Source organism: Crinia signifera, chromosome 1, assembly GCF_055691185.1.
Source record: "Crinia signifera chromosome 1, ASM5569118v1, whole genome shotgun sequence".
Lineage (NCBI taxonomy): Eukaryota > Metazoa > Chordata > Amphibia > Anura > Myobatrachidae > Crinia > Crinia signifera.
Window position 1 is genome coordinate 445,717,499 of NC_139217.1, and position 144,179 is coordinate 445,861,677.

Sequence of the window (144,179 nt, forward strand, 5' to 3'; positions counted from 1 at the left end):
TGAGAAATGGGATAGTAGTTTGAGAGAGAGCTTGGATCAGAATTCAGTTTTTTTCAGAATCGGAGTAATAACTGCATGTTTGAACAATGAAGGAAAGACACCAGTAGAGAAAGAGAGGTTACAGATTTTAATTAAGATTGGGATGAGCACAGGAGACAGAGATTTACTAATTTGCGAGGGTATAGGGTCAAGAGGAAAGGTAGTAGAGTGGGAGGAAGAGAAAAGTGCAGATACTTTATCTTCATTCGTTGGATCAAATGAAGTAAATGCGTCAGAGGGCTCAGGTATGGAATTGAGCAGATCACCAACTGAGTTGGAGCATACCAATTCATCTCTGATCTTGTCAATCTTATCCCTGAAGTAGGAAGCAAGATTTTGTGCATGGATAGTGGTTGCTGGCTTGGGTGAGGGAGGATTGAGAAGGGATTTAAATGTATTGAAAAGACGTTTTAGGTTAGAAGCTTGAGCAGAAATGAGAGTTTGGAAATATGTTTGTTTGGCAGTTTCCAGGGCATAGGACTGGTAGATAGTGTTATATGTAAAGAAATCCATTGGACTGAGATTTACACCATTTACGCTCAGCTTTGCGCGAGATATTTTGTAGGTTAATTTAGAGTGCCACGGTTGGCGTCAAGGCCTACGTGGAGTGTGGTGGGTAACTGGAGCCGCTTCATTCTGGGCTGTTTTGAGAGTTAGGTTTGAGGGCGCAAAGCAGGAAAATCTTCCAGAAATCGTGTTGGCTGCCCAGGTGGGCGATAGATAGCTGCAACACGCAGCGAAAAAAGGAGTGTAAGTTCTGATTGGATGTACATCAAATGATGTGAATGTGAGTGATGAAACCTGTGGTATAACTGTGTATGTGAAGGATTGGGATAGTAATATTCCAACCCCACCTCCTCTGCTGTCACCAGGCCTGGGGGTGTGTGAAGTGGAGAGCACCGTGTGACAGGGCTGCAGGGGAGGCTGTGTATGATTGTGAGAGCCATGTTTCTGTTATAGCAAGCAGGTTGAAGTTGTTTGAAATGAAAAGGTCTTGGATGGATGCCAACAGAGCGTGCATTCCATAACGCACATTTTAGTGATTTGGGGGATGAAGGGAGGCATTTGATGTTTATGAGGTTAGCTGGATTACTATGTTCCTGAGAGTTAGGTGCCTGCGAGCAGTGGTGTAGCTAGGAGCCACGGTGCCCGGAGCAAGGGCATGTTTCTCGCCCCCCCGCCCCGATTTCTAGTAGACGTGTCTCTTGCACGGCAAAAAGGGTGCGTGGTCTAACATTATACCACACTGCCCATTGCACATTTTAGAGAATTTTGTAATACCCATTATACACATAAAGCCACATTCCATAATGCCAATTACACACAAGGCCACCCTTGATGCATACTATATAACACACTGTACCACACCATAATGACCATCACATGCTATATAACACACCGTAATGCCCATTACATACTATATAACACACCGTAATGTCCATTACACATCTGACACATAAGTGCCACTTACCTACATGTTCATTGCAAGTAACTTCATGCTCGATGCCAGGGGCTTCATGCTCGATGCCAAGGGGTTTCATGCTCGTTGCCAAGGGGGACTGAAGTTTGCTCGTTGCCAAAGGGGACTAATATTGCTCATTGTTACAGGCACTGTACACACAGAGAGATAAAGAGAGATTAGGGGCTGAGAGATGGAGGGGAGTGAGTGATACCCCTTTCACACCGGCCTAAATTCCCGGGTTGAGTCCGGGAACAACCTGGTACTAGCGCCGGTGTGAATGGTTCCCGGGACACATTACCGGGGTAATTTGCCGGCAATCCAACCCTGTTAGGTAGCAGGGTTGTTCCCGGGTTCAACCCGGGGACCTGGCTGGTGTGAAAGGGTTAGGGTATACTTACCTTGTTTTCTGGTCCTCTGTGTCCTGTCCGGCCAGGAATTCACACTGGTGGTGGGCGCAAATGATGGAACAGGCGGTGGATGATGATGATGCAGCCCTCCGGCACAGCGAGGGCGCCAGAGAGCTGCGTCATCTTCATCTGCCGCCTGTCCCGTCATTTACGCCGCCACCTGTGTGGATCCCGGCCTGCACAGAGGACCGGCAACCGGGGTGAGTATTCTCACCACCCACTGCCCACCTCCGCCGCCATCTCGCCGACTGCCTGACGCCATCCCGCCTCCTTTCCACATCAGAAAATGCAGGGACAATTCTGGTGTGAATGGGTCCCAACCCGGGAATGTCCCTGCTTGTCCTGGGAATGTAATTCCCGGGTTGGTCCCTGCATTTCTGGTGTGAAAGGGGTATGAGAGGTTTGAGAGAAAGGGGGTAAGAATAAAAAGAGAGGAGAGAGAAAAGAGAAGAAGAGAGGGGGAGAAAGGAGTGAGGGGTGAGGAGAGAAATTGAGGAGAGAGTAGGGGGGAGAAAGGTGTAGAGAGGATGGGCAGGGGTTTGAAATGGATGTGAAAGCATGACAGGCATCACTGACAGGAGGGAAAGGGAAAGAGGAAGGAAGGGGGGGAGAGGAAGAAGAGAGAAGAGGGAGGGAGTGAGAGGAAGGGAGCAAGGGGTTAAATACCTTTGTGGCAGACTGACAGGCAGATCTCTCCTGCACATGGGGGGGGGGGGAGTACAGCGCCGGGTCTCTTGAAGAGAAGCCTCCGTAAAGTGTCAGTGCTTGTTCTCTAAACACACAGCACGAGGTCTCCTGCAATAGATTAGTCGCGCTGGGGCTGGTCACTAGAATGTGACGTCAAGCCCCAGCTACTGTCTGCCGGCAGGCTTTCTCTCTTTCTGACAGTTACAGAATACAGATGCTCTGTACTACTGTCACTGACTCGGCTGCCTGTGCAGGCTGGAGCAGAGAGAGGCAACATAATAGCAATAGCAGCCGGAGAGCCTGCCTCCGGCAGCCGGCTTGCACAGAATAAGCTCCCTGCGTCCCCATGACACCGGCTCCCCTACGCTACCCGCTGCCCTCACTTGCTGCTGCCGGCTCCCTGAGCTACCCGATCGGAACCGAGAGTTCCGATCGCGGTAGTCACTAGTCATCCCAGTGCAGGACCTTTCGCCAGCCCTAGGCAGGCATGGATGCCTATGCCTAGGGCCGGCTCTAGTCGGAGTGTCACTGTCAGCCCGCCGCCCGGCCCTCCCGCCCGTGACGCTTGGCGGCAGGGACCGGGCAGGCAGGGCAGGAGCCGGGCAGCCGCGGGCGCTGCGCACACTGCCCGGCGTGGCACTTGTAGTGCAGGCAGCATTTGCGGAGGGGGGGCGGGCCGGCGGCGCCATTCAGCCAATCGCCGCCCGGAGCATGAGCTCCGGTGGCTCCGCCCTCCCTACGCCTCTGCCTGCGAGTGATGCAAGAAGCTGGGACCTGGATTAAGTGAAATGTCACCAGCTAATAGAAGCAGTAGAGAGAGATAGGTGTAGCTGCAGGTGGGTTGTGAATGTTGTTTATGGCGACAGTTTGTGGATGTTGTTGTCAATGTAGAGAGATATGTAAAAATCTCATGAGTGTTAATAAGAGAGCCATGGATAATGGAGGCAGAAATGTGTATAGAGGGCTGAGTTTCAGGAGAGAGAGAGAGAGAGAGAGAGAGAGAGAGAGAGAGAGAGAGAGAGAGAGAGAGAGAGAGAGAGAGGAGACTGATTTTGAGAGAAAACCATGGAGAGCAATGCAGAGCAATAGTTTGTAGTACATGGTGTATTTAAACAGAGTAATATTGCTTTCACATTGCAGAAACGGGTATTGACCCTGTATTCTTAAATGGGACTTTAAAACGGGTCTGAACCTTAAGACCTTTCACATTGCAGGTGAAAACCGTTTTAAAAAGCATTTAATACCATTCACACATTCAACCTGTTTAACCCCCAAGGGACACGTTTCAAGCCATAGAAATAGAGCCATTCACGCTGCCTAAAAAACGGCTTTGAAACGTGTAGGACTCTGCTTTTTAAACGTGTTGAAATACCAGTTAACTTTAACCGGTAAATCAACTCTGGCACTTTCACATTGCAGCCTTAAACGTTTTAAAATGGAAAAAAAATGGCAATATACCGTTTTAAAAGTGCAGTGTGAAAGGGATATTATATAGGCAGAGAGTTATATTAGACTTGCAATAGTTAATACCATCTTACTGGTGCTGCCCAGATAGTCATTTCTAAACCCTACATATATGTGAGTGCATGCTGACTAGCACAGCTGACCATAGATTGAATACAGAACATATATGTGAGTGCACGCTGACTAGCACAGTTTACTATAGATTGAATACAGTACATATATGTGAGTGCACGCTGACTAGCACAGCTTACTATAGATTGAATACAGTACATATATGTGAGTGCATGCTGACTAGCACAGCTGACCATAGATTGAATACAGAACATATATGTGAGTGCACGCTGACTAGCACAGCTTACTATAGATTGAATACAGTACATATATGTGAGTGCACGCTGACTAGCACAGCTTACTATAGATTGAATACAGTACATATATGTGAGTGCACGCTGACTAGCACAGCTGACCATAGATTGCATACAGTACATATATGTGAGTGCACGCTGACTAGCACAGCTGACTATAGATTGAATACAGTACATATATGTGAGTGCACTCTGACTAGCACAGCTGACCATAGATTGCATACAGTACATATATGTGAGTGCACGCTGACTAGCACAGCTGACTATAGATTGCATACAGTACATATATGTGAGTGCACGCTGACTAGCACAGCTGACCATAGATTGCATACAATGCTACATATATGTGAGTGCACGCTGACTAGCACAGCTGACCATAGATTGCATACAATGCTACATATATGTAAATGCACACTGACTAGCACAGCTGACCATAGATTGCATACAGTACATATATGTGAGTGCACGCTGACTAGCACAGCTGACCATAGATTGCATACAATGCTACATATATGTGAGTGCACGCTGACTAGCACAGCTGACCATAGATTGCATACAGTACATATATGTGAGTGCACGCTGACTAGCACAGCTGACTATAGATTGCATACAGTACATATATGTGAGTGCACGCTGACTAGCACAGCTGACCATAGATTGCATACAGTACATATATGTGAGTGCACGCTGACTAGCACAGCTGACTATAGATTGCATACAGTACATATATGTGAGTGCACGCTGACTAGCACAGCTGACCATAGATTGCATACAATGCTACATATATGTGAGTGCACGCTGACTAGCACAGCTGACCGTAGATTGCATACAGTACATATATGTGAGTGCACGCTGACTAGCACAGCTGACCATAGATTGCATACAATGCTACATATATGTGAGTGCACGCTGACTAGCACAGCTGACCATAGATTGCATACAGTACATATATGTGAGTGCACGCTGACTAGCACAGCTGACCATAGATTGCATACAGTACATATATGTGAGTGCACGCTGACTAGCACAGCTGACTATAGATTGCATACAGTACATATATGTGAGTGCACGCTGACTAGCACAGCTGACCGTAGATTGCATACAGTACATATATGTGAGTGCACGCTGACTAGCACAGCTGACCGTAGATTGCATACAGTACATATATGTGAGTGCACGCTGACTAGCACAGCTGACCGTAGATTGCATACAGTACATATATGTGAGTGCACTCTGACTAGCACAGCTGACCGTAGATTGCATACAGTACATATATGTGAGTGCACGCTGACTAGCACAGCTGACTATAGATTGCATACAGTACATATATGTGAGTGCACGCTGACTAGCACAGTTGACCATAGATTGCATACAGTACATATATGTGAGTGCACGCTGACTAGCACAGCTGACTATAGATTGAATACAGTACATATATGTGAGTGCACGCTGACTAGCACAGCTGACCATAGATTGCATACAGTACATATATGTGAGTGCACGCTGACTAGCACAGCTGACCATAGATTGCATACAATGCTACATATATGTGAGTGCACGCTGACTAGCACAGTTGACCAAAGATTGCATACAGTACATATATGTGCTCTCCCCCCCCCCTTTTTCTCCCCTTATTTACTATGTATATTGACTTGATACTATTGAATTAGGCTGTTTACAGTCGCTGTGGATTGAAAAGTTATTTGACTCTAAACTGCAACCGTGATCTAAGATATAACTCTATGACTAACAGGTAGTATCTTTTATCTACCACCCATCAACTCACCTCTCAACAGTGATATTATAACATGACCTCGAGTCTCACTGTATTTCAGAGATACTCCCAGGACCGGGATCACTATGCTCAGAAGCATGGTCAGGCGCGGTGAGATGGGCGTTTTGACTAAATCCACTTTCTTAAGATGACCAGGGTGATGAGATGAGGTACCGGTATATGTAACATCTAAAGACCGTTATGCAGTGTATTGACGAAATAACCACATGCGATTGTTTCATTTGTATATTTTTATTCTTTATTTGTATTTTATATATTCATATGGAATAAAAAAAAAAAGGATTACCAACTGACTGCTGCTACTCACTGCATACTGGACTTTCTATTGCTTTTTGCTTGTTACACCAGTGATAAGGTATCAAATTCGATTGCACAGGAATTTTCTTGGCTGAAAAATCAGCTTTTTATATTATTTGTTGTTTAATTGCTTTGCACATTTTCTATTATTTGTTGTATGCTTAATTTATCTATTTTTTATTAGTTAGAATTAAAAATATATATTTTTTCAATTGTGCATCTCATTTACTTAGTGAACAAACAGTGACCCCTACTGGTGTCAAAGAAAATCATTAAGAATATATGAGAGGATCCACAGATTATAGCGCAGTATTTTTTCTTTTTGGTTTTTCGAGATTGCAGCAGGGACTGGAGATTCCGTCTGCGGTACCTCCTGATACATTCCAGTGTTACTTACTTTCTGCGGCTAACCCCCCAAAATGGGTCCTTTCAGGGATTTATTTGCAAATATTGAATGATAAATAGACCCTTAAGTCCCCCACTAGTGCCTTATCCTAACCATCCCTGCCCTGGCCACACACTAGCACAGCCCGCCTACTCATCGATCAGCATGCTGGCTGGCTGTATTCCAGCGTTGGCATCCTTTTCGAGGTTCCCAGGCTGTTCTTCTGACGGCAGTTGGGATGGCCGCATCCTCCAGTATTTATCCTGCATGCAAGAAACAATAAATGTAATTTTAATGTACATTCACCTTATGTAATCACCCCAGGCAGCGAGAGATGCCGGAGCCGAAACGCCGCCCACAGAGTCTAATTGGCCACAAGCAGTTTCCTAGACTACACCAGAGCTTGCTTTCCAAGCTCTCTTCCTCACAGACCAAAGAGCCGAATGACTACTTCCGGCCGCGTCACTTCCGCCCCCAGACCCGCAGCTGGTGCAGGCACGGCCCAGCATGTCACGCTACCTCCTACTCACTCACCCCTATTTAAGGTAAGCACTTTAATTTCACCCATCCACTTTTTTGAATACACTCTTTATAAGACCTACGCGTGCCAGTCTCCTTCCTCTTCCGTCAGCACATCCTCATTGGGCACATGAAAAAGAAGACTTAAGGCCCCCATACACTATGCGATTTTGGGACGATTTCATCCAATTTCGGCACTTTGTGCCGATAATCGGGTGATATCGGCCCAAAATCGTAGGTGTGTGATATCTGATCCGATCCGATGCGCGGTCCCGTGCGCATCGGACCGGATCAGGGAGGTCGGACGGCCTGTACATACGATCACGTCCGACCTCCCTGTATGCATATGCCTGCCACCTGACAGGCATATGCATACAGACACCGGGGGAGCAGTGGGGCGGGCAGCGGGTCCCTGAGTGCCGGCGAGTGCTGCTGACTGACCTGGCCGGGCAGTGTACTTACACATAGCAGCAGCGGGGACGGGCAGCGCAGTGGCGGCTATTATATTTTTAAAATACTTGTCAAATGACCGGCCGCTCTCTGATTGGCTGAGAGCTCTCCGGCCAATCAGAGAGCGGCCGGTCATTTGACAAGTATTTTAAAAATCTAATAGCCGCCACTGCGCTGCCCGTCCCCGCTGCTGCTATGTGTAAGTACACTGCCCGGCCAGGTCAGCAGCGCTCACCGCACCCGCCGCCCTCCCCCACCATCGCCGCTGCCCGCCCCCACTACTGCCGCTGCCCGCCCCCACTACTCCTCACCGCCCTGCAGCTCCCCGATTTATCCCATGTAAAAAATGGCACATCAGGTGCCAAATTGTATGTGAGCCTCCCGGGGAGCTGCCGGGCGGCTCGCAGGTAAATTGGGTCCGACTTGTCCCTAGGACAAGTCGGCCTAATGTATGGGGGCCTTTAGAAACATAGACAGAGTGCAATCTCACTCTCTGGGTGGCCCTGGAATAGCAGCAGCTCTCTGCCATTCCAGGGCCACCCAGAGAGTGAGACTGCACTCTGTCTATGTTTCTAAGGGGAAGATTTATTAAGCTTGGAGAAGAGATAAACTGGAGATAAAGTGGAGAAAAGGTAAAAGGAGATAAAGCACCAGCCAATCAGCTCCAAACTGTCTTTTTCAAACACAGCTGATTGGCTGTGCTTTATCTCCTTTTGTGGCAGATGTATTAAGCTTTAACAAGAGATAAACGAAAGGGTGATAAGGAGAGATAAACGTCCAGCCAATCACCTGCTAACTGCCATGTTACAGGCTGTGTTTGAAAAAAGTCAGTAAGGAGCTGATTGGCTGGACGTTTATCTCTCTGTATCACCCTTGCATTTATCTCATGTTAAGGCTTAATACATCTGTCCCAATACCTTTTCTCCATTTTATCTCCAGTTTATCTCTTCTCCAAGCTTAATAAATTTTTCATGTGCCCAACGAGGATGTGCTGGCGGAAGAGGGGACAAGCCTAGAGGCCGCAACACCAGAAATCGAAGATAAGTATCCTCCATCTCCCTATACCTAACTGATGCAGCGCCAACACTAGTACGAAAAAACTTTTTTTGTCAAACATTACTTGCATGACTGCATGATGCCAACTATGATATTTGGTGGTGGAGGGATAATTCAGATCGCATCGCTAGGACGCGTGCACGGGCCGAAGCAAATGTGCCAAACCCCGCCTAGCGAATGGATAGCCCGCGCCGCCCACTCGCACGCCAAATTCGGCCGCTCGGCATGCGAACAAATGTTTTATTTGACCATCCATTCGCATGCCTGTGGGAACCTCCCCCATCATACATATGAGTGAAGAAAAGCAGGGATATGGGTGGGCAGCTGACATCCAGTTAAGTCAGCTGTCCGCCCACCGCACGCACATCATGTCCATATGCACGCCCTGCGTTTTATGGGGGCATATGATAATGACCCTGATCAGGCCGCAACTACCCTCTCCACCCCCTGCTCGGAAGGCCAGGAGCGAGCAATTGGTGAACGGACTTCTCACGCGCCCTGCGTACAGACAGGTACGCTGCCCGAATTCTCGTCTGAGCGAAGCAATCAGAATAAGGGCCAATGAATGGCACTGTTTTCCAGGGTGTGAGCTTGGCTCTTTATCTCCAGTGAAGGGGAATCCTAGGGCCCCATTTATCAAGTAATATTTGCGGCTAAATCCCCGAAAACACCCACAAATATTAAGTATCTCCTGAATGTATTAAAGGGGACCGCATCAGGAATCTTCGATCCCTGCTGCGATCCGCCTGCAGCGCCGCCAGCCACATCCCCCAAAGCTTTCTATGGGGGATGCGAAGCTGCCCAATGTATCAACATCAGGCAGCCCGGCTTCGCACCCTTGGGCTATCGTCATTCTGAGATGGCGATAGCCCATTGTAACCTATGGGTTACACACCGCACTGCCTGGGCCGGCGGGGGTCAGCACATAATCGCACATGCGCAGACCCCCCCGGCTTCTAGGACAGCGCTTCGCAAAGGACGTGCTCCATTCAGAGCCCTGTCCCTGCACTGTCAGGGATAATACATCCCGACGAAGTGATGGCATTTTACAATGCGATCCTGGGCGGTAATAATTTCTGCCCAGATCGTATTGTAAATGCGATCAATGATAAATGGGCCCCATAATGCTTCAGCACAGAGCCCTGATCTTACCCTCATCAAGAACCTTTGAAATTAACTGGAACAGAGATTGCCAGCCAGGCCTTCTCATCCAACATCAGTGCCTGACCCCATAAATGGTACATATTCATTCATGCTGAGGACTTGAGTGGGAAGGGAACTGATTTATCTAGTTATTGAATGGGAACAATGATGAATTACATTTTCAGGCTAATTTATTTAGCAGCTATCTGTCAGACCTCAGATAGATGTTGCGGGGAGTGACGCTGGCAGCAGATCAGCAGAATTCCCCGCAGCAACTATCTGAGGCCGGACTTCCTGCGCTGCTTATCAGTGTGGTCACATAACACAGATCACAGGTAGGCGACCAGCGACAACTCATATAGATGTAGCTTATCTAGACTTTAGTAAAGCTTTTGACACTGTCCCACATCGCAGACTGTTAAATAAACTTGAAAGCTTGGGATTGGATTCTAAGATAGTTGAATGGATAAGAGTGTGTTTGCAGGACAGAAAACAGAGAGTTGTAGTAAACGGAGTACAGTCAAAGGAGGGAAAGGTTACAAGTGGAGTACCCCAGGGATCTGTACTTGGACCGGTGCTTTTTAATATCTTTATTGGTGATATTGCAAATGGAATTGAGGGTAAAATGTGCCTTTTTGCAGATGACACAAAGGTATGCAACAGGGTAGACACACCAGGAGGGGTAAAACAAATGATTGAGGATCTAGGCAGATTAGAGAAATGGTCAAGAGAATGGCAACTACAGTTTAATGCCAAAAAATGCAAAATCATGCACTTGGGTCTCAGAAATCCAAAGACTCAATATAGTATAAATGGCACTATAATGGAAACTACTGAGGAAGAGAGGGATCTAGGTGTCACTATTTCAGGGGACTTAAAAGCAGGTAGGCAATGTAACAAAGCAATGAAGAAGGCAAGTCAGATGCTTGGTTGCATAGGGAGAGGTATAAGCAGTAGAAAGAAAGAAGTAATAATGCCACTGTATAGGTCATTGGTACGACCTCACCTAGAGTATTGTGTTCAGTTCTGGAGGCCATATCTCCAGAAGGATATAAATACATTAGAGACTGTACAAAGAAGAGCAACTAAAATGGTGCATGGCCTACATCACAAAACGTACCAGGAAAGACTAAAAGACCTTAATATGTATACTTTAGAGAAGGGAAAGGGGGGACATGATAGAAACTTTCAAATATATCAAGGGCTTTAACAAGGTACAGGTGGGAGACATTCTTCACAGGAAGAGGAGCAACAGAACACGAGGACATGCACTGAAACTAGAGGGAGGAAGATTCAGGGGAAATGCGAGGAAGAATTTTTTCACAGAAAGAGTAGTAAAGTGGAATAGCCTCCCAACAGAGGTGGTAGACGCAAATACAGTAGTACAATTTAAACATGCTTGGGATAAGCATATTGATATTCTTACAAAAAAAATAAGGATCAAATATGGTTTGAGGTAACATGTTTAAAAAAAGGGGCAGACTAGATGGGCCAAGTGGTTCTTATCTGCCATCAAATTCTATGTTTCTATATACTGTATGCGTCATCCTGTTGTCTGCTGGTGCATAACCCTGTATATACTGTATGTCTGCCAGGCTAGGAGGCATGGCCGCCGTGAAGGGGGTGCTGAGGAAACACCTGTCCCGGGCACCACCACTTTGACAGAGAGGGTAGGAAGGGCTGCTCATTCCGCTGTCCCTTCATTGACATTGGGAGCAGGGCCAGCCCGACCATTACACCGGGTACGCAGCCGCTTAATCTTACAAGGAGCAAGGATCCGGCGGTATTCAGCTGTCAGTAACCCGGCTGGGCAGGCCCAGAAGCAGGAACAGTGGCATCATGGGGAGGCCCTGTCTATATGTTCAGTCCCGGGCCCCACAATTTGTAGTGGCAACCCTGCTAGGGGGTAGTGTGTGTATATAGGGCCTTATTCTAGTTCACTCTTTCTGACAAATTCCTTCTTAGATGGACAAAACCATGTGCACTGCAGGTGGGGCAGATGTAAAATGTGCAGAGAGAATTAGATTTGGGTGAGTCATTTTTTTTCTGTGCAGGGTAAATACTGACTGCTTTATTTTTACACTGCAATATAGATCTCACTTTGAAGTAAAACCCCACCCAAATCTAATTCTCTCTGCACAAGTTACATCTGCCCCCCTGCAGTGCACATGGTTCTGTCCATCTAAGAAGGATTTTGTCAGAAAGAGTGAACTAGAATAAGGCCCATAGTCTGCCAGGTCAGGGGGTAGTGTTTTTAATACAGACACTTCCCCCTAACCTGACAGTGTGTGTTTTTGTATATATGTGGATATTTTCTTTTTACATTTTGTGCTTGATTTAATTATTTTCTTTTACTGTCTTGCAGCCTCAGGATTGGAACCTCCGCTCAATTTTCATGGCTCTCTGCCTTAGCTCCTCTACCCATTTCTTATTATTACTCAGGCTTTGTGATGTCTAACAAACGTCTGACCAGTGAAATTTGGTTCCACTTTGAAAAACTAGAGGGGAATAAAGCAGAATGCAGGTACTGCCAAAATACACTTGCTTCATCATCAGGATCCACGGGGAACTTGAAAAGGCCACTCTCAAAGAAAGATGTAACGGTTTCCATCGGAGTCGCTTGTTTCATTCTCCTTCAACCTCTAGCGATCGGAGCATTGATGACCCTGCACAAAACCAATCTACATCCACTGTGTCAATGCCGCTTCCACTTCCAGGTCCTTCTTTAAGTACCAGCAGACAACTATAGGAATGCTCAGACTCTTCGCCTTCATCCTCTATGACAGTGTTTTTCAACCACTGTGCCGTGGCACACTAGTGTGCCTTGAGCTATTCTCAAGTGTGCCCCCAGATCTAGAGATGCCCAAACCAGTTTACAGCCACCACTGGTCTCTTCTTTTCATTTAAAGGGCCAATGTATTTTATTTGTGTTACATGTGGGGACCAGTGTGATTGTTTTTTATATGGGGGCCAATAGGTTTGTTTTTTTCCTGTGGGGGCCAATGTGTTTTGTCCTGTGGGGATCTCATGGTGTGCCTTGTCAATTTTAAAATCTTATTTAGTGTGCCGCAAGGTAAAAGGTTGAAAATCACTGCTCTATGATAACAAGTACACCTCAATCATTCCATTCAATCCAGCCATCTTGGTCTCAGTCATCCATGAGTAGGTTTGTTGATGGAATCCATCCCTTCCAGTGTCCAGAAAAAGATTACTTGATGTTCAACTGGACAAAATGATTTGCAAACAATATCATCCTTTCTCACTTGTTGAGGACAAAGAGTTTAACACATTAATTTTGTAAACTCTAATACAGTTTACTAAACCAATAAAAACAATATCTATGAGTTTATTGCCATGTCTCCATAACGAGAAAAAATTAAAACTACCCTGGTAGATGCTCCAGCTATTTCTCTCACATGCGACGGATGGACAAATATTAACAATGTGAGTTTTTATGCTCTTACAGCTCAGTACATTGATGCGTCCACTTGTCTACATCAGGGCCGGGTTAAGGTCTGTGGGGGCCCTGGACAAAAAAGGTCTGCTGAGCCAACCCCCAGACAGAGGCATCATTCTCCCTCAAACCCCTCCCCCCCCCCCAGACAAATTCATCATCCTCTCCCCCCCCCCCCCTTCCCAGACGGAGGGATCATCACCCTCTCCCCCCCTGGCCGGACCGGAGGCATCCTCCTCGGCAGCGCGGATATCTGGGCAGTGGGGACCGTGTAACGCTGGCGGGCAGGGTGTCCATGCGGCAGATGGGAAGTCAGCAGCTGGGTCCCTGCGGTGGATGGGAACTAGTAGCTCTACTAGTTAGTTCCCATCTGCCGCATGGACCCTGCCGCTGCCAGATGTGGGGGCCCGGGGCAACCGCCCCTGTTGCCCCGTGGCTAATCCGTCACTGGTCTACATTCATGCTCAGAGTTTCCCGAGCAACATACGGGTCAGAATATTTGTTTTTGGATTCAGAATGTCCTCGAAAATTTTTCCATTGAGCATAAAATTTGTGCAGTGGTAACGGATAATGCTGCTAATATTAAAGCAGCGATCTCAGATCTAGGTCTTAGAGACTTGGGTTGTTTTGCACATACTTTAAACTTAATTGTCAAGGAAGCTATCTTGGGATCCATAAATGAACAAGTCGATAAGGCTAAAATATTGTCTAATATTTTAAGCAGAGTAGCTCAGCCATGGCGAAACTAAGTGATATGTAAGCATCACTTAAAAAGGACCATTTTAAGCTGAAACAGACGTCCCTACTCAATGGAACTCAACCTTTGAAATATTGAATAGATTGGTAAAAAATAACGAGCCAGTTATTTCAACAATAGTGTTATTGGAATCTAAAGAACAAAAAACAAAGACCGTGAATGGTATGAATCATGCGGTACAAATTTTAGCTGTGTTCAGTGATGTCACAACATAGCTATCATCTGAACGTCATGTCTCGTTATCAAAGACAGCAGTTTTGTCAAGAATAATGGCGAGAAGTGTAAAAAAATATCTAGAAGATAAACCGGATGTTCCGAAAAGTATTGCCTAATTAGGAAAGGCATTGTTAGGTGGTTTGGCAAAGCGTTTTGGTAATTAGGAATCAAATGAGCTTGTTTTACAATCAATTATTTTGGACCCTCGACTTAAGTCTCAAGGATTCGGCGACCAATCAAAGAGTCAGTCAACCTGTAGAGCGCTTGTTAGTAAAGTAAAAATCGCAGCCCTTTTCTAATTTGGATGAATTTGGTGCTACATTAATCACATTACAAGCAAAAAATGATCCCACTGCCCAAGCCACTGTGGAAGTCGACAAATATCTAAATGAGCCATATTTTTCCCATACAAGTGATCCGTTAGTCTAGTCGGATATAGACAATTTACATATCCCATGTGTATTCAATTTTTTAAAAAATGCTCTGCATACTGGCCACGGATAAAAGTAGTTGACTTACATCAGATAAAAGTAGTAAGATACAGTACTTTTCATAAACAATAATTCACATTTTTATTTATGTCCTCTTTTTATAAGGGAATAAGGAATAAGGGAAACACTTAACTGCCTCTTTTTATTATATAAATTCCCCCGGGCAATTATTATCTTTATTTATTATCTTTATTTATTTTTCATATTCGTTTTTTTTTTTTGCTGTCATTCCACAATTTTAAGGTTTGTAATTAAGTTTGAGTTCAAAATAGAAATTCCCATGCTCAGGAAAGTGACACATTGTTCTTTGCTAAATTTGAAAAGCTGAATATTTCGTTCTATGTATATATGTATGTTTTTATTGGGTACTTGTTTCCTATCTGGGCGCCCGTCGTGGTGATCGCGGGTACATTTATGTCTGGCCGCGACGCGACCGACACGATGCCCCCGATTTCCCATTGAAACCCATGTTAAACATGGAAATCGCGTCGGTCGCGTCGCGGCCAGCCATAAATGTACCCGCGATGCCCACGACGCGATGCACCCGATTTCCCATAGGAATCAATGTTAAATGGCCCGACCGACGCGATTTTACTGTTAAATGCCTCAATGGACCCGATGTGGCCATAGGAATCAATGTTAAATGGGCTACAGAGCCCAAATAGGCACTATTAACCCTTAAATGTCCCCCCAAATTTTTAACGCCACCCCACGATCCACGCCAACCCGAAGCGTGGCGAGCGCAGCGAGCCCGCGAGGGGCGGCGGTACGCGTCCTCCGACCTTTTCATGCCCTACTATCCACTAGGGCGTGGAGTGAGAATAGAATAGTGTGGCGAGCGCAGCGAGCCACCGAGCCCGAAGCGTGGCGAGCGCAGCGAGCCCCGCGAGGGGACGCGGATACCTTCACAGGTAAACGCGTCCCTTCGCGGGCTTCCCAGGTGTCCGCGTCGCCATGGACACCTGGGAAGCCCGCGAGGGGACGCGTATAACTGTGAAGGTATCCGCGTCCCCTCGCGGGGCTCGCTGCGCTCGCCACGCTTCGGGCTCGGTGGCTCGCTGCGCTCGCCACACTATTCTATTCTCACTCCACGCCCTAGTGGATAGTAGGGCATGAAAAGGTCGGAGGACGCGTACCGCCGCCCCTCGCGGGCTCGCTGCGCTCGCCACGCTTCGGGTTCACGTTGATGGCGGGGTGGCGTCAACTACTTTTGGGGGGACATTTTTATGTTCAGGGGTGTTTTTGCCCCATTTCCCATTGTTCCCTATGATAATTTGGGGAAATTGATCCAATTAACATTGTTTCCTATGGTAAATCGCGGTCATCGCGGGTAAATTGAGGCATTTAACATTGTTCTCTATGGGAAAATCGCGGGCATCGCGTCTGGCACATCGCACCCGATTTTTTATCGGCTGCGATGGCCCCGATTTTACCCCCGATGCCCGCGATTAAAATCGTGGGCGCCCAGATAGGAAACAAGTACCTTTTATTGATACTCTTGAACATTGTAAGCTGTATATTAAAAATTGAATAAAATATATTGATTAAAAAAAGAATAATTAACATTTACTATAAATTAAAGAAATGAGCATGCAATTGGGTCCAGAATAATTGATTGTATAATGTTATGGTTGTTGGTTCTCAAGTTCTACACTATTAGTAATAGTTACATAGGGGGTTATTTTGGTTCACTCTTTCTGACAGAATCCTTCTTAGTTGGACAAAACCATGTGCACTGCAGGTGGGGCAGATGTAACTTGTGCAGAGATAATTAGATTTAGGTGGGGTTTTACTTCAAAGTGAGATCTTTATTTGAGTGTAAAAATAATGCAGCCAGTATTTACCCTGCACAGAAACAAAATAACTCACATTTTACATCTGCCCCTCTACAGTGCACATGGTTTTGTCCACCTAAGAAGGAACTTGTCAGAGTGAACTAGAATAAGGCCCATAGTTACATAGTAGATAAGGCTGAATGAAGACTTGTGTCCATCGAGTTCAACCTAGGTTTTAATAGCTTATCCCTTGTTATATAGTATATTCTGATATTTTTAAAGACAGATTATGATTGTTATTTGTATCCTTAGATGTTTTTAACCAATAAATGTTTGTCCAACCTTAATTTAAATGTATTTATAGTGTCTGCCAACACCACTTCTCCAGGAAGAAAGTTCCAAAGTTTAACTGCTCTGACTGTAAAGAAATTTTTCCTTCTAAGGCAGGCATGTCCAAACTATGGCCCTCCAGCTGTTGAGAAACTACACGTCCCAGCATGCCTTGCCATAGTTTTAGCATTCCTTAATAGCAAAACTGTGGCAAGACATAATGGGAGTTGTAGTTTCAGAACAGCTGGAGGGCCATAGTTTGGACATGCATGTTCTAAGGGAACGAAATCTTCTTTTGTCTAATCTAAACTCGTGCCCGCGTGTCCTAGATTCTTTTCTTGCAGTAAAAATGGTGCTTGACAGTTCCTTATATTGGCCCTTGATATATTTGTACATGTTAAGCATGTCCCCCTTAAACGTCTCTTCTCTAGTGTAAATAGTCCTAATTTGCTCAACCTGTCCTCTTACCTTAAATTCTCCATTCCCCTAATTAGCTTTGTTGCTCTTCTTTGGGTTTTTTTCTATTTCTATGATGTCCTTTTTATAGTGTGGGGCCCAGAATTGTAATCCATATTCAAGGTGAGGTCTAACCAATGCTTTGTACAGTGGCATAATTACTTTTGGGTCCCTAGTTTCCATGCCCCGTTTAATACATGCTAGAATTCTGTTGGTCTTTTTGTTGCTGTGTGACATTGAGCACTACACCCCAGTTTGTTATCTATTTGGACTCCTAGATCCTTTACAAGTACTGAATTTCCCAATGCCTCCCCGCTTAGATTATAACTAGCACATTGGTTATGTCTCCCAAGGTGCATCACTTTGCATTTATCCACATTGAACCTCATCTCCCACTTTTTTGCCCACTCATCTAGATTGTTAAGATCATTTTGAAGCGTGGAGACATCCTCGGTTGATTTAATAACTGTGCAGTTCAGAACTTGAGAACCAACAACAATAACATTAACAGTCTACTCTATTACATTACCTCGTTTAAACAAAACTTACAATACAATTCGTTTTCTTACCTACAGTTGGTGGCTCAATTCACTTTGTTCTTTAATAAATAATACCTTAGTTATTACTATGTACACACAATAAAAACAAAGGGTATTTAAATTAATACAATGTGTCTTCATTTATTATACTGAATGATGTATTTTTTTTTTTTTTTATTGTATACCATAACTTTTAGTTTGTTTAATTTCACTTTTCTGAAATTTTTGGGGGCATAACTTCGCAGTGAGAGGACATGGCCTTCAAATCTCATCACTCGGGCGAGGCTAGGGCTCGTTTTGCCGCTGCTGCCCCCCCCCACGCTGAGGGACACCGCTGGCCCAGGGCGGGCTGCTGGAACGTCCCCAAAAACTGAGACGTTCTTGCAGTAAACAGGACAGTTGGGAAGTATTCAGAGCCACTCACGGAAAAGAGCAGAGTTGCCCATCTCTTGTCCAGAGAATAATGACTTATTGCTGTGGAAATGATCTCAGTGTGCCCTACATGTAACAATGCAGTGTATGTGTATGGTTGTGTCTAGAATCCAGACACACTAGATCCACTTCTGTTTTGTGACCAGGATCTGACGTCAAGTGAGGAAGTTGTTATTTGCAGAGCAGCAGCGGCGTTACGGTCCTCCAAGCAGCAGGTGGCGCTGTTACCCTCCGCTCTACCCTTTGCATCTCCTGCAATTGTTGGACTACAGTAGGTCCGGGCCTCCGATGCTGTAGATGGCGCTGTCCTCGCAGTTCGCTTGTTGTGGTCTTGGCAGGGGCGGAGCGGGCATAGTGATCGGGCCCGGGGGGCTGCTCGTATACCGAGCTCCACGACCGGACCGCTTTTATAACGCTATGTCTGACGGCTTTGATCGCGCCCCGGGGGCAGGTAGAAGCAGAGGACGCGGCGCGCTGAGTCTGGGGCCAGGGAGAGGCCGCGGCCGGGGAGCGGAGACCTCTGACAACGGGAAAGTAGTCGGCTTCAGGGGCCAGAACCACGTAGAGGAGTCGGGGAAGCCCACATCACAGAGGGCGGGAGGACTCCAGCAGCAGGAACCACTCCGTCCGCCGCTTACCAGCCCGCCCCGGGGTCCCGAAATCACCGCAGGTACCCGGGGGCGGGAAATGGATCTTCTACACAGTCACTGCACCAAATGTCACTGCATCTGCTTACACCCCACCCCCCGTGCTATCTCACTTACCCTGTCACTGCCTGCCCGCTAACTGCACCATGTACCTCTGCCAGTGCCCGCTCGCTGCACCCCTTGCCTCTGCATCTACTCCTTACTGCACCACGTACCCATGTCACTGCATTCCCCAGTGCCCTCTTACCTCTGCCTCTCTACTAAACCATGTACCCCTGTCACTGCACCCCCCCAGTGCCCTCTCACTGCCCCCCCCCCTTACCTCTGCATCTCCTCTTCACTGAACCATGTACCCCTGTCACTGCACCCCCAGTGCTCTCACTGCCCCCCCTTACCTCTGCATCTCCTCTTCACTGAACCATGTACCCCTGTCACTGCACCCCCCAGTGCCCTCTCACTGACCCCCCCCCCCCCCCCCCCTTACCTCTGCATCTACTCTTCACTGAACCATGTTCCTCTGTCACTGCATCACCCCAGGGGCCGCTAACTGCACCCCTTACCTCTGCATCTCCTCTTCATTGGACCATGTACCCATGTCACTGCACCCCCAGTGCCCTATTACATCTGCCTCTCCACTAAACCATGTACCCCTGTCACTGCACCCCCCCCCAGTGACCTCTCACTGCCCCCCCTTACCTCTGCATCTTCACTGAACCATGTACCCCTGTCACTGCACCCCTTACCTCTGCATCTCCTCTTCATTGCACCATGTACCCATGTGACTACACCCCCCAGTGCCCTGTCACTGCACTCCTTACCTCTGCATTTCCTCTTTACTGCACCATGTACCCATGTCACTGCACCCCTTACTTTTGCATCTCCTCTTAAATGCACCATGTACCCATGTCACTACACCCCCCCCCCCCCAGTGCCCGCTCTCTGCACACACGCTTACCTAACACTGAGTCCCATACCCCCTCCACTTCTTATCTCATAGTGTCTGCACCCCATAAACCAGCTTCCTAGTGTCGGCACACTGCACCCCATACTCCTGCTTCTCTCCCATTGTCTGCACTACATACCCCTGCCACTGCATCCCCCAGTATCTGCTCACTGCACACTCCCATGCACTCTTTCCCAGCACTGCGCCCACTTGCCCTGTCACTGCATTCCCCCACAGACACACACTTCCCCCAACACTGCACACCATACCCCTGCTTTCTTCCCAGTGTCAGCACACGGCACCCCATACTCCTGCCATATGCCTGTTGCTGCAGTGCCTGCCCACTTTATGCACCCTACTGTTTTCACTGCATCCTACGTGCTCGTTCCCTGGACCCCATGCTACTGCATCACTCCTAGTGCCCGCTTACTGCACCACATACACCTGGTGCTGCATCCTACACCAGTACTAACTCATGGCACACAATAACTGTCACTGCCCCTCCACCACCCCAAGTTAGCTCACTACATCATATACTCCTGTCACTATATCCACCACCTCAGTGCTATCTTACTGCACCCCATACTCCTCCAATCAGTGCTGCACTCCTGCTTCTGCATACCCCTTCAGTGTCCGCACATTGCATCAGATGCCACTGCAGCCCCCTAGCTCCCACTCAGTGCACCCTACATCATTCACGGCATGCCTCCTGCGGTGAATTAACTTGACCGATCTCCGTCTCATTCCTTTTGTTTGACAATCCCCCCCAACATTATAGCCATTGTCACTGCCTGTGTATTGTATCCCATTACTACTGCTGTCAGCCAATGTACTTGTATTGCGGAGCCCATCACTGTAATTCAGTATCACTACTACAGCTAAACTGTATCTCTCCTGTATTACTTCTCCCATTCTTATTGGTCATACGCCTATGGTGGCATCCAATACTGCATTCCTTCTCCTCATATTCAGTTACCTAGTACCAATGACCCCATCGCTTCATCCTGAACCTATAAGCTCCTTCTCGTTTTCCTGATATAACTGATTAGTACAAACTTCGCTGTTCAGTATTACTGTCAGTAGCATTAGTTTGTTCTCTGGTGTACAATGGTTGTAAGGGTGAAAGTATCCTAAGTCAGGGGTTCCCAAACTCAAACCACAGGACCGCACACAGTTCTTATTTTCCAGGTCACCCGGCAGGTGCAATCATTACTCATTGACACATATTAAAATATCCACAGGTGGAGCAAATTATTTCACTTGAGATTTTGTGAGGAGACCTGGAAAACATGCGCTGCGTGGGGTCCTGATGACCGAGTTTGAGAATCTGTGTCTTTAATGATAATTTATTCTAAATCTGATAGAGATAACCAGGAAGTGAGAACAGTGTCCTAGGTGGTTACTGGCATCCATGGCTGCATGTGCTCTCCCCAGCTGATGAATAACTGGAAGCAGCTATGCGTGTCACTTGGTTAATGTGGTGACTCAAATGAAGAGTTCTTGATTTTTACATTCATAACTGAGCACCATAATAAGCGTGACTGTGATACAGTTGCCATCAGCCAAGTTGCTGATAAATGTTTATAAACCGTATACATTATAACAGTTGTGTGCTTGTATCCATCCATCCACACGGACATACATAGAAGGGTATGCCCAGGAAATAATGTGGAAGATGTATTAAGCCTTAACAAGAGCTAAATGCAAGGGTGATAAGGAGAGATAAATGTCCAGCCAATCAGCTCCTTACTGATTTTTTTCAAACACATCCTGCAACATGGCAGTTAGCAGGTGATTGGCTGGACGCTTATCTCTCTTTTTCACCCTTGCATTTATCTCTTGTTAAGGCTTAGTACATCTGCCCCATTGTCTTATAGAGGGTACACACGGTGAGATATACACAATTTTTTTATTCGATTTTGCTTATAGAAGTAACATCGAATGGTTTCTCTACATTCGATGCAGATTCGGTCCCAATGCGCGCTCCCGTGTAGTGTAAATCGAACAGAAAAATAGTCTTGGCCGGTAAGACTATATAGTACAGATCTGTACTATATAGCCAAATCAAATGCATTTTGCACCATGTATGTACCCACTATTAGTCTCCAGCTTGGCACATCCCAATCGTGGGCAAATAGTGTGATTATTAGGAGTAGTGCGATCCCAATATACATACACTATTATAGGTACATAAGGTGAGCAGACTAAAAGTGGTTAAGGGATTGTGGAAGCAGTGTAAATGCTTAGCCATGCTGGAATAAGAAATCTAGGGCTCAGACTGTTGGGTCATTGAAGCTGCAGCTTCTTCAGCAAAGAACCCTACAGACATAGTAACAAAGACCAAATGATCTGCCAGACGGTAGGGGAATAGCAGTGATTGGTTCTGGGTCCGATGTTGTGCTTTCAGCCAGATGGTGTTAGCTGGGGTAGGATTAAAGTCCCATACACACTATCCGATGCTGGCAGCCGCAATCAAGTGTACGCACTGAACAAAATCGGTAAAGGACACCTAGAGGCGTCACTGGGACCCGCTGAACATGAAGGGCGTTAGCTATATAGCCAAAATGACCTTTGCGTTCAGCAGACCCGAGGGATCATTAACGATGCTGAGTGTACACACGAGAGGATATAGTCCAAGATATCGCTCAGAAAACCCTTTCTGAGCGATATTTTCGACTATATCCTCTATTGTGTATGGGGCTTAAGTACAGTCCTGTATACAATGCACACATTTATTTTGAATAAGATCATTTATTAATTACATTTGAAATTCTGTACATGTTTTATGGGCTCTACACGCGTGCCAATATTAAGGCATTTTGCCCCTACACCAGTGTGTGTGTAGCGGCTATAGCGACAGCAGTGCGCATCCCCGTGCATCACTGTCGCTGGCTGAGATTGATGGTCAGAGTCCATCAATCTCGCTGGTCTCCAGCACACAGTGTTGACCGCTCACACTATGTGTGCGCTGAGTGACAGTGGAGCAGCACTGCCCAACCTAGTATAGCTAGGAAGCCCTACCTACACACGTCGCTATGTGTGTAGGGCCCATTAGGTTGGGAAACCGGGTTCCCTTTTCCCATTCTCAAGCTCCGTATCCGTTCATATTTAGCAATGGCAAGAGACATTTATATGTCATGTTACCACTGTTGGGATGTCATTATTCTGTTTCCAATCTATGGCAAATCCATTGTTAATCTGTGGACACCCGGTATGATTTGTACTTGAATTGAATTTACTGTAGAAATAGACTGTGCAGTACAGTCTATTTCTACCATCTCTGAACAATGACCATGTTGCTCAATCTGTATGGCTTTGATGCGCGCTCCAGCAAAGTACAAACAGTATGTGCAGGCAGTACTTTTTGTACTAGATCGCATCTAGTTCATATTGCACGCTGTTTTATCGTATCGCATCTGAGACCATTTTTACACCAGCCCTGCAAGCCAGAGTTTTTGCACAGGAGCATGCAAAGTCTGGGTCTGCTGGTGGTGTAAAAGGTCTGAGATTTCAACTCTGCAATTGCTCAGGGTTGAACATGTGTTCAACCTGGATCGCTATGCAGTGTAAATGGGTAACCCGGGACCATTCACTACAATGGAAAAGCCAGTGCTGGGACATGCTGTCAGGCCCCACCTCAGGGGACGTTGCCCACCCCGGCCGGGTTGGGATGCTGGTGTAAAAGGGGTCACCAAGCCGGGTCAGGCTTGGAGCCGAGTCTAAAATCAGGGGTGCGACCCGGCTTGCTGGTGTAACCGTGGTATTAGTATATGTGCAGAAAACCAACCTGCCGAGTAACAGGCATTCTTCTATTACTTTGGAGATCTCTGTTGTTGCATCCAGTGCATGGCCTGAGGTATTGTTGTTCTTCAGTTATGAAGTATCCGGGAGATCCCTCCCAGCTGACAACAGGGTGCGGGTGCTAAGCCTGCATTATGTGCAGTCCGGGTTTCTCCTGTGTTACTTGGCAGTCTCTCTGTAACACTTACTAGATAGAGGTGTTTTATCCAAGTCCTCCTACAGCTACCAGCCAGTGGTCACGTAGGATTCTGGGAAGGGAACACTATATACATAGAACAGTGCACAGCTATTAGATTTCATTTTGTCCCATGGGTACAGACTCAATATTTTTCCAAAAAACTAAACTAGATACACACTATAAGATTATCTTCTAATCTGGCTGGTTGGAACAAAAATCTGGTAATGCCTGGGAACAAATTACAATCAACTATTTGCTCCCAAAAATTGGAAATGGACAACAAAATTTCTTACGATCCCTACCCAGCTTGTATGGACAGCGATGATGGGGAAAATCACTGGGCTGAAAATCACTTAGTGCATACACACTGAGCTATTTGTGCCTATTTAAACAATTTATTTTTATTCCCATGGGTGGATGACTTTCTATAGCAGGACGCTATGGAAAGCCGTCCACCCCATCGCTCATTTGCTGGTAATACCAGCAGATGAGCAGCGGTTGGTGATGCAGGAGCGGCCATCATCACTCGCAGCTTCTCCGTACACACTGGGCGGCTTTTGAGCTGAAAGCAGCTCAAACGACAAAACTGAGCTCAATCGCCCGGTGTGTACGGGCCTTTATACTGTATATCCAGTTGAAGTACTTTTCATAAAGTCTGCTGTGTCCGACAGTTGTGACTTTCTCCTTCTTATCTAACCTGTCTATTAGTAGCCATGATATGAAGGAAAATGTTGGTCGGGCCTAAAATAGGTTTTATGCCAGCTGGGAGTGGTCTGGCAATCTGGAAAATATGTCCTGTGCGTGGCCAGGATTTCGGCTCTTACAGCCTGTCATATGTTAGGGCAGCGGTATGCAACCTGATACACTTCAGATGCCACATCAGTGGCGTGCTAAGCTCTATAAGGCTGGTGCATTATCCTTCATTTCAGCAATAAGTGACGATGGGGCAGATGTATTAAGCCTTAACAAGAGATCAATTCAAGTGTGATAAGGAGAGATAACCGTCCAGCCAATCAGCTCCTTACTGACTTTTTTTCAAACACAGCCTGTAACATGGCAGTTAGCAGGTGATTGGCTGGACGTTTATCTCACTTGCATTTATCTCTTGTTAAGGCTTCATACATCTGCCCCAATGCATTTAATGAGAGATACTGATTTGTTATACATCGCTAGATAAGTTATAAGGGACCCACACATGGGTAGATGCTTCAGAAAGATCGCTCAACATACAGCAATCTGTCAGGTACTGGTGAGAACACTGGCCCTAACACCGGCAATTCTAGATTTACCCAGCATGCTGGATATTAATTGCCGGCGATAGCGACGCGTTGGGCAGTGCATTGCTATGGCCCCTACACATGGAGCAATGTGGAGGCATATTCTAAGTGATCTAGTCAGATCGCTTAAAAAATGCCCTCCAATCGTGCCGTGTGTAGGCCCCGTTAATGAGGCAGGAAGGTGCAAAGGCTTGGAGGGCGGAATGCAGCCTATTGCACATTACTGTGTTGGCGCCTTGCTGTGTTCTCAGTAAATCTATTATCGCTATTCGCTCCTCATAACCCTTGCTGTCATTTCACTGTTCACTAGAGTCTGTCTTGTATGTAACAATGGTTTCCATGACTGCTCCCTTTGCTGTAATGCCATTGCTTTGCTGGTTGTCTACTGTTCCCACTAAAACTCTTGCAGTAATTGTGTTGAGTATTATTATTATTATAATTTTATTTATAAGGCGCCACAAGTGTTTCGCAGCGCCGTACAATGTAACAGTACAGGGAGACAAAACAGCATTGAATAAATAACAAAAATAGAGTACAGGTAAAGAGCGCCACAGTTCAATACACATTACAGCTTAAATACTAGTAGTGAGGACTAGATCAATGTACTACTAGAGGCTTGTGGCCAATGATGGAGATGAGTATGCGGACAAAGATGGTCACTGAGTGTTTGAGTATAGGAGAGCTGTGAGTGACATGTGAAGAGAAGAGGGCTTTGACAACAGGAGGGAAGAGGGCCCTGCTCTGAGGAGCTTACAATCTAGTAGGAAGGAGTATCTAATTGTGTTCATTTGTTTTCTCCATAGTTCAACAGATAAGCCAGAAAAAGGCTCAGTTATCTGCCCAAACCATTTCCATGGCAGTGTCCAAGGGCCAGCACCTGGAGTCCGGGGCCGTCATCTCCAACCTGTCTGTGAATGCAGCAGAGTTCTACCCATCTGGGTACTCTGTAGACTGCAATGTAAGTATCACAATCGGTGCTCTTCCCGGTGTTGTCAGTTGTGTAATATCAGCAGGTGACTTCTGTACAGGTTTCACATCTCATTCTGCTTCAAGTGTGTAAACTAGGAGTGGTTTTATCAGGACATATACTCCAATGAGGCGATCAACATGGAGCTATTATTATCATTATTATTATCATTATTATAATAAAAAAAATCTTTAGCAGCGTGTCCCTCAGCACCCAGGTGCTGACACTCTAGCTCCCCAGCTAGCCGTCATGGCTACTGCACACCGCCATGGGTGAACCTAAAAGAGTTGAGCATGGAACACAGGCCGCTGGATAGGCCTGCTGAATTTCGGAGAGTCTTGTGGTTGGGGAGCTGGGATTCTAATGCTGAGCCCAGGCTAGGAGGATGGCTGATGCAGAGAGTAATAGTTAAATTACAGAGCGTAGCCTGTAGTGCGTATTTGCGATCACCGATTGCATCATTCACTCGCACAGTGCCAAAATGTCATCCTCACTTTCAGGCGAATCACCTGTGTTATGGTTTCTTCTCTGGTGACTCTGTAGAAATGGCTTCTGGGATGATCAGTCTGTGCAGTGTAGTTCTAGTGAAAGTTGGACCATTCACACCAAAGAGAATTAAAGTAGTGAAACACTTATGTGAACACATTTCAGAAGATAAACTTTTTATTTATTCATTAACTGTTTCGGTACTTGTTTCCTAGCACGGCGCCCACAATTTTGATCATACTGCATCTTATACGTGGAGTTGATTTTAGATTTTTATTGCGAGCCCGAAGCGTGGCGAGCGGACACGGATTACTTAACATGTATTCCGCGTACCCTCGCCACGCTTCGGGCTTGTCAAACTATCTAAAATCAACTCCATGCCGACGTGGATAGTGGGGGTATGAAAAGGTCGGAGGACGCGTACCACCTCCCCTCGCGGGATCGCAACGCTTCGGGTTGGCATTGATAGTGGGGGGTCGCGTTGACAATGGGGGTGCATTTAACATAGTAATCACCCATCAGGGTGCCTGTACAAGAACTTGTTAATTTCAAGGGAATATCGCATTGCACGCCACTAAGTACGGCATGCGATGGGCGCCGTGCTAGGATAAAAGTACTACGGTTTCTTCTATGTATACAACAAACTGGGTATTTACAGACAAAATGTTTGGCGGGGCCTGCATAGAAGTCAGTCTCGTGTAAAGGCATTTACAAAGGTTTCAGTCCAGTTCATCTCATCTCTCTGCTCATTCTCACAATTATACACTAAGGGCAAACTAAGCTATCTGCTTATTCATAATTACAAATCAAAGTACATCAGTACAAATTCCGAGAATTCAACAAAAGAGAAGACCGCCCCATTCATTATTGCTTCATTAGGTAAAACTATTTGCGATTTGGTTATTTCCATCTTTAAGCTCATTACATATTCAGCGGTTTCTCCATAGTGCTAAGTTTTAGCCGTTCCCAACCTTAAAGATTCTCTCAAAACATGAGGATATGTATCAGACACCTGCATGTTTAATTAATAATAACAATTCCATAGTTTCTCCATAACAAAGATAACAAGCTGACCGTCTTCTCCAACCAATTAAAGTGTCTAACATTCCAGTTATGTTATGAACTGTTACACAGAAAACCTCTGTACTCCTTTTCCCAGTTGTAATCTTAGATCATCATTATGGTCACTGGCAAGACCATGTGAGTTATCGGAATTCAGGGGCATGAAATTTGGTGTTTGATCGATGGGACATTCAATTTCTGAACTTGTGCGGACGTTCGACATTCCTTAATCTACAGAGTCATGTGTACCTGAAATAGCTCATGGAAGGCATTACCACCCACTGTGGACATCGCAGTGGCCGACCAAGGGTGCCTAATGACTGTGAACAGCTACCTCTGGTAACAGACGAGCGACACTAGCTCAAATCACATCCACTTTCAATGCAAGAGGTACCAGGCACATATACAGCAGTTTAGAGCAGTATTCTTAGCTTCCATGGGATATGGGAGCAGAAGACCCACTAGTGCTACAGTTAAAACTACAACACCAGATACCGATCCTCCCCTGGGCTCATGAGGACTGGCAATGTGTGCTGTGTTCCTATTAATCGATATTCCAGTTTTCGGGCTGATGGTAGGATTCAGGTTTGGCACAAACCCTGTACTGCGGTGAACCTCAGTTGTCAGCAAGGTGGTGGTGGTTTCATAATGGTTGTGTTCACTTGGCATGGATTTGTTCTGCTGGTCCACCTGAACATGCCATTGACCAGCGACTGCTACATTGCAGCACTTGACCATTTGCAGTGTTTTGTGGATTTCATATACCCCCCCACAGTGAAGGAATTTTCCAGCAGGATAATGTGATCGGCACCAAGTAGTCCAGAATTGGTTCAAGTAGCATTCTGGGTAGTTCTGACGAATGGTGCGGACACCACATTCTCTCACCATGAACCCACTCAAGCATTTATGGCACATGGAGGCGTGGTCCATTCGCTCTGAAGATCCTGCACCTACATGTCCTGGCAGCTTGGGCCAACATCTCTTCAGAGGTGTTACGTCCGCTTGTGGAAGCTGTGCCATGTCGATTGCTGTGCTTCGCCAGGCTAGAGAGGGTCACTTGTTTAATTTTATGACCATATTATAATTTTATACATTTTCTAAAACTATATTTTGACGTCACATAGATGCCCCTCTATTGCATCTTAATCATATGTAGCATCCGTTTCTGCATTGGCCATTGGCGTTTATGTGCTCACTAGGCAGCTAATGTACGCTGCCTAACGAGCCAACCTGAATTAGTCCCAGTGTTCCTTTTGCTGGGCTGTGCTCAGCTACCGCTTATTATGGTGGCTGAGCACCTCCTTTGGAGTCCTTGGTTACTGAACTTTGTGCTGACAGAAGCTGGGCATATAGGTTTGTGCAGGCATCTACCTTAATGTCACGATGGGTGGGTAGAACGGGTTAATAAACCTTTCTTTTGGCTCGGCTCCATTCACCACTTGCATATTCTGCGGTGTAACAAACATAGTCCGGTTCACATGACCAACTGTGCTCACGGCATTCTCAGATGTTTGTTTCGTCTGTTGACTTTCTTAGACTTTTATTTAATGGTAGATTTCTTAAAGGCTTTAAGCAAACGCAGAGACACAATCCGGTTGGTTGCAATGTGCACCTCCGCTACTTGTCTTGTCTGAGAAGCTTTAGCAAATGTACCCTGTTGAGTGCTAACCCCCCTCCCCCAATAACTGACTTCATTGGCCTGTAGGCTGCACAGAACATTTATCTTCTAGTTATTAGATATAAGAATACAGGCATTAAAGGTGAGCATTGTCCTGCTTATGGATAACTCTGTAGGAGTAGTCACTTTCAGGAATACCCTTTTTTATGACAACACTTTGAGTCGATTTCCCATCTGCTGGGTAGGTCTATTCAGAATACACTAAGTTCCTAGGGTAGAAAAGGCTGTTTCATCTTGAAATGTGGGGAAGTTCTCGGTTCTTCAGGCAGCATTAGTAATACAGGTCGGTTCTCCTTTTATCCTTGTATTCCAAAAAAGTAAATATTCAGAAAACCGTGATTTTTGAGAATATTTTGTTGTTTTTTTGTGTTGTGTGTTTTTTTTTTTTGGGGGGGGGGGGGGGGTGTTTCTTCCTTTCCCGACCCTTTTTCTTCATACTTACCTCATCCCCCGAATGTCCATGGCGGCCTTCAGGATCCTATTCAGCGGCATCTCCAGTCCCAGGGTCACCGACACACCGCACAATGCACCCCTGAGACCGGAGATGCCGCTGAACAGGATCCTGAAGGCCGATGAAGAGGATCCTGAAGGCCACCGCAGGACCATCGAGGAACCACCAGGGGACCAGGTGTGTGTGGCAAAAATATTTCAAAATCCAGAAAAATCCCTTATACAAAATTCTCGTGGTCCTGGGATACTGAACCTGTACGCGAAAACGGGCGTTCACTGCGAGAGGGTTCCACCAGTGACATAGGTGTTCAGGTTGAGTAAGCAGGCTATACTAGCTGAGTGCTGTGTGTGATAGTCACCACAGTATTCGCATGGCTCATAGAGAGCCCAGATCTCTGCAAGGAACAACATAGGCACGGTTCTATTCTTCTATAAACCTATATGCACAGTTCTGGATGCCCCCCACCATTCTGATTGGCCTAGGGGCCAGTCAGTCAAGGAAAAGGTAATCTATCACATAGATTATTACGATCGATGACTGGTTACAGTAACGCCATCGATGGCGACTGCACCGATGGCCATCCTTACAGTAAGCTAATGATATGTGGCTGTAGCGTAGTAAGCACAGGAAACACACCGGCTTCTGCTACATCCTCTAAATGCAGAAATAAGTAATCGGTCCATTATGTTATATAATGTACAGTATGGAACGCCCGACCATCTGCCAGTTCCATCCTCTAACCATAAGAACTCAGTGAGATCTAGAACCACAAGGTTTTGCCTCAAGTTTGTGTTTAGGAAATAGTAACACCAATAATCATTGATTATGTTCTGCTTTGCTTAGTCTGACCATATGAGATTGGTAACCTGTAGTAAATTGTCCTAGAACTATGTGGAAGAAAACGGGGGCTATCCGGCTGGCCCTGATCTGACAATGGCAGAGTACATCCAGGATCTACTAAACCATTTAACCGAGCAGCCTGGGAGCTTCGAGGCTGAAATCTACCAGTTTACAGATGTACTAAGCAACTGGGTCACCACCGAAGAGTCCTTACAGGAAGTGGTGGAGCTGATCTATCAGCAGGTAACTAACGCGTTTCGTTGTGTGACTCTAACTATTCAGTAGTGTGTTTAATTTACATTCCTATGAAGTGCGAAAAGTCTGGGGTACATTTATTAAATGTCAATAGTGTGGGTGTGGGGGGGGGGATCAGCTCACACAACGTGCCCCTGTCTATATTGGTGCTGTTTTCTAAAAGATAGCATGCTGATACGCAGGGCAATGTATGATCAGACGCCTGCAGCTATTCATTTAGACAGCTGCAGGGGTTGTTGCCCTATGTCCACAGCAGGAACAGAGTGGGTACCACCACCAGGCTGGGCATGCACACTTTAGCCAGCCTGAGAGGCTGAAACAGTGGGCGGTATTAAATGGCCTCGGTGAGGGGGGTTTGTACAGCGAGGATGGCTTTTTTTTTTTTTTTTTTTTTAGCGAGGAGGAGCCGTTCGCCTTATTCAACGTTCCAGGGAAATCCTCACTGTCGAGGACGGCGAGGTTTCCCCAGAACAGGGAGGTTTGCCGCTGCATATAGTGGTGATCCTCACTGTTTTGACTGCTGCACTCGCCGTTTCCACCTCTCCCCCTGGAGCAGGTGAGGTGGAAATGGTGAGTGAGGGGGGAGCGGAGAATACTGATGGCGGGCTAATAGCACTGCTCACCGTCAGCCCCCCATCATTGAATATAGTCCAATGAGCTGATGCACTGTCTGCCCAGTCAGGGATTGGCTGATGGGTGTTTCCACTCCCCCGCACCAGAAGGAAAGATGGTAATGAGGCAAAGCAGGAAGTGTACCCAATGGTACTTGTTGGCATTTAATAAAAAAAATCTCAGCCTGCATTTAATTGATGTTTTTGTGATTTGTTTGTTTTTTTTGGGTTTCATGTGTATGTGGTTTTTGTGGGTTGTTTTATTTTTTTTTTATTTTTTTTGTTATTTCGTGGAAGCAGTCATAAAGATGGTTGAAAATAAATAAACTGTACTATTTTTAGACTGATTCCAACTTTATTACTTTTAGTAACTACCATGCCATCAAAATGATGGAACAACGTTACAGTAATGTCCGTGCCAGTGGCTGCACAGGGCAACAATTGAATTTCTCCTTAGGGTGCCATCTAGTGGTCACGGATATGCCAAACACTTGCATCCCCCCCCCCTTTGCAGACACATCTGTACTTGAACTGTGTGGAGCTTGTATGTTCTCACTGGTTTTTTTTTCTTTACATTTGTTTCATACTTTTGCTGTAGATACTGTATGTATATAGATTTTATAGTTCCCTGGAATTACAGTTGGTTGTATTGCAGTTACACCGTACATTGTATTATACTGTGACATCTGCACCTTAATACTTCATAGATATCATTCTCCAGTTAAATATTAGAATTCCAATTGCTTTCTTAGACTTTTGTATATATGACTTCTAACACTGTTTATTTTGAAGTCGACTTCAGTACCGAATTTCTCCTACACGGGGGCACGTCTGTGCAATCACCTGTCCATTAACCTTCAGATAAACCCACAGAACTGGAACTTCAGACAGTTGCTGCTAAAGAGGTAACCTCAACATTAGGCTTAGTCAATGGGAGTTCAGGGTTTGGCTACAAACAGTGTTAATGTTACTGCCTCACAGCACTGAGGTCATGGGTTTGATTCCCAGCATGGCCCTAACTGTGTGGAGTTTGCATATTCTCCTTGTGCTTTCGTGTGTTTACAGGTACTCCGGATTCCTCCCATAATCCAAAAATATACTCGCAGGCTAATTGGCTCCCAAAAAAATTGACCCTAGAATGAAAGTGCGTGTGTGAACAGATAGAGCCAGGCTCATCGGTGCACAAGCGATAATTTTTGGCGGCCAGCGCACAAGTACACGTGAGCATCTCACACGCTTGCGCGTCCATTGCCGAGAATGGGGTGCGCAAGCATCTCACGCGTGCCACAAACGCTGGCGGGCCCGGTTAGATTAGCCTGGCTCCATCTGTACATGTGGCAGGGAATAAAAATTGTAAGCTCCACTGGGACAGGGACTGATGCGAGTGTTCAAATATTCTCTGTACAGCACTGCGGAATATGAGTGCGCTATATAAATAACTGGTAAATAAATAATAATCTAGATATGTAACCATAGTAACCGCAGGGAGATACTGTGAACGTCCAGTTATCTTGGCAGATAATGGGAATCTGTGGTAGCAACATCATGGTGACACACGTGAGCACAAGACAGATTAGGGATGCTTGTGTTCTCAAACACAATATATGCTAATATATAAATATTGTAACCTGATAGTCATTTGCATCCCACGGGGATTCGAGGCGGGAAAACGCGCTGATTGGTGATTGGTTTAGAGATGTGACCTAGGGGTATTTAAACCCTTACTTACCCACAGGCAGGTTGGCCCTGAAGAAGCTACACTGCGAAGCGCGTGCCGGCTAGCGGTGCGCAGGCAGTTGTGTGTAAATTGCATTTTGATTTATGTATTACAGTGTGTTGCCTTGTAAGCCCTTGTAAGGGCTACAACTCACACCTGTGCTGTAGTGAGATACACCCCACCTTGGGAGTTCTCACTCTCTCTGACCCCTCTCCACTTGAGAGCCAATAGTGCTGACTGTGTTTCCCCTGGTCTATGGACAGGGACACAGTTCACCTCTCAAGCTTTACCCATAGCTAACTTACCCTCCCCGTATATCTAGGGGTTCTCTGGGGTTGAGGTCTCTCTGTCATTGTCACAGATGTGACACCCCATTTGAGACTCCAGGGTAAGAGGTGTTTGGTACCAGTGCCAGGTGACCTATACAGCACTTGGGTCCTACGAGGCACGAGAGTGAGTTATTAGTGGTGACGTTGTCTCCCCCTGTCTATAGGGGTACATCCCACCTCAGAACCCTCACTCGCCTCTGCCACAGGCGACAATATCAGGCACCCTGGGGAAGAGTTCTCTGCTATTCAGGACAGACAGGACACCTCACAAGTGCACCAGTTAGTTAATGCTCAGCTGCCAGATCAGACCCCAAGCAGACCAAATAGACTAGAAGATGACGTACAGCTCGTTTACAGCTGATCTCCCAAATGGGAGGGGGAAGGCGGCTAATTTCCCAAGCTGCTGCCTAATTAATAGGGTAGATAGTCCTGTATATAATATATATATATATATATATATATATATATATATATATATATATATATATATATATATATATATATATATATACATGCGTGCGCGATCCAAGGTGTCTGGCACAGCCTCCTACGTGGAATACTGCATGGGTGCCTGCATATGGAAGTAGGTAGACTCGGATAGAGGATGCGGCACACCATTCACGTACAAAACGATTCTTTAATGCAACGTTTCAATGCCTAATAAGGCATTTTCATCAGGCTTAAGCCTTATATATGTATATATATATATATATATATATATAATGGATCTGCACATAATAGTACAAGTTGGTGAAGTGAAAGGAGTAAAAAAATATATATTTCTTAAAATAAAAATATGAAAATTAGCACATGCATATGTATTTACCCCCTTTGCTATGAAGCCCCTCAAAACTTCTGGTGCAACCAATTACCTTCAGAAGTCGTGTAATTAGTGAAAGGAAGTCCACCTGTGTGCAATCTGGGATTCACGGCTGTCGATCCCCGCTGACAGCCGTGATCCTGGCCCGTTTGCGGTCAGATCGACCGCATAACGACAGACGGGATTCAATGTCCCGCCTGCCGATGGGCGCAAAGGGGGCGTGGCTGCGAAAACGGGCGTAAATTGTCGATCTGCGGCCAAGATTGCGACAATCCACGGCTGTCATCGGCAGAACGGGCCCGACAGCTTCTGAAGTCAGGCCCGTTCTGCCGTGATCCCGCATCAATGCTGTAGTTAAAGACGGCATTGAATAGGGAGCCGCCGCTATTTCCCACGTCTGAAATAGCGGCGGCACATTGCATACCCCCCTAATTGTCACATGATCTGTCCGTATAAACACACCTTTTCTGAAAGGCCCCAGGGGCTGCAACACCACGAAACAGGAGGCATCGCACCATGAAGACCAAGGAGCTCTCCAGATAAGTCGGGACAGCATTGATTGACAGCATGTATTGATTGTATTTACAGATAAATACTGTTTTTTATTGAAAAGCAAATTCATATATTGATAAAACACTACTTCAAATATATTAAAAGCAAATATGCTTTTAATATATTTTAACTAATGTGTTTTATCAGTATATGAAATTGCTATTTAATAAGCAGTAAGGAGCGCTCCTAGTTATTCTTTGTCGTGGAAGTCACTGGGATTTTGCACATCTGTGACCTACTTTATAGAAGGTATCACTGTAACGCACAGTTGCTTTAGATCAACTGATTTCTTTTATTAGTGTTCTTGAGACTGTTTTTCAAGCTGTCCATTACTCCTCCTCTGTCCCACCTCTTCTAATGGTAATCCCGTCTACAGGTGTCAGACAGAATTTGAGAAAAGAGATCAGGCAGCGAAAGGAGATGAAGCTACGCGGAAGCGCTTCCATGCCTTTGTACTGTTTTTGGGGGAACTTTATCTTAACCTGGAGGTAAGAACGGAAGATTTTTGCAGTAAACGCAATGGGGGAAATTTTTAATAGGATGAGAGATTCAGAAAGTGAGACATTTGGTAAGAAATCTCCAGGTTTTTAAATTTTAAAGTGGCAATCATCATTTACACTGCAAAACTAGTTTGATTTTGCAGTGTAAATGATTGCCACTTTAAAAAAATTATTCACCCATTGTCTTTATTTTTTTATGTCCTGGAAAACTGGGTTCCGCCTTGGTGAAAGAATGCCATTTTACAATGTGTTCATGGTGATACCTGTTGATCAGTAGGTAGGGTGACCAACTCATCCTTTTAATCCGGGACACATATTAATTACACAGGTTCTGTGGCAGTTTAAAACCAGGTGAAATGGAGTCGTGAGGTATGGCAGTTTAAAACCAGGTGAAAGCCAGCCACAGAACCTGTGTAATTGTGTCCCGGATTAAAGGGATGAGTTGGTCACCCTATCAGTAGGTAACAGTGATCCTCTGGCATCTGTTAGGCATGATGAGTAGCAATTACCTTCCCATTACTATTGACTCATTTATTATAGGTTATCATTGTAATGTCTGGGCTTGGTTGTGTAGCCAACAACCAATCGCTTCACCCCTTGTACTTTTTGAGTTTATACATGGCCCGTAGCAGGAGATCCAGTTAGACGAGGGCTCCTGTATGTATGCTTGCCCAAACTCCCATTGTAGCTATTAATGTGAGCTGTCCATGTGCATACCATAACAGTCTATGGGTAATGCGTATGCCCATGCGTACGCATTGTGGCAAAGCTGAACTATATCCGTGCATTAACATCTAGGGAATTGGGTCCTTGGTCTGGAAGTACCGGGAATTCTTTAAACAAGGAGTTTTGTTCTGTTCAATCTCTATAATAGCGTCATAGTTTGTGCTCGCATGAACTGTAAATCCCCATAACCAGTCACTATTGCAGTGGTTCCCAAACTGTGTGCCGTGGCACCCTGGGTGCCTTGGGGGACATGCAGGGATGCCCTGGGCTGGTGTTCCAGAACCAATTCAAGTTTTTTTTATTTCCATGATAATAGTCAAATTGTGGACAAACAGAAGTAAATAATGTCCATTACCATATAACTGATCCTAAGGATGAGATATAAACAATTTATTTAACTTAATATTTGTTTCTGACTTACTCAATAAGAAATCTTTAGCCTAGGGGTGCCGCAAAAAAAATTTGGGATGCTTCGGGGGGCCGTGATTCAAAAACTTTGGGAACCTCTGCACTATTGTATTCATGTCATAAACCAGTGATTGGGAACCTGATTCAATTCGGAGGCCGTACATTTATTTTAACCTCCAGTATAAATGTAATACATTTGGTCATTGAAAGATACTTACCTATAATAAGGTCTCAGCAGGACGTTTTTAGTGCTATGACAATCCAGCTCGAAGAGCTGAATGATACATGTGAGAGGTCGTTGGGCCAAATGCACTTGTTCACCATCACCGAGATATGTGCGGTTCTTATTTCTACAGATTAAAGGAGCAAAGGGCCAGGTGACCAGAGCCGTGATCCTCCAGAGCGGTCTGAAGGAGCTGCTGAATGCTCTCTTCTCCAATCCAGTGGACGATAACGTCATCTGTGCTGTGAAACTACTGAAGGTAATCTGGCAGATGGGACGGTCCCGACCAGTGTCTGCTGAGTGTGTTACTAGTACAGGACCGTGTGTAACCGTCCAACCTGATACAGACCATTGGCATTTATAATGCAGTCACTGTGCATGTGTGATTGGGTACTTCAGATAAAGTTCGAGGTTATGCCTTAGATTGTTACATACATTTCATTTAAAAGTACACCTGATTTATGCTGTAATTACAATGCTGCTGTACATGGGTATAATATCAACCACTGTTTAAATACTAAAGTTTAGCTTTTTCTTGTAAATCCCTTTCCTGTATTATATTAATTGCAGGGTCCAGATACACTCACATAGTAGGGGCCTCTGCTGTTAACCCTGATCACTGCTTTGACTGGGTCCTATGAAGCATTATTAGTGAAAGCAGGCGGCTGAATTAATGAGCACCCGAATTAAAAATGAATTGACGTACACTGCACAGCAGATGCAAATAATATTCACGTCTTACACTGTGTCCCCCATGCCTAATTGTAATGATAGATTTGCATGCTACTCTGTGCTTCGGTTATTGGTGCCAGTTGTCCGTTTTGGTTCCTATATCTTTTTTTTTTTTCCTGCTTGGGATGTTGCTTTCTGCTCTGGTGCTCTTAGCGCACTCTGGTCTGTATCCCAGTAATCAATTCCTCTCTTCCTGGGCAGTGGGTGCATGAGTGACAACCCCCCCCTCCCAATCCGTGCCCCTCCCCTTTGCTAGGAGGCTTAATAGGCCGCTGCTACGCAATAGTCCTAATTATTACAAAGAATAATAACCTATTAAGTAATAGAGGTGTACATTTTACTTAAACAAATTCTAGTCCATTAGCGGTAATAGAAGTAGATTTCCGTAACATTATTTTCAGTAAGAATTAAACTTACTCAAAATTATTGTATGCCATTATTGGTTTTAACTTACGCCTGTAACACCGAAAGAGTGTCTTAGTGTATAGTGAAGCTGTTAGACAAGTGCTGATTGTATAAACTCTTTCTTAGATATATGCCCGTACTCCGTGAATAGGGAAAAAATTATGAGTTAACCGAAGACGGAAAAAGGTAGTTACCGTAAAAGTTAGTTTTTCTTTTCACTAAAGATTAAGTTAGTCCTCATAGACTCGCCATAGGAATAGTGCGGGGAGAACAACTTGCAGTGAATGGGATGGATATGGGTGTAGAGGAGGTGTACGTTCGTTGTGTGTGGTAGATGAGAGCAAATCACATTGCGTTGTCTGTGTTGTCCCCTAGTTAACTGGATCGGTTCTCGAAGATGCCTGGAAAGAGAAAGGGAACTCCTACATGGAGGAAGTGATCCAGAGAATGAAGAATGTGGTTCTGGATGCAGACTGTAGCAGGTTGAAAATGGCAATTAGCCCATCACAGTTTGTATCAAATTTGAGTTATGGGACCCTAAGAAGCCCCCTTTTGGTGGGGAATGAGCTATTCCTTTCCTTACCCAATTCATACTTGGTGTGTTTGTCCATTTCAGAGATGTGAAACAGATGCTACTGAAGTTGGTAGAACTTCGGTCGAGTAACTGGGGCAGGGTCCAGTCAGCATCAACCTTCAGTGAAGCAACTCCTGAAAATGACCCGAATTACTTCATGGTAAGGTTATGCCTAGTAGTTCCTGCTACTTGCGGTCCTCTGTGACCTCTGGAAATGGAGTCAATGATTTAGGCCGGCCAGAGCGTTGCCATGCCGTGTTCTCTGTGGTATCAAGGTACATCTTCCTTCTCTGTGGGTGTCAGTGGCTGTAAAGGTGTGACATGGTGATGGGTCTTTCTGCCAGAGCCAATAGGCCATAGCCTTGTGGTAATGTAGGTAGGTTCAGGAGGAACTGGGTATTTGTATAGAAGTGGGTGTGGCCTGGAAAGAACACGTTGTCGCATGCAATGTATGGGCAAAAAGTGTTCTAAATCTATTTTGGGGCAGATGTCTTAATCCTTGAAGAGTAATATAGTGGAGAGCGATAAAGTGGCAGATGCATTACCCCAGTGAAGAGATAAAGTGGAGATAACATGGAAGGTGATAACACACCAGCCAATCAACTCTCAGCTGTTCTTTTTCAAACACAGTTGATTGGCTGGTGCGTTCTTCCACTTTCTCTTCACCATGCTTAATACATCTGCCCCATATTACCAACCAACTGCCCTTTTTCAAACCTAGCCTGTGACATGGCAGTTAGGAACGGATTGGCTGACACCTCACTCTTCAAGTGCATCTCCCCCTTTGAAAGGAGGGGCCTGTTTTATGCTCACATGATTACATTATCTATAAGGAATCTCGATGTAAGTCTTACCAGATTGTCTGACCACCTCTATTTTGGAAGGAAGTGGTTATGTTGCCCATAGCACCCAATCAGTTTTTAGGATGTAGTAGAGAAATGAGAGACTGAATCTGATTGGTCGCTTTGAGTCGTATGATCGAATGTAAAATCTGAAACCAATAACATATACTGCATGAAATTCATTTGTTTAAAAAATATGTCCTGGTTTTCTTTGTTTAGAATGAGCCCACATTTTACACATCAGAAGGTGTTCCCTTCACTGCAGCGGACCCAGGTAATACACCCCCTCCAGTTATCATGACAATTCCATCTTGCTGCTAATTCTGGGGTATGAATAAGCCGCTCATTGTTGCTCTGTCTTCAGATTATCAAGAAAAGTACCAGGAGATGCTGGATAGAGAAGACTTTTTCTGTGATGAAAACGGGACAGATTTGCCTGGTCCCGGAGAGCCGTATGTGCCATCTTTCTGTCTTCTTGCTTTTGTCTTTACGTTTATTTATTTATTTTTAGTTATTGTAGCATTTCAATATACATAATCCATGATCTGTGATTTACTGGATTTTAGTGAAAGTCAGGGTAGGGGTATACACTAGTACAGGTAGACCACTGATAATCTACCTCCCTCGGTTCCAGCACCGTGCCAAATTATTCAATTTTACGGATCATCGGTGGTACAAACCATGGCATCCTAATGGCCCCCCTCCCCCACAGCCTAGCTTTGCCCCACAAACTGACACCTGATGTGTCACGATTAGGAGAGGCGCCGGATAATTGATGGCGTACCTGCAATACTACTCGCTACAGACACCTTAACACAGGTTCCCAAACGCGGTCCTCAAGGCACCCCAACGGTCCAGGTTTTATGTATATCCATGGGTCAGCACAGATGGTTAAATCAGACTGACTGAGTTACTAAGTAAGTCACCTGTGGCCAAGCATGGATAAACATATTACCTGGACCGTTGGGGTGCCTTGAGGACTGCGTTTGGGAACCTCTGCCTTAACATACCTACATCTGCCATTATTATGTATACTTAACACACATTTTGCCTGGTTTGTACTTGTCCTTCCTCAATGTATTTTTGTCCGTTTTTGTCTATCCTGTGGCCTCACCCCCATATTACATCCATGGAACAAAAATGTAAATACACATGTCTATCCCCTACAAATGAGCACACATAACCCATGATGTATGTGCAGTATGCAAGTGTTCTGTATGTTACTACTGAAGGGATAATATCTGCCTGAAGTCACTCCCCATTCATCCGCAGAACAAATAACAATAAGTGCGTGTCCACAAAGAGTGGTGGCGACAGATTGGTCTCAACAATGTTCATACAGGTTTCACTTCCACCCATTTCTATTAATATTTCTCATGTATTATTTCCATACTTGATAAAAACCCAACAAAAATGACCGCTTCTGCAATGCACTTTCACTTTGAAAGTAAAACCAGTCACAGCTTACTTTGAGCTGTGACAGTTTTTAGCCCACAAACCCTCTACACCACCCCAGTCCCTTTTATTCTCCTACCTGCAATCTGTCTTCACATCTGTCCCTCTCTCCATATCCAACAAGTTTGGAACAGTATTTCACTTTCTGTTATAACTTACAGTACTTTAGCACATAAAGGAGTAATTTGGTCCATCGAGTGGCCTCTAGTGGTCACTGTCGGTACTTCACCGCCTATAGGTGAGAAGTTGGATAGATATATAATTTGTGACTAGGAATTGCATGCACTGGATAAGGTGAAGTCTGGGTCTTTATTTTATAGCAGATAATTAGCATAAGCAAGAACACACACTCACTCCGGTGCCTTCTGAAATAGGAGGTGCAGAGTAGGATGTAGACCACGGCCCTCGGGGGCTGAGTCAATTTTAAACTTTTTATTTAATGCACCTCCATGAAAAGATCTGTGATCCCCGAAACATCTGTTCACTCGGGGTGATGAAGAATGAGGCGGCACTCTCCAGACTGTAGTATAGGTCAAGTGTATTTAAATCTACAGTTTTCAATGATCCATATGGTCAGTCAACGTTTCAAGGCGTCATGCCTTTTCAGCAGGATGGTTGGATATGGTGTAGGATTTGCACTTTTACAAACTATCCACCCATCCTGCTGAAAAGGCATGACACCTTGAAACGTTGACTGACAATATGGATTATTGTACACTGTATATTTAAATACACTTGAGGGCTAATTTTCAGCAGGCTCCAGCAGGAACTGAGGCCCTTATTCTAGTTCACTCTTTCTGACAAAATCTTTCTTAGATGGACAAAACCATGTGCACTGCAGGTGAGGCAGGTGTTACTTGTGCAGAGAGAGTTAGATTTGGGTGGGGTTTTACTTCAAAGTGAGATCTATATTGCAGTGTTAAAATAAAGCAGTCAGTATTTACCCTGCACAGAAGCAAAATGACTCGCCCAAATCTAATTCTCTCTGCACATTTTAAATCTGCCCCCCTGCAGTGCACATGGTTTTGTCCATTGAAGAAAGATTTTGTCAGAGTGAACTAGAATAAGGGCCTCAGTTCCTGCTGGAGCCTGCTGAAAAATAGCCCTGCCTATACTACAGTCTGGAGAGTGCCGCCTCATTCTTCATCACCCCGAGTGGTTGCAGCATGTATCCAGTTGTGTATTACGTATAAGGAAGGCACCGTGGCAGCTGATGATTGTTAACCTGTAGTGTAAAATATGTTGGTAAATGGTTTATGTTGAACATGCTGTTGGCTGCCCATGCAGTAAGTAAATCTGCCCAGAAGATGGCAGCGCAGTCTACGCTTGGTTCCCATAATACTTTTCTTCTCTTCCACATTAGGTTCCTCGATGATTTAGACGATGACGCGATGGATCCAGAGATGGAAGAGGCCTACGAAAAATTCTGCTTGGAGTCGGAGCGCAAGAGGAAACAGTGAATACACCGGCGCAGTGAACCCATTGCGCGGCACGTCCAGTATTCTCAGCAAACAGGGCAGACGTATCATTCTTACACCAAATTTGTTAAGTTCAAGCTTATCGGAAAACTAGAAATTTATGCAATCTTTGTTTAACTGAATGCCAAAAAAGTGTACGCTGATACCCTGTAACTTAAGACGACAGTTTGTGTATATATTATAGTTTAATTTCTGTACAGTTTAAAAAGAACAGTGTTTTTGGCTGCAATAAAATGAAACAAATTCAAAAGTATATTGTCATAACTTTGATCAGATGGGATCTGGAGACACAATGGATGTGGCAGTTAACTGATCAAGCCCAGAAAATGTCGGACTCGTGAGGTTGGGTGGTTTAAAGCTGGTCGTAACGAGCCTGCACCCACTTGACCCATTTCCCTTTTGTCGGAAGTATTTTGGATATGTTTGTGTGTCCTTTTACAAGGAACCCTTCCATTGCACATATATACAGCTTATTTTACTTACAGGTAATCTGTTTGATCAGCATGTCTACCTGATCTTCTCACAAACAGACTGTCTGAAACTTTTATCAAGTTTGTACTGGAGGGGGGTGACTTTTAGAAGAGGCTTCTGTGTGTGATGCAGAGGATCTCCTAGTTGGTGGTAGCCTAATGGAATGGACTGTTTTCTGATGGTGCCCGGTGTATATTGATATGTATTATATAGCTTAAGTGATAAAGTGTTTAGATTCTGTGGTTTTAGGTTTTAAATGAATACCAATCTTGCCTCAAAAAAAAAAAAAAAAAAAAGTTTTGTGCAAATTGAAGGAAATGTTTAAAAAGTAAAAAAAAAAAAAATTAAATGTTTTTTTTTTTTTTTTTTATCTGTTAATGATGGACTGGAATGTTAGCGGACGGTGTATCGGATTCCTGTTATTTCTGAATGATGCTGTGACACGATTTGCTAGCTTTGTCTCCAGACTGATCCTGTCATTGATCTGGTTCTTACCATTGTTCTAGATTGTTTTAGCCATTGAGTATGATTGCCAGTGTGTTGTGTATCTCAGAATGTAATGTTATATGGACTGCGGGATTACGCAACCTGCGTGCCTCTTCCGCTGGTCTCTAGCATGCCCTGTTCTCTCTGGCTGGAAGGGGACACTGGGAGCCCTAGATTGCAAGCCTTTTGTTTTACTGTATGTTGTTGCTGCTGACAGAGGAATGGTGTCCTTGAATAACGAATTCCTCAGCCAGACTCCATGAACCCCCCCCCCCCACTTCCCCAGTGCACGTTCAATAGTCCTTATGTCATTCACCTCAGTTGTTCTCAACCTCCGTACTCAAGTATGCCTAAAGCCCCGTACACACACGCTGAGCGACCATATCCCAGTGCGTACAGGGCGATTGTCTATTGGACACTGACCAATATATTGCTCCATGTGTACAGAGTTTAACAGTGCATGTTTTCCATTTCTCCACAAGTGAAATAATTAGCTCCACCTGTAAATATTTTAAAATGTCAGTGAGTAATGAGTGCACCTGCCGGGTGACCTAGATAATGTGAACTGTGTGGGGTAATTGAGGACCGATGTTGAGAACCACTGTCTAGAATATTGAGTTCTATGTCTGTATTTCTTAAAGGCCCACCAATCTAAACCTGATTATCTTAGTTAAGTTCATTCTTTCATTTGCTTTTTGAAGCCGTGACCTTTCCAACATAGAATGGATATTTACTAAGCATCAGATTTTCCAAACCACCAACTTTTGGTGGTTTTGCCTGCGAGTTTTAAACCAACGATAAATGCAAAACCAATCTGGTTTTTCCTTTTTTAATATATTGGCGTTTCATATACCAAGGCGCAAAACCGCTGAAAGTCTGTCGTTTTTGATACCCTACTTAGTAAATATACCACACAAAATATATAAATGACTGCGATTGCTATGATAGCTGGCTTTTTTGAATTTTCTTTCAGATGATCACATTAAAATTCTCCCAAAGCCTGAAGTTGTATAATCTAATCCAGGGGTGGCCAAACCAGTCCTCCAGATCTACCAACGGTCCACACTTTCCAAATCCCCTAGCTGGTGCACAGCTGTAGTCATTACTAACTGTCACATTTTCAAACCTGCTGCATTCATTCCTACTATAGATCCACTGGATGCCTGAGACACATGACATGTTAGTAGATCTTGAGGACAGGTTTCAGCACCCCTGAGCTAGCCTGTCTAATTTACTGCCAATACCAGTGTTTGCTGTCTATTTCAAGAAATAGGACATTAATACCCACCTATGTAGATATTTGGGGCTTGCAGATGTTCCGATGAACTAGTTTAAAATAAGAGACGCATTCGTTTAGTTTGTGGATTAATTAATTGCAAATGTTGCTGAAATAATGCTGCCAGCTATTTTATAGACTCCACCAAACCAATTCCTTGATAGTGTAGCAAGCTACCAATGGACCTTCTTCAGAGGAGGTGCTGTTGTAGCCTAAATACTGCTTCTCTGTGATTGGTTCAGCTTTGTGTAGATAACCCTAGGAATTTATTTATAGATGTTCACAAATTTGGTCACGATCATTTTGATGCCACACGACTCTTGTCCTATCATATTATTGTCTGTGGCAGTGGTTCCCGGACTGTGTGTCGTGGCACCCTACACTGGCAAGGGTGTCTTGGATTGGTGGTCCAGGACCAATTCGAATTATTTATGCGGCTAATTCATAGATGGAGGCTGACAATCTTGGCTCTCACCACATAACTAAATGTTAGGATGACCTACAAACACAATATACCGTAGTTTAATATTTTTCTTTTGGCTTGGGTGCACCGTGATAAAAATTCTAATCTGTTTGGAATCCACTGGTCTATGAGGTTTAATAAATTTTTTAAATAGCCTGAGCAGAGAATATGCACATAAATAACCCATGTTTCCACATGTTTAAACTCCCATCAGGTCATGTTTTCTGGGTTTTCTTTAATCATTCTGTTCAAGCTACTTCACATGTCTCCACAGATAAAATCCAGAAAGCCTGACCTGTTAGGAGGGTACTTGGGGATTGGAGTTGAAAATATCTGGTTTACACTGCTTGAAGTCCTTTGTTATTGAAGCGGTTCCTGAACATACAGCTTATTAATTCACTTGTGACACCGCTACTGGGTAGTTCCTAATGAGCTGATTATTTTCCCACTTTAGGAACCCATTACACCTAAACACATACTGCTTTATATAATAGCAGTCGCATGTAGCAATGTGCACACCTTAACCCAAATTTTAGATATTTCACATTGTGTTTACATATGCAATGCATAGAAGTGCAAGCTATTGCTTTATGTTATCAGTCATTTTTGACTTTGTCCATTCGTGGAATTACACATTGGGAATCCGTTGTATCTTAAACCTCGTAAGTTATGTTCATCATTTTATTTTTTTATATATGTGATCTAAAACCACACTGTACACTATTTCATGGTGATTGTTTTTGGTACGCTCGCGGGATTTTTTGCATTAGTGGTTATATTGAGGAATGAAACCTTCATTCGGCATAGGGTTTCATTCCTAGCGCACTGTACACCACTCCATTATAAACAATTTAGACACTGAAGACTTGCTTCCTTGTACATACAACGTTCATCAAAATCAATAAAGTTTTAAATCATGGTTGAATCTTTTTTTTTTTTTTTTTTTTTAATGGTACGCCTTTCAGAAATGCAGGACTCTGTAATCTAGCGGAGAGATGCTCGTTCATAATTCCTTCTGTTTTCCTATTGGGCCCTTGGAGACTGGATGTCTGCTGTGTGTTTTATTTTAGCCACTTCCCATACTATCACCAGGGGGGGATCATGGTCCTGACCGCCTATACTGAATCCATCTGCACTGATAAGTCTGAGGTACAGCTGTTGCCATACTGCATTATGTATAAGCACTTAACATGTTTTGTACATTCATTGTTGTGAGAGTTATTTATCTTTTCTGTTCTACCTTGTATAAATACAGTAAATAAAAGATTTTACATTATGTATTCTGTCTGGAATGTTGTATTTAGTGGGTAGAGAGTATTTATATCCATCTAGGGCTTGTTTCGGAGTCAAATGCATCTGAAAATAGCCACAACTCCTGTCTCTGATCTGTTGCCGCATGAGTGCATACTTTTTCTTGTGTGAACAGAGGCCTGAATGCAATATGTGTTGGTTTGGCAGCTTGTTTTGTTGGCCTGTATGTGCAGTTCTGAGTCCTCTGCGTGGCTGAGACGCCTGTTTGTGGGGCTGTTGCTAATACCATTATTAATGATGGAAGCATCTGCGTCCATAGGGTATACTGGGAAGGTATAGAACAATGGGTTATAGAAGGGCTCCAGAGTAACTGGTGCACTAAAACTTCAATCCCCTGTGTGCTGGCTCCTCCCCTCTTTACCCCCTCCCACAGCCCAGTTTAGAAAACTGTGCTCAAAGGAGACCGACACAGACATACGTAGGGAACAGAAACTACAATAACAGAGCAACATGCACCTAGTCACTACAGTATAATAGGAAACCATGTGACTAAACAAGGAATCAAAACAATTCCAGATCAGAATAGTACAGTAAAACACACAGGACAGGTCTCAGAACAGAGGGGGGAGCCCAGTATACCCTATGGACTACTAGAAAAGGTTTTATCGGTAGGTAATTTTAAATCATATTTTCTCTAACATCCATAGGGTATACTGGGAAGGAATAGAACAATGGGGAAGTACGAAAGCTTTAAGAATGGGTGGAAAGTTGGTGAGACCCCTGTAAAAGCGAGGAACCACATTGAAGATACTCAGTAGCCAAGGTATCAAGGTTGTAGAATATCACGACCATGTTCAATCCAGACCATGTAGCAGCCCGACACAATTGTAAGGCTGTAAGCTGCCCAAGAGGAACCTACCGATCTAGTAGAATGAGCCGTGACCGAGGATGGAACAGGCAGAGCCGCCCAGGAGTAGGCTTGTTGGATTGTGAGCTTAATTCAACGTGCAATGGATATGATTGCATATGAAGAACACCCTTCAGAAATGTCTGTACAACCGTAAGAAGTGGCAATTGCTTTTGGAAGAAATCGGAACCTTTATCGATCCCAACCGAAGACCCAAGTCCACACGCTACGCGAGCCACCTATTCTATTCTCCCTCTATGGGGGTTGTGGACCCCCACAAGGGAAAATAGCGGGTGTCCGTCGGGCACCCGGCTGTCGGCATTTTGACAGTTGGGATCATGACTGTCGGGAACCCGTCCGGCACCCCCAAAAAATATACCATTTCCAAATCCTGTGATAATGTTTAGAGGTAACACCTTTCTTAGCATTTAACATTTTAGGTATCCCTGCCCTTTCTGGCTAAAATTTCCTTCTCAACCTCCACGCTGTTAAACGTAAGCGCTGTAAGTCTTGATAAACGGGCCTTGCTGCAGGAGGTCGGTTTGGAGTGGCAGAGGCCATGGGTCTTCTGTCAGTAGACTTAAAAGGTCTGCATAACACACCCTGCGTGGCCAATCCAGATTGATTAAAATCACTTAAATCTGCTCCCACTTTATTCTCTTCAGATTCTCTGGATCAATGGAATAGGAGGGAAAGCCACAGTGCTGTCAGTGCATACACCGATTACTGCTTGTGGATCCGTTATCCGTGAGCAATAAAGCGGAAGTTTTTTGTTGAGATGGGAGGCCATCAAATCTATAAGTGAGCAACCCCACCGAAGAATTATGTCAAGGAAGACGTGAGGATGTATAATCCATTCTCCCAGGTGTAGATCGTGTCTGCTACCCAATTGTCTACACCTGGGATGAAAATTGCTGCAATGGCCCTTGTGTGTCTTTCGGCCCAGAGAAGGCTTTTTGACACTTCCCATATGTCCACCCTGCTTTTTGTCCATTCTTGCCTGTTGACATACGCTACCTCCGTAGCGTTGTCCGACTGGACCTGAATAGTTAGATTTTTGAGCAGGACAGATGCTTGGAGCAGAGCATTGTAAATCGCCCTTAGCTCCAACATATTTATGGGAAGAGAGGTCTCCAGACTCAACCACATTCCCTGGAATTGTGTCCCATTGGTCACAGCTCCCCAGCATCTGAGTCTTAAATCCATTGTTAACAAAGCCCATGACTGAATCCCAAAGTAATGCCATCAGGTTTGGTAAATGAAGCCACCAAAGTAGCGAGAAGCAATAACCGAATGATCTTGTGCATATGGAGGTGTAGGCCCGATCATTTGCTTAACATGTCTAGTTGAAATGTTTGTGCGTGAAACCTGCCATATTAAATCACCTCGTACAACGCTACCATTTTCCCCAGAAGACGTATATAGGAGTGAATGGAGATCTTGGCTGGTCTTAAAACTGAGTGGACCATCGTTTGAATAGTCTTTGCCTTGTCTTCTGGAAGAGATACCTTCTGTGACACTTTATCCAGAAGCATGCTCAAAAACCGAAGTCTCTGAGGGTTCCAGATGGGACTTTTGTAAATTCAGTAACCAACCGTGTCAGGTCAGAAGGGAATGATGCTGTGCTCCAATTGTTTGCTTGACGGGACTTTTATCAGAAGGTCGTCCAAATATGGAACAACATTCACCCCCAGAATCCTCAGCTGGAACATCTTTTCCGCCATGACTTTCGTAAATACTCTTGGTGCCGTGGAAAGTTCAAAGGGCAGAACCTGAAATTGATATTGCTTGTCGAGAATCGTAAACCTCAGATAAGCTTGGTGAGGAGGCCATATAGGAATATGAAGGTATGCATCCCTGGGTACTTGTGTATATCACGGCACCCGGTTATGCTACTTTTTAAGCGTAGGCTAAGCTACGTTGTCAGCGTAGCACAACGGCTACCTAGCGTAGTCAGCATAACGCACCTGCCAACATCTGCCTAGCATATTCAGAATAGGGCCCCTGCCAGAATCTGAATCATTTTATTGCAAGGTGTACCAACACAAAAAGCATAATACACAAGAATTTGTTTCTGATAACTACCACATTACAAAACATGCAGTTCCTTACATCGGACACAATAACAGTACACAGCATACTTTACGTGACATAGGTAAGAGGGAATTATAGATACATGACTATATGATCGGGATGGGGTGGGAATTGATTAGCTTGCCTGGGGGAAAAAGCTGTTCCTGTGTCTAGTAGTCCTTGTAGGCCTTACGCTGTACTGTCTGCCAGACGGTAGCCTCCTGAACATGATATGCGCAGGGTGTGACTCACCCTGGCATGATAGATGTCCTCAACTGCAGGGAGGTTTATGATTTTCTTGGCTGTTTTCACGATGCACTATAGTCTGTGTCTGTTGTGAACGGAGGCCGAGCCGAACCATACAATGATTGAAGAACAGAGTACTCATTGGATGATCGCTGTGTAGAAGAGTAAGAGAATCTCCTGCGGCATTTTAAGCTTCCTTAATTTTCGGAGCGTCTGTTGGGCCTTGCCTGCTATGCTTTCTATATTGTGTCCCCATCTTAGATCCCTGGCAATCGTGGACCCCAAGAATCTGAAGGAGTCAGCCATAGTTACTATGCTGTCCTCAATAACTAGTGGTAGATGATAGTGTGGGTTCTTCCTGAAATCGACAATCATCTCAACCGTTTTTTTCTCGTTTATCAGAGATTGAATTTGCCACACCAGGAGGTCAGCCGTTCGACCTCCGCCCTGTAGGCAGACTCGTCTCCTTCTGAGATAAAACCTATCAGCGTGGTATCATCTGCGAATTTGAGGAGCTTCACAGATGTGTCTGCCGAGGTGTATGAAAATGAGGTTGCGGCTAATTAGCATAAGCCGCGACCTCATTTGCTTCGCCGCGCGAGAGTCCCTATTTCTTCAGGTCAGAAGTTGGGAGGTATGTGGTTGTACCAGTGATGTTATTGGCTGCCTGCCGGGCCTTGAAGCCCAGCATCACCAATGGCATCTTCAGCATGGAAAAGGGTTGGCGGTGTGCTGATTAACCTCCGGCGGCCACAAAGCGTCACCCTCAGCCGGTAGACGGACCATTAACCCTTGAGGAGGTTGGGCCGCCCCCCCCCCCCCCCCCCTTTACTCCCATAATGCAGGCAGAGATATGCCAGCCATGTCTGCCTGAAAATATTAAGGTAAAAATAAAACATTCTTGGAGAAGTGCTCTGGAGTACTCAGAGTATGCATCCTGCCCTGAGGCACATTTTTCTAAACTGGGCTATGGGAGGGGGCAGAGAGAGGAGGAGCCAGCTCACAGGGAATTGAAGTTTTAGTGCAGCGGTTACTCTGGACCCCTTCTATATCCCTGCGTTCGCCTGGGGATGCACAGTGGTTTTTCTGGGCGCACCCACCATTTTTGTGGTTATGCCCAGGAAACGCTGGGCGTCTCCATGCGACAGTACCCTGCCCGCTGCCGGGGTTTCCACAAGCGCATAATTGTGATCGGACCTGAATGATACGGTCTGAATTGGCCCCTTAGTATGTAAGAACATCTGTGAAACAGAAAGGGGTTATATAAAACGTGACTTTAAAAATTGCATTGCTTAAAACAGGCAGTAGGTGGCGTCATACACCAGCCCAGGGATATGCATGGTAGACTGACTTTATTTACAGACATAACAAAGAGGTTAAACATTCCCCTGCTGTGCTTATGAACACATATCCAGCAACATTGGGATACGGTCATTGGGTCACCACCAAGTAGGTTGAAACCACTAGGTCGACATGGTCATTAGGTCATTTTGAGTTGACATGTGCCGACAGGTGGTATTTGATGCCCTACCATCCACTAGGGCGTGGTGGGAGAATAAAATAGTGTGCCCGAAGCATGGCGAGCGTACGCGGTGCTAAGTTTTAGTGTTTATGTTGACTGTGTTAACTTTCGGGTGAAAAAAAAACATATTGACATTTTTACTGTAGACCTTATACATGTCAAACTAATGACCCTGTTGACCTTACCCATATCAACCTACTGACCCTGTCGATATGTCTCATATGTACAGCATGTCCTCTGCAAGCAGATGGAGATACAAATTATACAATTATCCATAGCATCTAGAGTAACAGCATACATAAGGTTTGTATTGAAAATGGCGCAGAAGCATCACTGGGTCTGGTGACATCTGCTGTGCACTCTATATCCTCCAGGCTGTGACCTCACAGGAAATCCAAATGACATCACTCTGGGGGCGTGATGCTGGACTGCTCCCTGAGACTAGTGCCTGTACTGTTGGCTCCTCCACAGTGACAAGAGCCAAATGCTGCTGGAGAATATTACCTGGCTCTTGACACTGTGGAAGAGCCGGCATTTGTGTATACCCCTCCTAGGTTGACAACCAGGACTGGCCTGGTATCCAGTTGACAGTCACTAGGTCAACCACTATTAGTCGACACATAGAATCGACATTGACACGGAGTTGACATGTGAAAAGGTCGACACGTGAAAAGGTTTTCATGTTTTTGGGGTTTTATTTAACCCGACTTGTTCTTATTTCATGATTCAAGTGGAAATAGTTGATTATATTAGTGTGCCAAGTACAGGGAGGCACCGTGCCCCAAGCATGATGAGGGGATTTGGTACACTTATAAGGTGTCCATGTTACCATATGTCGACATAAAAACCAGCGAGGGTTATTTATCTTCTAGGTAGGGATGGCCAGTGTCCATTGATGGTTCATAATTATCTCTGTTTTTCCCCCCAATGTAGAATACGTTGCCATCGATGGAGGAGACCCAAATGGCATAGCAGAACCAGAACCAGAGTTTTTTCCCCCTAGGTGCCGACACAAGCAGCATATCTTTGCACAACCGTGAAGCTCTGCCCCCAGTTTGGCCCACACGAGCCAGTTAGCCAAAGAAATAGGATAACCATCGTCTGCTTTCGCCATCGATGCTCTTATATTTAGACCGTATGCAGCCATCGATGATCATTCAGTCACGCTGGCGGCCATCGATGGCGAACACAACGATAACTATTTACTTCTAGGTTCGTAGAATCGATAGTGAGCTCCCGATGGCCATCACTCCGTGGGTGACAGGAGTCGGACTGTGTAGGCCGCTCATAGAAGAAGGTGTGGGCGGGGCTGGCAGCGCTTCCTAGCCTAGAGAGCGTGCGAATGGTCCCATGACAACCTCAAGCCTCATCCAATCAGAGGCTCGGACGGTTCACCCTACGTCCAGTCAGCGAGGTGTTGGGCCGACCGGGCTGTTTAAACGGCGGAAAGACTGCCGCAGCGTGTGTCTGCCAGTGCCGGGGTCCGGGATGATGTCCGCCTGCGTTCTGTTCCTGTATGCGGATGACTCGGTGCAAGCCCAGTACCGTGACGGGGGGAGGCTCTGTCTGTCTCCGTGCGGGGCGGAGTTCACTTATGAGCGTCCCCGGGCCGGCGGTCACCCGGTGCAGGGTCCGGAGAGGGGCCGCCACAGGACAGAGTTCGTGACCAGCAGCTGCCGGGTGAGCGCAGCCTCTGATTACAGACTGCCCCTTCCCAGTATATATGTAACCTGTCCCCCCTTCTCCCTATATATAGCCTGCCCCCCCCCTCTTTTCCCTAAATATAGCCTGGTGTCACCCCCCCCCCCCCCCCCTCTTCTCCCTAAATATAGCCTGGTGTCACCCCCCCTCCCTCTTCTCCCTAAATATAGCCTGGTGTCACCCCCCCCCCCCCCCTCTTCTCCCTAAATATAGCCTGGTGTCACCCCCCCCCCCCCCTCTTCTCCCTAAATATAGCCTGGTGTCACCCCACCCCCCCCTCTTCTCCCTATATATAGCCTGTCACCCCCCCCTCTTCTCCCTATATAGAGCCTGTCATCCCCGGCCCCCTCTTCTCCCTATATATAGCCTGTCGTCCCCCTCTCTTCTCCATACACATATATATATATATATATATATATATATATATATATATATATATATAGCCTCTCGCCCCCCCTCTATATAGCCTGTCGCCCCCCCCTCTTCCTTTATATAGCTTGTCTCTCCCCCCTTCTCCCTATATATAGCCTGTCGCCCCCCCCTCTTCTCCCTATATATAGCCTGTCGCCCCCCCCCTCTTCTCCCTATATATAGCCTGTCGCCCCCCCTCTTCTCCCTATATATAGCCTGTCGCCCCCCCTCTTCTCCCTATATATAGCCTGTCGCCCCCCCCTCTTCTCCCTATATATAGCCTTTTCGCCCCCCCCTCTTCTCCCTATATATAGCCTTTTCGCCCCCCCTCTTCTCCCTATATATAGCCTGTCGCCCCCCCTCTTCTCCCTATATATAGCCTGTCGCCCCCCCTCTTCTCCCTATATATATATATATATATATATATATATATATATATAGCCTGTCGCCCCCCCTCTTCTCCCTATATATAGCCTGTTGCCCCCCCCCCATTCTCCCTATATATAGCCTGTCGCCCCCCCCCCTTCTCCCTATATATAGCCTGCCGCCCCCCCCCCCTTCTCCCTATATATAGCCTGTCGCCGCCCCCCCCCCCTTCTCCCTATATATAGCCTGCCGCCCTCCCCCCCTTCTCCCTATATATAGCCTGCCCCCCCTCTTCTCCCTATATATAGCCTGTGCCCCCCCCCCCTCTTTTCCCTATATATAGTCTGTCTCTCTGTCACGGACACGTGTACAGCATTCACTACAGGGCCGAATTCGTCTTAATACAGAAATTATGCTGCATTATAACTAGGGAGGCCAATCCCGGGATCGGCGGGATCCCGGGATTTTGGCCTAAAATTGCCGGGATTTGAATCCCGGGATTGAAGCTTCCAATCCCGGGATTAGTAACCCCATTAGTTTTGGTTTAAAGCCGGGTAGCGCTGAGCACCAGAATATGGCTCAGACGCTGCCCGGCTGACTGTTTCTTACCCCCGGTGCTGCTGTCGGGAGTTGGGAGGGACTGAGTGCTGTGCTGACAAGCATGGCGGCACCCAGGCTGCGCAGCGTGAACCCTGACATCACGCTGCGCAGCCCGGCCGCTGCTCTGCCTGTCAGCACAGCACACTGTCCCGGACCCAAAGCCGGACAGACGCCCGATGTGCCAACCCCAGCCTTCCGCCCACCAGCCGGAGATAGCCGTCCTGCTGCTGCCCTGTCACCACAACCCCCGCCGCCGTAAGTGACAGTGCGGGGGGCAGCTTTAGGAGAAATTTATATTGTCATTTGGGGGAGGGGCCGTTTTATTTTTTTATTAGGGAGGCCAATCCCGGGAGTCCCGGGATTGAGCATTTTTCAATCCCGAATCCCGGGATTGAAAAAATGCCCCGGGATTGGCCTCCCTAATTATAACCAATGTTTTACTTTCTAATAATATTTTTTTTCAGGACCAGGTTCTTCAGGCTCTGAACTTCCGCAACACATTTGCCAGCCGTCCATTTCTTCCTTCGAGTCTCGTACCGTCAAAGAAAATAATGGTATGTAATTTTTTGACTAAAAGAAAGAAAAGAAGAAAGAAAAAAAAAACAGCAAACCAACAGAAATATCCTGTTTTGTAGTGTTACTGTACATGGGCATATTATGAATTAGAGTGTAGGTAGTTATGTCTTGTATGGGATTTCTTTAATTTGGGGAGCTTTTTTCCACATTAGTATATAGCTTGCAGCAGGGCCCTCCAACCTCTGGCTGTCTGTTTTTGCCCAGTTCTTTCAGTGTTGTCAACATTTGTAAAGCGCAATGGAATCTGCTTCTGCTGCGATGTATAAGAAAAGTAAGTAAACCCGGCCATAAAAGTAAATACATTTTATGGCCGGGTTCAGGCGGGAGCAGCCAGGAGCTGGGCGGGTGGCTGGGAGATGGACTGGGGGAGCTGTGCTGCTGCATGCGCGACCAGGGAACTAGAGTTGGGAGCTGAGATGGTCCGGGGAGCAATGCAGTGCTGCTGTTGGGCCTTCATCAGTGCTGCTGAAGATGCAGGCTGGCCATCAAGGACAGCCGGGCAGTGTCTGAGCGAGTGCTCAGACTGCCCGGTATTAAACTCAATCTAGTCCTGAAATCCTGGCCATCCTAATCATGATCAAAAGCAGAAATGGACTTGGCAGACAAGTCTGTTGTTGCTGAGATCTGCTAGATCGAAAATCCTTCCATGTTGCTCAAACCAGCATCCCCCACATGCCGTCCTCCCGCTACCATCCCTCCCTCCTAGCCGATGCTGGCAATTTGCCAGCTGCAGGCGGCTGTCGATATAGAATCGGTATCGACGCCCCCCCAGGTCAGCATGTGTGTACACCCCATAATACGTTGTTGACATTGCCATGCAAAAGTAATTTCCCCTTCAACACGGGTCCTTTTCTTGTGTGAAAAGGTCAAAGACCCGGGAATAAAGCGGTGTTGAAGATCTGGGAATGTCGACTTGCGTTGACCCTTTCCCATTAGAAAAGGAGTAGTGTTGAAAGGCAAATTTCCGGGTAGAAATGCCAGTTGGACTGCACCCGGCATTTAAATGCTGGGTAAAAGCTGGATTTTTTTTTCAGATTTATCAGTCTGAACATTATGTAAGGGGTAAATTTTACCGAAATGTAGTGATGTTGCCCATAGTAACAAATCAGAATCTGTCTATAATTTTTTTGGATTTTTTTTAGAATGCAATAGAGCAGGCATGTCCAAAACTACACATCCCAGCATGCTTTGCAATAGTTTGTAGAGAAAGGGACTAGGGGCGATGAAGAGGTGTCAACACATCCGAATAATATGTAAAAAAAGATAGTAATAATAGGTTAGGAACAACCTTAGGGATTTAGAGATGTATTGTCACAACAGTCGGGAGAGGGGTCCTCAAATTCATACCCATACTCACGCTCTAATATTGATAATAGTGCCCATAAAGGTTTCTTTAGTAACTCTTAGGGATTTCATCACAGGTGGATTTTCTGCATTGGATGCTTACCGTACTCACAAGTGAATGTTGCTAGTACAGGCGCATCAAGGTTTCTTTTTAAGAAGGGAACCCGGTCTCTTAAATGTAGTAGGTATCCATAGTTTCTCCATACATAATATGAGACAGAAATCCTCTTTCAGAAAATGTGTACAATTTTATTGACAAAAACAATGGCTGGGAAATACCAGATGGAAACCACACGGTACCTGGTGACTGGGGTATTGGCCTTATACCCCAATCATAACCGCATACAGGTGGTAAATTCCCTGGAGAAAAATACAGCAAGGCTCCTCTCCTGCCAACGCGTTTCGACAGGATAACCTGTCTTTTTCAAGGCTTGGAGAGGAGTCACATCAAGCCGAAATTTATACCCCAGCACATATTGGGACAACTCCGGAAGTAAGGGGAAACCCGGAAGTCAGGGAGCGTTATCTGAATAGTTCTTTCCCTGCTACCAAACCTCTATATAGCATGGTTAAAAAAAAAGGAATAATATGTCAGTTATCTTTTACTACTTCAACACCCCAAAAACCTTTAATTTGATTGGGGGAGCATTGGTGAACCTCTTTAAAATATAATGAAAACGGGTGATCCACATTCCCCTTTTTTATATTCCTTACATGTTCCGATCACCGGACCTTTAAGGTCCTGGTGGTCTTACCCACGTACAACTTATCACAAGTACACATAATGACATATATTGCAAATCTGGAATTACATGTCATAAAATGATTGAGTTTAAAAACCTGTCCATTTAAAACCAAGTCTACTGTCTTTTAATCCGTAGTGGAACAGGATTTACACATAGCGCAGTCTCCGCATCTATGGAAACCTCCTAAAGAATTTCCTTTTAAATCCTTGACATATTATTCCTTTTTTTCTCCTTCATACTTCATGGCAGCCATTACATTGGGTTCATCCCTCTCTCCTCTCCAATTAGACAGGTAGTTTTTCCCCTAGGATCCAGCCCCTTCCTCTATATAATCTGGCACCTCCCCATAGACCATAGTCTTTTTCCTGTCTCCTTCTGTCTGTGACAGGTAGTCAGTTAGAGTTGTCTTATTTATTTATTTTTTCCATTGTACCCGGTAGGCTGGTTATGCTATCGGAGACCTGGGCGGTGTAGGCTGGCGGTGCCTTAAGCCTAAAAATGTGTCCGTGGGCCGGTGGCAAGGACATCGTAAAAAAACCCACAGCGTCTCTCCCCGCCTGAATATAGGTAAGTATCACTTATCTGGAGGCTCCGGTGTGATCTCCGGTGTCCGGGAGCAGGCTCCGGCGTGCGGCTCGGAGTACGCTGGTCTCCCCGGCAAATACATTCAGGTGCCGTCAGGAGCGCGCGCGTCACTTCCGGCGGATGCACGCGGCGTGCGGGTCACGGCCGCGTGCGTTCCAGCAAGGCGGAAGTGCGCGCCAGCTGGCGCCGGCGGGAGGGGGACGCTGGCTGCTGAAGCAGCGGGGGTTTAAAACGCGCCTGGCCGGTGTTACAGGCGGAGGGCGATAAGGCTGCAGGAGTTTGTTTGGAATTATCTAACCGGAATTGTTGCCATGGAGGATGCCTCTCAGAAAGGGGTTACACCGCCGCCCAGGTAAGTCCTCTTTTAGAGGACACGCTGTTAGAAGTGCCTTTGTTAGTCAGATAGTTAGTATCTTTTTTCTTGTTTTATAGTGTGCCTTCAGTGCCCAGAAAGAAAGTGGCTAAAACTAAGAATACTAAAGTCTGTCCAGGATGTGATAGAACCTTTGTTGGAGAGACGGTGCTATGTTTAGAGTGTCTAACCAAAAAGGATGTTGGAATGAATATATCAGCTCAATTAGCTGAGATGAGGGACTGGATGAAGAAAAACTTTGTTTCCAAGGAGGAGTATGCAGGGAATAAGAGGTCCAGGTCCCAGACTAGCCTTGATAAGGATGACGGGGATGTGTCTGTGCATGATGATGTGGACAAGGATGAGTCTGGTGGCTCATCGGCTGAGTCAGGCGAAGTATTGGAGGACGAGCGTCTATTTAATGTGGAGTTGGTAGAGGCAGTGCTTAAAAATCTTTATAGGACACTTAACTATAAACAGCCTGCAAAATCTGAGTTTGACGCATTGTTTGAGGATCGTTCCAAAAAAGGGAGATCTTTTCCAGTTCATAAAGTTGTTAAGGATATCCTAGCTAAGGAGTGGCAAGGTGTCGACAAAAGAGTAGGGTCGACTAAAAGAATTCAGAAAATGTTTCCTATTGAGGATGAAGAATTCATTAAGTGGTGTAATATACCGAAAGTCGACGCAGCAGTGTCAGAAGTGACGACTCGTACTACCATTCCCCTGGAGGATGGGGCGTCACTGAAGGACGCAATGGATAAAAAAATGGAGAGTGCTCTAAAGAGATTGCATATCTCTACCTCAGTCTCACTAAAGTCAGGGGTGGCCATGGCCTCCCTTTCCCGGGCACTCAGGATTTGGTGTTCTGCATTACAGGAAGACATACAGGAAAAGGTTTCCCGTGATCAAATTTGCAAGAGTCTTACCCAGGTTCAGCTGGCGGTAGACTATATGTGTGAGGCCTCCCTAGATGGTCTTGACTTTGCAGCAAAATCCCTGACATCAGGGTTGGTGGCCCGTAGGGCCTTATGGCTTAAGTCATGGGCAGCAGATTCTCATTCGAAGAACAAGCTAGCGACATTGCCCTATGAGGGTGCTTTCCTTTTCGGCAGTCGTTTGGATCAGATGATTCAAAGAATGTCAGGTGGTAAATCAGTCAGATTGCCTCAGGACAGAAGAGGGAGGTTTGCCTCGTATTCTTCCAGACAAGCGTATAGACAGGCCAAGTCCTACAGGCCGGGCAGGTCGGTCCGGGACAGATACGCCCAGGGGACGTCCAGAGCCTTTTTTCGGCAATATGTCAAGAAAAGAGGTGAGAGTTCGGGAACCACACAGAAACAGTGACGGTGGTCCCATGGTGGAGCAGGCTCAGGTAGCAGGAAGGCTGTTGGGCTTCGCTCGCGTCTGGGAACAAACCATCCGGGACAGATGGGTTCTGGAGATAGTCAGGGTTGGCTATCGCCTGGAATTCATATCAAGGCCAAGAATGGCGAAATTTTGTGTTTCAGAGATCCCAGTTTCGAAGATAGAAAGGGAAGCTCTAAATTTAAGTTTAAAAGGACTCATCGCCTCAGGAGCAGTGGTGAGAGTCCCGGAGGAAGAGAAAGGAGCCGTTTTTTATTCTCGTCTCTTCATAGTCAGCAAGAGTTCTGGAGGTCACAGAACTATATTAGATTTAAGAAAATTAAACTTGCGCATAAAGAAAAGAAAGTTCCACATGGAGACTACAAAATCGATCCTGATGGGGTTAAAAAGAAACGATTTTATGGTCTCCATCGATCTAAAAGACGCCTACTTCCATATTCCCATTTCCCCAGAAGACAGAAAATATCTGAGATTCTGCATAGGTCACGATCATTTCCAGTTCACCTGTCTGCCCTTCGGCCTCACCTCATCACCAAGGGTCTTCACCAAAGTTCTAGTGGTGTTGATAGAAGAACTGAGGAAAAGGAAAGTCATGATATGGGCATATCTAGACGATCTGTTGATCGTGGCACCTTCAGAAGAGGAGGTGGTCACAGCAAGAGACTACACCATTCAGTTTCTTCAGGAACACGGGTGGCTGTTAAATTGGGAGAAGAGCTGTCTAAAGCCGACACAGAGTCTCCAGTTTCTAGGAGTGCTGGTGGATACCGTGAGGTTTCAAGTGTCCTTGTCCACGAAAAGATGCGAGAAAATCCAGCAGCTAATCTCAAAAGTCTACGAAGAGGATCGCGTACCGCTCAGGTCAGCAATGAGTCTTTTAGGGATGATGGCGTCCACGGTGGACATAATCCCATGGGCCAGATGGAGGATGAGGCCTCTTCAGTGGTCCCTTCTAGGTTACTCGGAAAGACTGGTGCCACTGGAAAGGAGGATAAAGATCTCAGAGGCAGTCAAAGAATCCTTAAGATGGTGGGAGGCCGATCAGCTACGACCAAGAAAGTCTTCATTGGCAAGTCCCCGTTACAAGGTGATCACCACAGACGCCAGCGCCATCGGTTGGGGGGCTCATGGTCTGGGCAAGACATGTCAAGGTCTGTGGTCCCGGCACGAATCAGGGTTCTCCTCCAATCACAGAGAACTAAGAGCCGTGTGGAAGGCAATAGAATTCTTCAGCGAAGATATCCGAGGGGCGCACCTGCGCATTTTTTCGGACAACGCCACTACCGTCTCCTATGTCAACAGACAAGGAGGTACACGGAGTCACGTGCTCTTAGAAGAGGTGCGAAACATCATGTGTTGGTCCGAGGAAAACCTGTTGTCCGTATCAGCGCTCCATGTTCTGGGGGAGGACAATCGGCTCGCAGATTATCTGAGCCGCACAAGCGTGGTTCCTGGCGAATGGGAGCTGAAGGATTCAGTATTTCAAGGAATAGTAGAGCAGTTCGGCCAACCGGAGGTGGACCTCATGGCTTCAGCAGTCAACAAGAAGTTGCCACAGTTCTACTCACGGTACCCGGCTTGGGGGTCGAGCGGAGTGGACGCCCTATCGCAGAGTTGGGAGTTTCACCTGGGGTATGTGTTCCCTCCAATTTCCCTCATTCACAGGACATTGTGGAAGGTCAGAACGGAGGGGGTCCAAGTCATAGCTATCCTACCCTACTGGCCCAGGAGGGCTTGGTTCCCCATGTTAGAGAGCATGGCAATTGCGGGTCCAGTGTTTCTTCCAGTGACTCAAGATCTGCTCAAGCAGGGCCCAGTCAATTGCCTAGAGCCTCACAAATTGAATTTAGCGGCCTGGAAATTGAAAGGCGGCAACTAAAAGATAAGAATTTATCCCCAGAAGTCATTGAAGTACTTCTCCAAGCGAGGAAGAAAGTATCGTCAGAGATCTATTACAGAATATGGCGGGTGTTCGCAAAATGGTCCAAGGGCAAGTTCACCTTTCCTAAAGCAAGCATTCCTCAAGTGTTACAGTTCCTTTGTGATGGGCTTAACAAAGGGCTGTCGGCTTCAACACTTAAGGTCCAGATTTCGGCACTGAGTGCGCTGCTAGACAGGAAACTGGCAGAGCATAGCTTAATTAAAAGATTTTGCCAGGCTCTCAAGAAGATCCGGCCTAGAGTTAGGTCAATAATCCCCCAGTGGGATCTTAATTTAGTTTTGAATGGACTAATGGAGGCTCCGTTTGAGCCATTGGACAGAGCAAACTTAAAGTTCCTAACATGGAAGATGTTATTTTTAGTTGCAATAACTTCAGCCAAAAGAGTAGGAGAGATTCATGCTCTGTGCATTAAAGAACAGTATTTGAAGATGTTCCCGGATCGGGTAGTGTTGAGGACTAGGCCGTCCTTTCTACCCAAGGTGGTTTCCTCATTTAATTTAAGTCAAGAAGTAGTTTTGCCTTGTTTTTTCCAGAATCCTCTGACGAAGAAAGAGGAAAAATTGCATACCTTAGATGTCTTGAGAGCTATCAAGATATATCTACACAGGACGTCGGGGTTCAGGAAGTCAGAAACCTTGTTCGTGATTCCCCAGGGGGCAAAGAAAGGATTGGCTCCGTCAAAACAGTCAATGTCAAGGTGGCTAAAGGAAGTAATTGCATTCACCTACAAGAAGGTGGGTCGTGAAGTTCCTGAGGGTATTAAGGCTCACTCGACAAGGGCAATGGCGGTTTCCTGGGCGAGAGAGGCCAAAGTTTCGGCTAAAGAAATTTGTCAAGCAGCCACCTGGTCTTCTTTGCATACCTTCTCTAAGCATTATGCATTGGATGTCGCGGGCTCAAGCTTTGGGAGTGAAGTTCTTAAGCAAGCCTTGGCTTGAGGTATAGTATAACCCACCCTACTGCTTTGGTACATCCCAATGTAATGGCTGCCATGAAGTATGAAGGAGAAAGCAAGGATTATACTCACGATAATACCTTTTCTTCGGAATACTTCATGGCAGCCCAAAAATTTGTTGGCCCTCCCTATTTGTGTTTTTCCCTAGGATCAGGACGGAGACAGTCAAAGACTATGGTCTATGGGGAGGTGCCAGATTATATAGAGGAAGGGGCTGGATCCTAGGGGAAAAACTACCTGTCTAATTGGAGAGGAGAGAGGGATGAACCCAATGTAATGGCTGCCATGAAGTATTCCGAAGAAAAGGTATTATCGTGAGTATAATCCTTGCTTTTTTAACCATGCTATATAGATTGAAAAAGACAGGTTATCCTGTCGAAACGCGTTGGCAGGAGAGGAGCCTTGCTGTATTTTTATCCTGGGAATTTACCACCTGTATGCGGTCATGATTGGGGTATAAGGCCAATACCCCAGTCACCAGGTACCGTGTTGTTTCCATCTGGTATTTCCCAGCTATTGTTTTTGTCAATAAAATTGTACACATTTTCTGAAAGAGGATTTCTCTGTCTCATATTTATGTATGGAGTAATCTATGGATACCTACTACATTTAAGAGACCGGGTTCCCTTCTTAAAAAGAAACCTTGATGCGCCTGTACTAGCAACATTCACTTGTGAGTACGGTACGCATCCAATGCAGAAAATCCACCTGTGGTGAAATCCCTTAGAGTTACTAAAGAAACCTTTATGGGCACTATTATCAATTTTAGAGCGTGAGTACGGGTATGAATTTGAGGACCCCTCTCCCGACTGTTGTGACAATACATCTCTAAATCCCTAAGGTTGGTCCTAACCTATTATTACTATCTTTTTTACATATTATTTGGATGTGTTGACACCTCTTCATCGCCCCTGGTCCCTTTCTCTACAAACTGTACCGACACGGGGTTGAGTGGTGATGACCCCTCCTTTTGGACCGGCAGAAGAAGAGTGACTGCGCCTTGGGACTGATAATTTCGTTTATTTTTGTAATGCTTTGCAATAGGTTCAGCATTCCGTAATTGCAAAACCGTGGCAAGGCATGAGGGGACTTGTAGTTTCACAGCTGGAGGGTCATAGCTTGGACATGCCTGCAATAGATAAATGATGGACATAATCTGATTGCTAGGGGCTACATCACCTCTCATCTTCCCATTTTGTGACTGCTCAGGATTGCTACAGCAGCATTGTTGTGCGGGAGGCAGATTCCGTGTCATGGACTAATGAAGGCAGGTGGATAAAACAAAATGAGATGTTCTGGTCACGTGGCTAAATACAGAAAAGGCTGCAGCAATGTCTTTATACACATTTCCCCCCTACACTGATCTTTATTGTATTCTCTTATTTTGCCATTTCCTTCAGAGTCTTATGACTGAGATCTCTGAGGTTACCTGGCCGAGGATGGAGGATGATATGAACTGTGTGACATGTCTGGAGGATGGTCGTGTGAAGGTTTCCTCCTTGGACGGGCATGCCCACTTATACATGACTTCTCTGCAGAAAGAATTCACGGTGGAGTTCTTATGCCAGCTCAGTTGTACGACCCCTGCACAAGACTTTGTGTCCCAAAGCAAAGATCTAGTGAACAGCAATCCCAAGGCAGCAGGAAATAAAATCCAGAGAGACATTGGCCAATCAAAATATTCTTCTTGCTTCTTCCACAAGGGCTCCCAGCTGTGCGTGACCAAACACGCCTTCCGGTATACTTGGTTGGTGCAGCAGTTTTCTGTATCCTGCTGCCCAGAGTCTCTTCAGTATCCCATGGAATTAGCTCTCCATTTCCACAGACAATCCATCCTCCAAAAGGCAGAAATCTGTGAGACTACAACAGTTCTGGATCTTTCGGAACAACTTGAAAAGGTTTCTTCTTTGCCAAGAGCTCTGCCTCTGAGCTGTCCGGCTACACATATGCACAGGTTGTTATTATTACATTTTATTTATAAAGTGCCACAAGTGGTACACAGCGCACATAATAGGGCAATACAGGGTACACAGAGCCAAACAGTAGTCCAAGAACAAAAACAGAGCACATGTAACAATTAGCAGAACAATTCTTGTTACACAATACAGCTGGGATGTAGAGAAGCAGAGGAGCAGTCTGCATGTTACCAGGGGCAGGTGTCAGTGGTAGAGATGAGCACAGGTAGCAGCAGCACAATGCTTAGTACACAATACAGCTGGGATGCAGGGAAGCAGAGGAGCTGTCTACATGTTACCAGGGGCAGGTGTCAGTGGTAGAGATTAGCACAGGTAACAGCAGCACAATGCTTAGTACACAATACAGCTGGGATGTAGTGAAGCAGAGGAGCAGTCTGCAGGTTACCAGGGGCAGGTGTCAGTGGTAGAGATGAGCACAGGTAACAGCAGCACAATGCTTAGTACACAATACAGCTGGGATGCAGGGAAGCAGAGGAGCTGTCTACATGTTACCAGGGGCAGGTGTCAGTGGTAGAGATTAGCACAGGTAACAGCAGCACAATGCTTAGTACACAATACAGCTGGGATGTAGTGAAGCAGAGGAGCAGTCTGCATGTTACCAGGGGCAGGTGTCAGTGGTAGAGATGAGCACAGGTAACAGCAGCACAAGTCTTAGTACACAATACAGCTGAGATGTAGGGAAGCAGAGGAGCAGTCTGCATGTTACCAGGAGCAGGTGTCAGTGGTAGAGATTAGCACAGGTAACAGCAGCACAATGCTTAGTACACAATACAGCTGGGATGTAGTGAAGCAGAGGAGCAGTCTGCATGTTACCAGGGGCAGGTGTCAGTGGTAGAGATGAGCACAGGTAACACCAGCACAATGCTTAGTACACAATACAGCTGGGATGTAGGGAAGCAGAGGAGCAGTCTGCATGTTACCAGGGGCAGGTGTCAGTGGTAGAGATGAGCACAGGTAACAGCAGCACAAGGCTTAGTACACAATACAGCTGAGATGTAGGGAAGCAGAGGAGCAGTCTGCATGTTACCAGGGGCAGGTGTCAGTGGTAGAGATGAGCACAGGTAACAGCAGCACAATGCTTAGTACACAATACAGCTGGGATGTTGGGAAGCAGAGGAGCAGTCTGCATGTTACCAGGGACTGGTGTCAGTGGTAGAGATGAGCACAGGTAACAGCAGCACAAGGCTTAGTACACAATACAGCTGGGATGTAGGGAGGCAGAGGAGCAGTCTGCATGTTACCAGGGGCAGGTGTCAGTGGTAGAGATGAGCACAGGTCACAGCAGCACAAGGCTTAGTACACAATACAGCTGGGATGTAGGGAAGCAGAGGAGCAGTCTGCATGTTACCAGGGGCAGGTGTCGGTGGTAGAGATGAGCACAGGTAACAGCAGCACAGTGCTTAGTACACAATACAGCTGGGATGTAGGGAAGCAGAGGTGCAGTCTGCATGTTACCTGGGACAGGTGTCGGTGGTAGAGATGAGCACAGGTAACAGCAGCACAATGCTTAGTACATAATACAGCTGGGATGTAGGGAAGCAGAGGAGCAGTCTGTATGTTACCAGGGGCAGGTGTCAGTGGTAGAGATGAGCACGGGTAACAGCAGCACAATGCTTAGTACACAATACAGCTGGGATGTAGTGAAGCAGAGGAGCAGTCTGCATGTTACCAGGGGCTTGTGGTAGAGATGAGCACAGGTAACAGCAGCACAATGCTTAGTACACAATACAGCTGGGATGTAGTGAAGCAGAGGAGCAGTCTGCATGTTACCAGAGGCAGGTGTCAGTGGTAGAGATGAGCACAGGTAACAGCAGCACAATGCTTAGTACACAATACAGCTGAGATGTAGGGAAGCAGAGGAGCCATCTGCATGCTACCAGGGACAGGTGTCAGCGGTAGAAATTAATGAACACAATTGAGAAGAGATGCGGGTATAGATGGTAGATGGGTAAGAGAGCGGTAATTGATGTGTGAGAGAAGAGAGCTGTGAGAACAGGAGGAAAGAGGGCCCTGCTCCAAGTAGCTTACAGTCTAGAAGAGATGGGGAGACAGGCAACATGAGATTCAGGCAAGGAGGCCTTAAGGGAAGAAGTGAGCATGACAGGGATGGCCAGGACATAAGGCAGTAGGTTGGGAGAGAGGCCTTGGTACTATGCTATGCGGGAGGGCACGCTTTGGATATGTGCATGGGATGCAGTGATCAGAGTAGAGGAGGCATTCATTGGCTGACTGGAGAGGGGGGTGGGAGTGTGTAGGGAAATGAGGTTGGTTATGTAAGGAGCAGTGAACTTCCAAAGGGTTAGATAAAAGATGTGGAGAAGTAATCAGTGTATAGGGGGCGCTGGATTCTTGTTGACCCAATGTGGTAGCTGTCCAATGGCTCATACAGATTTATGAGGAAGAAACAAAAAATGACAGCAATCAATAGGGGTCTGTGTATGGATAATAGACAGAAGGTTTGAGGGGCACAGTAGAAAAAGGCTCCCAAGGGGATATCGTACCCTCACTCACACGAAACAGTGCGTGTACATCCACATCAGGGTATCTTTAGGTTTTTCAGAAAGAACACCTCCGTGTGTGGAAATAGGTTTGAAACAGGTGCGTACCGTACTCAAATATGTACAGGTGATGGTACTCCTATCAAGGTATCTTTGGATCCCAGTTGGTTAATAGGATTTTCAATGATTACCTCCAATTTTCTCGGTATATAGCATGAAAGAAAAACAAGTTTTCTCTCAGTATGGATATATACTTGACAGCAAATGCTATTGGACAGTGATAAATGAGGGGTCTGTGTACAGATGGTAGACAGAAAAAAAGAACTCCCAGGGGAATATCGTACCCTCACTCACACGAAGCAATGCGTGAACATCCACATCAAGGTATCTTTGATTTCAACAGAACACCTCCGTGTATGGAAATGGGTTTGCAACAGGTGCGTACCTTACTCACATGTGCACTAGTGATGATACTCCTATCAAGGTATCTTTGGGTCCCAGTTAATGGGTGGGATTTTCAATGATTACCTCCAATGTACCCGGTATATCATAAAAGGAGACCAGGTTCTCTCTCAGTACAAATGTTATTTTTATTGAACGGAATATAACAAGGGTGGTGTGCATAAAAACAAAATGCACCAAATGGATGCAAAAAAGCAAGGGGAAACAATACCTGAAAGGCAATGTATGGCCATCCACTGTCAGCCAGGTAGTCCCCAGATGATCCAGATGCACAGCTCCTCTCCACCAACGCGTTTCGACAGATTCCCTGTCTTTTTCAAGGCTGGAGAGGAGATGTGCTAAGTAGTGGTATTTATACCAGTGGTTCAATCTTCCTGGTAACTCCCACAATGGGGAGGGGATAAAACCCGGAAGTTACTCATGTGGCTGGGGAATTCGTATTTAAATAAGCCCCCATCTTAAGCCTAATAACTATAGGCATAGCGCTTTTCTTAATAGGTTGAACTTTATATTTTCCAACAAATAAGTATAAGCATAAACTCGTTTTTTGAGTAATAATACGTAACCGGAAACGGCTAGTGGCACGCACATGGAGCGCATACGTCACGTCCGTTTGAGCTACAGGCCAATTAGTGAGGGTCCCTGTCACCGGATGTGCGTGTCCGGTGTTGTGGAGCACGTATAAAAGACTTCCCCAATGATTAACATATGGGACACAGCAGAGCGGCGGGTGACACGCACGCTAGCGGCAGACGTCACTTCCGCCGCTCGTGCGTGTAATACTAGCCTGCTCTAGATGATAAGGCTCCCGGAAGTGGAGGCTTGGAACGCAAGTGAAGCGCATCCAGCACTTCCTTGATAGCTAGAATGCAGGGACTTGGTCAGTAATAAAGGTTACGATCCAAAACCTTATAATATGATTACTGTTGAAAGCATTAAGTGCATTAATCCTGTAGTTAAAAAGGCAGCAGATATAAATATAAAGTGCTTAACTATAATATATTATTCATATATCCGTGCAAATGAGCAGTTATAATAAATATAAGGGATGTGAGACAAAAAGCAAACCACTAATAAATACCAATACTTTTACAACAATGTACATATAAAAGAACAATAAAATCTAAGAAGATATATATTTAAAATGATTAAAAAAAACCTATAAAAACCATTTTAGTTCGAAATCAGAATTAAGACCATGGGGTGAGAGGGTGTTTATGTCATAAATCCACCTCATTTCTTTCTTAGATAATTGGATGTCTTTATTATTGTGTCTCCAATTATCCCTAACCTGCTCTAAACCCCAGAAGCCCACGATGCCCTTGGGTGAACTCTGATGGTGGGTTTTAAAGTGCATCGAGAATGGATGGTCCATATGTGCCCTTTTTATGTTGCGGATATGTTCCGACCATCTTATCTTAAGGGTCCTTGTAGTTTTCCCTACATAGACCTTATTACATGAGCACATAATGGCATAGATGGCATACTTTGAATTGCAGGTTAAAAACTGTTTGATCTTAAAATTCTGATTATTTAAAATGAGATCCGTGGTTTTCTTTTCAGTAGTATTGCAGGCTTTACACATAGAGCAATCGCCGCATCTATGGAAGCCCTGACTTCTAATTTGGCCCCCTATAGGTTTACTCATAAAAGCACTAGATACAACTTTATCTTTGACTGTAGGGGCTCTGCGATATATGAACCGTGGTCTAGGTGGCAAAATAGTGGTTAAGGCAGGATCTTTTAAAAGACGGTTCCAATTCCTCTGGAAAATTTGTTCCACATATTTGTGGTGACCCGAATATTGTAGAATCATGGGCATATTAAGATTAGTGTTCCCTGGGTTACTGGATTCCTTCGGGGCTAATAATTGAACCCTTGAGAGTTTGGACACATCTTCTAATGCATTATCTAACATGTCATTCCTATACCCCTTATTTAGGAATTTTTGTTTCATGGTCATACTACTAGTCTCATATGACTCTTTTTTCGAACAGTTCCGTTTTAAACGGATGAATTGGCTTTTCGGAACATTGGTAAGCCATCTTTTGAGATGGTTGCTTTTGGGGTCAATAAAAGTATTGGAATCTGAAGGTTTTATAAAAACAGAGGTTTCCAGGGAGTTGTTCTCTACATATATTTTTAAATCTAAAAAATCAACAGTAGTCTTGCTGATATTAAAAGATAGTTTTATATTAAGGGAATTGGAGTTTAAAAAGCCACAGAAGTCATTTAAAATTGATTCTCCACCGTTCCAAATAAACAAAACGTCGTCAATATATCTCCACCACTTGACCAGGTTTGCCCCCCATTCATGGCCCCGCCATACCATTTTATCCTCCCAGCGGGCCATGAAGGTATTGGCATAACTAGGGGCAAACCTGGTCCCCATAGCGGTACCTATTTCTTGGTTGTAAAATGATCCATCAAAGTTAAAATAATTATTATGAAGAATAAAATTGATGCCTTCTAAAATAAAATTTTGACGGTTGGGGTCCATATCTGTCATATTGAGAGTTTCTTTTATTGCCTCGATGCCGTCCCTGTGATCAATAATTGTATACAGGGACGTTACATCGGCTGTTACAAGAAAAAAGTTTTCATCCCAATGGACACTTTAAATTTTTTTCAAAACGTCTTTGGTGTCCTGTAAATAGGATTTATTGCACACTACCAAGGGTTGTAGGTGGTGATCGATAAAATATGACAAATTGGAAGTTATGGAGTTGGTTCCAGCGATGATTGGACGACCGGGAGGTTCTGTCAGACTTTTGTGGATTTTCGGGAGTAAATAAATTACTGGGACCGAATAATCCTCTTTTATTAAAAAGTCTGCTACATCGCTGGTGATAGTACCAAGCTCTGAATATGTGGTAATAAAAGTTTTGAAGTTTTTAAAAACTCTTTGGGAGGGGTCCGCTCTTAATTTCTTATACGTCTTCCCGTCCTTCAGTTGTCTAAATACCTCTTCCATATATTTTGCTCGATCTAGAATAACGACCCCTAATGTTCCGAAAAGCCAATTCATCCGTTTAAAACGGAACTGTTCGAAAAAAGAGTCATATGAGACTAGTAGTATGACCATGAAACAAAAATTCCTAAATAAGGGGTATAGGAATGACATGTTAGATAATGCATTAGAAGATGTGTCCAAACTCTCAAGGGAGCAATTATTAGCCCCGAAGGAATCCAGTAACCCAGGGAACACTAATCTTAATATGCCCATGATTCTACAATATTCGGGTCACCACAAATATGTGGAACAAATTTTCCAGAGGAATTGGAACCGTCTTTTAAAAGATCCTGCCTTAACCACTATTTTGCCACCTAGACCACGGTTCATATATCGCAGAGCCCCTACAGTCAAAGATAAAGTTGTATCTAGTGCTTTTATGAGTAAACCTATAGGGGGCCAAATTAGAAGTCAGGGCTTCATAGATGCGGCGATTGCTCTATGTGTAAAGCCTGCCATACTACTGAAAAGAAAACCACGGATCTCATTTTAAATAATCAGAATTTTAAGATCAAACCGTTTTTAACCTGCAATTCAAAGTATGCCATCTATGCCATTATGTGCTCATGTAATAAGGTCTATGTAGGGAAAACTACAAGGACCCTTAAGATAAGATGGTCGGAACATATCCGCAACATAAAAAGGGCACATATGGACCATCCATTCTCGATGCACTTTGAAACCCACCATCAGAGTTCACCCAAGGGCATCGTGGGCTTCTGGGGTTTAGAGCAGGTTAGGGATAATTGGAGACACAATAATAAAGACATCCAATTAGCTAAGAAAGAAATGAGGTGGATTTATGACATAAACACCCTCTCACCCCATGGTCTTAATTCTGATTTCGAACTACCGTATATACTCGAGTATAAGCCGAGTTTTTCAGCCTTCTTTTTAGCTGAAAAAGCCCCCACTCGGCTTATACTCGAGTCAGTGGCTTCTTTCCTGCGTCCAGCCATCCACTTCGCTGCCCGGCTGCACTTTAAACATAGGCGCGGCTACGGCAACATGGCCGCCGGCCTCCTGCACTATACATGTCCTCAGTGCAGGAGGCCGGCGGCCATGTTGCCGTAGCCGCGCCTTTTTTCAAAGTGGAGCCGGGCAGCGAAGTGGACGGCAGGGCAGTGGCGGCGGCCGCGTACCCCCCCCCCCCCCCCCGTGGAGCCTGTCAGCGGCGCACCCTAAACACCCTGGAGTCGGATGATGGAGGAGGTAAGCGGTGACTGCTCCCTCCCCCCTCCGTGTGTGGTGTCCCTTGCATGCGCTTTCCTCCTACTTCCCGCTAGTGCTGCAGCCTCTGTGTCTGGCGTTGAGATCAGGAAATAGCGTCTGTACAGGGGCTGTGGTCTGTGGTGTCCTGTTTGTATGCAGGAGTAGCAGCCTGTGATGTCCTGCTATTAGGCAGGGGGAGCCCCCTGTGGTGTCCTGCTATGAGGCAGGGGGAGCCCCCTGTGGTGTCCTGCTATTAGGCAGGGGGAGCAGCCTGTGGTGTCCTGCTATTAGGCAGGGGGAGCAGCCTGTGGTGTCCTGCTATTAGGCAGGGGGAGCCGCCTGTGGTGTCCTGTTATTAGGCAGGGGGAGCCCCCTGTGGTGTCCTGCTATGAGGCAGGGGGAGCCCCCTGTGGTGTCCTGCTATTAGGCAGGGGGAGCAGCCTGTGGTGTCCTGCTATTAGGCAGGGGGAGCAGCCTGTGGTGTCCTGCTATTAGGCAGGGGGAGCCGCCTGTGGTGTCCTGCTATTAGGCAGGGGGAGCCGCCTGTGGTGTCCTGCTATTAGGCAGGGGGAGCCCCCTGTGGTGTCCTGCTATTAGGCAGGGGGAGCAGCCTGTGGTGTCCTGCTATTAGGCAGGGGGAGCAGCCTGTGGTGTCCTGCTATTAGGCAGGGGGAGCCGCCTGTGGTGTCCTGCTATTTTTATACAGGGAAATATACCAGTAGCTGCTGCATTTCCCACCCTAGGCTTATACTCGGGTCAATAAGTTTTCCCAGTTTTTTGTGGTAAAATTAGGTGCCTCGGCTTATATTCGGGTCGACTTATACTCGAGTATATACGGTAAAATGTTTTTTATATGTTTTTTTTTAATCATTTTAAATATATATCTTCTTAGATTTTATTGTTCTTTTATATGTACATTGTTGTAAAAGTATTGGTATTTATTAGTGGTTTGCTTTTTGTCTCACATCCCTTATATTTATTATAACTGCTCATTTGCACGGATATATGAATAATATATTATAGTTAAGCACTTTATATTTATATCTGCTGCCTTTTTAACTACAGGATTAATGCACTTTATTTTGAGCTTTCAACAGTAATCATATTATAAGGTTTTGGATCGTAACCTTTATTACTGACCAAGTCCCTGCATTCTAGCTATCAAGGAAGTGCTGGATGCGCTTCACTTGCGTTCCAAGCCTCCACTTCCGGGAGCCTTATCATCTAGAGCAGGCTAGTATTACACGCACGAGCGGCGGAAGTGACGTCTGCCGCTAGCGTGCGTGTCACCCGCCGCTCTGCTGTGTCCCATATGTTAATCATTGGGGAAGTCTTTTATGCGTGCTCCACAACACCGGACACGCACATCCGGTGACAGGGACCCTCACTAATTGGCCTGTAGCTCAAACGGACGTGACGTATGCGCTCCATGTGCGTGTCACTAGCCGTTTCCGGTTACGTATTATTACTCAAAAAACGAGTTTATGCTTATACTTATTTGTTGGAAAATATAAAGTTCAACCTATTAAGAAAAGCGCTATGCCTATAGTTATTAGGCTTAAGATGGGGGCTTATTTAAATACGAATTCCCCAGCCACATGAGTAACTTCCGGGTTTTATCCCCTCCCCATTGTGGGAGTTACCAGGAAGATTGAACCACTGGTATAAATACCACTACTTAGCACATCTCCTCTCCAGCCTTGAAAAAGACAGGGAATCTGTCGAAACGCGTTGGTGGAGAGGAGCTGTGCATCTGGATCATCTGGGGACTACCTGGCTGACAGTGGATGGCCATACATTGCCTTTCAGGTATTGTTTCCCCTTGCTTTTTTGCATCCATTTGGTGCATTTTGTTTTTATGCACACCACCCTTGTTATATTCCGTTCAATAAAAATAACATTTGTACTGAGAGAGAACCTTGTCTCCTTTTATGATATACCGGGTACATTGGAGGTAATCATTGAAAATCCCACCCATAAACTGGGACCCAAAGATACCTTGATAGGAGTACCATCACTAGTGCACATGTGAGTAAGGTACGCACCTGTTGCAAACCCATTTTCATACACGGAGGTGTTCTGTTGAAATCAAAGATACCTTGATGTGGATGTTCACGCATTGCTTCGTGTGAGTGAGGGTACGATATTCCCCTGGGAGTTCTTTTTTTCTGTCTACCATCTGTACACAGACCCCTCATTTATCACTGTCCAATAGCATTTGCTGTCAAGTATATATCCATACTGAGAGAAAACTTGTTTTTCTTTCATGCTATATACCGAGAAAATTGGAGGTAATCATTGAGAATCCTATTAACCAACTGGGATCCAAAGATACCTTGATAGGAGTACCATCACCTGTACATATTTGAGTACGGTACGCACCTGTTTCAAACCTATTTCCACACACGGAGGTGTTCTTTCTGAAAAACCTAAAGATACCCTGATGTGGATGTACACGCACTGTTTCGTGTGAGTGAGGGTACGATATCCCCTTGGGAGCCTTTTTCTACTGTGCCCCTCAAACCTTTTGTCTATTATCCATACACAGACCCCTATTGATTGCTGTCATTTTTTGTTTCTTCCTCATAAATCTGTATGAGCCATCGGACAGCTACCACATTGGGTCAACAAGAATCCAGCGCCCCCTATACACTGATTACTTCTCCACATATCGACGACTAGAGGTCTTCGGTGATCCTCTTCTTCCAGTGTAAGGCTGCAGGATTCAGGCTTAGCGCCTTGGGACTGATTCATTTCTTGTTGCATGGTTAGATAAAAGATATCTGTAGGGGAGAAGGAGCCAGTGTATATTTTCTTGAACGGGCTTAGCAGGAGAGGAAGGTAAGTCTAGCTGCAGAGTTGAGGACATACTGGAGGGGAGCGAGCTGATAGCATGGGAGGCCAGTGAGGAGACTGGTCATCTCACAGTTCGACTACTGCAACAGTGTGTGAATAATACATTTAATCGCACTCTGGTAGAGAAACTAGTGTTCACGCTAGGTGGATTTTTTTATTTTTTTTGTTACTTATTCCTGCGCCTTACCCCTTTTACAAACAGTACTCTGGGCCCTGACACAGCTGAATCCCGCCCCCTGCCCCGCTGCCATGCCGCTCATCTCTGCGGAGAGTGGCCTATCCGCTCTTCGCGGGGGGGGGGGGGGGCTGCTTCGTGATTAGGGGGGCGCTGCTTGGGGGAGGGACAAAGAAGGAAGTGCCTGATTTGGGGGGGGGGGGAGGGGGGACAGTTGACCGGGACAGCGTCCTGTCTTAAAAAGCCATACAGTGAGCACAAGAAAAGACCTAATGCGAGCTGTGTTGCGTAGCTGTAATTGACAGAACTGAGCCAGGGATTAAATTGTGGGGGTGGGGGGGGGGGGGGCGGCGGCAAGAGGTGGTTACTGTCACACCACCAGGTTGTGAATTTGCAGTTTGAACGATTATCTAGCGGCTGCTCATGCGAACAGTAGGCAGTGCGCTTGCGCGATCCATACAGCCATTGAGCGACGGCTAGCCTTCGCTTGCTGCTCACAGGGTGATTGACACCCTGGGGCGTTTGGAGACATGCCGCCAGAGGTTTCTGTGCATTCCCCAAGACAAGGCAGGCGTTCCCCAGCTGTTGGGAGGGAGGCAGCGGCCTCCTCTACACAGCGTTGACAGCGCCAAGTGCGTACTGGCTCACTAAGCACTGCGAGCAGGGGATATTATAATTCAAATTACGTTCTCAGCCGTGTATTTGGGGATGGGGGGGGGGGGCGTTTATCTTCTCGCTAGGCTCCAAACATTCAATGCCCAGCGAGCCGGTCTAATTCGGGACCCTTGTGTACTTCTGGTTTGTATATTTCTGTATGCTGAATTGTGAGCTTAGAATAATATATGAACTAGCTTGTACAGGGGGAAACGGTCATCTGTCAGACCAGACTGTCCGGGGTCGACAGTCATTAGGTCGACCCCGGAAGGTCGACTGTCCCCAATGTCGACAGGGTTAAAGGTCGACAGCCATTAGGTCGACATGAGTTTTTCACTGTTTTTTGAGCTAACGTGCCAACAGGTGGTATTTCATGCCCTACCATCCACTAGGGCGTAGTGGGAGAATAAAATAGTGTGCCGAGTGCAGCGAGGCACCGTGCCCGAAGCACTGCGAGCGATGCGAGGGGCTGCGGTTCAACTCCAACTGTGTCCATGTCGACTGTGTCGACATTCGGGTAAAAAAAAAAAACCAGTGAAAAACTCATGTCGACCTTGGCCCATGTCGACCTTTAACCCTGTCGACCTTGGGGACAGTCGAGCTTCCGGGGGGCGACCTAATGACTGTAGACCTAAGTCTGTTCTGACAGATGTGCCGCTTCCTGTACAGGGACCTGGGTCACTAAAGTCTGCCCCACTCCCTGCTCCTCTGCTTGGTCTAACCGAACACCCCCCATCCCCACCTACATACTGTACCATGTTCCCGGTAACGTGCGGGTCATATTCCTAGGCTAGGTCTGTACCGTCTCCCCAGTGGTTGGAGCCTTTGGGGCGTGCACCCTGGATCCCACTGATCATGTATCATGGAGACTGGACAGATGTAATTAATATATACTGTAGGTCAGAGCTACAATCTTTGGGGTACATTATGAGTCACACGTTTGCCACCTTAGATGGAGTTCTTTGGGGCAATTTTTTCCTGCCAGTTATTTGTATGCGGCTTATTTAATTGCCAATAACTATTCCATTTTCATTGCCATCATGTTTTTTTGTTTTTTTTTGATGCTGCAGGCAGTTGATTCGTGTATTTTATTTAAATATAAATACATTTACTGTTATATAAAATGTTTTATTATTTATTGTGTGGTCTGAAAGGGCAATGACCAGCACTCTGCCCTCCTACATATCTGCCCCTTTTTTTTTCTATAGGCCTGTCCTCTCAGTTCTACCTCTGACTGCCACCTCTCGCTTCCACCTACAAGACCTCTTCCGATCTGTCAATCACCCCTGGTAACCCCTCCTATGCCAAGTGAGACTTTCTGCCAGTCTCACCATCTTCACTTGTTCATTCATTATATAGCTCAATCCCAATCCCGTCGCTTCTCCCCGGTCTACCCTCCATTTTGTCACCCATCCCCTTAGTATGTAAGCTCCGCTTTCCTATTATTTATCCTCGCTCTATATCCTCTTCAAGTTCTCCTTGCCCCCTTTAAAGTTTAATATAATGATAAATACTTCTAGATTGAAATTTAACCAGAAACAATCATGGCAATTTATGTGAAATAAATTGCAATGATTGTTTCTGGTTAAATTTAATTTATAGTATCCGACTTACTTTTGTTTTTCTCCCGGTATATTACGGATGAGTGGTCTTACAGTTTTGAATTTAATACTATTGTGGTGCAAACATTTTATAGGAAGTTTATTACCTTAAGTTTATTTAAAGTTATGAACAATGGTGTATTTTATTCATTTGTAGATCTAATTTTTTGAACTTCTCCTTGGAAGAAGACGACGAGTCCACAGTGCACCCATCACCCCTGAAGGCAGTGATGCGCAATGGCATCCTCTACAGGTAAGTACTAAAAGCCATTCATAGGTTAATTCTTCCTTTTTAACTGAATGGAGCATGCCTGGTTGGGCACTTTGCAGCCGTCACAGATATGGCCTCGGACGGGTATGTGTCTACGTTTATTCGCCATGTTTGTACTGAGCTGTTGGAGTCCTATTTTGTGCTTACATTATCTATGACCTAGCACAAGAGACGAGCCATTCGCTCCAGCCAGGCCGGGGGTGGCAGCAGGGAAACACCCAGCATTTTATGGGTGTCGCCATAAAATGGCTGGGCGTTCCCCCTGGAAACACAGGTGTGTCACTGCTCGCGTAGTGAGGGCTGCTGACATCACATGACATCAGTGCCTTCCCCCTTTTCAGCCATCTCTGTCCAGGATAAATGTAAGTATAGACTTTTATCCACGAACGTAGAACAAAAATCATTCGCCGGTCAGCGACCATCCTATGGTTTTCTGCCCACGTGGCCGCATGCGAGGGGGCAGGCGTTCGGTGGGGCATCGCTTACCTGTTCGCTAGGCTGCGAGTATACACAGCCTAACAAACAGGTCTGAATCAGGCTGTTTGACTCTGTCTGGCCACAGTGGTATCCACCGACAGTATTCTAGATGTGGGTGCAGGTTGGGGTTTAGAACCATTTTAATTAAACATTTTTGTACCTACCTTAAAGAAAAGATATTGCTAGTATTAACTATACGTGTCTCTTATGTCTACCCTTCCTGTGCATGCTTCTTAATCTGGATTGTTTTTTTGTGTGTGTTTTTAGGTTCTTTTTGGAAGGCACCAGTGTGGTGGAAATACACCCAGGAGATGGGTCTGTGTTTATTTCAGAGGGTGAATCCATGGGGAAATATTTTAAACACTTCTTCCTTACAGGAGACCCCAAACAGGTAACACATGGTCGCTGAACTGTGGTGCTGCTTACTGCTAAGGAGTCTACTGTCCTGACACAGAACCAGGCCTAGTGCCAGGCTGACACGGAACGGTATCAGAGGCCAGCCCTATGTAGCCGCATTGCTCTGGTACAGCAAGATACATATGTGTGTGTGTGTGTGTAAAAAAGACTTTCGTTTGCGCTATTGTCAGCAGCTACTCTATAAGACCTCCCTGTTAGTGGAAGACAAACTCAAAAGATATGTGCACCAAGAATGAATATAGAGAGCGCTAGAACGGAACCTCCACCTTACTGTAATACTCAACAGTGGGTACAACCTTTTACAATTTGTAAAGGAATTTTATTTAAAACATAGATGACATAATTGTTGTCAGACACTGTAAACATTTAACATAGTTATTTTGATAAAACACAGTTTCCAAGTATAGTCGAGACCCAACACGTTTCTTCGATGAACAACTTCTTCAGGGGTAATGGACTCAAAACTTTCCAGGATCTATTTGCATACCTCCGGTTTTTGTATTTAATTTATGGACGGCGAATCCATTGATACTTCATTCTGTATGACAGATCTTCTGACACCGAAGGACATCATCATAGCGTCATCATAAGAAGTTTTTTTAAAAACTCTATGCTTACCTTCTAAGCTCAGAATAAGCTCAGAATTTCGAGTCTATTACCTCTGAAGAAGTTGCTCAGAGTTAAAATAGTGATCCTCTGGAGAGATCGAGAGAATGGCGGCTTGGCCCTTCCAAATTTTAAGAGGTACTATCTCGCGGCCCAATTATTACATCTTAGGGCCTGGGTTAAGCCTGAAGAACAGTCCTTGGAACCATGTAGGCTGAGCAGTTGTATAGATCCTTGCATTACGCCCCTCCAAATTCTTCTGGCTAGCTCAAATTATAAAAACTATCCTCTGATTGTAGCACAAGCGGTTAGAGTTTGGAGAGCAGCCTGTAGCCTGGTGAAGTTCCAGGGGGTGGATCCCGATTCATCCTTTCTTTCGCTACCGATAGCCGGGGAAATTACTAGACAACAGGGGGGGGAGATTATGGCTCCAATATGGCGTAAGCTCATTGGCCCAATTATTTCAGGATAAGATCTTTAAATCATTTGCTCAACTCCAAGATGAATTCTCATTGCCTCGATCTATGTTCTATAGATTTCTACAGCTCAGGAGTGCGATAAACAGCTTTGGTAGCGAGAGAGATGGGTGGTTAAGGGAGACCCCCATTAAGCTACAGTTAAGTAAAATTACAACACAGAAAGGGGTCTCGAAACTATATAAGTATCTGTCGGTAAATGCTCTCGACGATGGGCTTCGTCACCTAATGCAGAAATGGGCCACAGATATTCCAGATATTAAAGAGAGCAATTGGCAGCTGGCTCTGGCATCTCCAAAAAAAGCAACGAACTCTATATGAGTCCAACAGGTCCAGTTCAACATCCTTCACAGGACTTATATGACCCCGGTTAAGCTTAAAAAAATAAGAGGCTCTGATTCAGATGAATGCCCAAAGTGCCAATTTTTGGCATCTTTTAAGGTCCTGCAGGAAAGTCGATAGTTTCTGGGACAGAGTAGGCCAGGTAATTGTTGACATTGGGGGGACATGGGCTGCCCTCACGGATATTAACCTGATCATGGGGACTTGGCAAGTAGAAAAGTGGCCCAGTGAGAGGCGTCTCTTACTAACTCACCTTGTCGCATTGGCCAAGGTGGTCATCGCGCGTTACTGGATGGCTCAAAACGGTCCGATCTTTAGCAAATGGGTAAATTTAGTGAATAGCACATATGAGCATGAAAAATTCTTTCACGCATCAAACGGAAGCAGCGACACATTTTTTCTAATTTGGAATTCGTGGCACAATTCCTCACTATACCATTTTCCAGGGTAGCTCACGCAGCATGCATTGACTTGATGATGTTTTTTTCGATGATGCGTGAGGCACGCGTAGTAAGGATGCCACTAGGGGTAATCTCCCATTGGTGAGCTCCACATGCACTTATATTGCACGTATTTAGTAGGGTTGGCCCCTAGAATTGTTATAGATTTTCCCTCTAGCTATTAAGCCAGACTCACAAGACATCTAGTACGACTGATTTTTGTTTTATTTGTCTAGTATATTTTCTTTCTCTTCCTTCTTTCCCTTCGTGTAAATCAATCAAGTTTCTAAGTCACATTATCGTTATAGATATATATTCATTAAAGCCCAAACATAAATCGGACTGCTGTGCAGTTTGGCAGCGATATATGGGATCGCTATCTCAATTACCCCTCAAATGTGTATAGCCACTAAGGTCAACTGTTCCCTATTAAGACTTGTAGATAGCTACTCCATTTCTCCTCAGGAAGCTCCCAGTGGTTCTATTATTGACCCAAGGATTAGCATAGTAGTCCTAAAGCATTTACGATCGTTCTTTAGTAGCTAGGCTGTGGAAAAATGATAGTGCTAATGAGTAGTCTACATGGCAGAAAGGTCCCGGGGTAACGATGCTCCTAGTGTCTTTACCATGTCTGTTGTATGTCTATGGCTTGTGTTGTCCTATGTAAGTACTGCTGCTAAGCTCATTTGTAATGACTTGAATGTGTATTGCGATTTTTAAATGTTTCAAAAAATTTAAATAAAGACTCAATAAAAAAAAAAAAATCAAGCATCAAAAAGATAAAATGGAGAGTGGTAACGCACCAGCCAATCAGCTCCTACCTGTCATTTTTCAAACCCAGTCTAACTTGACAGGTAGGAGCTGAATGGCTGGCTGTTTTATCATGCTCCATTTTATCATTTTTGAAGCTTGATACATCTGGCCCTTTGTCAGTAACCTTCGCAGCTGAAATGGACAGAGAATGTTACAGTAACAACAACTTTAGGGAGATACTAAGGTATTCTGGAAGTTCTTTTCTGATTGGGACCGGGCTACTTGTTGTTACATGCCTTGGTTATGTTGCCTTGAGAAAGGCTGTAAGTTAATGTTACAAAGAGGATTTTGGCACATTTTATGAAACCTATTCAAATGTAAAGAGTTGGCTTGTACAGTAAGACTGTATACATTATATGGAGTCCTATAGGTTAGGAACCAGAGCTATAGGTGTTTACCACAGTGCACCTCTGCCTAGCTCTTAATTACTTTTGGACCAATCTGTAAATACACAGGGGAAGGGCCAGTGATGTCACTTTGACCTGTTTGATTGCATTCATAGCTTTGTGATTTGCATAAGGTCCTGTTATAACACAATCATAAAGGTGTGGGAGGAGCTTCAGCTGTTGCAATGGAGTGGGTGGAGTCAGTAACATAAAGACATTACACTACTGCACTGTGAAGGAGTAAATGCTTTATTAGAACTTCATGATTATTATCTCAATATGTAAATTGAGTCATGTCCCGTAAGTGAGTAATGGCTAACGAGTGCAATAAATGGGTAAAATCAAAAGCAAGTTTAGACATTAATTATGTCAAAGTGCATACAGCAATATAGATTTAACTGTTGTTTCCGTGTCAGGCAGAAGATAGACTCTACTCTGTGAGAGATCTCCCTCCTGACAAGCCGAGGGCATTGTATTCTGTGCGTTCCATTATATCCCAGGCTAGAAGGTCAGTACTGTCAGATCTATCAAATCTTCTAAGGCAACTGTGGACTTGGCTCCATCCTGATGGTAAATTGACATCAAAAGGGCAATCCAAAAATATTTCGACACATGGGGCTTTATTTCTGAATGCTTGTTATGGGGGGGAAGCACGTTTGCCTCATGCATGAAGGAGGAGCAATATGGAAGGGACAGGGGTGCTATCTTGTTGTTCAGTGATGGGGAACCTTTGGTACTGCAGCTATTGTTGAACTATACATACCAGCTGCAGCCCATATGTAAAAACTGCCAGTACTTCCGCTACAGTGCCAGAACCGATCTGTAATTACCACCCACCGAAGTAAACCAGAAGTGCTAGTTCATGTTGGCTGCTTTGGGTTACTCTATAGGTCCATACACACTGGGAGACTATGCCCAGCGTGTATGGACAGCGATGATGACGACAATCATCGATGCGGGAAAGCCACTCAGTGCATACACACTGAGCGGCTTTCCCCCGGCCCGGCGCCGACAGAGGGGGGGGGGGGGGGTATGGCGTTGCATAGCGGAGCACTATGCAAAGCCATCCTGAAAGCTGCTCATCTGCTGGTATAACCAGCAGATGCTCACATCCACTAAGCCTCCAGTATCTGTAAATCATCCATGCTCCTTGCGTAATAATTATTCATATAACAGGACTCTTTTTTTTTTTTTTTTTTTTGTCTTCAGTATTAAGCATTCATTAATTTTTCATGATTTAAGTGAATTTTCATTTTTATCTGGTCCGCTCTGTAATCTGACAGGGTCACTGGCTTATATTGCTGTACTTCGCTATGTATTGTGCGCTAGGTTCTTCATTAGAACTGACTATATTCTTCTCTAATCCAGGTATTTGGAGTCCTGCTGCAGGAACAAGCTTTCCCTCAGTTCTCTGTCTCACAGCTGCTGTTGGAAGATGGTAGGTAATCCAGCTGTGCATGTATCATTTCCATATGTGTTTGTATAATCTATTTGCTTACAACCATGCAAAATGGGTACACGGTCGTTGGGTCGACATGGGAATTACTTTTTTTTTTGTGCCGACAGGTGCTATTTCACCTAGCCATTTCGACCTAATATTGGGTGACCCATACCGACAAAATATGCTACAAAAAAAGGCCTATTTTCCTATTTGCAACCGCCTCATCACATAAATGATTTTAGAATGGTGTTGGTTTTGAAATTGTGGAGTTGGCTACCCCTGCCTTACAGTATGCAATATGCGGCACTTCAACTTTTCTATTCAGTTAGAGAACAGAAAATAAGATGTGGTGCATTCTGATTATTTCAGCTAGCTTAATTAGTCGCTAATTGCTCAACTTCTGAAGCCGCTTTGGAATCCGGACCCCTGCAGCAGTGGGGAGTCAAGTCAAGTGTATGAGGGTGTGATACTCACCACCGGAAAGGATCAGCTTGGGAGTAGTAAATCACACCAATAGCCATTCTCTCCATTTACATGTGCACGCTGTCACCGGCATCCGCTACATCAGGGGTGGGCAACTATTTTTGCTGGGGGGCCGCTTACCAAAACCAGAAAATATTCGAGGGCCGCACACATATCTTGTGTTGTGTGCGTGTGTATGTATGTATGTATGTATGTATATATATATATGTGTGTGCATATACACACACACACTGTATATATGTATGTATGTATGTATATATGTACACTTTGTTTCAGGGAGCCTGGGAGGGGACGCGGAGACACTTTAATACTGTTGCCATTTATACCTGACTGTGCCTGATGCGCACAGAATTTCTTTGAGCCTGGGAGGGGATGCGGTGACACAGTTAATGTACTGCTGCCGTCGCCGCCGCCGTTATTGCCCGTCTCTGTCTGTGCATGCCGCGCACAGCATTACTGGGAGCGTGGGAGAGGACGCGGTGACGCTGCAGCACCAACCAATGGCGGGGAGGCAGCTGCCGGGTCATTGCGTCCCCTCCCACGCTCCCAGTAATGCTGTGCGCGGCAGGCACAGATTCCCGGTGACGGCAGCGAAAACACAGTAATCTGGCAATGACAAGCGGTTATAGTCCGGCCGCTTGTCAAAGTAAAATGTCAGTTCAGCGGGCCAGACTAAAGCGTCTCGCGGGCCGCATCCGGCCCGCGGGCCGCCTGTTGCCCACCACTGCGCTACATCAACTGTACGGGCAGTCTGCAGAGGCTGTGTGCACTTCCTACACAATCTGTATGTGGACAACATCCTTCAGACCATAGGTGGTACACACCCGCCAACGCACCCAGAATATATTGGTTGTTCACAATTGTAAAGCGTAATGGAATATGCTGCGCTAGATAAGAAACTGTATATAAATAATGGTCAATATAGATCAGCCGGTGTGCACCCAGCTTTACTCATGCTTGAATGAATCGGGCCCATGTTGTGGCAGAATAACGGTGACCGTATGTGAGGTTACATAATCCCACACACACTATTGTATATACTGTTGATAAACGCCACAGCTGGAAGGAGCTTTGTCTATAGTGGGTACAAGCACATTTCTGCACTAGTTCCGTCACTGTCCGCAATAGGCGGTTCACGGGCTTCATGGCCAGGATTCTTGCAGCGTGACGCCAGTGTAATTGGTGTATGATGTGTCATTTTACTAGGTGCTTTTATTATGACACGCAGGACAAATGCTGCATTTTGTGTGACGTACATATAACAAAGTGCTGGATAACCGCATCTGTGACGGTACATTCAGAAATATACTGTAGAAGGCTTTATAAGGGTTCTCTCGGTATGTCCTTCCGATAGCTCAGTGACTGATGCTGGCTAACGCCGATACCTTTGTATTACTATTATGTACATTTCTGTTTAAGACTATGAATGTTGTGTTATGTCAGGAATCTGGGACGGACGCCAAAGCCGCTGTACCGGTGCTGATGGAACAGTCCTTCATCCCAGACAAAGGCAACTTTGCAGTGTACTCGGATAATATGGTGCTTGCCAGTTACCTGGATGGTGTCCTGCTTTATATGACGTGGAGTTTTGCTAACTTTAATAAAGGTGACGAGGTAATAGTCCTTAAACAATCCTTTATTCATTCATTCCTGTAAGGAGCTCTGTGCTGGATTGTCAGCCCCTCTGCAATATAATACTGGTGGTAATTGCTGGTCACACAGTGTGCAGACAGTAACTAAGCAATAAAGGTGGCCCCTGGGCGAGCTCAGGACCTTGAATAGACGTGTCCATTTACGTTGGTTGTGGCGGTAGAACTCCTTAGGCTTAATCTTAACACCTGTCTGATGTTTCTGTTGGGGGTGACGGGGATATGATGACCACAGCGTTCTGTCTCTGTGCTGAATAGCCAGTGATTCCCACGCGAGTGATGAACTTGGCATGTACATGTATTGATATGTTTTGACTGGTTTATGCTTGTACTTACCCGATCACTTGCCATGTATTATGGGTAAAATAGCATGATAGATAGATATATATATATATATATATATATATTCGCTATGCATCAGAAGGGCTGGATTGAGTTGTTCCCATGTTACAGCCATCATTGTCCCTATCGAGGGCTGCAATTAAATCAATGAATGGTTTAAGCCATCAATAGCACGGATTCAGTATGAAATCCCAGCGGTCGGGATCCCGGCGTTCAAAATCCCGACGCCGGAATCCCGACCGCCGAAATCCCGACAAGGGGGGGGGCGTGGATCGCCCCCCCCTTGCGGGCTCGCTGCGCTCGGCACGCTAATTTATTCTCCCTCCAGGGGTGTCGTGGACACCCACGGAGGGAGAAACTGTCGGGATTTCAGCGGTTGGGATTCCGGCGTCGGGATTCTGAATGCCGGGATACCGACCACCGGGATTCAAACTGCATCCCAATAGCACGCACGAAGGAACACTGACATTGGGTGACATCGAATTGCAGCGAGTGATGACCACAACAATCGCCTTCATGGAATCGAAATGAAAAGCCATCACTCTCCTATGTAGTTACAAACGATCTGTAACCAATGACCATCCCTATGTAACATTTAATCATACATTGTGTTCCCCGTCTATTGTTAGCTGCAAGACTGCACAACGCCGCACACTGCACCCAGGGCTCCTAAGCATGAACTCTTCGGTTGGTGTTGTCTACGTTTACCTGATGGATCATCAGAACTGGTGGAACTAGAGTGTCCTGGAGAGTATGCCAGGTGTGTGTTACGTTGTCTACATCACTTGCAGCGAGAACTATGTAACTAGCAACTTGCACATTGATAGAATGAATTAGAGCCCAGTCATATCAGGAATCCGTAGAGGCTTATAGAGAGAGAACACAGCCAGAGCAATATGGACAGGATAGTCAGCCACTTCCAGAATAGTTCTAGTGTTGTCTTTATTGTAGAACCACGTCTGAAAGGGTCATTTAATGCACCATCGGTACTGCAGCCAAAGAGGAAATGTCATTCAGTCTGGCAATAGAGGCGGATGAATGTCAGGCCAGCTTCCGGAAAAACCTAGAGACCTTTAATTCATGCTGAAAGCTTAATGTAGAGATAGAGTGGGGGAACAATGTGTGTGAGAATCGGCATGCTTACATAAGTACAGTACCATAGAGTGTGATTGTTGGATAGGCTGCTGTCATCTAAATCAGTGGTTCCCAATCCTGGTCCTCAAGTACCCCCAACAGTGCACGTTTTCCAGGTCTCCACACAGAATCACGAGTGCTATAATTAGCTCCACCTGTGGATCTTTTCAAATGTGCCTGGAAAACGTGCACTGTTGGGGGGGTACTTGAGGACCAGGGTTGGGAACCACTGATCTAAATGTAATGCAGTACATAGAAGAATTCAGTCACACAGAAATAACGGGCAGGTTCAGTCTCCCATATCCCAAAATATGGATTATTTTGAAATTGTTGTGTATGGAGGGGTCCCAAGGGAGCTCTGCGGCGTGATTGGCTGACCGTTACACACAAGGATGCGGAGTGGCTAGCTTTTGGTCTGTTTAGTTTTCTATTTATGTTTTGCTGCGTTGCTCGCTATGAAGTAAGCAACATGTCCTCTTTCCTTGTAGCTACGTCAGAACGGCAGCGGACTGGTGCCACTGGCTGGACGAGAAGTCTCTGCAGGAAATGCTGCCACTTGCTACTACTGAACATTGGTAACTGAGTTGGTGAAGGGCTTTGGGCGGGTTAGTTATGGAGTATCCTCAGGTGGTAACTTGTATTAGTGGCATTTGTATTGTATGAATGGACAGTAGGGCCGTGCTTAGGGAAGCCAATCCCGGGGCATGTTTTCAATACCAGGATTCGTGATTTAAAAATGTCCAATCCCAGGATTGGCTTCCCTAATAAAAAAAATGCCCCAGCTGCGCCGCATATTTACTTACATAGGCTGGGTGTGGCTGGGCTGTGCGTCCGGGAGCCGGGCAGGACGTAGAAGAACTGGGTGGTCGAGGCGGCTGTGGGGCCTAAGCAGCGTGACATCTGACCTGATAACCTTGCTCAGAGCCACACTGCTGGGATGGGAGAAGCTGGACAGCGTCTGAGCTGGTGCTCAGCCGCTGCTGCCCGGCATTAGACTGCGCATGTGCAGCCTTATCCCGAAATCCCAGCATTTTTGGCGTCAACTCCTGTGATCCGGACAATCCTAGGATTGGCCACCAATCCTGAAAACATGACCTGCTGGGAGTAGTCTAAGCATATATCTTTATTTTTCAGTCTTGTATTTGTCTAATGCAGGCATGAAGGGATGAGTTACAGAGGGGAATTTAATGAGATGCTAAGGGTGCGATTCACCCATTGTGGTGGTTCATCGGCAGCCTGATACGCCAAGCTGGCTACACGACGGACTTGCCGAAAACTTCTCACTGCCTAGCTGCCGAATAGTATTTGGGGGGAATATTAAGAGTTCCATAGACAGGTTCTTTTACATAACTATTGTATGACCCAACTCCGTGTGTGTGTGTGTGTGTGTGTGTGTGTGTGTGTGTGTGTGTGTGTGTGTGTATGTGTATAGCTACATTCCCCTGTGATTCTGTAGAGCTAAACTTTATATTTCTTGCTTTTTTTTTATCACCAGCTCAGTGGCAGCTGAACTCCAGAAAATTCAGAGATTTAACTGTATCCTTTTTCATTTATTATTGTTTTTTATTATGGCCATTGTGGAACTGCAAACAGTGTCATTACTTTATTTATTTATTTTTTCCGATTTCTAAATTTTCTATCTATAACCCATCTCAGTTAAGGTGAGTACACACTGGTGCAATTTCATGTAAAATCGCTGGGAATATGGTCGCTAAGCGACCATATTGCCAGTGATTTGGAGCGCCAGCTGCACGCTCCCGTGTGCACTGCCTAATGGTCGCAGGAGCATGCTCCTGCGACCAGCGGCTTTCCCCGGCGATCGCTGTGCCAGGAGGTCAGCGCCGGGGAGATCAGCGTTGATCTCCCCAGCCCCGTGCCGCTGCACCCTCCCTCCTCCCATAAAAGTGACAGCAGCAGCGTCTGCTGCTGCTGCGCTCCCCCTTCGCCCCGTAGCAGTGTCTCCTTGTCATCGCTGATGACAAGGAGACACTGAGCAATATGATTGCTGGGGATATATTGCTAGCAATATATCCCCAGCAATCTTATTACCCAGTGTGTACACAGCATTATTTGCGGCTAACGTGCACAATTTGAAGCTTAAGGTATACACACAAAATCAAAGAGGTAATGTGAATACGGTGTGAGCATCAACATGCTCGCAATCAGGAGGCTGGCAGTGACCATCACGGAATCCCGACCGCACTGGAGATGCCGCCTCTAAAATCCTGAGCGGAAGTACATTATATGCTGGGGTCTCAGCGTGGGAGGTGGGGGGGTAAGGTCTAGAAACTAGGTGGGGGGGTTTTAAGGATAGGCTTGGGGGGGGGGGGGGGGTTAGGGTTAGATACTAACTGGGAGGGTTAGGCATTGTGTAGCGAGGGTTGGTGAGAGAGTACGTGTACTTACCGAGCCCCTGTTGGGATTCTGATCATTTGGCCGTTCCAACCACCGGTCTCCCTTATGTATTCCTAATACTCAGCATGGACATTAACAATTGTCATTTTGGTTTTATTTTCTACCATTTCCTTATTTGAACTACATTTCCATTGTTGTGTATTGTTTTCTTCAAACATTCTTCTGCACATTTTTCGGTACTTGTTTCCTAGCACGGCGCCCATCGTGTTCCATCGCATACCATAAGTTAAGGAATGTGATGGGACCCGACCGACCCGATTTCGGGCTTTTTTTCCACCTTTCCCGACAATTGTAAAATCCGACCCGATTTTACATTGTATGCATTGTACTCAATGTTAAATTCCTGTATGCATTGTATTCTATGTAAAATCGGGTCCATTGTATGCCATTATACAATTATAATGGCATACAATGCGATGGACCCGATTTTACATAGGGAACAATGTTAAATGGCCCACCATACCCGATTTTGATTGTATACCCACCCTGATGGCTAATTGTATGCGTGGGGACGTGTAATACCTGTGAAGTCATGCGCGTCCCCTCGCGGGGCTTGCAACGCTTTGGGCTCGGTGGCTCGCTGTGCTCGCCGCACTATATAAAATCGACTCCACACCGACGTGGATAGTGGGGGTATGAAAAGGTCGGAGGACGCATAACGCCACCCCTCGCGGGCTCGCTGCGCTCGCCCTGCAAGGGGACGCGCATGACTTCATGGGGTGGCGTTAACAATGGGGGGGCATTTGACCCATCAGGGTGGGTATACAATGAAAATTGGGGTCTGGGGGGCATTTACCATTGGGTCCAATGTAAAATCGGGTCTCAGGGACCATTTTACATTGGTTCTAACTTAAAAATCGGGTCGGTCACGTCGATCGCATCGCATTCGATTTGGTTGCATGCGATGCGATCGACCGGATTTTTTTCCGACCCGATGGATACAATTAAAATCGTTGGCGCCGTGCTAGGAAACAAGTACCCATTTTTCAAATTGTGATAAACCATGGAAAATCTATTTGTATGAGGAGTATATATGCCGTAGCAGATGTTCCATTAATTAGTTGTTTGTTCTGTTCATATATCTGATTATTTCTAATTAAACAACATATTTTAGTACATCATATATGTGAATTAAAAAAAATGTCAGTACTTTTTTATTTAATGTATATCCTTAACTAAAGAATGTTAGTCCTGCTGGAAAACCGGTGTACACTGAGCCGGAGCAGTGGCCCTCAGCTGTCCAGCCAGCCGGATACCGCGGACAACCTGCAGGACAGAACCGGAGATATGAATATACAGTCTGTTCTGGAGAAGACATCGAAGGCCATACACGATATTGACTTACTGCTATCCTCTAGAAAGTAATAACTGCTGGGAATAAATAAGGCCATATGAGTTCTCCGGCTGAGAATACTTACACTGTCTACTAAGGCAATTAATTTGTATAAAGTGTTTTTGTAGCAGAGGAAATGAGGTTCTGTGCCAGATGAAAATGTGTTTTTACCGCATTTTGTTTTTTCTTCGTACCGATGGACTGAAGTTTCTTTGCCTTTATCCAAGGCTATGTACTAATTTATTGAGACCTGTGGTGGCTCTGTGGGCGTGACCCAGCTTTGGGTACTTGTATACTATCACGGCTCCCATCGCATGCCATATGTAATGGCATGCGATGAGATTTTACCGGGTTTTTAATGCATTTGTGCGAAAATCGCATGAGATGCCATTTTTCACAAAAATCATGGACATGTGTTCAAATCATGTAAAATGCACCCCAAATGTAATTTTTCACACTGTATCACCCCCGCTGTCAACGCCAACCCGAAGCGTGGCGAGGGGCGGCGGTACGCGTCCTACGACCTTTTCATACCCCCACTATCCACATTGGCGTGGAGTTGAGAATAGAAAGTGTGGCGAGCCACCGAGCCCGAAGCGTGGCGAGCGCAGCGAGCCCCCCGAGGGGACGCTGATACCTTCACAGCTGTCCGCGTCCGCTCGCCACGCTTCGGGCGCGGTGGCTCGCTGCGCTCGCCACACTTTCTATTCTCAACTCCACGCCGACGTGGATAGTGGGGGTATGAAAAGGTCGTAGGACGCGGGCTCGCTGTGCTCGCCACATTTCAGGTTGGCGTTGATAGCAGGGGTGATACAGTGTGAAAAATGACATTTGGGGTGCATTTTACATGATTTGAACACATGCGATTTTTCCCTGTACGATGCCCATCGTGGGAGCCATGATAGTATACAAGTACCCAGCTTTGTTAGTATCGCAAAAAAAGAGCACACAACTGGGCAAAACCATGCTGCACTGCAGGTGAGGCAGATGTAACATGTGCAGAGAGAGTTAGATTTGGGTGGGTTATATTGTGTCTGTGCAGGGTAAATACTGGCTGCTTTATTTTTACACGTGTGTGTGCTTTTTGCTTTGCTAACAAAGCTGAATTAGACGCAGTGTTCCACTTATTCTGATCAAATCAACTAGATTTTTATTTATTTATTACGGACACAGCGTCCTGTGGGAACCGCGTCCTTTGTCAGCACAACCCCAAGTATTTATTGTTTTCCTCCTACCTTGTGAATATGGAGTACCAGCACTGGACGTGGGGTAAGGAGATTCAGAAGTCCGAAAACCTTTTATGATTTCTGCAGTTCTCGTTCTCTTAGAGCTAAACATGTCTTAAGCTGTCCACACGTCCGTAGCAAAATTATCTGAGAAATTCTTCTGATACTTCTTTCTGATATTGGTTTCTATGCCACCGCGTCAAGTTAAACTGAAGAATTTTTTTTTTTTGCACTTTATTATGAACCGTTTTTCATTTTCAGCATTATATCTCATTGCTTAGTTACTTTGCTGAAGACTAATGTTTGTCCTTTGTTATCATGACCATTTTTTTTAAACTTCAATCTAGGTAAAGGGGAGAGTGAATTAAACACGCAATTGAATAGCGCCTGGAATGAGGGCCTGGAGCTATTCAATTAGCTCTCTGTAAACTCCCAACTAAAGGCTTTCTACTGGCGCCCCCCTGAGGTACATAACTAGTGCTGCACTGTGAGTTGTAGTCTTACTTCCTTCGCTAAGAGCATCAGGTGTGGCCCTAAAGTTGGATAATGCCGTGGAAAGTGATTCAACTGCGTTCTTTAGGTACGGTAACTTGCATCTCCTGACTTCAGTGTCAGGCGTGATGTGGCTGATTGGCTCCAGGCACTCCTTACGGACGCTATTCAATATCACATTTAATTGAAACCCCCCCTATATATGTATTTTGTGTCTATACTTCTAATTTATTGTACAACAGTAATAAAAAGTCAACATTACAGTACTTCTGTCAATTCATGGGTACACAAAATGCAGCTGTGTGCAGATTTCAGTGTATGTGGAAGAACACATGGCTAAATGTTAGTGTTATAATTATTGTCTTTATATTAAAACTCTCTATTTGCCAAATATTTAACAATGAGAGGCTTGATATGTACAATAGGATTAAACGCCCCCTCCCGATTCATCGCTAAACTTTTCTATTTGTGGTCTGAGGCAAAGTATTTGGTACTTATGTAGTATCTGGACGCCCGATTATCGCATCGCATCCGACCAAATCGCATGCCATGCGATGGACCCGATTTTCCATAGGATTCTATGGGGAAAAAGGGTTCTTTTCATTTCCCTACTATCCAACTACGCATGGAGTTGGATATAAACCTGTGGCGAGCGTAGCGAGTCACCGAGCCCGAAGCGTGGCGAGCGGACGCGGATTCGTTAAAAAGTATTCCGCATCCGCTCGCCACGCTTCGGGCTCGGTGGCTCGCTACGCTCGCCACAGGTTTATATCCAACTCCATACGTAGTTGGATAGTGGGGAGATGAAAAGAACCCTTTTTCCCCATAGAATCCTATGTTAAAATGGACTCAGTCCATTTTAACATTGAATCCTATGGAAAAATCGAGTCCATCGCATCGCATGCGATTTGGTCGCATGCGATGGACCTGATTTTTTTATCGGGCGTCCAGATACTACATAAGTACCAAATATTTTTATGAAATCTTTTTTTTTTAATGTATTACCCTCCTGAGGCATATGAAGTGTTTGTTACCTCTGCGGTCATTAGTTAGTACAGTATGTCCTTCATATGGACATAGGGCCTCATTCAGACCTGATGGCACGGACATGGATCAGTTTAGCCCCTGCTTCAGTGAAATACCACCTTTGCGGATGGTTGTACACCAGTGGGCACCAGTCATTGCAGCTGCTGTGTAGCCTAGGACTCGGCAGCTCCGGGCTGTTACTGATGTCACACACCCTCCCCTAACAGGCTTTGGCATGCCTGCGGTTTCCGCTGACACTCCCAGTATTTTGTTTTGGGCACCCCCATGAAACATTCGGTTCCCACACACGCCCACTCCCTGTCAATCATCGTGATTGTCCGTCCGTCTCACAAAAGAGTTTTTGTGTAGTAACTATAACTCAAAAGGCAGGGATGGTTCTAACCCTGGGGTGGCCAAACCTGTCCTCAAGATCTACCAACAGTCCATGTATATCAGGCAACCTGTAGATCTATAGTAGGAATGAATGCAGCAGGTTTGGAAATGTGACAGTTAGTAATGACTACAGCTGTGCACCAGCTAAGGGATATGGGGAATGTGACAGTAATACCCCGTTCTCACTGCAGGCAAATTCCCGGGCCTAGCATGTCGACCTGAAAATTTGCCTTTTAACACGGGATTTTTTGCCGTGTGAACGGGTCGCATATCCTGATCTCATACATGGGTAAAACCCTTCTTTTTACCCGTGTTTGAGATCCGGGTATGCAGACACGGGTTGACCCATTCTCACGGCATAAAAACCCCTGTTAAAAGGCAAATTACCAGATAGAACTTCTTTACCCGGGAATTTGCCTTGCAGTGAGAACGGGGGTCAGTCCCTGCTGTCCCCGGCATTTTAATGCCGGGAAAAAGCTGTGTATTTCTCACTGGCAGTGAGAACACGGTATTAGTAATGACTACAGCTGTGCACCAGCTAGGTGATTTTGGGAATGTGACAGTTAGTAATGACTACAGCTGTGCACCAGCTAGGTGATTTGGGGAATGTGACAGTTAGTAATGACTACAGCTGTGCACCAGCTAGGGGATTTTGGGAATGTGACAGTTAGTAATGACTACAGCTGTGCACCAGCTAGGTGATTTTGGGAATGTGACAGTTAGTAATGACTACAGCTGTGCACCAGCTAGGTGATTTTGGGAATGTGACAGTTAGTAATGACAACAGCTGTGCACCAGTTAGGGGATTTTGGGAATGTGACAGTTAGTAATGACTACAGCTGTGCACCAGCTAGGGGATTTGGGTCATGTGACCGTTAGTAATGACCACACCTGTGCACCAGCTAGGGGATTTAGAAAACTTGGACCGTTGATAGATCTCAAGGACCAGTTTGGCCACCCCTGCACTATCCCCTCATTAGTAAATAATGCTGGATTACTTTCCTCCCTAACAATGGCTGCAAGTGAACACGTTTTAGTTGGTGGGAAGATGGATATAACAGTAACTGGAAGAACATAGAACATTCCTATTCTTCATGTGCCCAATTTTAGACATCAGCAATCTTGCATAAATTACTGTCTTCAGAATGCACCAACAGGATTTTTATGTTAATATGGTAATTGGCCTTTTCAATAAAAGGGTTGTTACTTGTTATTACTGAGATCTTCACCAAGCATCTTCCACTGTATCATCCTCTGTCATTATCCTGCCACTGGAAAGATTTGCTCTAAGCAGAGATGTTTCATTTGTCTGATTTAAATGGCTGCATTAATGCTTTGTCTTTCTCAACAAAGGATGTTCAAATTATCATATTAAAAGATAATTTAAGATCTGTTCCCCCCTATAAATAGCAATCTGCATTTATGAGCGTACATTTAATTCGGCTTTCAGCCCAGATCTGCATTCGTTATAAAAGTATATTGTTCCAAAATGTTCGGCTTTTATCTTAAAGTTTTATTTTATATATGCTGCGAATTCAGGATTGTTTTATGAGACCATTAAACCTGGAATGTAAATGAATAAAATATGCAGGGGGTAACACGCTCTAAAATACATTCAACTTCCTTATATGTAGCCACATATTAATCATCATTTGAAAAACTGTGGAAAAAATAGGTTTGGAGCTAAATGTAAGGGTCCCAATTTAGTTTGACATGCATTGGGTCAGTCACAGGGCTTAGGTCGATAGAGTTGGAAGGTTGACACAAGGTCGAGAGTCAAAAGGTCGACATGAGTTTTATTTTAACAACTTTTTGTCCTGAATGTCGACATAGTCGACACGGACACCGTCAAAGTGTTCCGCTTCCCCTCACAAGGCTCTCTGCACTCGCCATGCTTCGGGCTTGGTGCGCTCAGCACACTATTTTATTGTCCCTCCACGTTCTAGAGCAGTGGTTCCCAACCCTGGTCCTCAAGTACCCCCAACAGTGCATGTTTTCCAGGTCTCCACACAGAATCACAGGTGACATAATTAGCTCCACCTGTGGATCTTTTAAAATGTGTCTGAATAATGAGTGCAGCTGCCGGGAACCTGGAAAATGTGCACTGTTGGGGGTACTTGAGGACCAGGGTTGGTAACCAATGCTCTAGAGGATGGTAGGACATGAAATACAGCCTGTCTGCTCAAAAAATATGACAGCCTCATGTCGACTTTTTGACTGTCGACCTAATGTTTGTGTCAACCTTCCAACCCTGTCGACCTTAAGCTGGCCATACATCAGAAAGATTGATCTTAAGATAGATTGCACCCATGATTGTGTCCAATTTCCCTTTAATTCCCTGGCAGTCATTGGTGGTTTTTGGACACAATGCACACAATCTGCATACAATCCATCTTATGTAGGGTACACACCAGGACGACCCGCTCACGATGCACATCGTGAGCGGGTCGTCAGTGGCTCGTCCGACCCGCTCACGGTGACGCGGGGGGGGGCACGACCCGCTCACGATGTGCACCGTGAGCGGGTCCGATCCGATGGCGACCCGCACCCGGCTGTATGGTCGTCATTGAGATCCTACCTGCAGCAGGTAGGATCTCAATAATGACCGACCGACCCGCGGGACCGCGCATCGGATCGGTATCGGTCCACACTAGGACAGAAAAGGGCCCAATCAGCACACAATCTACATCCAATTGGTCGGAATTGGATCTAGATTGAGGGGATCGGGCCCTAGTCGTCCTGGTGTGTACCCAGCATAACAATCAATTGAGATTGTATGATTGGGTACAATATCTTCCTGATGTATGGCCACCTTTAGCCCTGGCGCCCTAAAGACTGTATCCCAATGTAATAGGGTTTGAGAATCCGGAGGTGCAGAACCTTGTGCGAGAATCTTTGCATTTTTAAAGCAGCAATCATTTACAAGACAAAACCAGCCCCCCCCCCCCCCCCCCATCTTCTCCTAGGGCCTAGGCTATTCCATTTAACCCATCAAGTCCAAAAATCAGAACTGTTTCCCGGGTGGCTCAAAGGGGATTGCAGGCGACATTCCCGAGGGGAGAAGTTGGCCTAATGAATGCCCACCTTAAAGCTGGGTATATTGTAAAGCATTAAACATTCACCGGAAATGGTAACAAGTGCCCTTCAGTTTGGATTGCCCATACACATAGGCACGATAGTTTTCTGCCCTTCATTAGCAATACTTCATGTTGCTAGTGATATTGTTTGGTGTGATGTGCAGTACATTAAAGCAGGCGTCTATCTCTAGCAACTTCCTGAACGCGCAATTCCTAGTACACACTGTGCTAAGCGATTGGCGTTACGAAATGGCTTATAGTGCCAACATCTCTGCTGTGTATACGCAGGACACAATAAAGCCATATTGCATACCTCCCAACTTGTGTCCGGATGAAATAGGGACACTCGCGCGGCGAAGCCGCGCGAGCGTCCGAAAAGGGGGCGGGGCGTATGCAAATGAGGGCGCGGCTTATGCTAATTAGCCGCGACCTCATTTTCATACGAGAATAGACGCTGTGCGCATGCGCACAGCGTCTATTCTACTAGATTGGGGGGTCTCCCAACTGCCACCCCCCGCAGCGGGACAATGCCTGCCGCGGGTGGGACGTCGGGACAGGACCCGAAAATCGGGACTGTCCCGACGGAATCGGGACAGTTGGGAGGTATGATATTGTGAAGGGATATTACGGCTGACCCTGGTTTCTGGATTTGAAACATTACGAATATTGGGAAATTTCCCAGTTTATGAAATCACTTCTAAGGGGGGTATTCAATCGCCGGCGACCATCTCCCCACGGGGAGATGGCCGCCGGGCCCTATTCAATGCTGTCTTCCCCGACAGCATTGAGCAGGGTTTCTCGGCAGAAGGAGCCCGACTTCACTAGCTGTCGGGCTCGTTCTGTCGAGAACGGCCGGGAAGTGACGAGCTGCCGGCTGCAGCTCGCCTCTTCCCGGCAGCAACTCGCGGCCACGCCCCATTCTCGCTCCCCGGCAGGCGGGACATTGAATCCCGCCTGCATGTTGACCGAGAACGGGACAGGGTCACGGCGGCCGTGACCTAAACATTGAATACCCCCCTTAAACATCTTAGCAATGCAGCCGAAGCAGTCCTACCAGATAAATGGAAGTAGACATCTCCCTTAACGATAAAATATGGGTTCAATAACGTAGAATTCTATACGACTGTGATGGCCTAACAATGTCCTCTATAGATGGGTTTCAGGGGGTTCTCTGAGACTTGGTGTGTGGCTGCTGTTTTAGGAGCTGGATCATTATAAGAACTATAAGTTCCCGGATGATATGTCGGCCAAAGGGCTGACATATGGTATTGCCCATACACACTGATTGATTTAATGAATGGCGGAACGATACCTTGTTTCATCCTTCATTAAACTGCATCGGGTTGCATGCAGTATCTTCTGATTGGCCATATAACACACGATACACACCTCCTGTCGTTCCCGATTGGCTGGAAATGACATTGTGCCGACATTGGCCAGGTGTGTAACCACCCTAAGGTATAGCTTTATTAATCATCTTTCCGGGGGTGAAGTATCGGTGCAGGCTATATGAACTGATACTGCTTATCTGTCGTGTATAAATGTGCCGGGGTGCGGTACTTGACATGGGCAGTATTGGCGCTGCTATCTAAAAGATAGCATGCTGATATGCATATGGACAATGTATGAAACAACTGTACTGATGCTGCAGCTGTTTTGACAGCTGCAGGTGTTGTTGCCTGTACAAACACAACAGGGACAACTCTTGTGCATGCCCAGTTTGGAGTTGGAGGGGGGAGTGGAGACACAGCTGAGTGCTCTGGGGGGTTCACCGGGAAAGGGGGGGGGGGTCACTATCCGCTCTGGAAGACAAAATATTAATACATGTTGTCGGTGTAGCTTCCTGCCATGCCTCGGTGATGAGGTCAACCAGGCTCCCACCCTAGGTTCCCCGTAATAAGAAAGTGCTACCTAAAGGACTTGAGTCATAACTGTGACACAGCCACCTTCATATAGTCTCAGGACACACAAACCAGGTCCGACGGGTAGTCAGACCCAGCACCGCGCTCTGCTGCTGAACATGGCACCTTGTTGACCCTCTCAGCGTCCTGGCATCCCTACTGCGCATTTCATATTCTCTGTCATTGCGCAGCAGCATAAGCAGCACGGAGTGAGGAGGAACCAGGCGTGTAAGACACTGCAGCTCAGGAAGTGCCCAGCACCCACCGCTCAGAGGCGCCGGGGACAGCCTCGGGCTTCAGCCTGGGATGGGGGGCCCTGGAGACCCCTTTATTGGGGGGCTTCCCACTCCCCCAGGGACCTGGCCATGGCTGACCAGCCACTGACGTAATGCTTTGGCCGAGGGACCTTATATAATAAGTATCCACTGGCTGTGGCATTACCCTGAGGGCTGTTGGAGCCCGGTGCTGGTTTAAAAAATACAGGGGACCCCTACTCCTTTTGTACTCCATAATTTTCGAACCAGGACTGGGTCAAGAGCCCAGTGCTGGTTTTTGAATTACAGGGGGACCCCAGGTCTTTTCTGCCATATATTTCTGGATCCAGCACCGACTCAAAGAGCCCAGGGCTTGTTATATTCTTATGGGGGGCCCACACAGTTTTTTATTTTTTTATTCTTATTACACAGAGAAGCATCTTGCGGATCTGACTGATTGGTGCGATACTTTAGCCTTGTCCGTATTTGACTGTCAAATATGATTGACTTCACCATCGTAAAATACAAATACAAAGAAATCGGCAGCTTAGTAAATTTGCTGAATTCTCGGGTGTATTTTCGGGCCGATCTTCGATCTTAGTAAATTTACCCCGTTATCTAAAAACCGTATCTTTAGGCATTCCTAAATGAGTGAGATACATAGTAGAAGAGCTGGCACTTCACTACCGTTATCTGTACAGCTCTCCTCCTCCCAGACAGTGCTAGAAGATTTCATACCTCTGGCATCAGAGGTGAAGGGATAAATCAGCAGCAATTGCTCCTCTGTGACTTACAGTTCAGCCAGACAGCGATTAGAACAGATTGATGCTCAGATATTTCTGACATGCATGCCACTGTTCCAATAAAGGATGGAGTAAGTATCGTCTGAATTATTTCTAGTGGTGTTTAAAGTACTGTACAAATGGTTCAATAAGTTGATGCTTAATAAAATAATGAATTGCGTACATTAAAATGGCATAAATAACCTGATTCAGATGTTGTACAGAAAAGTGCTATTCATCGAACACTGTACTGCTTAGCTGTACAGATAAAAGAAATAGCAACCGTACCTTTGGCCTGCGTTGTAGAGCCCTTATTCTGTACAGGAGGATTGCCTACAGATATCTGCACATAAGTATTATTTGACTAGATTTATCCTTTCAGTATGACGTCAATCAGTGCGCTGTATGGACCTTATTCTGGTTTAATCAGACCCCCGCGTGTTCGCACGCAGATCAGAGACACCATAGAGGTGTCTCTGATCTGCGAGCACTGTAGAAATCAATCGATGGTCGGCGAACATCGAATGACCTCCCTGCCTGCAAATGAGGCATGCAGCCATTTGCGGGGATCGCGCGTGTGAGGGGGGGGGGGGGGCTCAGGCCTCAGGTGGCGTCTGGTGGAATCGCAAGGCTGTGAAATTCGAAGCCTTGTGAGTCAACCGGAATAAGGTCCAATGTGGCGGTAGACTGCACAGAAGTGTGGCGACCACATGGTATCCCAGTGACTGGAGTACACAGGGCCGGCGCCACCACAAGGCAGCTCTAGGCATTTGCCTAGGGCGCCGGCACCTGGAGGGCGGCAGTTCGCCCCTCACCCACAGCGAACTGTGTAAAAAAATTGCTGCCCCGGCGTCCCTGCAGTGCTGGGGCGGTCAGGGGTGTCCGTGCCGTAGGGGTACCTGCGGCGCCGTCATGTGTATAAAGCTGGCTGCGGCCGGCGGGGTCCCTGTAGTGAACTAGCGCTATGCGCGCGGCGGTGCCGGAAGCTCTAGTCATTTGCTATTCACTACAGGGACCCCGCTGGCCGCAGCCAGCTTTATACACATGACGGTGCCGCAGGTACCCCTACGGCACGGACACCCCTGACCGCCCCAGCACTACAGGGACGCCGGGGCAGCAATTTTTTTACACAGGTACCACCCCCCCTCCCCCCGGCACCGGGGCGCCCCCACCCCGACTCGCCTGGGGCGCTCCGGTGCCTTGCACCGGCCCTGGGAGTACACCTACTATCGCCTCTACCATTCTGCGTGTCCTCCCCTCCCACGGCTTCCATGGTAGAAAAGACTTAAGCCCCATACACACTGGATAACTTTTTAAAAGATGAGTGATAGCATTAAGGGAAAAAAAAATGTCGTTAACGCCGCACGCTCCCAAGCATTGTTAACATACCCCACCCACCCAGAGGCCTCACATTCAGGCAGTCACTGATTGGCTGAGATAGCTCTCTCTAAGCCAGTCAGAGGGCTGCCCAGTCTTTTGAAAAAAAAATTTCCAAATTCTACCGCCTGCTGCTGACTACTGCAGGCTGCAGCACACCAGCCCTCCTGCACAGTGTTCCGCTACACTGCCGCCAGCCCCGCAAAACCTTTGCCAGTGCACTTGATGCCTGCCAATCGCATGTGGTTAAAAAACACATGCGATTGCTCGTGCAGCACATAATATCTATCGAGGCGACATTCAACCGGCGGACCCGCACATCGCGCCGGGTGACACATTCGATGTGCATATAAACCTTCGATTTATCGCACAGATGTGGTCAAAATTGAAGGATTGTATGCAATATTGCCCATGTGTATGGGCACCATTACAGTTACCCTGGCCAGATTTTTCCACGGTACTTTCTCTCCATCCCGCAAATGGGTCTTTGCTGAGGATACAAGTTAATAGATATAAACCTAGCATTGCCCATGCAAACTCCATTTTTTATCTTGTAAGAAAGCAAACTCATTGCATGTTCTTTTAATTAATATACTTATATTATAAATAAATGTACTACTACTACATAGTTTCTGGAATGCATCTAGATAAACACTAGCTCATAACCTTCAGAGACATTGAGGAACATTTGAGGAGTTATCACTAGCTGTAAAATGAAATACTCCCCATTGTTCCCACACGCGTTAGAACAGTGGTCAGGGAACTCGGCCCTCATTACCCCACGCAGTGCATGTTTTGCAGGTCTCCTCACAGAATCACAAGTGAAATAATGAACTCCACCTGCGGACCTTATAAAATGTGTCTGTGAGTAATTAGTACACCTGTGCACCTGCTGGGTTACCAGCAAAACATGCACTGTGTGGGGTAATGAGGACAGAGTTCCCTGACCACTGTGCTAGAATGTAACCAGGATAAGAAATGTTACTTTATGTAGAACACACAGAATGCTATAAAACATGGCCAATTTACATACAATCAGTCGAGATTGTATAGAATTTGGGGGAATTGAGGCCACATCGTTCAGGTGTATACCCAGCATAAGACACTTCTTTGATTTGAACCTTATAAGAATCTTGTCTCCACCTGGAATAAATGTAGAGATTGCTGTGACATCGCTGACTGTGTTGTGTGCAATTTCTCCAAGCTGGTACAACTACAGGCTATCTGACATACACATCAAAAGCCCTGATCGCCATAAAATTACATCATTTAATCATCTGATTCTGACAGCAGCAAATACTAATGGGGCCTACACGCGTAGCGATTCCCTGGGCATTTTCTAAGCAATCTCACTAGATCGCTTTGAAAATGCCCCAACATTGCTGTGTGTGTGGGGGCCATAGTGATGCGCGGCCCCGGCGATTAATATCCAGAACACTGTCCCTGACAGATCGCTTAGCAAGACATCGCTGTGCAGCTCAGAACTCTCATCTTCCCGTATCGCTATGTATGTAGGCCCCATAAGGATGCCCTGAATGTAGTTCAAGGAGAGCGCTGCTTAGTCCGGTAGCAAATGTTATGTTATCCGTTTTAGCTGTAAGACCGCTGTACAGGTTATTTCTACTTATCCGTATTACCAGGGCTATTTTTCAGCAGGCTCCAACAGGAACTGAGGCCCTTATTCTAGTTCACTCTTTCTGACAAAATATTTCTTAGATGGACAAAACCATGTGCACGGCAGGTGTTACTTGTGCAGAGATAAATAGATTTGGGTGGGGTTTTACACCTGCCTCACCTGCAGTGCACATGGTTTTGTCCATCTAAGAAATATTTTGTCAGAAAGAGTGAACTAGAATAAGGGCCTCAGTTCCTGCTGGAGCCTGCTAAAAAATAGCCCTGCGTATTACTATATCTAGGGTAGCCAATCCCGCATCAGGATCAGCGGGTTACCAGGATTTGGCCCTAACATTGCTGGGATTTGAATCCTGGGATTGGAGTTTTCAATCCCAGGATTTTGGGATTAGACTGCACATGCTCAGAGGGTGCCTGGATGCTCCTAGTTTTGTGGCTCTGCGCAGCGTGATGTGGTCAGTGGTCACGCTGCGCCGGCTGCATTGCTCTGCCACTCCAGGCCACACCGCTCCCACTCCCTGCCACACGGCTTCCACCCTGTTTTTGGACTTCCCTCTTAATTAAAGATTGCCATCACCTCTGTTGCAGTGCCATCTTTCCCATTGGGCTTAATGGGCAGTTGCCCAGGGGCCCAAGGATTGTAGGGAAGACGGCACTGCTCCAGGGAGCTGCTGCGAGGATCCAGGCAATGGTATGTCAAGCTTGTAGTGCTATTTGCCGGGCAGCAGGGCGGGAAGCACTGCTGATTTTGAAAAGACTGGGCGAACACTGATTGGCCGGATGCTCAGCCAATCAGCGCCAGCAGCGCTTCCTGCTACGCCGCCCGGCAAATAGCGCTACAAGCTCCGAGCTGCCATTGCCTGGAACCCCGCTGCCCGGACTCCGCAGTGGTTCTGTGCTTGCGTGGGTTCACGGCAGGTACTCCAGTTACTCCAGTTTCCTCCCACAATCCAAAAATATACTGGTAGGTCAATTGGCTTCCCAAAAAATTAACCATACAATGAATGTGTGTGTGCACATGTGGTAGGGAATATAGATTGTAAGCTCCACTGGGGCAGGGAGTGGGACTGATGTGAATGTTCAAATATTCTCTGTAAAGTTTTCTCTGTAAATAAATAAATAACCGAGAAAGTGGAGAGTGATAAACAGCCAGCCAATCAGCTGTTACCTGTGATGTTACAGGCTTGGTTTGAAAAATGACAGGTAGGTGCTGATTGGCTGGTTATTTATCATTCTCCACTTTATCATTTTTGAAGATTGATGTATCTGGCCCATAGTCTTTTACCATCCCTAATGCACAGCAGAACTGAAGCTTGACTCTACTCCACCTGTTGGAAAAAAGTGTGTGTGGGGGGATGTGAAAAAATTCCGTGTGTGTGTGTGTGTGTGTGTGTACATATATATATATATATATATATATATATATATATATATATATATATATATATATAAATGTATTGCTACTATGTTGTATCTCCCAGTGTCAGTGTGCTTGGTGTTGCCTGTGACTGTATCCCACCCTCCTACACCTACGAGTGAGAGGACATGATGAACTACAAGTCCCAGCACGCCGCGAGCAGCTGGCAGGCAGGATAGCACAGGTTACATACTGACTGCCTGGCAGGCACTGCTAGTGACTGGGAGACCCGCCGCCGCCTCCGCAGTGACGTCACGGGTCTGGGCGGTGTCAGCAGCCAATCAGCGGCGCCGGTTGCCCTGGGCTGAGTCCTGGCTGCTTCGTGTGCACTGTGCAGTACCGATCAGTGCAGGAGGAAGTGGCTGGAGCCGGGTGCGAGGTGAGCGGCAGACAGGTGTGGGTGAGGACCGGTCCCCGGGCCTGTAATGCCAGTGTGAGGCGGGGAGACACCGGGACCAGAGGTAAGCAGCAGCCGCCGCTGTGTCTATGCTTTATGTAACACGGGGTTGAACTACAAGTCCCAGCTGGCGGGGCAGGCACAGCTCGCTCTCTCAGGTGCTATATAATGAGCAGCAGCAGCAGCATCTCCAGGGCTGGTAATGAAATCAGGCTGGTGTCTGGGGAATGGCACCTGCTGCTGTATACACCCATTCCTGCCTGGCAGCAGCTGCTTCCATGTGCTGTCCCTATGCTGTCATCGTCCTGTCCTGTGCTGCGCTGCATGACAGAGGGATGGCCACTGTCCACTGTGCTGTCATTGGGGTGCAGGGCTAGTGCTTCTGTATCCACAGTCACTCTGATAATATACATGTATCTGGAAAATACAATAGAAATACCATAACTACCAAACTCTCCATAAAGCCGGGTAAACGCCACGCTGAATTAAGCTGGGAATATTGGAACAAAAATCTGGAAATGTATCGTAGAAAATGACAATCGATCAATTGCTTCCAAATACTGGAAATTGGAAAACAATTATTGTTCAGTTTAATGTAATAAATCAAAGTACTTTAACCAATTAAATTACCGTTATTTGTTTTACAGCATTTGAGAACAAATAGTTGAATCTCATACGCTCCCATATATTGCTAGATTTTTGTTCCCACCAGAAAGATTGGACAGATAAATCTGTAGGTGTGTACCCAGAATTAACGGCAGAGACGACCTCTCGCTGACAGAGTGGACGGGGGTCTTTATCGATATTGAGTGTACACATAAAACTTTTTTTTATTTTTTTTTTTAATCGCTCAGACAGGCACTTCTGGGCGATATCAGTTTTGTTGTCGATGGGGCTTTGGACTGATTGCAATTTTTGAGGTTCAGTATGTTTTGGTCAGCATTCAGCTATGTAGATATGTTTACGTCAACAATTTAAATGTGTCGACATGAATTCTAAACATGGTGAGCAACAGGGGACCGTGTTTGCTTCTAGGTGGTGGTGCACCAAAATTTGCGGGCATACCACCAAAGCAGTTCATCATGTAAATGTGAGTGGTAGAACAGTGTATATAAAAGATTGGAATGGCAGTTTTCCAACCCCACCTCCTTTTTCTGTTACCAGGCCTGAGGTGTCTGAGCCATGTTTCTGTTATAGCCAGCAGATTGAGGTTGTTAGAGATAAAGAAGTCTTGAAAGGATGTTCATTTTTTGCAAAGAGAGCATTTACTCCATAAGACACTTTTGTATTGTGAACCCATGATATGTTCGAGAATAATGTAATTAACAGACATATTGTGTTGGCTGTGCAGCAAGGCCGATTCCGATATATCTATCTATTTGCCGACCACCCGTGCGCTTGCTGCAGGGGCTACTGGTGACTGACATTTCCACCAACCACTCCCAGGGTGGCTGTAAGCCTGTGACTATAGATCCTCCCCTAAGCCAGTAGTCTCTCCCCTCCCCATCCATCAGAGCAGAGGAGAGCAGGTTTTACGGGAACTAGTCATTAATCCCCAGAGTGTCTGAGACATCGATGTGTCACTAAGACACATCCCCTCGCACGCCTCTGCTGCCGGAGAAATCATTCAATCATCGCAGACCATCGAACGATTTCTCCTGGCTTCGCAAATTGAAGGCGGTGGGAACTGACTGTTATTTGTAAGTGCCGAGAGGGAGACGTGGCGTGACTGACTTAACAATACGCCTGCCGCCCGCCCCCGGCACACATCATCCCACCTGCGTACCCATGCCTAGCATTTTCATGGGAACACCAATAAAATGCTGGGTGTCCCCATGGGCGACCCTTGCCGCCATCCACCTACGGCCCACCACAGTTGCAGAGCCCCAAACATTAATTAGAATGAGGGCCTAAGAGACTAAAGTCTCCTGCTACACATCTTTGATTGTTGCGCTTTAGAATGGAGTTCGCAGGACATTCTATGGCGCAGAGTTGGCTTGTGATGTCAGCAGTCATAGACCCCTGCATCACCTCTGGTCCACAGGAGGAGGAGGAAACGGTAAAACCCGGGTGATGGAACAGGACGTCACAATCCTGTAGGATGCTGGGAAAGTCCTGACGGCTATGTTCTCATCCCATGCGACTACATCACTTGCGTCATTGACAATATTTTCATAATTTCTAGTCATGTATTTCCAGTGCACATAAACGATTCACAGGGACGCCATGGCAGATTTTATACATCTGGAACTATAGGGGCCTACACACGGGGTGATTTGAGGACATTTCCTAATCGTTCTCACTAGATTGCTTAGAAAATACCCCTAGATCCCTCCGTGTGTAGGAGCCATAGTGATGCCCAGCCGCACGCGTTGCTATTGCCTGGCGATTATATCCAGCATGCTGGATAAATCTACAATCTCCGGTGTCAGGGTCAGTTTTGTCACGGAAACCACTGGCCCGGACAGATCGCTCAGCACACACATCGCTGCGCTGCGCTGTGTGCTGAGCCTTCTCTGCACATCTTCCCGTGTGTAGGCCCTATTACAATAGATCATACAAAATATCCTACAGCTATCTTCCACAGACTCTGCTATACATTGTACACATAGAGGCAGGGAGATCACAGGCAGACGGGTAGCTTCACCCTGCTAATCCTCTGAGTGCGGCATTTCTCCCTCACACCCACTCCTTATTGCCTTGTGGGCATCTCTCATGTTAGATAGGAACTATTCTCAGCAGAACACCACAATATGTTCAAATAATAGGTATACGCAAGTCTTTATGAGTCTTAATTACCCAAGCTTTTTGGTTGCAATGTGACGTGGGGGTTGCACGTATATTTTCCATATACCGTTCCCTTTAAATTGCAGTTGAATTACTGATATTCGATTGGTGTTCAATTGGCGCACCTCCTATGGGTGATATTCAATTGGTACTTTTTATTGCGCTGACACTGTTTATTTGGTTTGGGTTTATCTACATAAAGTAACTAATCTAGACTAAACTAATGAGCGTGACTGTCTGGCTTGAGAGCTCAAACACAGCGGTGCTTTAGGAGAGGAGGAGGCCTGTGTGGCGTCTATTTTCTCTGCAATTCTGGCTTCATCGGGGGACTCTGGACAGGTAAGTATTGAAAATGGGTGCGGTGTGGGCCCCTTGTGCACCGCGCACATTGCACCCATTTTAAATAGGCCACTGTTCAAACTGGTTCCTTTGCGCTGGGGGTTGGTGAGCTGAAATGCAGACGATAGCTCTCTAACAGAGCAGTCGTTGATCAGCACTGTTGGGCGCCATCTGCTGTTTGCTTGTGCAAAAACAATTGAATTCCCTCTGTCTATTGTTTGATGTATTGATGTAAAAAGAGAGTAGCAATAACGATGTAAAGAAAATGCAAAATAATTAGAATTGGTCTGAATGGTGAGAAGTTACAATAATAAATGTATCCAAATGGAGGGTGGCGGCGCAGGACCCGCCAATTCTGATGGTATAAAAACAATAGTGGTCCTATCGGGTGGTTCCTCCTATCCAGCTCCATTGTTTATGTACCTGAGATGGAAATAATCTTTATATAATTATTCTTGGAATGTCTATTTAGTGTAATGCTTTGTGACCAGGGCCGGATTTCCCACTAGGCCCGTGAGGCACGGGCCTATGGGCGGTACCTACTGGGGGCGGCAAGCAGTGGCATGATTTTTTTTTTTTTGTTTGTCACTTTTTTTTTTTTTTAAATGACTTTTACGCTGCGCGGTAAGTGCCGCCCCCCTCCGCTAGCTCTGCCTGCAGTGTCTGGGAAGTTGTGTACCGGCGTCGGGGATCAATTGCTGACCAGCGCCAGAAAGAGGCAGCCCTGTCATGTCGCACTTTCGGCGCTGGAGAACGAATGGTGCTGCTGAGCACCCGGCACTGGGGAAAAGCAGCCAGTATAGTGCTTCCGGCGCTGGGGATCGAGTGAGGCTGCTCTGCGATGGCCCCCCTTCCCCACCAGTTTGCCTGACCATTGTTGAGACAGGAGTGGGGACCCGTTGGCGGCCAGATAGGGACTCAGGAGCAGGCGTCCCAGCGTGGTGTTGACTGTGGCAGCTAGATGGGAATTAGGCCCCGCCCCCGGTTTTGTGCTGCCAGGGATCGACCCGGGAACTGCAGCCCTGCGCTGCTGAAGGTATCGCTCTCTCTCTGTCTTGTTCGGGGGCAGCAAAAAAATGTGGTGCCTAGGGGCGCCATGGCACTGAAATACGGCCCTGTTTGTGACTATTTGATTTTACCTGCTATTTTTTTTTTTTTATTATGATTTTTGATTGATTATTTGTTTTATGTGTCTATGATGTATCCAATAAGAAAGTAAAAAAAATCTATATATATATCCATATGAGTGTAAAGTAATAACTGGTGCGCTTTGCTTTGGGCTGTTCAATCTTTATGATATACTGTATATAGCACATGTAAACTAGTGCTATATAAATAACTATGTATCTCTTTATAATGTAAAATAAATTTTCTGGGCTATGCTTCAGTGGTAACACTGTAATTCCCAGAAAATTTCCAGGAATGCCACTGTTTCCCCTTCCTTGGCGCCGGGCAAAGCCACTGTGCTGAGCAAGCGATGAGCTCTGCTGCCCAGCTCCTTCCTCCTGGTTGTGTGCAGCGTGAACTTGCTAACTTCACGCTGCACACAGCCGGATTGCTGTCGACATGGGCACCATATTAGTGCGCTCTCAATGCTCCGGGCATGGTGCTTCACTACTCGTGGCACTCTATTGTATTCTCCTTCTGTGCCCACTTACAGTAGATTGTGAATTAAGAACAAGTCGGTTTAAAAAGTAAATCATGAAAACTCACCTCGACCATTGACATGTTCATCTTTTACTTGTGTAAACCTTTTGTTAATGTCTACCAAGACCATGTAGACCGTTTTCCTGTCGTCCTATTGCCTATTGACCAGATACCTCCTGTTGTAAGGTGGGATAAGGAAATTTAAGACTTTTCAGTTCAGACAGAGATCAGATGTGTTCAAAACCTTTCTGCTCACTACATCATGTGCCATGTGACTGTGGTTGCCATGGTCACATGCCACTGCAGAATTCTAAGCAGCCATAAGAAACAAATCAAGGAAAAATGGTAAATGCCATAATTCTTATAGCCGGTTACAATGTGTGATGACATATATCTATGTTCATTACTTTGTACTTAATATTATCACTGCAGTATATTAAAGACATTGGAGGTCACCTCTGATTTCTGAGACCTTAATATAAGAGTATTTGTGCATCACGGTCACAGAAGTCCTCTCTGACTTCTCTTATGCGTATGACTGTACGGCGTGCAATATCCCATGTATATTCACTGAACTAGGTTGCAGTAATTCTGTGAATATACATGGGAAATCCTATTTCTTATGTTTGCGCTGAGTCTATAAATGAAGCAGTTTCACCGGGGGATAAAGGTTGATATCATCATGTAAATCAACTTAATCACTAAGTGACTGTCTTTAGGCTAATACATGAGAACAGCATTGCTGTAAAATACTATTTATTGCTTACAAGAAGGCCTGCTTTCTGGCTCCTTATTCCATTAGCAGCACCGTGACTTGTACACGTCTTCTCTGTTTATGACCTTGGATGAGCACGGGAGGAAGACGCTGCTCTTGGGGAATCGTGTTTTTTTCCTTTATGTATTCCTGTCACACTGTATGTTTGCCTAAGCTTCCGAACTGCAGCATCATTCATTTTCTGGAATGTAATCAGCCCAGAACTATTATGTAAATCTTAGGCTTTAATAGAACTGTTGCTGCAAACTTAGTAATGTTCTATGGGATACACTGAATACCCAATCCGATTGCACACACCATCTGTAGCATCTACTATACTATATTATACTATAGAATCTTCCCGATGGCGGACAATAGAATTGCATGCGCTGAATGGGGGAAATTTACTGATGGGAGTTCTATTTCACATTGGATGTTGCTATGCAACCAATCAGAATGTACTTAATATTTATTTAGCACCTTATAGAAGATAATAGGTAGTATCTGGTTGCCCATAGCAACATCCCACATCGCAACATTTCACATGTGAAATATAACTTTTGTCTTGGTAAATTTCTCCCAATGTGTTCTATGGGCAAAGTCGTTGATCTCCAAATCCAGTCTGTGCATATTCAGGCCTATTGGGAACATTAGTGGGCAGAGGTCATGTGATTGGACCACCCACTACTAGGGATGGCCATTGTTGCATTTACCATCGATGGTAAAAGTGCAACTGGCCATCCAATAGTGTATAACTATTTAATGGATGACCATCTATGTTTTAAATATCGATGGTCATCCATTTTATTTGATTGGCCTGTGGGCCAATCAAAATACGGGGGTGGGTATGGGGGGGGTGGGGGTGGAGCTATGCTCCGTGTCCCGACCCCTTGGGGAAAAAGCAAAAACGAAACTATTTGTTTAAGCTTAACATCGATGGTGGGTAACCATCTGGTTCTCCCCCCATCGATGGCAAAACTATTCAACACACGGTCATAAACCATCAATGATTTCGGTACTTGTTTCCTAGCACAGCGCCCACGATATTAAGTTGTATGACATCGCATGCCATATGCCCGCATGCGATGCGATTTTAAATTGTATAAGCACCCTAATGGGTGCTTACACTGTTAAATGCACCCCCACTATCAACGCCAACCCGAAGCGTGGTGGTACGCGTCCTCTGACCTTTTCATACCCCCACTATCCACGTCGGCGTGGAGTTGATTTTATATAGTGTGGCGAGCGCAGCGAGGGGACGCGTATTACTTTACATGTATTCCGCATCCCCTCACGGGGCTCGCCATGCTTCGGGCTCGGTGGCTCGCTGCACTCGCCACACTATATAAAATCAACTCCACGCCTACGTGGATAGTGAGGGTATTAAAAGGTCGGAGTACGCGTACCGCCGCCCCTCGCAGGCTGGCTGCGCTCGCCACGCTTCGGGTTGGCATTGATAGTGGGGGTGGCGTGGGTGGGTGCTTATACAATTAATTATCTTATGGGGGCACATTTAACATTGAAAACACCCATTAGGGTACTTATACAATTTAAAATCGTATACAATTGTATATGGCATATACAATTTAAAATTGTATAACATTGGCTGCCATCGCATACCATCGTATGCCTTATGGTATGCGATGCGATGGGCGCCGTGCTAGAAAACAAGTACCATGATTTCTAAAGGGGCACCTGTATTGCCTGAACGCATTTCTCTATATTTCGGCTTTTACTAAAGAGGCTGAAAGTGTCACTTAAGAAATCTGACTGCTCTACGCACTGCCTCTTCATACATTTTAGAGATCCAGTGTTACCCCCCCCCCCTTCCTTTCCAAAACCCCTGGTCACTGTGAAAAGGCCAATAAAGAAGTTATCACCACTTCATGCATTTGCCCCTTTAAACCTTTTGGCACAAGTACCAGTATATGTAATAATTCCATGTTGTTGGTTTGCAGGATGAGTCAGCATTGACATGGGCACGTCGCACCCTGGAGGTTTAGTGCCTTTCCCGTTGCCATGGCTTCAGAGATGGAGAAGGCCGACGCCCTCCTCCAGACGTTCAGCACGGCCTCCGTGGTCTCCAGCTTAGGGCTGGGCATCTTCTGCTTCTTGGCCGACCGAGTGCAACAAGCGACTTTCATCCAACAGAATGACTGGTTGAGATCCATGTCTGACAATGCAACGCACGGGGTGATTGGCATGTGGTCCTGGGCCATCGTCATCGGCCTAAGGAAGAGGAGTGACTTCTGTGAAGTTCTGCTTGCCGGATTCTTTGCTAGTGTCATTGACCTGGACCACTTCTTCCTGGCTGGGTCCTTCTCCCTAAAGGTAAGTGGTTTCCACTAGAGGGAACCTCATCCACACCACATTTATTCACAAGCAAAGTACACATGGAGGTTCAATGTAAATACACAACACAAATGACCCTAAATGTATATTTTTGCAGCGCCATAGGATGTGTATTTAAATGCACAATTTAAGGGCTATCCTCAGTGCGGCTGGGCACCTGCATTACTGACATTACTCCTAATTATATTATTGCCTTAATGGCATTATTTCAGGTTGCCACAGCGACCACGGCAGGCTGAATCTGGGTTATTGCTAGTACTACTTCTTCGCTGAAAATCTCCAAGGACCCTTTCACACTGGCCCGTGATCCAGGTCCTTCCTGGGACAAATTTAACACAAAAGAAAAATAATTGTGCTGTTGGTCCCTTCCTGGGACCAACCCTGCTCCTTACCCGGGTTAGATTCCTGCGTCATTGGACCTTTTGGAGTTATTTTTCAAGATTCCTGTCACAACATGCCATTAATGCATCAGGCCCTTTCTCTCACAGAGTGCAACTAAGCTGATCATCCACTCATTGGTCATCTCACGGCTTGACTACTGTAATGCTCTTCTCACCGGCCTTGCTCAATCCCAACTAGCTCCTCTCCAATCTGTCCTCAATGCTGCAGCCAGGCTTATCTTCCTCTCCCGCCGCTCTAATTCTGCTACTCCCCTTCAACAAAATCTGCACTGGCTTCCATTCCCCTACAGAATCCTCTTCAAACACCTCACACTCACATACAGGGCCATCTCTAATTCCATTGCTCCATATATCTCTAACCTCATTTCCATTCATACACCCTCCCGCCCTCTACGGTCAGCTGACGACTGTCGTCTCTCCTCCACCCTGATCACTGCTTCCCATGCTAGAGTACAGGACTTTGCCCGTGCTGCACCCCTTCAGTGGAACGCACTCCCTCGCTCCATTAGACTCTCCCCGACCTTGCAAAGCTTCAAACGGGCACTGAAAACTCACCTATTCATCAAAGCGTACCCTTCCACTGCATAAACCAGCTGGTTCTCCGACCCCTTGCCTGTTTCCTGTTTACATCCTGCTATCTAACCACCACCCCCTCGCTTGCACCTCTTGTAATCTGTCTGTCTCCCCTTCCTACTAGATTGTAAGCTCCTCCGAGTAGGGCCCTCTTCCCTCCTGTTGTCAAAGCCCACTTCTCTTCACATTTCACTCACAGCTCTCCTTTACTCCAACACTCAGTGACCATCTTCGTCTGCATACTCCTCTCCATCATTGGCCTCAAGCCTCTAGTTGTATGTTGATTGAGTCCTCACTACTTATATCCAAGCTGTAATGTGTATTGATCTGTGGCGCTCTTTATTTGTACTGTATTTTTGTTATTTATTCAATGTTATGCCAAGTTTTGTCTCCCTGTATTGTTCCTTTGTAAGGCGCTGCGAAACACTTGTGGCGCCTTATAAATAAAATTATAATAATAATAATAACCTGGGTTAACCCGGCAATTACACAGATTTTTGTGCTGGCTTGAAACACAGAAGTACACTTATGCCCCTTTCAGACCGCACTTTGGAAACGGTATATTGCCGTTTTTTTACCGTTTTAAAACGGTAATCTGTGCGGTCTGAAAGGTGCAGATCCAATTAACCGGTTTGAAAATACCGTTTAAAAAAACTGTCTTTCGTATGGGGGCAGCCATTTTCCAAAAGTCACTTATCTTATAAGAAAAATGACTTTCGGCAAATGGCTACCCCTATACGAAAGACAGTTTTTTAAAACAGGTTTTCCTATGGGGCAGCCATTTTCTGAAAGGCACCTTTTTTAATAAGTGCTTCCGACCATACTGCAGTGCCGGGATCTGCAACCGAACTCAGGTACCGGCTGCACGGAGGGGAGGGGGGGACGAGGGGGGGCTGCACGGAGGGGAGGGAGGCGGCGCTGAAGGCTGCACTGGCTTTGACCCTGTATTTGGAAAGTTTCCAAAAACGGGTCTGCCAGTGTCAAAAAATCGGCACTTAAACGGTAATATACCGTTTAAGAGGTGCGGTGTGAAAGGGGTTTGCATTGTTAGTAAATTAGTCCTTCTGGTTGTAATGGAAACTAACAACTTACAAAAAAGGAAGGTAGTTATCATTGTTTCATGGTCAATCCTGCTCCGTATTCAGTGTTCTTATACTGAGTAAATAGCTACTGTACACTATAATGTCGGCCCTCATTGTTATGGCCGCGGTGTTGGCTGAAGCGTTATTTTTCAATGGCACAGGTTGGAAACCTTGCAATGGGGCTGTAACAAAAGCGGTTGTTTGTCTCATTGTCTGTGGGGAATCTATTTCAGGGAGATTGCAATAGAACGGCCTCCGGCATTGAGCCTCTGCATTAGATCTGTGATACATGTGTTCTCCAACCTTCACGCGTCCTTTGCTGTGCGGGGCTCTTTCACCCTGATATAGATGAGACCATGGCGTTGTAGAGATATTTATACTCTATTTAAATACATTTCTTTTGGGAGCAATAATTCTCGGTTGTGACTCTGCTGCTTTACTGCGTTTAGCAAGTTGCTGGGATGCGCGAGACAAGGACTTTGTCATGCTGCGCGGTGACACCAGTGACATGCTGCTCACAGCTGATCACTGATGGGCAATTTTGCAGATAGCCCTGTGATCAGATAGCTGGCTGGTAGAGGCCAGAGCTTACGTCACCCTCTCTGGAAATGCCTGTGTACACCTGTGTTATTTAAGACACTCCCAGAAAATGGACAGTAAACACCCCCAAATAGCCCCCTCCTGTCAGTCAAGTTGCGAGGGGATTGCAAATTTTATTATTATTATTTTATTTTTTTTCATTCATTTACTTATTTTTAACCCCTTCATTGGTAATCCCGATAATTTTCCGGGCTATGCCTTAATGCCCAGACTGGCAAATTCTCGGGATGGACAGTGTTTAGCGTTGGGCTGCGGTGCCGGCTTATGACAAGCCGCGTTGCCGCATGTAGGGAAGGGGCGCAGGGCCGGGCAGCGGTTGATGGACTGTTCAGCGGGCGCTGCCCGGACCCGGGGACACAGTGGTGAGGGGTTTTTTTTTTTTTAGAGCGCTCCCCAGAAAAAACTTGCCCAGTGGGGGAGCACTTCCTTTAAAAAAAAAAAAAACCACTAAAGGGGTTAATGAGTTTTTCTTCAATTTTTACATGTGATTTATCGCTTGCGTTTCAGGAGCTGGCAAATATGGCTTTATAAAGCAAATTGCATGTAATATATTGCAGGTGCTAAGCACAGTCGCAGTGTGTACCTGACGCCTATGTGCAGCAGGTCCGAACTCCCACCCAATGCACACGGGACCCCACAATGGAAGGATTTTTTTATTTCTAAACCTGATCCGTTAGAAGTGGATGAAAAATGGGCAGCTTTAGATTGAGATTGATGAGATAATCCTTCAGAGTGTGGAATAAAGTCATTGTTTTTTTTTTATTTTTTACTAGGCTTTTTTGCTCTTCATTCAGAGTTGTACGAAAATGCATTTGCAGCTGCGATCCCATACGCCGGTAGTTCCCAAATGTTTTGGCATCACGGCGCCCTAAAGTCTCACAATTTTTTTCACCCTATTCACAGGCCAAAACATTCTTATTTATAATTCGGGGAAAGAATATCACATCACATCACTTACGCTTATATGTCATTCTTGGGTTCAGTGATGTGGTGAGGGATGGGATTGTCAATGTATTTTATGATTGGCAGCCACCAGCACTGGTTTTGCCTGTTGCATTGACCATATATTATTTGAAATGGTCCTGAACCACCAACCCAGGGCACCCGTACAGGTATCCTAAGGCCATATGCAAAACTATCAAATGCCATAGCCGCCTGTATTTGTATTGAGACGTCCGCCAGTGACTTTGCTAAGCCCAGTGGCTATCGCGGACCATTTATGTTTATAGATCTTCTGAGTATCATTTTGGTCACTTAGCAAGGCCGCAGGAAGTGAGAGACAAGCGCTATAGCAGCTGCGTACAGGATTGCAGGCTCAAAGGTTGCAACACGCCTGCATTCTTTTGTCACCGCTCCACATTCCCATTTCCATGCAGTGCCTGACAGTACTCTCTATGTGAATGAATCCTTTCTGTGACCACCATGGTGGCAGATGGCCAAGGGTAAATAAAGGCCCATACACACTGGGGGATTTTGAGCTGAAAGACGCTCCGTTTTATCGTTTGACTTGCTTTCAGCTCAAAGGCCGCGCAGTGTGTACAGGCAGCAGTGAGCGCTGACGTGGACTCCTGCATCATCGCTGGCCCTGCCGCTCATCTGCTGGTATTATCATGGAAAGCAGTCTACCCCAATGAAAATCGCCAGGATGGGCAAAAATCAATGAGTGTGTATTTTGCACTGAGCGATTTTTAGCACAGCAATAGTCGCTGTGCGTACACGCTGGGCAAAAATTCCCCGTGTATGCATGAGCGATTGCTTCGTCTGCTTAATGAAAATGAAAAGAAACCTACTAGACTGTATGCTGAGACTGTTCAGAAGCGAGAGGCATTTATTCGCTGTGTACGTAGAACGTTGCCAGGAGGAACGTGACGGGTTTCCCTCTTATCGCCTCTTCCAGTGAGCGTTAGTTAATGTTGGCAACTGGCTGCGTATGAGAGATATATAATGGTGCCATTCTCAAGGGGATAGGGAGATAAAAGGTTAAATGTAATTAAGTGTTTGTAGCAGAATGAGAACGTGTAGCGGTTTGATAGGGCCATGTGGGTGGTTTCTATGGAAACAGAGGAAAAGTTCAAAGAATGCAACCACGTATATTTATCCTTCCGGAACAGATACAGATCCACATCTGTGCATCCTTTTTTTATTTTATTTTTATCCACTTTTTTTTAAATGATTAGATTACCTTTTCAGTGATACTTTGCTGGACACGTGTAGGCTGTTTTATACGTTATCCTTTACCTTGGTAATAGTTATAATCAATTCAGATAAGGCGATCTCTATGGGCAGTATTCAATGAGAAAAATTTGCCGTGTTTTATGGCGAGTTTGTGCTATTTTCGCGTTGGAAGGAGCATTTTGCTCTCCAAAAGTGAACCACCCTATTCAATGTGATATTTTCGCCGTCTTTTGAAGTGATTTTCGCCGTGTCTCTCCGTGTAGCAATTCTCCATCTTTTCATGGAGAACTGGAATGTGAACTTTTAAACTAAAAGGTGTTTTTTTTTTTTTTTTTTTTTTTTTAATTTTGGTGTCAAAAAATCAGGATTTTTTTTTCTGTGAAGGGGCATGTTATTTTTATTCATGTGCTTATAGCACATGAATATATATTTAATAATTTTTTTTTTTTTTTTACACAGAGCAGCCAGCAGGGGGCCGGAGCTCTTGAGCCGCTCATTAGATATTCATATATTCACTGCACCCGATCATTACATATGCACGATCGGGTGCAGTGAATACTGGGTCCCCCGCTGGCTATAGGGGGGGGGGGCAGCTTGTGCTGCCTGGGTCCCGGGGAGCCCCCCTCCCCTCCACATATGTTCTGGGGCAGCCAGAGAGACTTTAATCTTCCTGGCTGCCACCGTCCCTCGGCTCCCTGCCAGCTTCCTGCCGCGGACGCTCGTCTGCTGCAGGGGTTAAGACTCGCCGCGAGTGGCGGCGAGTCTTAACCACATTGAATAGTGGGAGCAGGAGTGGCAGCGAGCCCTCCGGAACAGGGCGAGTGCATGGCGAGTGAAAAAATCTCTCGCCATGCACGGAGAAATTTTCTCATTGAATACAGCCCTATGTGTAATCCCTTATCAACAGGCATTGTGAGGGGCAGGAGTATTACAATCTCTAACCAGACACATTTAGGGTGGTTGTTGTAACCCTGTCACTGTTGGCACAAGAGCCTCCATGCATATATTACAGCTACTAATGCAGAATACACACCAGTACGATTCGGCCTCAATTCACCAGATTTTGATTTTGATTGTATGTAAATTGGACATGTTTTGGGCCATTTCCGACCTGATGCGCATCCCCGCTGGTCGTTTTTCAGAGCCTGCCTGCAGCAGCTAGGATTTGAAACAACCCCTTCAACTGGGTACTAATCTGGATCGGATCGTGTGCTGCAACCGATTGTGAGACGATCGTACAATTGTCTTATGATCTGCATTGTTCTGGTGTGTACCCAGCATTAGGTGTACCAGCCACTGCAGGAGTACAGCTGCAAGAAAAGCTGGGATGTTCCTCATGACATAAATAAGAGGCTTCACCTCAAAGGAAATAACAGACGCATTTAAATTTGCATCCACCTACAGGCTCCCATTCTCCTCTTTAAAAATTATTTATCATGTATCAAACTGACGGAACTCCGAGTAACCGGGGCGGGTTATTGTTATTCCGGGAATGGAGAGGTTTAGTCACCGGAGGTACTTAAGGTAGACTGTGGTGGGTGGGAGAGGAGGTTAGGATTAGGCTGCCGGGAATTGTTTAGGCACCTATAAGGGGGTTAGTATTAGGCTGCGGGGGTAGTGGGTAGGTTTAGCTGGCAGACTAGGTAGGTTAGGCATAGGCACTAGTGGGGAGGGTTAAGGTCAGGCTGCAGGAGGGGGGGGGGGGGACAGGAGCAGGGTAGTATATTTACCTAACCTCTGTCAGGATACCTCTTTTGGGATGCAACCTCTGTAACCTGACCGCCGGCATCCTAACTAACGGTATTCCATACCCAAACCCAGGTGTAGCCTTATTTGAAAGAAAGCCGGCCATTCAACGTGGCTGAGCTACCCCATACTGGCGCAAGCACACTCGGAGGCCGCAATGAAGCCACTTGTACAAAGGAATGAGCCTGTGTGGTGCAGACTGCACATCCCTCCGAAGTATGGATGGCACTTCATTCGGCAGAGTGGCTCACTTTATGGGGAAGATATTTTCTTTTGAGTGTCTCTGTATTTGTGGCCCAGAGAACTTTATCCACTGCCCCTGTTGCTGCAGATAAAGTTGGAGAGGTATAAGTACTGCAGAGTATGGGGACTGCTGAGGACTATGGACCCCTGCCCATCAATGGCCTATACAAATGGTCACATTTATATTGCACAATGATAATTGTCATGCATACAGACCTATCTAGTACTAGACCACCACAGTAATAGATTACACACCAGAAATCCGGCCCTGGCGGCCATGTAACCAGAGACTTACTCAGCACTGCGATGTGCAGATCGGGGCCACTGAGGATGTCGGCAGCACTCCCTCCTAATACCCGTGAGCTGCCCTGCGCACAGGTCTGAATCGGTTCTAAACGTGCATAATTTTTTTTATGATTTTTATTCTCAGTCACTAACAATATTCTATTTTCCCCCTTCTTTGCATAGGCCGCTCTCAACCTACCTCATCGCCCTCCTCTGCACTGTTCCACAATCATTCCAGTTGTGGCCGTGGCCCTGAAGTTCCTTATGCAGCTGCTGAGGCTGAAGGACTCCTGGTGTTTCCTCCCTTGGATGTTGCTGATATCTTGGACGTCTCACCATGTCCGGGATGGGATCCGTCATGGACTCTGGCTTTGCCCATTCGGAAAAACTGCCCCGCTTCCATATTGGCTGTATGTGGCAATCACCGCCTCCTTGCCCATTCTTTGTTCTCTAATCATGTACCTAACTGGAACGAGAGAAATGATGACCAAAAAGCATGGAATACACATAGATGTCTGAGGAATGGAAGAGTAGAGGGGTGTAAATTCTGATGGGTCTGGTTGCATATATATATTAGTGCATAGAAATCCATGGCATTCAGAGACTTGAGATTAGTGAAAAAAATAACTTGATCCAATCATGATGCAAAAAGGTAAATATGATGTTTCGGGGGTACGGCGCCTACGATTTCAAGGTGCAGAACAAGTGGGATTTATATTTTGCACCATGATTGGATAAAGTAATTTTTTTCACTAATCTCAAGTCTCTGAATGACACTGATTTCTATACATGTATCAATACTAGCTGGAGGCACCGGAGCAAGCCAAGGACAGTGGCAGGAGTGAGTGCCAGTCCGCACAGATAGCGCGCATATATATTATTACACACACGTGCAAACGTTTGTCAGGTATGCAAAAAATGCTGTAAAGTAGTTTATTATTTATCAGTTAATAAAATGCAGAGTTAAGGAACAAGTCAAATCTAAATCAAATCAAAATTTGGTGTGACCGCTCTTCGCCTTCAGAACCTCATCAGCTCCTCTAGTTACTTGCACACAGTGTTTGGAACAACCTCCCTGCAGAGTTTGTTCAATTATCTAAACTGTGGTGCCGTATCATAGCTTCCAGGACTCCTTGTACTCCTTTATGCTGGAGATCAGTCTTAATGACATTGGCTGTACGTGTGGTGGTGTTGCCCTGCTGCAGAATAAATTTGGACCCAGTCAGGCTCCTCCCTAAAAGTACTGAATGATCGATAAGCAGCTGCCTGTATTTCTCAGCATTGAGGACACCAGTAATCCAACTCTAACTCCATTTGCTGAAATGTAGCCTCAAACTTACAAGGCGCCTCCACCATGCTTCACTGCATTATTGTACCGCTCTTCAGCCATCTCCAAACAAACTGCCTTCTCTTACACGGGGGCGATTTTGTGCTGTCTAGCTGGCAGCCCTGTAATGCAGGGCAACGCCACCACACATACAGCCATCTCTGGTCGCTGATGAAAACTAGAAACTGAGCAATATATCTCCCCCGTGTGTACGGGGCTTTACAGCCCAATATTTAACATTTTGACTCCTCCGTCTCACCTGCTACCATTTTTTTTCTCCCTAGTTCCCATGTTTTCGTGCATAGTCTAGTCGTTTGGCCTTCCTTCCAGGTTGAAGGTATGGCTTTTTAACAGTAATTCTTCCATGAAGACCACTTCTGGACAGACCTCTCAGAACTATATGGGTGTACCTAAGTCCCACATGGTTAACTACCTTGTGTATGTTGCTTTGCTCAGGCTTTACATGGTGTATGACCTTTCCACAACCTCAGTTTTGTAGCCCAGTTTGGCTGTTCCTCACCCAGTTTTAAACCACCTACACAGCTGTTTCTGTTTCAGTTAATGACTGTGTTTTTAGCCTACATATGAAAATGATGATCATTGTCACCCGATATGATTAGTTAATCATACACCTGACTATAATCCTACAAAGTCCCTGACTATGTTCAAGTGTACCTAGAAGAATTGATGCTATTTTGAAGGCAAGAGGATGGTCACTCCAAATATTCTTTCCAACCAAATATTCTTTCCAACCTTATACACCTGACTAAAACTTTTGCACAATAGTGTGTGTGATAGATAGATAGATAGATAGATAGATAGATATATCTATGGAGGGAGATTTTAACACTCATTGAGACTAAGTTTGAATATGAATTCCAGCTATACTTTTATTGCTAATTGTATTTTTATTACATTTATTTTTACATTTGAGTAGAGGCATATCTTTGCAACGTGATGTCTGTATGTGGCGGATGTGGCTGGCTATTATGCGTGGTCATAGCGCAGACTGTATTGCTCACGTACATGGGTACTATGATAGTAACACTGGCCTTTTACTTGCTTTTTATACCCCAGGTGATGATTGTGATAAAACCTTTAACCAGATGTTATCCTGTCCAATCAAAGCAGAAGCAAATATAGGTCCACAGAGCACCAGCATAAATCATGTTATATTCCGTGGCTCTGTAAAAAAACCTCTGTTGACTTATTTTGGATTACTTTCCAGTAACCCTGGCATCCATGTGGTATATATTATCTCCAGCAGGTGCTCCTACCTGTAATCAGTAGGGGAGGGCTGCCTGAAGAGAGTACCTGCTGCTGCCTTCAATGCCAATGCCTGGTTCCTGGCACCTTCATAATGAAGCTGACCGGTGCCTGGACTGGCACATGCACAGTCACTCCTGTGCGACTGCGCAAACACTCTGCTTGTCTGGACTGCACTGACTGCAGCCCATTGAAGTCAAATTGGGCTGTATGGCAAGGCAGGGAGTGGCTTTGCATATCGCAGCCAGGACTGGCAGTCCCTGAGGGAGGGAACACCTCCCAATGGGTTGGCTTGTGGAGTATGTGACTCACAGGTAGACCTTCCAATAAGAAATCACTGCCAGTCATCTGGCTCTCTCCCGCAGTGGCGGATTGTACTGGGGTCCTGCAGCCCATAGGCATGATCCACCATGAGGATGGAATGGACCAGAGCATGGATTACACAAATACAGGGAAACTCGTGTGATGACGGAGGCCCTCTGCACAGTGTCTCGTTTCACTTACAGCCATGTATAGCATTTCATTTTCTTAGGATACATAGAATTAAGGAGGCAATTTAGTGCTGTCTAGCTGGCAGCCCTTAATGGCTGCCACAAAGAACAGCTATAACACTCTATTATTTCATATATTTGTAATGTAGCATTCCATCGACAAGGACACTACTGAGACTTCTATATCTGTAAAGACGTGGGCAATGATGATTATATGCTCATTATACAATGCAGGATATGCTTACACTGGTGGTGGTTTAGTGATGTCACGACCTTGGCTTACACAATATTTATATGGTGGATCCATATCACACAGTATGTTACAGTGAACATATACACATCATTCCCTGTCACTGTCGATTTTCCATACCACACAATAGATGCAGATTATTTTCATCAGAAGCCAATTAACCAACCAGTAAGTTTGGAATGTCATGCATGCAGGGGGAGAACATAAAAACTCCACACACATGGGGACCTGCTTTAAATTGAAAGCTGGTATTGGACCCATAACCACAGTGCTGTGGGACTGCAATGCCACCATCCATCTAGTGAATGTCCTACCTCCCAATAGGCCAAACAATGGGGCAGTTGTATTAAGGGATTTAAGCACCTTTCACTTTATCACTTCACCAGGATTAATACTGTACATCTGTCCCCATGTATATAAACCTTTTTTGGCTGTGAGCATCGGGAATTGACCAGTCTAATTATGGGTCAGTTACTGGATATGCATTTCCCAAAGCTCATCATCCTGCGTCAGTGGCTTAGCTGAATAGCTATATAAGGAGTGGGTTTTATGGACTCCAAATACTGTACACATATGTACCCATCCCTTCACATACTGTACACATCCCTTCACCCGCAATGAAATCTATATTGTAATACTGGTACTGAGTGGTTCCACTAGTTCAAGAAGATAACGTATATATACGCACACAGGTAAAAATGTATATTATGTAATAATTTAATGTTTTTAGTGTTTTTCTTACACAAATGTAAAGAATGTGTTTTATTTATTTTAATAATGAAATTAAATAAATTGTATTTAAGCACTGCTGCAATAAAAAAAAAAAAAAAGCATATTGCTCCTTTCTGTAGAAGTTTGTTGCGGTCGTGTCATCAGGTGGTGATGTCACCATAACCGTTTGCAAATGCAAATACAAAAGGTAAATAATCTTCACTCCTATACAGCGGCATGGATTCAGAGGTGGTTCTGCTGCTTATATAGAATATATGGTAATGGCGCAGGAGGTTGTGTCTGGGGTTATCTTTGACACAATCGTCTACCTGCGTGACAATGGACAATTGGGATGTTGCAAACCGGCTGCCGTAACACCTACCGAAAGGTCAGTAAATCTCTTATGACCGATCTCGGCCCACCTCACTATGCACTGCTACTGCAACCTAACCTGAATCAGACCCATTGCGAGATATATCTTATGAGCTTTTCTTTTTCTATTGTGAAACACAATGTACAGTAACTGGACTCTTTCATTTTATAAAAATTAATCTGCCATTTTCTTTGTGTTACTCCTGATAATTCTGATATTCTTTTGTTTGAGTGCAATACCTTCTTCCAGCCTGCAGGTGTCACTATTACAACAAAAAATATATAAGGATTTGGGACCGCACCCACAGACAGATTCAGTATTGAATCCCGGCGGTCGGGATCCCGGCGTTCAGAATCCCGACGCCGGAATCCCGACAGCCGAAATGCCGACAAGGGGGGGACGTGGATCGCCCCCCCTTGCGGGCTCGCTGCGCTCGCCACGCAGCGGGCCCGGTGCCTCGCTACGCTCGGCACACTAATTTGTTCTCCCTCCAGGGGTGTCGTGGACACCCCAGGAGGGAGAATGTGTCGGCATTTCGGCGGTCGGGATTCCGGCGTCGGGATTCTGAACGCCGGGATCCCGACCGCCGGGATTTTAACTGCATCCCCCACAGACTGCTGCACAATATCCACCAAAGGTTACCGCTCCTATAGAGAAATATTGCACAAGATGGTGTAAACTGTTGCGCTGTCTTTAATAGCAAGAGGGGATTCCTTGTCCTCTTCTCACACGTTCGTCGGTTCCCTGAGAATTTAGAACAAAATTAGACATATAGATTGTAAGCTTGCAGCAGGGCCCTCCTACCTCCAAGTCTGTCTTTTGTTACCCAGTTTGTTTTATCACTGTCTACTACTGTACAGCGCAACGGAATCTGCTGCACTATATAAGAAACTGTAAATAACAGGGAGAGACAAGTCAGGAATGAATAATCACAGAATGTCCATATATGGTATCACAATCTGTGTCACTGACCTTGAAAAAGGGCCAGTTCAACGGCCCGAAACACGTTGGTGAGGAGGGATTACCACTTGTTGGTCCTGGAACCCGTTGCCACTATTCCATTCTAAGTGGCAAACCCATCTCAAGCTCTTTAACCTGGGTGAGTTGAGGTGGTGTCCATCACCTTGCGAATGGCGTGCAGATCGAAAAAGATGCAGGATTTCATCGCATGCGCAGTTCATGCAATCAGGAATGAAGTCATTACTAACTGTCACATTTTAAAACATGCTGCATTCATTCCTACTATAGATCCACAGGTTGCCTGGAAAACATGCACCGTTGGTAGATCTTGAGGATCGGTTTGGACACCCTTGCTATAGGGCATAGCTGAAACGTAAGCCCTTCTTATTTGTGAACATGTGTATGGCTGGGAATCTAAAAGATACCTTTATGTGCAAATAGGACAAGGTGGACAGGTCAGGGACACAATAAGGGTATCTTTTATCATCGACCATGGATCCTCCCACTTGGATATGCAAAGACCATACACACCAGTGTTGTCAACAGATGAAAAGATTTATTCACCACATAAAATGTCCAGAATAAAAGGTCAAAAATAGATAAATAAAAAATCATAGCATTCAATACAGGATAAAAAATTGCAGGAAAATAAAGTGAGTCACTGGGCAAACTCCAACACCACCTCAACTCACCCGGGTTAAAGAGCTTGAGATGGGTTTGCCACTTAGAATGGAATAATGGTAACGGGTTCCAGGACCAACAAGTAGTAATCCCTCCTCACCAACGCGTTTTCGTCCGTTGAACTGGCCCTTTTTCAAGGTCTGTGACACAGATTGTGATACCATATATGGACATTCTGTGATTATTCATTCCTGACTTGTCTCTCCCTGTCTCATTTCGTTCTAAATTCTCAGGGAACCGACGAATGTGTGACAAGAGGACAAGGGATCCCTCTTGCTATTAAAGGCAGCGCAACAGTTTGAACCATCCTGTGCAAAATGTCTCAATTACAGTTGCAGCATATAAGCATTGGGACAACAATTACATCTTGCCATATACAATCAACCATAAAACAACTCGATGTAAAGTGTATAACTGCACACATACTGATAAATGTTAATATGCCTTGCAAAGTTTTTTGGGGGCCTTTTTTAATGTGTTTTCTTTAATGAGAATGTATAAAACAAGGTTCACAGTTGTTGCATTTTGACTGGTGCAACATGGGCAAAGGTGGTGTTGGAACCTCACTCGCTATTGCAGCGTAGTTTCACCGGCTGGAACACTGGGGCTATTTTATTCCTGATTGCATGAACTGCGCATGCGATGAAATCCTGCATCTTTTTCTATCTGCACGCCATTCGCAAGGTGACGGACAGGAAGTAGGGTGCCGGACGGGGTACCGACAGTCGGGATCCTGACAGGCATTTACCCGACATCGGGATCCCGACGGTCAAAACACCGACAGCCGGGTTCCTGACGGCCGTCTGCTATTTTCCTTGAGGGAGAATAGGGAGCCACCGTGCCCGCAAGTGGCTTTGTTGCGCTCACCATGCTGTCGGCCAGTCAGGATCCTGACGTGGGGGTAATGACTGTCTGTCGGACCCCTATACAACACCCCAGGAAGTAAGCATCTGGGGTGAAACCATTAGTTTAGTGGGAGTGCTAAGAAATATGCAGGAGTGCCTAGGAAAACACTGGGAGGGTCCGGGAAAAGGCTAGGGGTGCCTGTGAGTATTATGGGAGGATGCATCAGGTCAGATATACCTTTATTCCATCACACCGCCGGTAAGTCTTTGGTTACTCTGAGCCTGTGATGACTTGTGACCTGTGTAAAAATCCTTTTATGGTTCATTGAAACACCCACCCCTCCTCCTCCACCACCAAACACTAGATCCTTTATACTGTACATCTGCGACTTATTGATACAATTGTCCGATACCCAGATACCGAGTTGGGCAATCAGGGATGTTCTGGAGGTTTAAAGATCTTGATTTCGCAATTTCAATGCAAGAACGGTGGGATCATCAAATCTGGGATTTTGAACATGAGGGGTGAAATGTAATAGGATGAGAGATGCAGAAAGTGAGAGATTTGGTAAGAAATCTCCAGTTTTTTTAAAGTGGCAATCATTTACACAGCAAAACCAGTGTGATTTTGCTGTGTCAATGATTGCCACTTTAAAAAAACTGGAGATTTCTTACCAAATCTCTCACTTTCTGCATCTCTCATCCTATTACATTTCACCCGAGGAGTTTCCCTGATTTCCTGACTGATCAGTGAACGGTGGTATTGGGGAAATGGCCTACAGATGTATGAGAACCTTTAGTTACATCTCGGACTTCAGGTGTCAGTGACCTTTTTTGTACGTGTATATCATTATTGAATATTTCCAAGATTACAAGTGGCACTCCAGAGTCTATTTAAGAAAGAAGTATATTTGTGCAAAAATCACAAAAGCATGTCTACTAGAACCAGCATTTCGGGGCCACACTCGCCCCTTTGTCCTTGTCCGAAACGTTGGTCCTTGGAGACATGCTTTTATGATTTTTGCACAAATATACTTCTGATCTTGGAATGATTAATCTTATGTTTTCGGAGGCACCAGGGCAGTTGGTGGGGACAAGAGGAGTGCCGGGCTGTGACCAGACAATGGGGCAGATGTATTAAGCCTGGTGAAGAGATAAACTGGAGATAAAGTGGAAGGAGATAATGCACCAGCCAATCAACTCCCAACTGTCATATTTCAAACACAGCTGATTGGCTGGTGCGTTACCTCCTTTCACTTTATCTCCAGTTTATCTCTTCACCAAGCTCAAAACATCTGCCCCAATATTATTATTTAGGAATGCATCCTTTCCAAAGATAAATAGGGACCATAATTTATTTTCCAACAGCCAAGAAAAATTAAATATTCATTTGTTTCTCCAATTACAGAGCGCATGGCACTTCACATAAAACATTTCCCTGTAAGTTTTAGTTGTGTGTTATTGAATTGGAGAAATAAAGGAATATTAAATCATCCATAGCGCAGTGGAAAATTATTTTTGTATTACTACAAAGGTAGATATTATGAATATTCATAACGATGCATTCCTTCCCGGTTACCTGGGCCCAAGTGAAACCACATTTCCACCCCAAAGCGGCTATAGGGTCCATTTATGATGGATTGCATGTGCAATGCGTTCTGGGTGAAATCTTACCGCCCAAGTTTCACAGCAATATGCGATCCTATCAGCAGCATGTATTAACGGTCACCCGCAGAGAAAGGGTCTCCGGCTGCCAGGGACACTGCACATGGGCTGTCCATGCTTCCCACCTCCAGGGGAACAGTCTGCTTGGGCCAACGATAGCTCAGGGGGGCAGTAGCAACATTATATTGGTAAGTAACAAGACATTGGTTCCCCCAGCACACTGAATAGTATTAGTAACCAATCTTGAACACTACATGATAATAGAATTCAGAGATATTGGTTACATATACCTGCGCAGGTGTATGACATGCCCCCCAACCCGCGTCAAGGCTTCTCTGCCTGTTATTATTCCTTAGTTACTGCAGTCTCTCATTATTGATACACTGCTGCCCTCCAGTGGCTGATTGTATTTAAAGATGCACAGAAGGCAGAGCGCAATTTCTGCTGGGGCCGGACGAGTCTGATGATGCCCACGGCCTGCTATTACCGCTCGTTTGGATGGAATTTTGCATATATTCAATAACATTTTGAATTCAAATAATAAATTGTATATGATTTGCTTCCTTTCAAATCAAAGGGGTAACGCTGGCTTATCAAAATATTTTTTGGGGTAAAGGGTAAAAAGTTCCCTGACCCCTGATCACTATTCTTGCGGTTACAGCTGCTGTCGGAAACCGCTATAATATAGATGATCTGAATGATCCATTTAAACACCTCTCCTATCCCACTGGCAAGGTGTTAACCTTTTCAGAATCAGAAGCTGAGGCTATAGTCTCAAATACTGGCATTGACGATGAGGCAGAAGCTACCTCCTGCGACATTATTTTTAGAGATATAGGGCTAGATTCTCTAAGCTTCAAAAGTGATAAAATGGAGAGTGATAAACAGCCAGCCAATCAGCTCCTACCTGCTGTATCACAGACTGTGTTTGAAAAAGGTCAGACAGGAGCTGATTGGCTGGCTGTTTATCACTCTCCATTTTATCACTTTTGAAGCTTAGAGAATCTGGCCCATAATCCGGTTAAAAAAGAAAGAAGTGGATTTCCACCTACTGTACATCGCTTATCTTTAAGCGATTACTTCAAGTCAAATAAAATTCCAAGAGGATTTAGTCAGAAACTTGCCTACTATTGGACGCTACAACCTGCTTTTTGTCATAGATGGATCGCAATCGATTAATGTTCATTAGACTTGATTCTACTTGTTATTGAACAGTCAGCTAAAGAACTTGAAACGGTTAAAACGAAAATTGCTGTTTTTGCGGAAACTCATACTCCAATCTTATTGGCTGATAAAGAGGATTGGATCACCAAGCTTCAAACACAAATCAGTCAATACAAACGAGACCTGATCCAATTTAAACAAGGAAAAGTTAATAAAGTGAATTTATATAATGTGCACCATACCATATATCGTTGGCTTTCTGACCCACAATCGCAAGAAAAACGGCGCCGCTTCAGATGTAACAAAAAATCTTTCAGCAGTTTTGATACCGTCTTCTCAAGACTCAGGAGGAAGCTCTAATGCAGAATCCGGCAACTTACATTCAGCTGCAGCCCCTTTAGGGGTAACTACAAGAGCAGTCACCGCAGGCACAAGTGGCAATACACCAGATGTGTCAAACAAAAACAAAGGACAGGAAGAAAGGGGAGACCACCGAAGCCAAAAGCGTAATTTAAAATTTATCATCATATAACAGCAAAAGTAGTTTTTTAAACAAAGGGTTTTCCTTTGTGCCTTCGGAACGGCATGCTTTTCAGCACCAGGACAGCACCTGGGCTTTCAGCTAAGCCCACACATACATATACTTACCTATCTTGATGTCCGTCTGTCCATCCGTCCATCGGGTCGGTCCTGAAGAAATCCTGTGGGGTACCTGTGGAAGCAAAATATACTTAAGTCTCCTCCGGCATAGATCTGTCATCTTCGTTCCATGTTCTTTGTAGGATCCCCAGGACTTGACAAAAAAACCCCACTAATACGAACCACCTCACTGAGCAGGAGCCGCACGCTGTCTTTGTTTACATCATGCGGCTCCGCCTCTGAATAGCACTATTGGCCGCCTAGTGGCCAACCAGGAGCCACTAGGCCAAGATCGTGCGGCTTCTGGTCAGTCCGGTGGTTTGTGTTAGCAGTTTTGTTTTTTTTTGCCAAATTTTCAATCAGGACCGGCTCTTTGAGCCTGGTGCTGGTTACATCCGTGGGGGGGGGGGGGGGGAGGGATTTATTTATTAAAGCTGATACAAATTCATATTTTAAAATACGAATTTGTATTTAAAATACGAATTCGTATCAGCTAAAATACGAATGCATACGCCATTGGAAAATACGAATCAGTCAAATACGACTGATTAGTAAATTTTCCTTCGGAATACGAATTTGCCTAAAACAGCCGTATTCATTCGTATCCATTTGTATTAAGAATACAAATATGAATTTTTGTATTCTTATTCTTAGTAAATTTCCACCACATTGTCTAGGTCGACAGTCAATAGGTTGAAACCAAAAGGTTGACGTAAACAAGGCCGACATGGAAAAGGTTTTTCACAATTTTTTTTTTTTACTTTTTCAGAACATCCATGAGGCCTCTGACTGGGAATGGTAAAGTGTGCCAAGCGCAGTGGCAGCGAAGCGAGGAAGCTGGCCCGTAGTGTGGCATGCAAAGCAGTACATTCATTGGGGGTCCATGTGCTCAGGTGTCACCATTGACACCAAAAAAAGTGAAAAACTCATGTCAACCTTTTGTCAGTGTCAACCTTGTGCATGTTGACGTTTCACAGCATTGATGGCAACAGGCTCGGGGATGTTCAGGAGGGCTCAGGGGGACTCAGGAGCGCTCAGGAGTACAGGCGCCCGAGTCCTCCCGAGCCGCCGCAAACATCCCAGAGCCTGCCGCCTGTGGTCACTGCCAGGGGTGTACAAACGCTGGAGCTAAGGTGAGAGGGGGGGGGGGCCCTACTATCTGTGTTGGGTTTTTCTGGGGTACGACAAACCTACCAGGGCAGGTTTGTCCTGCCCCAGCAAAACCCACCACTCAAGGGGTTAAATATACACTACCGTTCAAAAGCTTGGGGTCACTTAGAAATTAGAGATGTGCGGCGGCCACTTTTTCGGGTTTTGGTTTTGGATCTGGATCTCCCTTCGTGTTTTGGATCTGGATTGGTTTTGGCAAAACCACCCTTGCGGGTTTTGGTTTTGGTTTTGGATCTGGATTTATTTGGAAAAATGCTAAAAATTGCTAAAATAATAGTTTTCAGGCCTGTTTTTGCCCCTAAAGTGTTATTAAGCTCAATAACATTAGTTTCCACTCATTTCTAGACAATTTTGATCACTTCACAGCTCACAAAATCGTTTTCATTTACTGTAGTAGGGCCATAAGGTTATCCCGATGTAGCTGGATGACTAAGCTAGGCGACAGCAGTGGGCATCACATACATGTGGACCTTACACTTCCAACCTGGCACATGTCGGAAGCAGAGCAGCACTACAGGGGCAGACATTGTGGCAGTTTAATAAACCCCCCCCCCCCCTTGTAGCTGCACTCCTCTTTTAGAACCTCCACACCATTAGCAAGAGAAGAGTACATTTGATTAGTTTAATATCTAACAAGACCCCTATCTGGCGTGAGGTCACGTGGTTTGTGAAGATACCTTGTGAAGATATGTCGTCACAGTGGACACAGGATATATGTCGTCACACTGGACAATGGATATATGTCACGCTGGACACAGGATATATGCCAGCACACATTACATGTCACACTGGACACAGGATATATGTTGTGACTTGTGACACTGGACACAGGATATATTGTCGTCACACTGGCCACTGGATATATGTCGTCACACTGGACACAGGATATATGTCGTCACACTGGACACAGGATATATGTCGTCACACTGGACACAGGATATATGTCGTCACACTGGACACAGGATATATGTCATCACACTGGACACTGGATATATGTCGTCACACTGGACACAGGATATATGTCGTCACACTGGACAATGGATATATGTCACGCTGGACACAGGATATATGTCGTCACACTGGACACAGGATATATGTCGTCACACTGGACACAGGATATGTCGTCAGTCGTCACACAGGACAGGACACAGGATATATGTCGTGAGTGACTTGTGACACTGGACAATGGATAAGATATAGGCCGTCACACTGGACACAGCCCCTTGTATTAATGCTGCCCCTGTACACAGTGTACTACTCAGCAGCACTGCAGCCCCTGTGTGTGAGCACTGCAGCACTGAGTTAGTTAGTTAAATCACAAAAAAAACACAGGGTTCAGGGCTAAATAAAATAAATCACAACACAGGTGCTTAGGGCTAAATAAATCACATCAGGGCACGGGCCACAGGACAGCCCCTGGACAGTGGACACTGCAGCCCCTGCGTGTGAGCACTGCAGCACGACACAGGATATATGTCGTCACACTGGACACAGGATATATGTCGTCACACTGGACACAGGATATGTCGTCAGTCGTCACACAGGACAGGACACAGGATATATGTCGTGAGTGACTTGTGACACTGGACAATGGATAAGATATAGGCCGTCACACTGGACACAGCCCCTTGTATTAATGCTGCCCCTGTACACAGTGTACTACTCAGCAGCACTGCAGCCCCTGTGTGTGAGCACTGCAGCACTGAGTTAGTTAGTTAAATCACAAAAAAAACACAGGGTTCAGGGCTAAATAAAATAAATCACAACACAGGGCTTAGGGCTAAATAAATCACATCAGGGCACGGGCCACAGGACAGCCCCTGGACAGTGGACACTGCAGCCCCTGCGTGTGAGCACTGCAGCACCTAGTTAGTTAAATCACACTACAGGGCTCAGGCCACAAGTCTACAACACAGGGCAGTGAGGGCAGGTCACGGAGCACAGCACAGCACGGAGCACATGGCACGGAGCACAGCACAGGGCAGTGAGGGCAGGTCACGGAGCACAGCACGGAGCACATGGCACGGAGCACAGCACAGGGGAGTGAGGGCACAGGTCAGGTCACGGAGCACATGGCACAGAGCACAGCACGGAGCACACGGAGCTTCCCAACCACCCTCTTCCCTCTCCAAGATTGGAGTGAAGATGGCGGGGCGCGCGTGCGTCTTTTATAAGATCCCGCTCCCGCGAGAATCCGACAGCGCGATGATGACGTTCGGCCTCGTTATTGGTCCGGAATTCAGGCGGGAACACCCGAGTCGGCTCGGATCTGGCCCGGATCCCCGATATTCGGATCTGTCGGATCTCGGGGATCCGGACCCGCTCATCTCTATTAGAAATGTACTTATTTTTTAAAGAAAAGCACTGTTTTTTTCAATGACGATAACATAAATTAATCAGAAATACACTGTATACATTCAGGGGTGGATTGGCCCACCGGGAAACCAGGCCATTTCCCGGTGGGTCGGCCCAAAAGTCATTAAAAGGGGCCGGCCGCGCTCCCCCATGGGCTGGGCCATGGGCAGCGGCTGCAGCACTTTGTCCAACTCCAGAATGGCTGCGGGAGGGCTGCTGCGCATGAGCGTGGGGTGAAATTTCTTCAGATTACCTCTAGAATGCCAAAGGTCTGCAATGCTGCGATGGCTGCACAAGGAGCATTCTGTTATAAAAGTATTGAAAGTTTTAAGGACAAAATTATTTCAAATAAAAAAATCAATATTTCTAACCTTGCCAATGTCTTGACTATACAATATGTTCTACTCATTTGATAAATAAAAGTCAGTTTTCATGTCAAACACAAAATTCTCTGGGTGACCCCAAACTTTTGAACGGTAGGGGTAAATGACATTGAGTAAACAGCTCTTAGGGAGATTCCCGCAGTAACTCGCAAAGCCCCAGGGAAAGTTTTCCACAGTGACTGATTTTTACTTTCTGTTCTGTGACGGGAGGTTACTCTGCAGGAAATTTCCCGTTCTACAAGCTTTGTCTCCGGAGATGAAACTTCCCACAGGAGGCACCCACGTCTCTGACAGAACTGATGATGCCATTACTGGGACATGTGTCATTATCGGGAAGAGGTATGAAGATGTTCCGTGCGCTTATATAAGTAACAAAGGGATTTAACACAGGGGAGAAAATAAACGTGACTGGGGAATCCCAGGAGGGAATTAGGGATAAAGATACATTTATATACTGCGACAATATACAATTGTTCAGCCTTCGGCATTTTTCATTTTTATTTTCTCACTGTGGAATCTAAACATATTTTTTTTATAGAAATAAGATAAAATAAACATCTTTAAATTTTTTTCTACATTATGTAATAATTAAAGAGGGCAATAAGAAGACAATGGGTGGGACGTAATAAAGGGGGGTGATTTACTATTGCTTGGAAGGGACCAAATTCGGGCCAGTTCCAATGGGGGGGGGGTGATCTGCACATGTCCATGCGAGTCCTATATACAATTGTCCTATTTACCCATTGTCAGCACTGTACAGTCGCGTCCTCTATATTATATTATATATCAGTGTCTATTTAGCGTTCAAATTCACATTCTGACAGAGAATAAGCCAAAATTCACATTGTGACAGAGAATGTCAGCATACACCTAACACACCATAAATTACAAGCTGGGACAAACTCATGGCCCTCCAGCTGTTGTGGAACTACATGTCCCAGCATGCCCTGTCAGTTTTAGCAATCCATAAAACTAGAAGGGCATGCTGGAAAAAAAATTGGTACTTGTGTATTATCACGGCGCCCATCACATCGCATCGCATACCACTAATTAAGGTATGCGATGCCATGCGATGGGACCCGATTTGAGCCTTTCCCCGGGCTGAGTGTACAATTTTAATATTGCGTCGCATCGCATGCCATTATAATGGCATGCGATGCGACGCGATTTGGGATAATTCCCATGTTAAATGCCCACCCAGACCCGATTTTTAATTGTATCCCCACCCTGATGGGTAATGAGTATGTTAAATGCCCCCCCCCCCCATTGTAACGCCACCCACTATCAATGCCAACCCGAAGCGTGGCGAGCCCACGAGGGGCGGCGGTAAGCGTCCTCCGACTTTTTCATACCCCCACTATCCACGTCGGCGTGGAGTTTATTTTATATAGTGTGGCAAGTGCAGCGAGCCACCGAGCCCGAAGCGCGGCGAGCCCCGCGAGGGGACGCGCATTACTTCATAAGCATTACACGTCCCCTCGCGGGGCTCGCCACGCTTCGGGCACGGTGGCTCGCTGCGCTCGCCACACTATATAACATCAACTCCACGCCGACGTGGATCAGCATCACCCGGGACGCGCATTACTTCACAAGTATTACGCGTCCGCTCGCCACGCTTCGGGTTGGCGTTGATAGCGGGGTGGCATTAACAATGGGGGGGGGGCATTTAACATAGTTATTACCCATCAGGATGGGTGTACAATCTAAAATCGGGTCTGGGGGTACATTTAACATAGGAATCAGGCATCTGGGAGCCTGTACAATTAAAAATCGGGTCCAATCGCATCTCATCGCATGCAATGCGGTGTGATTTTTGATTGTACAATGCCCTGCGATGGAAATCGTGGGCGCCGTGATAATACACAAGTACCAAAAAATCATTGAAAACGTGGGCATAGCTTACCCACAGGGTCAGGTGGGATCAACAGACCCTGTTCCTCTTCTTCACCCCCCACCCCACCCACAACCGACCACCCCACCCCACCATAACTGCAGTAAGTCTTTTTTGCAGCGCCACTGCCACTCTGCCTTCAGCCGCCAGAAATATGCGCCGTCCGCCCGCAAATATGGCTTCCTTCCCTCCCTATGCTCCGACTACCTCCACTGATTTCTTTGACACCTGATGTGTAAACGCCCTATGCCGGTGCCCAGGTGCGTGGTGACATCACCCATGCACCCGCGAACCCATGCAAATCACTGCTGGGACCGGGCTTCAGAAGAAACTTCAAGCCCCATCATGACGACCTAGACACATGTTGACCTAAATGCATGTCAACCTAATGACTGTCTAACAACTTGCTGGTGACCCAATGACCGTATCCCGTGTAAGATTCTTCTACATTCGTATTTGCACGATACTCAGACCCATTATGACTAAACAATGCTGCACTAACATGTAAGGTATAACGTGTGCATTGGTTAACACTCAACAAATCTCCAGCTGCAATTATCGTCTTACAATGATGAGTCATGGTAGAGGTGTCTATTACCATGTAAGGACCTCTCTAGCCCGGTGAAGTGCAGCAACTCGATGTGGCATCGATTCCACAAGCGGAGGGGAGACCTCTGAAGAGATACAGTCTATCCAGAGGGGATCCTACCATATACATGACACCTATCTCATGACTTTTGGCACTTTGCTATGTTGGCAAATGGGGACTGTTGGAGTCACCCAAACCCTACCATCTGACTGAAACAACTGGAACAGCGGCTCATTGGACCACGTCACATGTTGCAAGCCCTCCAGGATCCAATAGCCCAGGTAAGGCGCTGTGTCCAGTGTCTAGTATTAACAGGGGCACTCTGGGGGGTCTTCTGCTCGGCTTATCACATGGAAGCTAAAGAACCCTTCTCTCAACCCCTGCATATGCAATTATTAACAATGCGAATGCCGGCGAAGTGTGGCAGAGGATGTTAGTGCATCCCGCCCACAGTGTGCATTGGTTAACACTCAACAAATCTCCAGCTGCAATTATAGTCTTACAGTGATGTGCCAGTAGTCATGGAAGAGGTATCTATTACCATGCAGGACCTCTATAGCCCGGTGAAGTGCAGCAACTAAACTTAGCATCAAATCAACAAGTGGAGGGAAGACCTCTGGAGAGAAGCTGTCTATCCAGAGGGCATCCTACCATATACATCATGGCACCTAGTACATGACAAATGGGGTCTGTTGGAGTCACCCAAACCCTACCATCTGACTGAAACCACTGGAACAGCGACTCATTGGAACACGTCACATGTTGCAAGCCCTCCAGGGTCCAATAGCCCAGATAATACACTGTGTCCAGTGTCTAGTATTAACAGGGGCACTCTGGTGGGTCTTCTGCTCCCATATCACTTAGAAGCTAAAGAACCCTGCTCTGACCTGCTGGTTATGCATCGAGTACCTCCTGCATTAAATGTGGATGTCATTTTAGCCAGTGTCACTTGTCTTCCAGGTACACGCGTGACACAGGAGGAATTTTGAATGTCTATGCAACTTTGGAAATTGAATTTCCCATATGTCGGGCACCTACTGGCATGCCATGTTTTTGGATAATTCACAACACCTTGCTATGAGCAGTCAATCCGGTGTTTAGACTGACTGATGTGATGTCCGATTACAACTGATGCTGGTTTGAAAATGTGACAGTTAGTAATGACTACTACTGTGCACCAGATAGGTGATCTTGGACATGTGACAGATAGTAATGACTATAGCTGTGCACCAGATGGTGATCGGGGACATGTGACAGTTAGTAAAGACTACAGCTGTGCACCAGATAGGTGATCTTGGACATGTGACAGTTAGTAATGACTACAACTGTGCACCAGATGGTGATAGGGGACATGTGAAAGTTAGTAAAGACTACAGCTGTGCACCAGATAGGTGATCTGGGACATGTGACAGTTAGTAATGACTACAGCTGTGCACCAGATAGGTGATCTGGGATATGTGACAGTTAATGGGAGGTAAGGGGAGAAATGGGAAGTTCTGGTGCACAAGTCACTCACACGAATAGAGAAAATTATATATCTAATAATATATAATTCCACAATTTTTATAATAGGATGCCTAGGTCTGTATAATGGCTGGTGGAGGTACCACCAACAAACTTTTTTTCAAGTTGTGCCCCCCCCCCCCCCCCCCCCCAAAAAAAAAGTGAGTACTTTTTATTTTTCTCCTACGTTCATGTGACAGTTAGTAAGGACTACACCTGTGCACCAGCAAGGGGATTTGGAAAACGTGGACCGTTGGTAGTTCTCGAGGACCAGTTTGGCCAGCCCTGGTCTAACATCATAGAAATTTACAGCGCCACCACTTTTACCAATAAGATTGTGTTAATCGGGAGCATAGCCACACTGAGTCAGATGTATCAAGATTCAAAAAGTGATAAGATGGAGAGTGATACAACCAGCCAATCAGCTCCTACATGTCATGTTTCAGGCTGGGTTAGAAAAATATACAGAAAAGGAATGGTCTCACTTGCGATAAAAGAAAATGTCCAAATGGAGTGATCTTTCTCCACGAGGGCTCCACATTTCTCTCCAATTTCAAAGTTCAAATATGTGGAGAGAAGGGAGAATAAACACTAGTGTAATACTGTATGGGTATAAACATTCTCCTTTTTGCGTGCGTGGAAAATATGGAAAAGGGTGTTCCCAAAAGTTCCCAAAGAGGTCCAAGGATGTTATTGTATCACCTCACTTGCGCAGACATATGAAGGTGCTTACAGTACGTGTATGCTTACATGTCAAGGGCTGTGTAAACTCTTGTAAAGGTATCTTTTCAATGGAATCTCTCAAAACTCCAGCAAGACACAGATTTCTTTATTTAAACGAAAACAAAAGTGCAGGACCAAATATCTGACAGCATCTGTACCATACTAGATGTGAGCAGGGGCGTAACTAGATATTCGTAGGCCCCATAGCCAAAGTTTGTAAGGGCCCCCTATTTAGCAACTGATGGTGATAAATGTATGTAAAACATATTACTTAGACAGTAAAGATGGGCCCCCTTTAGCTCTGGGCCCCATAGCAGCTGCACCCCTTGCACCTATGGTAGCTACGCCCTTGGATGTGAGCCGTGTATTAAGAACGGCACTGGGGTGCTGATGTCTCCCAAGTGCTGTACTTAATGTCTCCCCCCCCCCCCCCGCCATTTCATCCCTGCTTGATGCTGCACTGTAATCCACAAGAAATTCCTTGTGTGCACAAGCACACATGGCCAATAAAGTTGATTTTGATTCTGATAATAAGATGATCCAAACACAGTTGTGTTTAAAAAAAAGACTGTCTTTTTATTTTAAATACAACTGTGTTTGGACAGCAAATGGCTACTAGACTAGGCTGTGACTTGTAGTTCCACAAACTTCCATAATGTTTTAGTGTATACACAAGGGGAGAGCATGACTTCTATTCAGCCAACTTACATGGATGTACCCGAGGATCCTCCAAGAAAGCACTACAAGCATCAGCATACCCTCCAGCTAGCCCAGGGCTGGGCAACCCCGGACCTCCAGTCCAGATGTTAGTAAACTACATATCCCAGGATGCTTTGCATCAGTTTCAGCATGGCCACATAGCAAAACTAATGCAAAGCATCCTGGGAATTGTAGTTCACTAACATCTGGAGGGCCGGTGTTGCCCAGCCCTGAGCTAGCCTGTCCGGCAGTCCTTGCTGCTCAATCAATGTATTGGCCTATCACATATGCATGTAAGGAAGGGGTTAATACAGACGAGAACAAGCACAGACTCCTACATGATAAGAGTATTGCAGAGATCTCAGGGTGTGGTCAGACTCGCTCAGTGCGGGCCACATTCACTACCCCGGCCGGTTGTTGGGGTTTGCGCATTAGAGAATGTGTGCGTGTGCGGACCCCCAAGTGAACGCCTTCGGTGAGTTTCATACTTGCTGGGGTCTTCACTCCAGGATGGGTGGACAGGGGGATGGTGCAGTGGACCTCATAGTGTTTTTTGGGCGTACCCCTGCGTACACAGTTGTGTCTATGCCTGATTGATGTGGGCGGCTGATGTCACATGACGTCAGCGGCTGATGTCACATGACGTCAGCTCCCCCGCCCCGAATTTGCCCATCTCTGACCAGAATAAAAGTGAGTCTAGACTGACTTTTCCTTGCGAAGGGAAAGATAATAATTCGATGGTGGCCGACCATCGAATGATTTTTCTTCCGGGCGACGGAATGTGAGCAGATGTGTATGCACCGCATGATAATGGCATCACTATGAGTTCTCTGGGAAGTCAGAGCAATCCTCAGAAGTCTCTGCGCAATGCCTTCTCTCTGTTCACATGTAAGGAATGTTTACATACTGTAAGTCACATGGTTTACAGTAAGGTTACCTCATCAGAACAACAGCCTGTGATAGGTGTTACCTCATGTCAGGGAGGAAGACACTGGGTGGGGACTTTACACACCTATGTCCTTATAACACCTGCTGGAGGGAAAGGTAACACATTGCACTCAGAATGACATCCCTGCAGCTCGCAGCCGTGTTCCTGTGCTTCCTGCATGTGTCTGAAGGTATGCTCTGACTGCGCCATGCCTGACATGTAACTGACAATGGAGAGAATGTCACTTATTATTGCGCTGCTTAGGTTGCCTTTATCACCATGTGCTGCTGATAGATGGGGCTGGTCTGGTTAGAGGTGGGACATCTAATACAGGCACTGCATTCTGTTACGTCTGATTTATTTATGTATATACTGTATAACACCAATATATGCCATAGCACTTTGCAGAGACTATTTGGCCATTCATTTCACTCTAATAAAGTCTGATTTTGTCCTGATGGGCTGTGCCAATAAGGTGCGTTCACACAATGAGATTTCACTTTCTATTCTAACTAGCTGGTTCTCCGACCACCTGCCTGCTTACATCCTGCTATCTAGCCACCACCCACTTGCTTGTACCTCATGAAATCTGTCTGTCTCCCCTTCCTACTAGATTGTAAGCTCCTCCGAGCAGGGCCCTCTTCTCTCCTGTTGTTAAAGCCCACTTCTCTTCATATTTCACTCACAGCTCTCCTATACTCAAACACTCAGTGACCATCTTCGTCTGCATACTCATCTCCATCATTGGCCTAAAGCAGGCATGTCCAAAGTCAGGCCCGGGGGCCAATTGCGGCCCGTGCTGTCATTTCATGAGGCCCGCAGCATCCAGCTGGAAGCGGGCAGAGCATCAGATGTGGGAAGCATAGCACAGGACACTAAAGGTGGGGCCCGGGCGAGCGTGCCTTTACCTTGCCCTTACCCATCTGCTGCAATGAGAAGGTGCCGGCCGCCACAGTCAGATGTGTTTGGCATCCTACCCCTGCTGCTGCAATCGTATATCACCCTACTCCACAATCACAGTGACAGCAGTGTTTGGGGAGGGGGGCAGCAAGGGGGAAGCTTGCTCCCATAACATGCAGAGTAGAGGAGGGCAGCAGCGGGAGCCCAAGCATCTCCTGTCCTTGCAGTTCCTGCTTTGCCACTCCTTCCTCTGGCTCACACAAGGGGCTAGGAAACATACAGAGAAGAGAGGGGGCAGAGTGGGGGACATACAGTGAATGGAGGCAGTGATGGCCATTCAGAGAAGGGGGAGCAGGGGCAGGCTGGGGACATACAGTGAATGGGGGCAGAGTGGGTACATAGTGAATGGGGGTCATACAGTGAATGGGAGTCATACAGTGAAGGAGGGTCAGGCTTGGGAACATACAATGAATGAAGGCACTGATGGACATTAAGAGAAGGGGGCAAGCTGGGGGACAGAGTGAATGGGTGCAGAGTGGGGAACATACAGTAAATGGGGGACATACAGTGAAGGAGGGGCAGGCTGGGGGAAATAGAGTGAATGGGGGCAGGCTGGGGGAAATAGAGTGAATGGGGGCAGGTTGGGGGAAATACAGTGAAGGGGCAGGCTGGGGGACATAGAGTGAATGGGGCAGAGTGGGGGACCATTCTGATGTGGTTAATGATTCAAAGAATGTCAGGCTGAATGGTCGGCCCCCACACATTTACACTTCACCAAATCTGGCCCTCGTCGCAAAAAGTTTGGACACCCCTGGCCTAAAGCCTCTTATAGTATGTTGATTGAGTCCTCACTACTTGTATTAAAGCTGTAATGTGTATTGAACTGTGGCGCTCTTTATTTATACTCTATTTGGTACTTGTTTCCTATCTGGGCGCCCACGATCAAAATCGCGGTCATCGGGGGTAAAAATCGCGGTGATCGCGGTCATCGCGGGCATCGCGGGTAAAATTGGTTGGTCGCGATGCCCGCGATGACCGCGATCACCGCGATTTTCCCATAGGGAACAATGTTAAAAAGGCTGATTGACCGCGATTTCACTGTTAAATGGCTCAATTGACCCGATTTCGCCATATTAACCCTGAATTAGGCCCAATTAACCCTTAAATGTCCCCAACAATTTTTAACGCCACCCCACGATCCACGCCAACCCGAAGCGTGGCGAGCGCAGCGAGCCCGCGAGGGGCGGCGGTACGCGTCCTCCGACCTTTTCATGCCCTACTATCCACGTCGGCGTGGTGTGGGAATATAATAGTGTGGCGAGCGCAGCGAGCCACCGAGCCCGAAGCGTGGCGAGCGCAGCGAGCCCCGCGAGGGGACGCGGATACCTTCACAGGTAGACGCGTCCCCTCGCGGGCTTCACAGGTGTCCGGGTCGCCACGGACACCTGTGAAGCCCGCGAGGGGACGCGCATAACTGTGAAGGTATCCGCGTCCCCTCGCGGGGCTCGCTGCGCTCGCCACGCTTCGGGCTCGGTGGCTCGCTGCGCTCGCCACACTATTATATTCTCACACCACGCCGACGTGGATAGTAGGGCATGAAAAGGTCGGAGGACGCGTACCGCCGCCCCTCGCGGGCTCGCTGCGCTCGCCACGCTTCGGGTTGGCGTCGATCGTGGGGTGGCGTCAAAAATTGGGGGGGACATTTAAGGGTTAATGGGCTCTGTGGCCCATTTAACATTGATTCCTATGGCAAAATCGGGTTGATTGAGCCATTTAACACTAAAATCGGGTCCATCGCGACTTTTAACATTGTTCCCTATGGGAAATCGTGAGCATCGCGTCGCGGGCATCGCGGGTACGTTTATGGCCGGCCGCGACGCGACCGACGCGATTTTTCAGGTTTAACATGGTTTTCAATGGGAAAATCGCGGGCATCGCGTCGGTCGCGTCGCGGGCAGGCATAAATGTACCCGCGATGCCCGCGACGGGCGCCCAGATAGGAAACAAGTACCCTCTATTTTTGTTATTTATTCAATGTAATGCCAAGTTTTGTCTCCCTGTACTGTTCCTTTGTATGGCGCTGCGAAACACTTGTGGTGCCTTATAAATAAAATTATAATAATAATAATATTCGATTCCAATTAGATTTGGTTTATTTGAAGTTCTTGCTACTCCTTTTAGATCTTCCATTCGATTTACTATTCGGTTTCAATTCGATCTCACAGTGTTCCTGATCCTTCAGGCAGGAGATTGTAATCAAATCTGGATCGAATCGAATGCAGCAGTGAACACATTCGATTTGCACTATCTACTATTATATTTCCACTAGATAGTCTTGCCTGCCAAGACTTTTTTTCTATTATTTATTAATTTATTAACATTTTTTTATATAGCGCACACATATTCTGCAGCGCTGTACAGACTAATATTACCAGTTATTTATATAGCGCACACATGCTTTTATTAGCAGGTTTATTGGCTTCCAACAAATGAACCCTAGAATGTCTGCGTGTTTATGTGCAAGTGGTAGGGAATATAGATTGTAAGCTCCACTGGGGCAGGGACTTGTGTGAATGTTCATATACAGATGGGGCAGGTCCCATCTTGGCAGGGGATGGCGCTGGCGTCGCCAGCCGCCAACCCCCGCCAGCGCCATGGCGATGGTGAGAAGGGGACGCGCGCGCACGAGAGGCGCGCGCGTCCCCTTCCGACGGCGCTTCCATCCGTTCCCCCGGGTCCCCACCGGCTTGCCAGCGGTAACCCGGTGTCCCCGCCGCCTGCCCGCATCCCCCCCTAATCCCCCCTAACCCTGTCCGTCTCCCTGAGGCGGAGACGGACAGGGTTTCGCGACGGAGACTGAGACGCGCGTGCGCGTGAGACGCACGCGCGTCTCAGTGTATTCGCTGGCGCGGCTGCTGGCGGGTCGCCAGGGCGGACGTTCTGGCGATCCGCCAGCCAGGATGGGACCTGCCCCATCTGTATTCTCTGTACAGCGCTGCGGAATGTGTGTGCGCTATATAAACAACTGGTAATAAATAAAAAGATAAAGACAGTAACTAGCATTACTAATGACAGGTCTGGAGCAGGAGCTGCCCTCTGATATAAGCTTCATGCATACGGCTTGATGCTCCCTGCCAATAATATCTTGTTTTTCATAACAGTGGTATAAACGTTATAGTACGACAATGTAGAAAGACTAACATTAGTCCGATATGGGTTATAATTCCTTATCTTGTAATGATAAGTAAAAAGAAACATTATCACAAACATCAATATTGCTCATAAAAGTTAATATACTGTAGTAGAACATTACAGCGAGGTTCTGTCATTGTAACAACAGATAACGAGTCCACTATATTTGTGGTGCCCCAAGGGTTAATACCCGGGACGTTAGGGGTTAACAGATCCCCGCAGCTTCGCGCCCAAACGAGTAGGACGGCAGGAGGAGGGGACAAGTGAGCAGTGGAGATAAAGTGAGGGGGAGGGGAGCAGAGAGAGGTAGGACTCACGTGGAGGCAGCAGCACACGCTGGACGGAGAGTAACGGGAGGAAGAAGAAGGGAGACCCGACAGCGGCACCGCAGATCCAGCGTGACGGGACTGAAGCCAGCCGCAGCAGTGAGACAGCGCGTCAGGAGCCCTGCGACGCGTCACTGCACAAGCGCCGACGAGGAAGAGAGACGGAGGCCACGTGGGACCAGGGGGAGAGAGACCGCACCGCCAGCCGCAGCAGCGCCGAGTGAGAGACTGCTACCCCCGCTACCCCAGCCAGTGGTCGGAGAGCCGGAGGAACCGCTGAGTGGGGCAACGCTGCGCCTGCAGCGCCCCCACTAGTGAGTCCCGGTGAAGAGGGGGAAGACCCAGCCGAGACCCCCGCAGGGAGCTGAGACGCTGAGCGTGACGGGCGGGAGCCCGCAACTTGTTCCCGAAACCAGGTACCCCCTTCTGACCACCCAGGCCACAGCCACCCTTACCCCGGTGCTGCCACCCACCAACGCACTGACCAACACTTGCTCACCACTGCCCAGCCCTCACTAATCATTGCCCGGCATTTACCAACCACTGCCCAGCCAGGCTACCCGGCACTTCTCCCCTGGATAGAGGGAAGAGACAGCTCACTAAG

General features: G+C 46.0%; 3 protein-coding genes across 5 annotated transcripts; all 3 read left to right on the forward strand.

Annotated features, from left to right (window-relative positions):
- Positions 1-18,800: 18,800 nt before the first annotated feature.
- On the forward strand, positions 18,801-43,697 carry PAIP1 (poly(A) binding protein interacting protein 1). Of its 2 annotated transcripts, none has more exons than XM_083153983.1 (11): positions 18,801-19,189; positions 26,169-26,323; positions 30,895-31,092; positions 32,508-32,620; positions 35,510-35,621; positions 37,124-37,249; positions 38,503-38,636; positions 38,744-38,861; positions 39,763-39,817; positions 39,908-39,995; positions 42,362-43,697. In XM_083153983.1, exons 1-11 carry the CDS (start codon positions 18,817-18,819, stop codon positions 42,456-42,458), a joined length of 1,569 nt encoding a protein of 522 aa, XP_083010109.1. In that variant the 5' UTR covers positions 18,801-18,816; the 3' UTR covers positions 42,459-43,697. The 2 variants fall into 2 exon arrangements, with proteins under 2 accessions (XP_083010109.1, XP_083010120.1); XM_083153994.1 differs by having other exon boundaries at positions 38,503-38,609.
- Positions 43,698-52,399: 8,702 nt separating this feature from the next.
- Positions 52,400-89,666, forward strand: C1H5orf34 (chromosome 1 C5orf34 homolog). Of its 2 annotated transcripts, XM_083154008.1 has the most exons (12): positions 52,401-52,851; positions 54,714-54,803; positions 63,515-64,068; positions 76,719-76,814; positions 77,577-77,700; positions 81,206-81,297; positions 82,158-82,227; positions 84,157-84,327; positions 85,334-85,464; positions 86,327-86,413; positions 87,334-87,374; positions 89,443-89,666. In XM_083154008.1, the coding sequence occupies exons 1-12, from the start codon at positions 52,522-52,524 to the stop codon at positions 89,616-89,618; spliced, it is 1,962 nt and encodes a 653-aa protein (XP_083010134.1). In that variant the 5' UTR covers positions 52,401-52,521; the 3' UTR covers positions 89,619-89,666. The 2 variants fall into 2 exon arrangements, with proteins under 2 accessions (XP_083010144.1, XP_083010134.1); XM_083154018.1 differs by lacking the exon at positions 84,157-84,327 and having other exon boundaries at positions 52,400-52,851.
- A 13,800-nt stretch (positions 89,667-103,466) lies between these two features.
- On the forward strand, positions 103,467-122,683 carry TMEM267 (transmembrane protein 267). Its single transcript, XM_083154030.1, has 3 exons — positions 103,467-103,624; positions 111,046-111,418; positions 118,728-122,683. Exons 2-3 carry the CDS (start codon positions 111,107-111,109, stop codon positions 119,061-119,063), a joined length of 648 nt encoding a protein of 215 aa, XP_083010156.1. The 5' UTR covers positions 103,467-103,624; positions 111,046-111,106; the 3' UTR covers positions 119,064-122,683.
- The last annotated feature ends 21,496 nt before the right edge of the window (positions 122,684-144,179 follow it).

Excerpts from the sequence above, each read along its gene's own strand:
- PAIP1 (XM_083153983.1), top strand. The coding sequence starts at position 18,817 with ATGGCGCTGTCCTCGCAGTTCGCTTGTTGTGGTCTTGGCAGGGGCGGA. Across the intron at positions 19,190-26,168 it reads GGGTCCCGAAATCACCGCAG|TTCAACAGATAAGCCAGAAA; the intron begins GTACCCGGGGGC and ends TTTTCTCCATAG. Across the intron at positions 38,637-38,743 it reads ATGGCAATTAGCCCATCACA|AGATGTGAAACAGATGCTAC; the intron begins GTTTGTATCAAA and ends TGTCCATTTCAG.
- C1H5orf34 (XM_083154008.1), top strand. The coding sequence starts at position 52,522 with ATGACAACCTCAAGCCTCATCCAATCAGAGGCTCGGACGGTTCACCCT. Across the intron at positions 77,701-81,205 it reads TTACAGGAGACCCCAAACAG|GCAGAAGATAGACTCTACTC; the intron begins GTAACACATGGT and ends TTTCCGTGTCAG. Across the intron at positions 81,298-82,157 it reads ATTATATCCCAGGCTAGAAG|GTATTTGGAGTCCTGCTGCA; the intron begins GTCAGTACTGTC and ends TCTCTAATCCAG.
- TMEM267 (XM_083154030.1), top strand. The coding sequence starts at position 111,107 with ATGGCTTCAGAGATGGAGAAGGCCGACGCCCTCCTCCAGACGTTCAGC. Across the intron at positions 111,419-118,727 it reads CTGGGTCCTTCTCCCTAAAG|GCCGCTCTCAACCTACCTCA; the intron begins GTAAGTGGTTTC and ends TTCTTTGCATAG.